Genomic DNA, 119,226 nt, shown 5'->3' with positions numbered 1-119,226 from the left:
ATTATAAAGTCAATGTTAAGATACAGGGTGGGGGAAATATCAGGCCCAGGGAGGCTTGGAAATAGTGGATTTGCTCTGTTGACTTCTCAGGTACTCTTAGCTAATAAGGTGCTTTTTGTTATCTCAGGGCAATTTAGCACACATTTATTAAGTAAATATGAGTAGCAGTCTGGTTGTGACACTGTCCCCATCGATAGGCAAGTTGAACAGACCCATCTGACTGGCTAGGTGGGTTTCCCCATCTAGTGTATAGTGTTCTCAAAAGCTGCTCCATTGGCAATAGAGATGCCTTTCTTAAATAACAGAGGATAATACTAAAGTCAAGGACATACAAGCATCAGTGTTCAACATTAGAATGTCCAGGTAAGCTCTCAAAGTCAATGTTTAGCAGTGATAGGGCATTTCCAAGCCACAGTTGTGGCCTAAGCGGCAGCTGTGGCAACACCAGATCCTTAATCTACTGTCCCAGGCTGGGGATCAAATCTGTGTCCCATTGCTCCCAAGATGCCGATGATTCCTCTGTGCCACAGCAGGAACTCCTAGATAATTGCATTTTGATAAATACATATAGTCAACAAATGCTGTGTATATATTAACTAGAAGGTTATCCTGACAGGTATCTGGTATATATGGTCTTTGCTGAGGAAAAAAAAGAGTAGGAACTTGAAGAGCCTTGAGAAGCAAAGAACTGAAAATGTTGTTGAATAAAATCCTACTGAGAGAAATCATCAGGCATATGGGAAAATTGTAAGGGAATGGGAGAAATAGCAACCGGAGAAATAGCAACCTGGAGTTACCTGAAGGGTAATATTTTTAAATGATGGAAAAAACTGTGGGGAGTTCCCGTCGTGGTACAGTGGTTAACGAATCCGACTGGGAACTATGAGGTTGCGGGTTCGGTCCCTGCCCTTGCTCAGTGGGTTAACAATCCGGCATTGCCGTGAGCTGTGGTGTAGGCTGCAGATGCAGCTCGGATCCCGCGTTGCCATGGCTCTGGCGTAGGCCGGAGACTGCAGCTCAGATTCAAACCCTAGCCTGGGAATCTCCATATGCTGCGGGAGCGGCCCAAGAAATAGCAAAAAGACAAAAAAAAAAAAAAAAAAACAACTGTGAACTAGGGCAGCTTTCCTAAGATTTTTCTCTTTCTGTGAAAGGGAGCCCTCTGTTCCAGGAAGATTGGTAGATAGAAAATGCAAGAGAAGGTTTAAGTGGGAGTAACCTAGTGATAATTACACCTGTGTAGGGTTTGTGCAAGATGTCTGATAGATAACACTAAGGTAGTTAGGAATATAGGGCACCCCTGAGCCAAGTATGGGACTACACTCTGCTCCTATAACCAGTCCTGAAGTTTAAGAAAGTTCTCATTGTAAAGTAAAATGATGTTTAAGAGATAGGCTAGTATCATAATAGGAGCTTTTTGCTTTTAGCTTTTGTTAACATGTCTGGCAGTGAGCTAAGTAGTTTGCATACACGGAAACATACCTATCTTGCAAGGTGTGTATTATCTTCAGTATATAGATAACTCAAAAAAAATTGTTCTTTCTAAAACCACAGTTTTGGAGTTCCCCAATGGCACAGCAGGTTAAGGATCTGGCATTGTCACTGGTGTGGCTCAGGTCCCTGCTATGATGGGAGTTCGATCCCTACCCTGGGAACTTCCAAATGCCCAAGGGGCAGCCAAAAAGAAAAAAAAGGTCAAGAAGAAAATAAATAAAACCACAGTTTCTACATAGAGTTATTAGTGTTGTTTCCTTTGTAGTTTTTTTGTTGTTTTTTTTTTTGTTTTTTTTTTTTTTGTCTTTTGTCCTTTTTTAGGGCTGCACTTGTGGCATATGGAGGTTCCCAGGCTAGGGGTCTAATCGGAGCTATAGCCGCCAGCCTACACTACAGCCACACCAACGCCAGATCCGAGCTGCGTCTCCAACATACACCACAGCTCACGACAACGCTGGATCCTTAACCCACTGAGGGAGGCCAGGGATCGAACCCGCAACCTCATGGTTCCTAGTCGGGTTCATTTCCACTGCGCCACAATGGGAACTCCTGTAGTTTGTCCTTTAATCACAATACCACCTCAGTTGACTTTGGGCAGTTTAATTCATCTTAAATTGAAATTAAGAAATTGATAAGTAGGAGTTCCCGTCGTGGCGCAGTCGTTAACGAATCCAACTAGGAACCATGAGGTTGCGGGTTCGATCCCTGCCCTTGCTCAGTGGGTTAACGATCCGGCATTGCCGTGAGCTGTGGTGTAGGTTGTAGACACGGCTTGGATCCCGCGTTGCTGTGGCTCTGGCGTAGGCCGGTGGCTACAGCTCTGATTCAACCCCTAGCCTGGGAACCTCCATATGCCGCGGGAGCGGCCCAAGAAATGGCAAAAAGACCAAAAAAAAGAGAAAGAAATTGATAAGTAACTTTTCCAAGCAGCCTTTCCTGTAGAATCCCCCAAATAAATTTTGCTCCAAAACTAATCCAGGAAGGGGAGTTCCTTTGTGGTACAGCAGGTTAAGGATCCAGCCTTGTCACTGCAGCAGCCTGGGTTGCTGCTGTAGCACAGGTTCAGACCCTAGCCCAGGTAACTGCATATGCTGCAGGGGCAGCAAAAAAAAAAAAAGAATCCATGCGGCATCTCTGCAAAGCTGTTGATCAGCAATACTTGAGCAAGGAGAGTGTTAAAGATAAGCTCTCTTGTGGGGAATGGATGGGGTTTTCATCTCCAGGTATGCTGGATATCTTCTATTTTTCCTTCAGATAACTCCCCTCTCTCCTGTATCTTGTGCTTTTTCCGGGGAGGCTAACCTGCATGATATCAGTGAGCTCCCTGTACTTTGTCTTCCAGTTGGATTCAATCAATAGGAAGCTCTGCGCAGGAGACTAGATGGAGAGAAAAGACTGAAATCTGTGTATTGATTTCCCAGGTTCCCTCCCTTGGGGTCACCTGGGCCTAGCTATATCCTTTGATTCAAGGCCACTGTTCCCAAGTCCCCGTAACCATTACCTCCCTTTGTCCTTTCAGGCAAAAGGCTATTACTAAGCTTTTTCCTGACTTATCCCTTGCCAACACTTTTTAAAAGTAGCCCTTCATTATTTCCAGTTGTCAACTACTTATTACCTGTTAGGACCCTAAAGGTAGGTGATCTCTTGGATTCATAGACTTCATATTTTATCCATGTACTTCAGCCTTACTCTCATATGTATAACCTTAAATTCTTTTGAGTCAACAGTTCTGAAGGGTCAACTGCTGGATTAAGTAACAGAGAGTGACTCATACCTGTGTGGTTCCCAAGTGTGGGGTAGTGGCATCAAGGAGATATAAATCTGAGAGACAATAATAGCTCAGGCTCCTGTGACTTAGCTCCCGAAGAACCCAATATGCTGAACAGCTTTTCAAGCTTTGTGACTGTAGAACCTTCTGTGTTTCAGGTCCCCAAAGCTTTATACAAGCTGATGGACTCTGCCTACTGGGGCTCTGGTTTCTCCATAACCTCCCAGGATGCCTCTGAGAAATCAGCTTAGAAATCCCTAGGGATGACAACTTTATCCTCCTGTTGGTACGTTCTGGTTTTCCTAAAGAAAAAGTTTGAGCTAATATCCTAATGTAGGTGTTCCTGTTGTGGCTCAGTCAGGTTAAGAACTGGACTAGTATCCATGAGGATGTGGATTTGATCCCTGGCTTCACTCAATGAGTTAAAGATCCAGCATTGCTGGGAGCTGTGGTGTAGGTTGCAGATACAGCTTGGATCTGGCATTGCTGTGGCTGTGGTGTAGGCAGGCAGCTACAGCTCTGATTTGATCCCTAGCCTGGGAACTTCCATATATTGCAGGCGTGGCCCTAAAAAGCAAATAAAGGTAAAAATATCCTCATATTTAAAAAAAAGATGATGAGCAGATTCCCTAATTGGGATCATGTTTAACACTTTCTTGTCAGTGATAATAATGCTTCCATTCATAATTTATTATTCACTGCTCTCTGTCAGGCTGAGCTATTTAATGAGTGTTAATGAATTGCATTCTTGGTAGGAGTCTATTTTGGGCAAATAACCATTTCCCACAAAGCACTTAATTTAAACCCATATATTTATATGATGCTTTCTAAACCCCTGTTGGCATATTGCTTTCTATATTTTACAACAGAAACTGAGGCACAGAGAGGTTAATTGAATTGCCAAGGTCATCCATAAAACTATTAAGTGGCAGAATCTAAGAACTGTTGCTCTCACTGCAACACAGTTGCTTTTTTTTTTTTTTTTTTTTTTTTTGGTCTTTTTAGGGCCACCCCCACCACATATGGAAATTCCCAGGTTAGGGGTCAAATCAGAGCTGCAATTGCCAGCCTACGCCACAGCTCACAGCAACCAACGCCAAATCCTTAGCCCACTGAGCAGGGCCAGGGATCGCACCCAGTCCTCACGGATACTAATCGGGTTTGTGTCTGCTGAGCCACACAACTGGAGCTCCCACAGTTGCTCTTACTAGCCCTGAGAAGGTTCTGAGAGTCCAGAAGTTTCTGAGAAGTTGCAATACTTTATTAATACTAAAACATACTTCACAATTAAACTGAAACCAGGACTTTAACTTGTAAATTGCTGCTGTCTGCAGAGTCACAAGGTTAAATTTCTACTGTACTTCTCTTTTGGGTCTATACTTGATCATTTGCCCCTTGCTTTGTGACAACCTTCAAGGCAAAAACTGAAGTTTTTGTGAGATTTGTCTCTCAGAGGGGACAAATCTATGAAAGATTGCAGCCTTAAAAATTTTTCCTTTGTGGCCCAGTGGTAACAAACCTGACTAGTATCCATGAGGATGCAGGTTCAATCCCTGGTCTTGCTCAGTGGGTTAAGGATCCAGGGTTGCTGTGAGCTATGATGTAGGTCACAAATGCAGCTTGGAACCCACAACATTGCTGTGGCTGTGTTGTAGGCCGGTAGCTGCAGCTCAATTTGACCCCTAGCCTGGGAACTTCCATATTCCGTGGGTGCAGCCCGAAAAAGAAGAAGAGGAAAAAAAAAAAAAATCTTTTTCTTGGCTTGGTTTGAAGAGGATAAAGAAGTCAGGTGATTGTAAAGATTCTTTACCCCTTCCTTGCTCTCTTGCAGTATCTAGAAACTAGCAATGATTGCAGAGTATTTTGGTAAGGCAACCAGTGAGAGAAAAACTGAAATCTAAAGATCTAAAGGACCTCTCCAAACAGGTGAAACAAGCTCCAAGCACAAAGAGGAGACTTGGAGGGCGACCGAATTTGATGGAACGAGCTAACCTAAGCGTGAAAAGTGTTCAGAGGGCATTTTAAAAGCTTGAGGGTAAAATCTATAAATATAAGGATACAAAGGGAAATGGATAACTAAGTAGAAGCAGATGTAGTTAGGAATAATAGCCGAAGCGTGAGTTTGGAGGTATTTTACAAGATAGCATGTTTTCTCCTATAGAGTTTTCACATACATTATCGTACTTGAGCCTCTCAACCCCATTTTTCAGATGGGGGCCTAAGGTACAGCTTTGACTAGGCAGGATCACAAGTTGTAAAGGGCGGAGCTAGAAACCATCTCAGGGTTCTTCACCCAGCGGATTCCTACCTCATTAAGGCTTTCAGGCAAAGAACCGGGAGAGCAACTGGCGAGGCTTCCTCAGCTGCAAGGCGTGGTCTGGCCTCCAGGCGGCGCCAGTGGGAGGGTGGCTTCGGGCCCCAACCCGGCGGATACTCCAGACACGAGCCGGTAAAACACCAGACTTGTAAATCCACAAAAGCTGCCACCACCCGCGCGAGGCCTTAAGTGTCCTTAGCTGGCGGCGGTGGGTGGGGCAGACCGTCCTGTTCGCCCTTCTCACTGGCCCGCGGGAGTAACAGACAGCTCTGTGCAGCCAGCCCGAACCAGAGGAACCTCCCGCCGCCAGCTCGCTGATCCCCGGCGAGCGGAGCTCAATGCTGCGGCCCGCCGCGAGAAGCGGTTACGCATGCGTGCGGCGGAATACGCTGCTCGACCCTTTCCTCCCTCTGCGAAAGGGAGCTGCTGCTTAGGTAACGACTGGAGTAAACCGTTGCCTCCACCAGGACTGAAGCCTTTGCTGTTTTTTTTTACAGCTTACTCCTCATGCGACCCCGGCTCTTCCAGCCAAATTCTTTTTTTCAATGACAAGATTTCCTGACGTGAAACGTCAATCACTTACGCTGCAGCTTCATTTTATTTCTCCGAAAATACCCTCCTCCCACCCCATAGAGCAGGCTACGAAAAAGTCCCTCTTACCTCAATCCAGAACCGTGCTCTGAGCGCCCTCCCTAGCCCCACCTAAATTTCTACCCTGCGTCTCCTGGGCCCTGGTTCTTCTCCACGCACCATTTCTTCGCTTGCCTCCTTCAGGAAACCTTTCCTGATTAACCCCGGTGGGACCGCAGCCATCCCAATTACTCGGGAGAGAGCTCAAGGCCAAGACGGAGGCAGAGGTTCTGGGGCAAAGGCGCGCTCTGAGCAGCCGACTGATTCCCGCCCCGCCCCCTGCTCGAGTAAAGTCAGGCAGCGGTTCGGGGACACAGCTGTATTGGGAAGCGGAGGCTCCTACACAGTAGGAGGAGGCACGTCCCAGGAGGCCCGAGGACTCTGTACACAACACGCGTGGCCCAGCCCCGTCCGTCCGCCGTGCGGCCCGCCCGGGGCCCAGTCTGTGGAGGAAGCCCGGGGGGAGGGGCGAGTTAAGGCAGCTTGGCTGAGGGGGGGGGAGTGGGAGTGGGCCAGTTACCCTCGAAAGCTGGCTCACTGAGGGGGCGAGCTTCTCACCTCCCACTCCTCTCTCGAGGACGGGGGGGAAAGACAGGCAGCAGTCAATAAATAAACCCGAGGCAGGCAGGGGCCCCGGGAGACTCCCAGAGTCCAGGAAGGCTGGAGGTGTAGAACAAGGAGAGGAGGAGGTGAACTGGCATGGGAGGCGCGTCCACGCCTCTGGCTTTTGAGGGCGCGGACTTCAAGGGTCCGGTGTGAGGCCTGGGAGCAGCTCCCTTTAAAAGTTGAAATGGCTGCCGTTAGGGACGACCTGCTGGGAGGGAGGCCCGACGAGGGGAGGCTTCGAGGGCCCTTGAGACTTCTCGACGTCCACCCTCTTGAGGGCGCGGCCCCGGTACCCGTCAGGCCGGCCCAGGTACAGGAGGTGTTTCCCGGCACCCCCAGAGTACCTGGAGGGGCCTCCCGAGGGGACTCGGGTGAGCAGCGCGGGGGGTGCACGGTGCGTGGAGAAGGGCAACCTCCGGCTACCGCCGACCCCGAGCCGGGGAGCGGGGGCAGAGAGCGCAGGCCTGGCGGCGGGGGCCGGGCCCTTGCCCTCCGGCGGCACGTCCAGCCTCCGAGGCGGGGCACAGTCCCGAGGGAGCAGGCAGGAGCCGGCAAAGAGGGTGGGGCTGGGGGTGGGCTCGGGCGGCAGCGCCCTCGAGGTGAAAGGGGCGGCGGCCGGGGGCTCAGCCTCCTTCCTAGGCGGCTGCGGGCCGTGCAGGTAGCGCAGCAGTTCCTCCAGGGTGGTGACTTCCACGGCCTGCCCGGGACAGCCAGGCGGCGGCGGCCTCACCAGCACGCGCGGCGCGGGACCGCCGGTCGCGTTGCCGCCCCGGGTGCGGCCCCGGCCTTCCTTGGCGTTGTTCCCGTTCTGATTCCACTCCCACGGCCCTCCCGGGTGGCGAAGGTGCTTGACCGGCAGCTCCGGCGTGGACTCCGGGGTGGGCAGGCAGGCCAGCTCCGGCGGGGGTACGCCCTCGGGAGGAGGCAGGAAGGTGGTGTAGAGCTGGGGCGTCAGCGCCCCCTCTCCGTCCTTGGGCGGCGGCGGCGGCTCTGGGCCCGCCCCGTGCAGCCGGGCCAAGCTACGAAGGGAAAGAGGGCGCGGGAGCCCTGGACTCTCGATGTCCTTGCTTCGATGTCGGTGGGCGCGGCGACAAGCGCAGGAGACCAAGAGGCCAGAGACCGAGGCGCCCATGGCGAAGGCTGCAGCCACACAGGCCAGAAGGAGTGGGATGGGGACCGAGCGGGAGGCTGAGGCTGGGGGGAGGTCTCGGCGCACGCCTGCTGGCCGAGAGGAAGGAGAGTGGAGGGTGGCAAGTTCCGAAGTGTCATTTCTCTCTTGCTGCTGCTCCGCTTCACTCCAACACAGCCTTGACCCTCTTCAGGAATCACCTCCCTCAACCCCTCAACACACACAGCCCACCGAACTGCCCCTCACACGCGAGCTAGAGCTTGGGCCTAGGGAGTCCCCATCCCGACTCTGGCCCTCTTAGCCATGCCAAGAGCGACTACAAATCTGCGGGTGCTGAAGGAGGTGGGGCTGGGAGGGCCAGCTTTCTCAGGATGGGCAGCTCCAAACAGGCATTATTAGTGAGCACCAAACAGCGACCAGTGAGGGGCTAAGAATTTTTCAAGAATCAGCAGCCCCACACTTCACTCCTATCCCTCCCAGCCAGCCCCCTTACCCTGAGTGTGAGCTCCAAGAGTGGAAGACTGGGGCCGGGGTTGGGCATCACTGGGGGGGCTGGGGGTCTCAGGGGAGGGGTCACGACCCAGAAGCACTAGTGACAGAGACCAGGTCAGAGCCAATCAGGCTCCTGCTCTCCACCTCTGACACCCATTCAGCAAGTCCCCCGCACCCCCTTTGGAATCCAGAGGTCCAGAACTGCAGCCTCTACTTTCTTTTGGGAATGGGGAAGGGCGCACTATGCAATGCATTCTTCTGTTTATTGTTCAAAAACTATTAAGTACATGTTATATGGCAAGCCCTGTGCTACATGCTAAGTATTTGAAGGTGACTTAGCAAGCCCTGAGCTACATGCTAAGTATTTTTCTGAGACTCTCAGGGTGTCCAAGGTGCTGGTCTGTTGCTGCCATGGGGCACAGATTTGGGTGAGTGTGGGTGAAGCAAGAGAGGGTGAAGTTGGGATAACCGAACTCACCGTAAGTAGAATCACCTGTGCCAGACTGACTTCCAGTAGCTCCATCTATGAAAAAAGAAGAGAGAAGGTGAAGATGGCAACAGGGGGAAGCTTCCTGAAGAACTGATGAGCATGGCTGTGCCACAGAAGAGAAAAACAAAAGCCCACACCTGGTGTATCTATGGCCATCAGAGCCATGCACAGCAATGGCTACAGCTGCCCCTGCCCTTTCTCTTTACCTTGGCAGTCATCAACTTCCATGGATTCCTGTTTCCCAGCTGGATCCACATCAGTCCTAGGAGGAGATGGAGGTGGCTCAGTGCAGGTATACATGTTGCCCCCACTCCCCACCCTAATCCACAGTTTCCTCTCTTGGTAGTGGAGAACATTCTCTGCAGGAGATCCAGAGGCCCCTCACTTACCCACCAGGTCCCCTGATATCCACACAGCCTCTGGAGCTATCCCATCCACAGTATGGGTCCTGAGAAGCCAGACAGCTCCTAGGGAAAACTGAGTCATGTGAGGCTGGGACCCCACCACTCTGATCACATTTCATTCCCCTGACTTCTACTCTCACCTTGGTCTGCAGGAGACTCCTAGTCTGATACTCCCTCCCATCCTATCCACCCCAATCCCTAGTTCACTCCATGGTTACTGCCCACCTGCAGAATGCTTGAGACACCCCCCCCCGCCCAACACACACAACTGTCCTCTACATTTCTCTGCCACCCCCAATGCCTGTGTTCCTGTGTGCCTGCTTGCCCAGGAAGCCCACCCAGGCAGGGCCTGGCCTCAGGTCCCTCTCACCTCCGACAGGCCCCATGCCGGGCACATCGACTGAGAGGGAGGTAGATGATACAGCCAGAAAAAGCTACAAAAAGCCTGTGACCTTCAGTGTCCAGCTCCAGTCCTATGACCCGCCTTGCTGTTTGAGCTGCTCGCTTCCCACTGCACCTAGGGTGAGGCCAGAAGGAATCAGAAATGGGACAGGTGAGGCACCTTTTTCCTTGAGTGAGTTAATGAACAGAAGGTAGGGAGGCATACATGCAACTGAGTACAATTCATGGGGGTAGGGTTCCTGAGTGTCCAGCTTCTTGACAGGCCCCTCTCTCTTCCCCACAACTTCCAATATTGGACTTCCCGCCTTATCCCCATATCCCCATCTACCACCTCACACCCCATCTCTGCAGGGGGTGCTGCTGGACAAAGGGCTCACCGGGAGGGGCTGTAGGCATCGATCTCTTCCAACAGAATGGGCTCATGGGCCCCAGATTGCCCCCCTGGGGGCAGCACCTTCAGCACTGTCCCATCACTGGAGCCAAGGAACAGGACCGTTGTATTACGGTAGGGACCAGCCATGCCATCCACAGCTACTTGGGTCAGTAGCGCCCTGGAGGGATAGGTCTCAGATCAGGACAAACCAACCAGTGTTTCAGGGGCAGTCCATGTGTCTAACTGCCCCCTTCTGAGCCATTCCCCCAGCCCAGACAGCATTTCCTTCTTAGCTTTTTCCCTTCCACTTTGATGAGTTCTTCTTTCTACCAATATGATTTACATTGTGAGGTCAGAGAAAGAGAATGGCTGAGTTGGGGAGGGCAGTGGAGAGCATTTTTTAGCCCCATACCTGCTGGTAAGGGTAAGCAGAGGCTGATGGGTGGCAGGTGGCACGGCAGGGTCCAGGAGTGGGTGAGCCTTGATGAAGGTCAGGACATCATCAGGGAGGTCTCGAGAAGAGGGGAACAAGGCAGCTACACCTACTCCTGCACAGGATCCTGGCCTGGTGGACACATAGGAAGAGGCAGCCTTAAGGCAGGGAGCTGGGGTTTGGTTAGGTTCTGTGACCACCACGAGCCCACTGCTCCCAAACATGATTGATAATCCTCACTCTGCCTACACACAGACACGCACACTACTGCTTCCCTTCCCTGCTACAGCTCTCTGGTCCCACTGCCAAAGCACTACAGCCTCCTCCCCAGGCTTTGATCACCTTGCCCTCCACACAATCCCATTTAGGGAGCCGATCCTGCCTGCTTCTTCCCCCACAAGATCCACCCCCATCCTGAGTACCTGGGGGAGGGGACCCTGTCCTCAGACACGGGGGTCCAGGCCCCATCCAGACTCCTCTGCTCCTTGAACTTGCCCTCAAACCCACGTTCAATATCATCCAGGTAGAAGGCGCAGACTGCAGAGCCAGGGATGCTGAGGGAGCCAGAAAAGGATGTGCGCTAGGTGTTGGAAGGGACAGCATAGCTCCTCTCAGGTAAGACATTGCAGCTCCCCTTCATGTACCGTATTAGAGGGGAGCCTGAGAGGGTGGGACAGCCCCTGGGGGGCATTTGAATGGAGCTTCGAATGAAGCTTCCCCCTCACTGCCCTCATCAATAGATTTTCGGAGAGGAACTTGGATGTTGGTGGGGCAGGGAACAGATTGGGCCACTTTAGTTAGACTAGTACCAACCTATTGGTCTGGGTGGTGAAGACCCCAAAGAGAGCAGAGCGGCCATACAAGTTCACAGGCCCTGTCAAGGCCTGTAAGACGTCAAAATAGAAGGTAGAGTCCCCAGGGACAGAGCAGTTGAGCCGCAGCTTCAGGAAGGATGTCCAGTGGCGGTCCAAGGCCCGAGGTGAGCCTCCCATGTCACGCTTACATACGCGGGCCACACGGGAGAACTGCACCTGGGGGAGGAGAACTATGAGAAAGAGCCCCAGGGCCAGTGGGGTGAGAGCAATGTGGTGAGTTAGAACACCAAGAGCCAAAGGTTAGATAGCAAAGGAAGGGTGTGGTGTGGTCAATCTGGGTCAAGGTGAGGGACATGGCAGAACGGAGGGGCAGGGGCCTGGAGGCTTCTCCAAGCTCGGGGATCAGAATCCAGGGGGTTGCCTTGTAGAGATTAGGGCCAGGCTGACTCCCCTGACTGGCTCCTCAGAATCCAGCAGAAAGAACCCTCTAGCTACCCACCCCTGGTGCCCACCTCCTTACCCTCCCCAGCCGAGCATCCTCCACAGAGACCTCTCGGAAGAAGAAGTAGACGTGGTCTCCATGCTCCAAAGCATGGACAAAGTGTGGCTCTGGGGAGGGAGGGACAGGAAAGGTATGGAAGAGTATCTATGCCTGCTCAGAAACTCGTAGCCCCACTTAGCCCCACTCAGCCCCTTTGCACACGTGCACACCACTACCACCACCTGCCTGCTCCCTGCTGAAGTACTCCCCCTGCACCTCCTCCCCAAGAGCAGCCTCCCTCCCCTAGGCCCGCCCTGACCTCGGAGCCACTTGGAGTCGTACTTGGCGGAGCGGAGTGGGGGCTGAGGCCCAAGGCTTCTGTAAACCACAGCATCACTGGCTTGGAAATCCGCAGCTGTGGCTGAATACAGGCTGCCCTCTGGAGGGGTGGATAACAGGGGTTAAGGGAGGGCTCAGGGATCTGTGGTCTGGCTTTTCTTGGGCCTCCCACACCACTACTTCAGCCTGGCCCTGACCCCTACCTCAGCCCTCCACTCAGGAGCACAAGGGGAAGACCAAATTGGGAAAGGGGCTAATGTGGGAGTTCCCTCCAGCCACCTGCCTGCTTCTCACATGCCCAGGTGCACACCTGCAAAGACGGCCACATTGGATTGGGTGGCATCAAAGGGGCATCGAGCCTGCCCACTCAGCTCCTCACCCTCCTGCTGCAGCGAAGTTATCTGGAGGCAGAGGGAGCAGGTTCTTGGAACCCATGGGGTGTTGGGAGTCTGGCTCCATAGCCCACTTCCCTATGTCCCCTTGCCTCCTTCCCCCACCCTTCAGGACCCCTCCACTCCGGGCACTCCCATTCCCCCACCCCAGCTGGTCCATCCCCACTGAACTGATTGCCCAGCTTGAATCTTCCTCCCACTTAGGTCCTGATGTCCCACCCCCTCGCCTTTGTACCCCATAGCTGCGGCACATGGGGCTGAATGAGTTCGTTCCACAGGCAAGGAGTGTCTGGGAGTTCCAGGGAACAAGAACACGAATGTAGTTGTAGCATTCGTCCTAGAGAATCCAAAATACCAGGTCAGCGACACGGCTTCCTGGGACTGAGACAGAGGGTCACATAAAGTAAGGCTACTCCCCTTGAGCCAGTCAGAGCAATGTGGGATAAAGTCCTAACTAAGCTATTTGCTAGGCCCGTGGCCTTGGGAAGGCTCTTTGGCTCTCAGAACCTCACTTTTCTTTTTCGTAAGGTTTTTAATGGAAGCTAAAGATCCCAAATTCCCTTTCCTATATATTTTCCTCTGTGGCCTGAGAGAAGTTGGGGGGAGGGGGAATTGGGCACAGTGGAGGGCCACTTGGATAGAGCCTGGAGGCAGGATCATCTCTTTCCCTTAAGAGTTTCATCCCACTCCTCACCGTCAGCTTCCCCCGCACGGCACAGTTCTCCATGTCTTGGCTCCTCCATGTTAGATACTGGAGGAAGAAGTAGGACAGGGAAAATCATGGGGCATCCTGGACCCACCTCAGAATATGGCTCCTTTTGGAGGCTTCTTCCCATCCACTTGATCCCAGTTAAACTTTCCCACCAGCCTCATCTCCATGCCTCAGCCTCCTCCCACACAGCCCCTCACCTTGTTAGGCACTAGGCCCTCCCCTTCTTCTTGGGCTTGAAGATCAAAGGAGAAAACATGATCCCTGAAGGGGTAAGCAAGGAGGAATTAGAGCCAAGCCACAGCACCCCACCTATACTCCTGAGCCCCCACCCCCACCCCCACCTTGCCCAGGTTCAGCCGCTCAGGGACAAAGAGTACAGACCTCCTGCCCCCTCCCCTCCCCCTTACTCCATGCCTTGGCAATTGTGCTCTGGATCCAAGCATGTTCATGTCCCATGGCTTGTACACCTGCATGTGTCCCCTGCAAGATGCTGCAGTGGCCATGCAGGTCCCATGTCTGCCCAGGAGCATGCATGTCAGCCCCACAATGGTGCCACGGCCAGTTTACCGGGCAGCCACTAGCAAGGTCCGGTTCAGGGTCAGGAATCTCTGAAAGTCCAGCCCAAGTTCTGCAACCACAGCATCATCCTCCAAGCCCCGGAACCAGGATAATGGAGAAATACCTAGAAGGCACAGAGAGGTGGTGCTGAGGGCTGGCCAGGATATCACACACTCCCTCAACACCCTCTCCAACCAGATGAAACCCAGCCACAGACATAATATGTGAAATGAGCTGTGAGGTATTAATAAAGCTATTAATAAGCTTATTAATAAATATAGCATCGGCTAACTCTGAGCACTTAATCTTGGCCAAGCACTGTGTTAGCACTTTAGAGACATTGTCTCACTTCAAACAACAACCCTATGAGGTAGGTACTTAACATTGGCCCCATTTTACAGATGAGGAACCTGAAGCTTAAGGCCATGAAGAAATCTGAATAGTTCATTTAGCTTGGGAGTGGCAGGCACCCCAATTCAGATCCAGGTCTGTCTGACTCCAGAACCGAGCCCACCCCCTTCTTGGAACTGCCTTAGGACTAGAGATTCCCTTTCACTCCCATCATGGTACACTGTCCCACCTGGAGCAGTTACTCACCCCATTTCTCCTAGCCCTCTCTTTGCACCCTCCCCTCAAGGCTCTTCACAGGCCACCTCAGCCCTCCAAGGTTTCTGCCTCCTCTGACCAACTCCAGCATCCACCTGGCCTGATCATGGAAACCAGAGTCATCAGCGTTCAAAGGGAGCCCAGAATTCAGGGAGAGATGACTTAACATGCAGTGCTTAGTGCCCTGGCACACGTGTTTGCTATTCTTATCTGTCCCCCAACAGTTATTCTCAATAACCCAACTGTAGTCCCTTCATCCTTAAAATTACTCTCAATCCTATGTATATAACAGGAACTTGCAAATAGATAAAGGTCCTTTTCAGAAAAAGTTGGCTTATGATTTCCCTTACAGTGCTACCTAAACTTAGTAGTGATGAAGTGGTGGAGAGCGAGGTAAGAGGTGTTGGGAACCACTGAATTAATCTCAAGCGTTCATTTTGTAGCTAATAATAGCAAACACATAAAAGCATTTACTTTGTGCCAGACGGTGTTCTCAGCACTCTACCTGTACTACCTCATTTAATCCCTAAATAACTCTATGAGGTAGAATACTATTATTATCTTATCTTCATTTTGTAGATGAGGAGATTGAGGCAAACAAAAAGTTAAAAACTTGACAAGTTCAAAGAACTAGTGAGCAGCTTAGCAGGGATTCAAACCTGCTCAAGTTTGGTCTGGCCAAGAATCCATGTTCTTAACCTCCAAACACGGCTGCCTCAAAGTAAAAAAGTAGGCCCACGAGCCTACTCAGTGACAGAACTGAGTGAGGTGCCAGCTCACTCTTTTGCCCTCCTTTTCTGGTCAGGCTCTTAGCTTCCCTGGGCCTTCCTGTACCTTGCCACCCACACAAGGGGTCTCAATGTCTAGTTGCCAAGACTGAGTGCTGAGCTCACCCAGAGGGGCCATGGTAGCGGGCACTCACCTTGTAGGTCAGAGGTCAGTAGAGGGAGGGGGTCCTGGGGAAAGGCCGCCTGGGTGTGGGGAAGTGAGAGGAGCAGCAGCAGTAGCAGCAAGGGCATGAAGTAGGGGGTACGGGGCATCCTGTGCGGGGCAGCTCAGGCCCCAGGGGGTGCCCCCTCACCCATATGCTGGCCCTGAAAGAAGGCAGAAGAGTTGGGGAAGGGGCAGATTCCCTCCACCTTTGAAGCAGGTGGGCCCCTCCCCTGGTCTATCCCCAGAAGACCCAGTGCACTAGGGAAAAGAACCCTCTCTCTGGCCCTGCTTCAGCCCAGCCAGCTGTCACTGTCACTCAAGGCCCTTCCCTCTCCAACTGGCCCAAACTGGCTGGTGTGAGGCCTGCCAGCATGACCCCAGGTAAGGACAGGACACACCCGCTCCCCCTCCCAGCCTTCTCACTCAGCCTTTCCTCCTCTCTCCTGACTGGGCCTGGGACATTTGGTAGGTGACACCTCCTGGCCCCCTCTTGCTAACCTCTTCTCAGCTATAATTAGACACTAAAGCCTTAAAATTATAAATAGTGACTCCTTGGCACTGGGGGGAGGAAGAGGGTACTCTGTCTGCCTCCCCCTCCCTCACATACCCCCAACGGCACCCTGGGAGCAGTTTAGGCACTGTGCCCTGGCAGAGGCAGCAGCAAGGCAGCCATCATCCTGTCTAGGGTTGGGAGAGAACAGAGTGGGGGAGGCAGCCTAGGAGTCTTTGTCCTGGTCTAAACTCATGCTTCAGGGGCCTTCCCATTGCTACAGAGAAGCTAGGGAGTGAAGGGAGGGGAGGGGGAAGGGGGGCTTCTTAGCCAAAAATGAATCTGCATCAAAGCCAGATCAGAGGCTAAATTTAGCTCTGGCTGCAGCTGTCTGCCCGACCACTGTGCCCCCTTCCAGGCTCTCTAGCCCCCTGTTCCCTCCCTGACTCCTAAGAACCACTGCATGTGCTTGAAGGGGGGAAGAGTGGACCCGCCCCCTATGAGAAGCCAGGCATAGAAGGGGCTATACTGGTGAGGAGATGTGGCTGAACATGTCCCTCTTTCCTTTCCTTCCCTCTTCAGGCTGTCTTGGAATGAAAATATAAATAATTCGATGACAGGCAGGCAAGTGTAGCCCAAAGTCCAGGAAAACATATGGCGGAAGGGACAGTGAGACAGCCCTCTTTCCCACCCATCAGCCTCCCCCAGTCAAGCTGACCCTGGCTGGAACCCACAGTGGGAGGTGTGCACCAGCTTACTGCCTCCCTCTGAAGCTGAAGTGAGGGGCTGGGTAGGCTGAGGAAATCAGGTCAGAAAGGGTGAGACTCCTTCTTTTCTGTGAACAGACAGCTATCCTTCACCAATCCTTAGTTGCTGTCCCACCATATCCCCTGAAGAAGAGACCCTGGGCTTCCAGGCCCAGCTCATTCCATCTCCCCAACAATTCCACCCTTGGAGTCAGGATCCAAGTGTACCCCACCCCCAATTCAGCGTCATTGGTGGGAAGGCTGACGTCAGATAGAGTCCCAAGAGAGCTGGAGGAAGGGAAGGGGTAGAACACCTAATGATGACCCCCTCCCCAGGGGCAAAGCAGTCAGCTAGCTAACGACCCTCTGGTGCTGAAAGGCCAAGCCTCCCTCCCCACCCCCCCACCGTGTTTCCGGATGTTGGTGCTCCCAGGGGAAGAGAAAGGGACACAGCTTGTCTCCTATCCTCCCCCTCTGCCCCCCCCCACAAGTTGCCCTGGGCAACTGGTATCTTCACCCAGGAAACAACTTCAGCCTCTGGCAAGAGGGGAGAACAGCCAGACCCTCTTCCTGCTCCCAGGTCTTGCCTGTTTCTAGCCCCTGCTCTCAGGACCTGCTGCCCTTTCCTTACCTGGAGTGGTGACTCCTTTGGGGGTTTGAGGGGGATAGGAGACCTCTGACCTGATGGAAGAAGGGACAGGAGGGAAGAGACTGAGTTACATCTCCTTACCACATCCCTTAAAAGTAAACGTGACCATTCAAGAGAAGTCTAATGAGACTAGAGTAGGTGAGATGCTGTCCTGGAAGTGGGGGCACACTGACATTGAGCTTGATTACAAAGGTGCTCCCTGCTTCATGCCTAGAGATGTGAGGGCAGGGGCAGGGTCTGGGGAGAAACTCCTGAAACTGCAGGACCAGTCTTGGGAAAAGGGGTGACCAGGAGAGTTTTGGGGGCATGATGACCACTCCCATATTAAAACCTTCAGAATCCAGCAGCCTTAGCAAAAGCGCCCTAGCTGGGGACAATAGAGGGTAATTTGCATCTCATTTGCATGCTCTTCATTTCCTGGCAAAATGCTCAGTTAGCAAGCACCCCCAGCCCCTTCCTTCTTTCCTGAGAGCAGGCCCTGCCTTCCTCCCACCAAAACTCTCTCCACCCTACCCCCGACCTTGGACTAGATTAGTTCAGCCTCTGAAAACACTTGGTTGGCCATTGCATTGGCCCCCTAGACTTAACTGTGATGTATCTTTAAGAGGGTTTCCCATAGCTGATTCTAGGGAGCAGCATCTGAGCTGCCCCCATCCTACCCCTGGCCTGGGCAAAGGCTTACCCTGCAGGGACCAATCCCAGCTGCTTCATAACCCCCATTTGCTCCAAATGGGGGAGACCTGGCCAGCTCTTCCTCCCTCTCCCAGGTTCTCCCTTTGCTTGGAAGAGGAAACAGCCCTTTTCTCTCCTCTTGGCCCTGCAGAGCCACCTCTGGGGAGTGGCCCAGGTCAAGGCCAGATTCTATCAGGGGCTGGGGAAGGGATGGAGAAGGGGAGACCCGGCTGCGGACAATAGCAGGAAGCCCTCAGGCTGGTTGCACGCCCCAATCCACCTTCCTTTGGAGGGTTGAGGGGACGCACCAAGGAGCCTCGCTGAACAGGAGCTTTCCTTTCTCCAAGACAGTCCCCCCCACTCTTAGCTTTCAGCCCCAGGCTCCCTACCTACCCTTTCTCCCACCCAGCCCCCAACAAGGATAATCCAGGTGTCTTGAGCCTCGCCTGAGGTGGGCCTGAGGCCAGGGGCTCGACGTGTCTCCCCCTCACTGGATCTGGGGCTCCAAGAGGGGCGGGTAGCAGAGTCTGGGCCGGGACCGGGTCCCAGAGCCACGTTAGCGGGAGGAGGGGCTGGAGGGGCCTGCAGGCGCAGACCGAATGGAAGCGGGGGTTGGGGAACAGAGGCGGGTCTCCGAGGCCAGGGAAACAGGGCCAGAAGCTTGGAACCGATGAAGGCGGGCCTGGGGCCAGCGCTGAGCGGGGTCCTTGGGCTCGAGATGCAGTCGGCAGCTGGTCTCCTTCTTGGAAGACCTCGATCTAACAAAGCCCCAGGGCGAGTGAGGTGAAAGAAGGAGATAGGCACTAGGACTGATGTTTCTTGGGGACCTCATTCCCGACTCTGTGCTCAAGCCAATCCCCTGGGAGGTGCTCAGACTCCCGCTTGCACAGGGACAGAGGTGCAGCCGTAATACCAAAGTCTGGAACGATGCATCTCCCTTCCCATCCCTGTAAGGGCAACGAGAGGGTCCGGTTCTCCGCGGGTCTCGAAGCCTTAATTTCCCTGCTGGGGAGGCAAGGGACCAGGTTTTTCCACCCTCTGTGCAGTGCGCGCCTCAAACAATCCCTTTTCGCGCTCCCCAATCCGAGGGATGTGACTCGAAGAAGCCAGGTTGGAAGAGGCTCCCAGACCCTGTGTCCAACAGTACCGTGACGAGGTTCGGCCACGGCCCCTCTTCCCGCTGCACACCCCAACTCCGCTGACCCTCTCCGTTATCAGGCACATAGCACGATGGCACCCTCCCAGGTCCCTCTAGCACTTCGGAACCTTGCTCCCAGCCTTCGGCGCCCCGACCCTCCCCGCCTCCCAGCCCTGCTCTGGGGTACTTGCTCCGAGATCCGGGTCAGCGGAATAGAGATCGCGGCGGGCGGGCAGCGGCCGCGCACCGCGCCGAGTTCGCAATCCGTGGTTGGGGGCTTTAGCGAGATGTGATGAGCGTCCGAATTGGATGGAGCTCAGATCTGGGCTCCCGGGCGCTGTCAGGTCCAACGGGCTCCGGGTCTCAGTGGCAAACCCCACTCCTGCCGCGGCTCCGCGGAGGAAAACAATGCGACCGCCCGGAGCTCTGGGCCGGGCCCCAGCCGCCCCGCCCGCCTCCCGGCCGGACCCGCCTTCGGCCCGCCTCGGGGTCCCCACCACAAATCCAGCTCTCAGAGACCTGCTAGACACCGCCTTCTCGACACCTCTCCACCAATAGGCTTCGGAGGAGGAGGGGTGCCGAGAGCACCGCCCACCGAGAGGGCCTGGCGGGGAGGCTGAGCTGGAGACCAAAGCCAGACGCGAGATCCACGGACAGTCGCCCGAGACCAGGACAGAAGAGGGGTCACACACTTAGCGTGGAGAAGCCCTGGGGAAACATCTCACCAGGAGAGGAAGGGCCAGTAGCTGGGAGGAGAGACAGACAGGAAACCCGGGGGACCTGAGCTGGGCTGGGCTATCAGAGCTGGCGTGACCCTCTCTCCCTCCTTTCTCATCTCCTATGGCTCTGGCTACCTTGCTCCTGGGTGCACCTCCCCCCTATTCTGCCCCCAACCCTCTGTTCCTCCTCTCTATTCTTTTTACATCAACCCCTTTATTTCTTCCCATGTGCCTCCTCTGTTTCATTCTGACCAGGATAAGGGAGGCCTAGCATGCACTTGAGGGCCTGAGCGATGGGAAAGGAAAGGAAGATGTCACCAGGAAGTTTTCCTCATCCCCGTCTCCTCCCCTCCTATCCCTGCTGTCAAAGCAAGAGGGGCTTGGGCTAGTAGGCCAGGAACTAAGGAGCCTGGAAGGCAGGGTGGCCCGCAGTCAGGCTGTTGTTTGATCCAATAAGACAGGTGAGCGGGGCTGAAGCCAAAAGAGAGATGTGGAGATTGAGACAAACTGACTCAGAGAGTCACACAGAAAGAGGAGCAACATGGAGACCTGAGAGGGAAAGTAACCAGCTTCCCCAACCCCACATAGACTTTCTGCCCCACAGACATGGGTAGTGATGTCCCGTCATTCCTCAGAGGGCCCTGGGCAGCCCTCCTAACAGCAAAACTGCTCCTTCTCCATCCACACTCTCCATAAAGACCCTTTGATCCCAGGAATGTCAGTGGGGAGGAAGAATGAGGCTACTTCAGACAGCACTGCTTGGCTTCCACCTTGGTATTGCCTGCTAAGATTCTTCCCTGCGTGGGGACTGGGACAAAAGACGTGCTCAAAATTCCCAGGATAGTGGGTGGCATGGGAGACATTGCATTCTTGGATAGTTTTATCTGAGTGCCCCCCTGCCCACACACAAACATCCTGGTCCTCTGGACTAAAGGAAAGGATGGGCAGGGGTTTGCTACTTCTAGACAATCCTTTACTGGACTGAGATTGGGGTGGGTAGCATCACCGACTGGGCTAAGCCCCAAAGTAATAAGCAAGAGATAATAAACATATACACACACAGTCACAGAGGCAGAGGTGAAACAGACAAACAGCATCAGAAACAATGGAACAATACTTACACAAGGGTAACTGCTGGGGGTCTTGGGTCCAAGGTAACTCAGTGGCCAGTTGGGGCTGTTTTAAAAGCTGGAAAGAGCTCAGTGGTTAACGAACTGACTAGTATCCATGAGGACCCAGGTTCAATCCCTGGCCTTGCTCAGTGGGTTAAGGATCTGGTGTTGCCGTGAACTGTGGTGTAGGTCGCAGACAAGGCTCGTATCCTGCATTGCTGTGGCTGTGGTGTAGGCCAGCAGCTACAGCTCCTATTCAACCCTCTCGCCTGGGAACCTCCCTATGCTGCAAGAGCAGCCCTAAAAAGCAAAAAAATAAAAAATAAAAAAAAGTGGAGAAAGATACCTCAAAATATAGACAGGAGTTCCCACTGTGGTACAGTGGGTTAAGAACCAAATTGCAACGGCATCAGTCACCATGGAATTTGGGGTTCGATCCCTAGCCCAGCACAGTGGTTTAAAGGATCCAGCATTGCCACAGCTGGGGCATAGGTCACAGCTTTGGCTCGGATTCAGTGCCTGGCTTGGGAACTTGCAAACTATTATGCTGTGGGTGCAGCCATAATATATATACGTGTATACATAAATACTTAGAGGTTGAAAGAAATCTCCCCAGCACTCATAGTACAGGGCTTAGGTATTCAAATATGTGCTCACTGAATAGATTAGTGAATGGGGAGTAAGGTGGAACTCATTTAAATAGGGCCCAATTAAAAATCTCAGTTTAATCCAATAAATAATAAGCACTTACTTCAAGTACAATCCCACTGTGGGATGTGGCCCCAGTCTTTAAGAAAATGACCATTAATTTGAATTAAATCAAGACTTACATGTGTTTTAAATGATTAAAAAGCAATACCAGAGTTCACTTGTGGTGCGGCAGATTAAAGATCCGATGCTACCACTGCAGTGGCTCAGGTCCTTCGGTGGTACAGGTTCAATCCCTGGCCCAGGAACTTCCACATTTCACACGAATGGATGTGGGGTGGGAGAAAGCCCCACAAAGCTTCATTGAACATAATTCCTAAATGAAAGAAGAGACAGGAGTTCCTGTCGTGGCTCAGTGGTTAACAAATCCCACTAGGAACCATGAGGTTGCGGGTTTGATCCCTGCCCTTGCTCAGTGGGTTAAGGATCTGGAGTTGCTGTGAGCTGTGGTGTAGGTCACAGACGCAGCTTGGATCCCGCGTTGCTGTGGCTGTGGTGTAGGCTGGCGGCTACAGCTCTGATTAGACCCCTAGCCTGGGAACCTCCATATGCCGCGGGAGCAGCCCTAGAAAAGGCAAGAAGACAAAAAAAAAAGAAAAGACAATAAATGTTTTTCATGATGACTGCAGGGAAACATTTGGATACATTTTATCATGGAAGCCAGGACAAGTCTGGTAGGAGTTGACTTGTTTCAAAAGAAAGGAGAAAATGTTCCAAAGAGGACATATCTTCAGCAAAAGCTTTAACTTAGTGACCCTGGGGCCTGAAGCCTGGATGGCAACAGGGCCTGTGTGACTGATAGGTAAAAAAGATACTAGTTAGAAGCAGAGGAGGAAGAGAAGGGGGATGGGGGGAAAGGGGGAGAGAGACAAACTATGGAAGGCCTGGAATACTAAAGTGAGTAGGTTAAAATGATGTCCTTTTCCTATCAAATTATTTTAAGTTCTTGAATGAAGGTGTTACTGTCAAAATGCTTTATTTTACTAAGACAAGACCTTTTAGCAAGAAAACAGGAAAGTTCAAGGATGAAGGGAGAAAGGCAGTCAGACAAGGATGGTGGTGTTGGGTATGGAAAGAAATGCGTGAATCTGAGAGCTATTTCAAAGGGAAAAATCCAAATGACTCCATTCCTACTCACCAGGGTCTTTTTTTTTTTTTTTTTTTTTTGCTTTTTAGGGCCACACCTGCAGCATATGGAAGTCCCCAGGTTAGGGGTGGGGACTTCCATATGCTGCCAGCCACAGCCACAGCCACACAGGATCCGAGTCGCAACTGCGATCTATACCACAGCTCACAGCAATGCTGGATCCTTAACCCACTAAGCCAGGCCAGGGATGGAACCCGCATCCTCGTGGATCCTAGTCGGATTCATCTCCACTGCGCCACGACAGGAACTCCTCCCCAGGGTCTTCTGAAGAAAATCACAGTCCCACAGATTGGAACCTTTAATAAATTCAAGATCTCCAAGTTTGGAAAATACTCTCTCCTAGTCCCTACAAGTAGCTGTGTCAAATGCCTGCCTCTTTTCCTATGCTCATTTTCTCACAGCTTCCTTGCTCATCTTAGCAGAACTTGTATCCATATTCAGAGAAAAATAGAGATAGTAAAGTGAGAATTCCACCAACCTTTTCCCCTCTAGAGATGCACTTAGCTGCATCCTCATACCCCCCTCATCTCAGGAGATGAGACATCCATATTGCCTGCCTAAGGTTCACCTTTCCACTTTACTGTAAAGTCCAAGCACACAGGACCTAGCTCTATCTTGCACTGTATCCACTGTATGCTTTGCATTTAGTACAGTGCCTGGCACATTGCAGCTATTAACTATAACACATTGGTTCAACAAATATGACTCTGTATCTCCTACTTAGTGGCTTTATTTATGTCACATGTCTTCAAATACTTTCTCCTTCATTTCTAACTTCTTTTCTACTGATAGACACCTTCCCCTCTATACATATACACATGCTCAAGTATCTACCCTGATTAAAAGAAAAAAAAATATGGAGTTTCTGCTGTGGCACAGCATGTTAAGGACCTGGTGTTGCCACAGCTGTAGCATAGGTTGCAGCTGCTGCTCAGATTTGATCTCTGGCCCAGGAACTTCCATATGCCATGGGTACAGCCAAAAAAGAAAAAAAAAAAAAATCAAAAAACTTTTTTTTGATCCTTGCCTGTATTTAGCCATCACTCAATTTCTCTTTCCTTCACAGCTAAATTTCTAGGGTCATCTATTCTTGCTGTACACATTCTCTCCACCCCCCCCCACTTCTCAATCACTTTAGTTTTGGTCTCTGTAATTCCACTGGGATTATTCTCATCAAGGCCACTAATGATCTTCTTGTCACATTCAATGAACATCTCTTCAGTCTTCATCCTTTTGCCCTCTTTATGGCATTTGGCCCTGTTGACCCTTTCTTTATTGAAATTCTCTCCTCTTTTGGCTCCTGAGTCCTTCTTTCTTTTGACAAAGACTAAGACTTAATGGATATATTTTTTTAAGTGAATGAATGGCTTCATTTCTATCGATGTGGCTTCTCTTTCTCAGCCTTTTCTGACCTCTCCTTAAATGTTGGTATTCCCTAGGGTCATATCCTTAGCTACTTCTTATTCTCCACACCCTCATTGGTCAAGATAATCCACACCAACAGTTACAATAACTATTTATGTGCTACTCACCATAAACTCTACAGATATTCAATCTTGGTTTTTCTCCTGAGCTCTAAACTCACTTTTATAATTTCTCACTGGACACGTCCATTTGGACTTTTCATAGGTATTTACCACTTAGTCTAAAGACAAGAAGCTTTTTTTTAATCTTTATATCCCCAGCACTTAGCCATAATGCCTGGCATATGGTAAGTTGTGGAAGAAAAAGATGTGTCAAATATGTGGACTACCGCCAGCTATGTCAGGCTGAAGTCTTGCTTGACTGCTTCAAATCACACTGAATTTTCTCTTCCTGATATGAAGGTACTGATCCTAACCCTGGTAAAACTTCAGCTGAGCAGAAACATAGGGAATGTTCCATTCTGAGTATTTTTCCAAATAGTTTGAATTTACCCAATTAAGTGCGAAGTGTTTTCTTTCTCTTCCTCCCTCCCTCTCTTCCTTCCTTTCTTCCTTTTTGTCTTTTTAGGGCCCCACCTGCAGCATATGGAGTTCCCAGGCTAGGGGTCTAATCGGAGCTGCAGCTGCCAGCCTACACCACAGTCACAGCAATGCCAGATCTGAGCCACGTCTGTGACCTACACCACAGCGCACGGCAACACCAGATTCTCTAACCCACTTAGTGAGACCAGGGATAGAACCTGCATCCTCATGGATACTAGCCAGATTTGTTTCTGCTGAGCCACGATGGAACTCCCCAAAGTGTTTTCATTTTAACTGTTTTAAATAAGGATTGTTAAAAAATATGTTTTTAATTTCCTGTGGATTATATAGTGGAAAGATCACAACTAGGAGTCACTAAGACCCAGACTAGGCAGAGCTTCCGTGCCTGCTCGCTTGCACCTCTCACAAGCGTTCTATCTCTCACAAGTGTTGTATCTTAATAAATCTATTTCTTGCCTGAAAAAAAAGACCCAGACTGCCCTTATAAGATAGATCACTTTGTGAGGTTGAGTCTGTCACCTGAGAGTGAACGCTATACCTCCCTTCCTACCACACAGGGTAAAATAAGATAATGTAAGTGAAATGTTTTCTTTGTTTTGTTTTTTGTCTTTTTGTCTTTCTAGGGCTGCACCCGTGGCATATGGAGGTTCCCAGGCTAGGGGTCCAATCAGAGCTGTAGCCACTGGCCTATGCCACAGCCACAGCCACTCCAGATCCGAGTCTGCGATCTACACTGCAGCTCATGGCAACGCTAGATCCTTAACCCACTGAGCAAGGCCAGAGATAGAACCTGCAACCTCATGGTTCTAGGCTGTGTCACGACGGGAATCCTTTTTTTGTTTTGTTTTGTTTTCTAAATCTTAAAGTGTTTGACACATTTAAGATATTATTGGAGTTCCCTGGTGGCTCAACAGGTTAAGCAGTGTTGTCACTGCTGTGGCACAGGTTCGATTCCTGGCCTGGGAATGTCAGCCAGCTGTGAGTGCAGCCGCCCCCTCCCCTCCGCAAAAAAAAAAAAAAAAAAAAAAAAAGAGAGAGAGAGAGAGAGATACCACCATTTAGCCAGATTTTTGCTTACTCAGAGGAATGTGAACTTAATTTCCCAGGAAAACAGTGAGGACTGCAAAGTCTAGAACATATGTAGTTAATACTGTTTGCTCCTCCTCTAAATGGCCAAAAATGCTATAATTTTCAGCTGTCTGCTTTTTGTTTTCCTAGTCTTCACTCGCTATCTGTGTTAATTCTCATTGTTATCAGTGTTCTTGCTTATAAAAGCTCCTCTCTTCTTTTCAAATTTTTTTGGCCCCCTCTGGAACATGCAGACATTCCCCAGCCAGGGATCAAACCCTTGCCACAGCGACAACCCAAGCCAGTGCAGTGACAATGCCAGATACTTAACCCACTGAACCAGAAGTGGAAAAAAACTTTCCTGTTTTTTTTTTTTTTTTTGTCTTTTTTGTCTTTCCAGGGCCATACCTGCAGCATGTGGAGGTTCCCAGGCTACAGGTCAAATCAGAACCACAGCTGCTGGCCTATGCCAGAGCCACAGCCACACCATATCAGAGCCCTGTCTGCAACCTACACCACAGCTCACAGCAATGCCAGATCCCTGACCCACTTAGTGAGGCCAGGGATCAAACCTGCATTCTCATGGATACTAGTCAAATTTGTTTCCACTGCACCACAACGGAAACTTTTTTCCTGTTTTAATTTGCTACTAATCATATGCTATAGGTTCAAGGAAGATTAGTCAAAATTATAGATTAAGAGAAAACGAAAGATTTCCACATAAGTAAAGCAAATGAACATTATTGCATGTGACTGTTTATTGCTACCATTTCCCCCTTATCTCTTGGTTCTTGGATGTGTTTTGAATTTCTTCTTTCAGACAATATTTATTGAACAAAGTAGTACCAGATACTAAAGCATAATTCCTGCCCTCATGGAGTTAACAGTTTAGTAGGACAGCAGTTAATACAATCACAAATTACAATGAAGAGTAATTATCATGATCAGGGAGGTATGCGGTTCTATAGGGCTAAGGGACAGAGGGGTCTGACGTAGTTTAGGGAGTCATGATGGCTTCAGGTGATTTTCCAGCTGAAACCTGAAGGATGAATAGGAATTCATCAGGCAGGGGAAAGGTATGCATGGGAAGAGAGCTCCAGGTAGAGAGACAAGAAGTGGGAAAGTCTAGAGCACAGGAAGAGGTAGGAGAGGGAGAGAGAGAAGCCAGCAGTGATGTGTATTGCAGGAACTGAGAGAATCACAACACAGGTAGATCAGAATTCAAGGTAAGCTGGAGAGGTAAACAGGTAAGGAGTTGGTAGCAGAATTCGGGATTCAGAAGGTATTACTGTATTTGCATCTTCATGTATTTTCATTTATCTTATTTTTATTTATTTATTTTTGTCTTTTGTCTTTTTAGGGCCACACCCATGGCATATGGAGGTTCTTTTCCAGGCTAGGGGTCAAATTGAAGCTGTAGCCGCCAGCCTACATCACAGCCACAGCAACTCGGGATCCCAGCCTCACCTGCAATCTATGTCACAGCTCACGGCAACACTGGCTCCTTAACCCACTGAGCAAGGCCACGGATGGAACCCAAAACCTCAGGGTTCCTAGCTGGATTTGTTAACCACTGAGCTGTGGCAGGAATCCTACATTTCTTTTAAAAAGAACTTTTACTTTTCCTGTGATTTTGGTAGTGCCACCTACTATTGTCCCCCAATTGTGAAATAAGTAAATTGATAGAGCATACATGAGTAGAATGTAGCAATTCATTATGAGGTTGAAGTATTACCTCATAAGCTTGTGTGGTAATTGTCAAAAAAAAAAAAAAAAAAAAGGCACAGGCTTGGGAACCACACAAGGGCCTCAGTCTGCTATTAATTAGCTTTCTATTTTGGGGACAGGTTATCTAACTTCTTTAAGCTTCAGTCTTTTTCATCAGCAAAAAGGATATAGTGACATTTAGTTCATAAAGGCCTCAGAGGATGAAATCAGATATTTACATAACATCTAGCAGAATGCACCCAACAAAGGCCAGCTCCTTGTGCTCTCCTCTTCTCTGAACTTGCAGTCCATTCTGTTCCATTGGCCCCTACACCCTGCTCCATAAACATTATCTCTCCTTTGCATTTTCTCAGCCTCTCTCCACTGGCTCCTTCCCCTCAGCCTACAATGTCCTCAAACTCCAAGCTAAAAATAGTCCCTTTTTCAATCCAGTTACCCATCCCCTTAAGCTACCTTCCCATTTTTCTTCATCCCTTTACCACTACACTACTTAAAAGAGCTATTAATATTTCCTGGAGTTCCTGTCGTGGCTCAGCAGTTAGTGAACCCAGCTAGCACCATGAGGATGCGGGTTCAATCTCCGGCCTTGCTCAGTGGGTTAAGGAACTGGCGTTGCTGTGAGCTGTGGTGTAGGTCACAGACGCAGCACAGATCCCGAGTTTCTGTGGCTGTGGTGTAGGTTCAGCAGCTTCAGCTCCGATTTGACCCCTAGCCTGGGAACTTCCATATGCCGTGGGTACGGCCTTAAAAAGACAAAAAGACAATAAATAAATAAATAATAAAAATAAGGAGTTGTTAATATTTCCCAATCCAAGTTGTATCAAAGACCCTCAGTTCTGGACCCAGGGCCAAGGCGGAGAAGTAAGAAAGGAGCTAAGGAGTTCCCATTTCGGCTCAGTGGGTTAAGATCCTGACATAGTGCCCTTGACGATATGGGTTTGATCCCTGGCTTTGCTTGGTGGGTTAAGGATCTGGCATTGCTGCAAGCTGAGGTGTAGGTCACAGATGGAGCTTGGATTTGGCGTTGCTGTGGCTGTATCGTAGGCTGGCAGCTGCAGCTCCAATTCGACCCCTAGCCGGGGAACTTCCATATGCTGCAGATGTGGCTATAAAAAGAAAAAGAAAAACCCTTAATGTCTCCGTACTGTCTACAGCAAAAGTCTGAAGTCTTGAGCAACTCCTTTAAGGCCTTCCATAATCTGGTCTTTTTCTTTCTTCACTTCTTTTTCAAACAACCTCTGCTCTAGATATACAGAATAAATCACCACTTCCTGAATATGCCCTTTTTTATCTTTATTTGCTGTATGGCTTGTGCTTATCTTCATTATCTGGGGAGCAATCCTTCCATACTCTGCCTAGTAAGTAGTTAAATCTATCCTCTAAGTCTTCCTCTTCAGCCCTTCTATCAGAAATAATCTTAAATCAACTGTATTCCAATACAAAAGAAAAAAGAAAATACAGATAAACAAAAACTATCCAAAATCTACCACCCAAAGATAACCCCCACTAAAAAAGGAAAAAAAAAAAAGAAATAATCAAAACTTCTCTTTACTGGGAGTTCCCTCCATGGCTCAGAAGTTAACGAATCTGGAATTCCTATTGTGGCGCAGTGGTTAACGAATCCGACTAGGAACCAAGAGGTTGTGGGTTCGATCCCTGCCCTTGCTCAGTGGGTTAACGATCCGGCGTTGCCGTGAGCTGTGGTGTAGGTTGCAGACGCGGCTCAGATCCAGCATTGCTGTGGCTCTGGCGTAGGCCGGTGGCCACAGCTCCAATTCGACCCCTAGCCTGGGAACCTCCATATGCCGTGGGAGTGGCCCAAAGAAATAGCAAAAAGACAAAAAAAAAAAAAAAGAAGTTAACGAATCTGACTAGGATCCATGAAGTTGAGAGTTCAATCCCTGGCCTTGCTCAGTGGGTCAAGGATCTGGCAGTGAGCTGTGGTGTAGGTCGCAGACAGAGTTCAGATCCCATGTTGCTGTTGGCTGTAGGGTAGGCCGGCAGGTGCAGCTCTGATTTGACCCCTAGCCTGGGAACTTCCATACACCTCAGGTGCGCCCCCCACAAATTCTCTTTATTGTCATAATTCTTTAAACTTCTATTAAAGCTAATCTGACATAATCTGACCTGTATTACAGCTATGTGTGCTTACATTTATCTCCCTGACCAGGCTGTAAGATTCTTGACGGTAAATAATTTTGCCTTATTCACAAACTGTGACTTACCTTCATTTTTGTATCCCATTAGCAGCTACAAAGTAGTGGTATAATGATGTGCTGACACCTGCTGGTCATATCTGGTTCAGCAGTCCTTACCCCAGCATCTTCCTCTCTATAGTATTAAGGGTGGAGACACCCTTACCCAGCCAGGCCCTAGAAGCATATGCTCCTGGTAATGTTGCCCCACAGCAGCATCCATTCCTACAGATTCCAGGGACACACTCAGACCTGCTGATGTCTAATTTGCCTTTAGAGTCACTGCTCTCAGTCCAATCTTCAGAGCTTTCCCCTCTGACTCCCCCACCCCAGCAATTTGTACTTCACGTTTCCCTTGAACCATAGAAATGTAAGAAAAGATCACAAGGAACTGGGCAGAAGGATAGAAAGAGGCAGACAGACAGTTTGGGAGCAGGGGATGTACAGTCCTTTCTTTTCACCTCAAAGAATTGAGACTGTTTCCTACAGAGAACCATTCCTTTTGACTTTTGTCTTAATTCCAGGAGGCTCTCATTCACAGACCTTTTTGGTGACAGTGTGATGAACCGGAGGTTGAGCACAGAGTAGGTAGGCGGGGTTTGGGGGTGGGGCCAGGCCAAAGAGCCTCTCACTTAGGAGCTTCTCCATTCTGTCAGCTCTCCCGGAACATCCAAGGCAAGACTGGCACCCAGGGCGCGGCAGGTGAGGGATCAGCAATGACAGAAGGGTAGGCTTTAGGGGTGATGGTGGCAGGAGAATCCCAGCTCTGCTGACCTGAGCTTCCCAAATTGTGAGACTCTCATTTGATAGAATTCTTGAGTCCCCAGTGGGGAGGTCCAGCTCAGTTTTCCCTGGGGCAAGGAAGCCTCAGAGAGAAAGACACGCTTTGGGATGGGTGGGGGCAGGGTGGAGGGATGGCAATGGAGATGGGTATGGGACACACTGCTGAGAGATGCAAGGCAATCTTAGGAGACATGGAGGTAGATGCCAGGGCCAGAGGGAGAGCATGGCCAGAGGATCACATGGCAGGATCCAGACAAGAGAAAAGGGGAGACTGAAACAGGGAGAGAGGGAGAGGACAGTGGAACAAATATGAGATGGCACTGGGGGCAGAGGAGAGCTGGGTAACAGGAAGGCCAAGGAGGAAGGAAGGCTCACATGGAGCAATCTCCTCTTCCGGCTGTAAAGCGCGCTCCAGAAAGCCCCAGCAAAACCGGGAGCGAAGTGGGGCACCAGGTTCCCACCAGACTGATTCAGCTGGAGGAGAATCCCCCCAGTTACCCACCTCCCCTGCTTCTTCATACTCCCATTTCAGTTGGGGGAGAGGGTGAGGCTGCTCCTCACTGCGGTCACAGCCACATCCTGCAGAGCAGGGGAGGGGGAAGTAAGAAGCAAAACAAGCAGAACCACCACAGGCAAAGACCATGGGGAGCATGCCCTGGATACATACAGCTGACGTGCCACCAGGGTGTCCTCAGCTCAGGCCCAGCAGAGGCCCAACACCTCTAGGACTCTGCATTTCTCAGGCTTCCTCAGTGTGCTTCAACCTTACTGAGAGCATTCCAAGGAAGGAGGCTGTCTTTGGATTATTTGGCCCACTTGGTAAAAGCCCACTTTTATCATTTGCTAGTGACTTTAGCCAAGTTGCTTAATTTCTCTTAGTTTCATTTTTCTCATTGCAAACTAGGGACACCTCCCTTACAACAGGCTGGGAAGACAGAAATAATTCACATAAAGCGCTTGGCACATAGTAGGTTCTCAATAAATATTAAGTTTTTTTTTTTTTTTTTTTTTTTGTCTTTTTGTCTTTTTAGGGCTATACCCGCAGCATATGGAGGTTCCCAGGCTAGAGGTCTAATCAGAGCTGCAGCCACCGCCCCATGCCAGAGCCACAGCAACGCAGGAACTGAGCCACATCTGTGACCTACACCATAGCTCCCGGCAACAATGGATCCTAACTCACTGAGCAAGGCCAGGGATCGGAACTGCAACCTCAAGGTTCCTAGTTAGACTTGTTTCCGCTACGCCACAGCGGGAGCTCCTAGTTATTATTTTTATCAGGACTCCCAGGACCCCTATATTTCTCACTTCTTTAAAGGTAGGACAGCACACTCCCTGACATGGGCTTTTGGAGTCTGAAAATCAGTTGTGTTTGACCTTGGGTAAATTACTTAATGTAAGCCTCAGTTTGCTCAGCTGTAAAACAAGGAGAGTAATACCTGCACCTCACAGAAGTACAGTACCCAGTGTGTGTCCAAAAATGGCAGCTATGAGAACTACCTGCCAGGTAAGCTTCACCTTCTCCACTGTAGTAGCAACAGCCTACTTCCCTTGGGGTCTTAACTGGTGGTGGGCTAGCCTCCTGCGTGCCCTCATTCCTCCAGCCAAAGCTGTTACTGCTCCTCAGGCTATTTTAAAGATCAAGATTTCCTACAGAACTAAAGGAAAAAAATGGGAAGAAAGCACAGAGGGCTGAAGGGGCCCAGGGGGAAAGATGACAAACAAAGATGATGATGAGCTAGAAACCAAAGAGACAGAAAGGGGAAAAGCCATTTCTCTCTTTCTAAGGAAACCTGCGGCCTTTCTTCTAATGACTGACCACATGCCCGCACCCCCACCCCCACCCCCAGGAACCATGGAGTCCTTCAGCTCAAAGAGTCTGGCGCTGCAAGCGGAGAAGAAGCTACTGAGTAAGATGGCAGGTCGGTCTGTGGTTCACCTCTTCATCGATGAGACGAGCAGCGAAGTGCTAGATGAGCTCTACCGTGTGTCCAAAGAGTACACACACAGCAGGCCCCAGGCCCAGAGGGTAATCAAGGACCTGATCAAGGTGGCCATCAAGGTGGCTGTGCTGCACCGAAGTGGCTGCTTTAGCCCCAGCGAGCTGGCCTTGGCTACCCGCTTTCGCCAAAAGCTGCGGCAGGGCGCCATGACGGTGCTCAGCTTTAGCGAGGTGGACTTCACCTTCGAGGCTGCTGTGCTGGCCAGCCTGCTGACCGAGTGCCGGGATATGCTGCTGGAGCTGGTGGCACAGCACCTCACACCCAAGTCACACGGCCGCATCCGCCATGTGTTTGATCACTTCTCCGACCTGGGCCTGCTCACGGCGCTCTATGGGCCTGACTTCACCTCGCGCCTTGGCAAGATCTGTGATGGGCTCAGGAAGCTGCTGGATGAGGGGAAACTCTGAGGGCCCTGAACCCAGCACATTCCTTCTTGGCGAAATGGCTGACTGAGAAAACAACAGATAACGGGCTTTCTAACCCTACTCATCCGCACTAATGCCTTTCAGTCCTCAGGCTTCAGTCTTTCCCAAGAGTGCTTTTGACTCTGAGACCACCCCACCCCCAAACTGCTGGTGGAGAAGAAGCAATGCCGAGGGTTGAAGCCTCTCTCCCACTCCAGCCCCAAGACAGGAAACAGAGCTGCCTGAAAAAGACGAAGTGAAACTTGGATCTCTATTTTTCCCATAAGAGACGTTTCAAACAGGGAAGCCCCCTCCCCTCAGAACCAGGGGAAGAAGCCATAGCCCATCGAACTCCTCTGGGGACACTAAAGACAGGGGGCAGGGAGTGGGGGAAGGGGGCCCTTAGAGACATCCTAGACCTTCAGCTCTAGGCAGAGCCTGGACAGATACCAGGGGCTCTGCTCTAGAGGGCAGGAAGAAGGGCTAGGGCAGGGGAGAGTCTCACAGAGGAAATAAAACTATTCAAACATGCACAGGGCTCAATGTTTAATCTCTCCAGCTTCTTATATCTTTTGATCATCACAGAGGAAAGAGGTATATAAACATCACTCATCTCACCTCTCACCATTTCCATACAGGAGACTGAGGCATATTTCCAGTACCACTGGGGTTCCCTTGCCTACTTCTTCTGTTCAAGAAACTCAAAAAAACTGTACTGCAGATCAGTGCTACAAATTTCAAATAAATATGCAGTGAGGAGCAAGGCATAGATCAACAGGCTCTGGTAAGGAGGGGGCATAACAAAGAGACTCCCACAACAAAAAGACTCCCACAGCTGTCCTCCTCTTCAAACTCCAGGGCAATTCTTCTTCCAGCCCTTAGCCTCACACAGGTTGAACAGAGGAGCAGATTAGAAGGGTGAACTGGTGGCATGGAGAGTCCCAGACCCTACATCACTGGCTTGTTCTCTGAGCAAGAGTCGTGAAAAAGTTACATGAACCTGGTTAGTCAAGACCGAGCCAAAATTCTTTCCTTTGCAATTGGGGGAAAGGCCGGCACAGTGTGCCATTCCCTGCAGTGGGGCTGGATCACTGACTGCCCTTTCTCAATAATACCGTTGGCTAAGAAGGCTGGGCAGGGGAGCCAACAGTCATCAGCTAACTCCCTGTTCCTGGGTTCTCCTCACCCCAGGGCTATAGAAATCTTATTTTTTGGCTAAGAGTGGGAAAGAGTAAGATACAGCAAATAAATATTACTTCAGTATAGCACCAAATAAATTAGGTAATATCATTGGAGGGGGGAGGAAGTTGGGGGCTGGAGGAGTCCCTGCCTCCCTGCTCTAAGGCCAAGGAATGGTGAGAGGGATGGGAAAGGCAGCAAGGATGTTAAGAGCCTTTTGAATTTAAAGGACAACTCTAGATTCAGCCCAAGAAATGAGAAGGGGTCTCTTTCCCACCCCCTACCCTTGCCAGTAGAACTGCTCCAGGCTAAGGAACTCCTAATGGACAAGGAGGCTGGGAAGATGGCAGGAGGAAGGGAGGTGGGCTGGGAAGCTGTGTTCTTGAGCCTCACCTCAGGCTCCTCTCTCCCTCTTCAACATCTTGCTTCTCTCAGTCAGTTCTGGGGACGTCAGAGTTTGAAGATTTCATCCTCCTGGTCTCGAAGGGTCCGGGTCCGAGAGGTCCGGGTCAGTGGCACAGGACCTAGGACTGCTCGTTGCTGCATCCGAGGAGAGCTCAGGTGAAGACCTGAATCCTCCCCAGGTACCCTGCAGGTAGGAAAAGGGCGAACAAGTGACAGATCAAGAGCCTGAGTTGGGGCCAAGTGAAGAGGTACATGGAAAGCCGTCCTCCTCTCCTAATATACTTCAGCTGGTTGCTCTCAGATGGAGTCTCCATACCTTCTGGGTAAATCCTAACCGTCCTGGTCCTTCTCAGATCATTGGAGCAGTAAGAACAGTCAACTAGGAGTTCCCATTGTGGCTCAACAATAACAAATCAGACTAGTAACCATAAGGATATGGGTTCGATCCCTGGCCTTGCTCAGTGGGTTAAGGATCCAGTGTTACCATGAGATGTGGTATAGGTCACAGACATGGCTCAGATCTGGTGTGGCTGTGGCTGTGGCATAGACTCTGATTTCAGATCTGGTGTGGCTGTGGCTGTGGCATAGACTCTGATGTTCCTAGCCTGGGAACATCCTTTTGCCGCTGGTGTGGCCCTGAAAAGCAAAAAAAAAAAAAAAAAAACAAAAACCCCAAAAACAAAACAGTCAACTATCCCACTCCAAAGAAAACATAGAACCATTTCCCAGTGCCTCTACTCATTCCAGCAGCCACAGACTCTGTTCATTGTCTTGGGGCTACTTGAGGAAAAGGCTTCACCTGGCTCCTGCTGACACTGTGCTTACTTACTTTGTGTCTGGTCAGGTAAAGTTAGAGGAACAGAGAAGTCTATGGAGGGACTTAGATGGGACCATTCAAGACTCACCCACTTTCCCCCCTTTTCAGCTTCTGGGCAGCAGCCTTCTTTGACAAGCTGATCTGTGAATCAAGCTTCTTAAGGAAGTCAGAGGCAGAGAGGTCATGGATGGGAGTCGGGGGCTCCTGGCCAGGAGTGGGAAGGACTTCACCATTGGCTCGTCCCGGACCTGTTTCTTGTTTCTTCCTCTCAGCTGAGTGTGACCATACTTCATCCTTACTTGGCTGTACCTCTTCCTCTCCATCCTTCTCTTCCTCAGATTCCAAACCATTGAACAAGTCTCTGGGCTCTGTCAGAATGGGGATGTAGAGGGTTTTCTTCAGGAAGATGGAGTCATTAGTATAAAGTCGGTTTGCACGTTTAATCTGTTCCATCTTTAAAAAAATAAAATCACAATTAATGACAGTATAAACAATCTCTCTCTTTTTTTTCTCTTTTGGCCACCCTGAGGCATATGGAGTTCCCGGGCCAGGGATCAGATCCGAGCCACAGCTGTGACCTACACTGCAGCTGCAACACCGGAGTCTTCAACCCACTGTGTTGGGCTGGGGATCAAACCTGCATCCTGGCCCTGATGCCGCCAATCCCAGTGCACCACAGCAGGAACTCCAGCAATCAATCTAGCATCTCTACAGCATCTCATGCCTTTTATTTTTTTGGCTGTGCCCATAACATGTGGAAGTTCCTGGGCCAGGGATTGCACCAGTGCCACAGAATGACCTGAACCACTGCAGTGAAAACAGCAGATCCTTAACCCACTGTGCCACAAGGGAACTCCATCTCATGTCTTTGATTATTATTTTTATTTAAAAATTAAAAAAAATTTTTTATGGCCGCACCTGTGGCATATGAAAGTTCCTGGGCCAGGGATTGAATCTGAGCCACAGCTGTGGCAATACCAGATACTCTAACCTGCTGTGATGGGCCAGGGATCCAACCTGCACTTCTGAAGTAACCCAAGCCACTGCAGTTGGATACTTAACTTACTGCGCCACAGTGGGAACTCCCTCATTCCTTTTAAAGTGATTGTACAAAGTCTCATCTGACCCTCTAAGTACCGTAAATACAGTGGGCTGATGCTATCCTATTTGATTAATTAGCAGTTTTCGTACTTTTTGGTCTTGGGGGCCCCCTTCAGATTTTAGAAAGTATGGAGGGGTGTTCCCGTGGTGCAGTGGAAACAAATACAACTAGTATCCATGAGGATGCAGGTTTGATCCCTGGTGTCGCTCAGGAGGTTAAGGATCTGGCATTGCTGTGAGCTGTGGTGTAGGCCGGCAGCTGCATCTCTGATTTGACCCCTAGTCTGGGAACTTCCATATGCCTCTGATGTGGTCCTTAAAAAAAAAAAAAGTATGGAGAAGAAATGCTTTTATTTATTTTTGATGATCACAGCTATCTATATTTAATGTACTATAAATTAAAGCTAAAAAATTTAAAAACATTTGCTTTAAAAATAACAAACCTGGGAGTTCCCATCGTGGCGCAGCAGAAACGAATCTGACTAGGAACCATGAGGTTACGGGTTTGATTCCTGGCCTCCCTCAGTGGGTTAATGATCTGGCGTTGCTGTGAGCTGTGGTGTAGGTCGCAGATGCAGCTCAGATCTGGTGTAGTTGTGGCAAAGGTCGGCAGCTACAGCTCTAATTTGACCCCTAGCCTAGGAACCTCCATATGCCGTGGGTGCGGCCCTAAAAAAAATAATAATAAATAAATAAATAACAGTAACAAACCTATTACCTATTAACAAATATTTTAATAAAAAATCACTAATTTTCCAAACAAAAACAAAGAAATGTCGCCAGAAGAAAGGTACTATTTTACATTTTTATAAACCACTTTTATGTTGGACTTAATAGAAGACAACAGGATTCTCCTATCTGCCTCTACATTCAATCTGCTGCAGGATCACATGTCTCACAGCCTCTGGAAAATACAGTACTCTCATGAAAATGGAAAAGATATTTTTTATTTTATTTTACTTTGTCTTTTTGTCCTTTTAGGGCTGCATCCGAGGCACATGGAGGTTTCCAGGCTAAGGGTCTAATCGGAGCTGTAGCCGCTGGCCTACATCACAGCCACAGCAATGCCAGATCTGAGCTGCATCTGCAACCCACACCACAGCTCATGGCAACGCCGGATCCCCAACCCACTGAGCAAGGGCAGGGATCGAACCCGCAACCTCATGGTTCCTAGTCAGATTCATTTCCGCTGCGCCACAATGGGAACTCTGGAAAAGGTATTTTTCAAATTTTTTCTTTTTGTAGCCGCAGCTGCAGCACATGGATGTTCCTGGATTGGGACCTAATCAGAGCCACAGCTATACCACATTCACAGCAACGTCAGATCTGAGCCGTATCCTTAACCTATGTATCAGCTTGTGACAACACCAGACACTTAACCCACTGAGCAAGGCCAGGGATTGAACCCATATCCTTATGGACACTAGTCGGATTCTTAACCCACTGAGCCACAATGAAAACACCCAAGAATGGAGGAGATAAGTAATTACTATTACAATGAAAATAGTTTTGATCTAGTGGATCCTTAAAGAGTCTTAGGGACTCCTAGGGCTCCCTGGAACTCACTTTGAGAACTTCTGTTAAAGAAGGAACCGAGGCTCAAAGAGGTGAAGTTACTTACCTAGCAAGTTTTTGATAGAGCTAGAACTAGAATTCTGGGCCTTTTTACTCCTTCCGGTGAATTAATAACTTCACTGATCAAGCATGTATTTAGTACCTATTTATTCAACACTGAAAACAGTGACAGGCATCACCATCTAGGTATCTACCTGCCTCTCAAGGTAGAAATATCACTGTTACCTTGTCATCCTTAACTCTTTCCTTTCACTACTCATACCAAACAGGTCATCAAAAATGCTGCAAAAACCTCTCTCACATCTGGTCTCATCTTCACACTTAGTGCTACTAAATTAGAATATATTCTTAGTATTTCTCATCTGGGTATTATAAGATGTAACTGGTCTTCCTCTCTCCATTTGAACTCATCCTCCATTCCACTGATATCTTTCTAAAAAAATTAATCTGGGAGTTCCCTTCGTGGCTCAGTGGTTAACGAATCCGACTGGGAACCATGAGGTTGTGGGTTCAATCCCTGGCCTTGCTCAGGGGGTTAAGGACCCAGCGTTGCCGTGAGCTGTGGTATCGTTTGTCAAAGATTCAGCTCGGATCCCACGTTGCTGTGGCTCTGGTATAGGCTGCAGGCTACAGGTCCGATTAGACTCCTAGCCTAGGAACCTCCATATGTCATGAGTGCGGCCCTGGAAAAGACAAAAAGACCAAAAAAAAAAAAAAAAAAAAAAGCTCTGATAGTTCCTTGGTGGCTCAGCAGGTTGCTGTCACTGCTGTGGCTCAGGTCGCTGCCACGGTGCCCATTTGATCCATCACCCAAGAACTTTGGCATGCATGGGAGCGGCCAAAAATAAAGTTAAAAAAAAAAAACCAATAATTTAAAAGTTAATCTGATCAACCCACTACTCTGCTTCTAAACCTTCCATGGCTCCCCACTGGCTCAGAGATAAAATCCACATTAGCATTCAAGGGCATTCTTAATCTAGCCCTCATAGGAAGTCCAGCCACATCTCTCTTCTTTTGCCACCTATACATTTCACCATCCTGAACTTTACATTTTTACTCCAACATTTTATGATCTCTCACACTTTTGTGTCTTTATTTGCCGGGAACACTTCTCCACTATTCACTTCTCTGCCTGGAAAATTTCTCATCAACTATCTTTCCCTTTGTGTTATCTTCTCCCAATGCATACTGTAAATACACCTGTAATAATACCTACCCTATTACATTATTATTTGCCTCTTTGCATATTTGTCCTGCCCAAACTGGACAGGATTGGTGACTTGCTATCTCTGTCCCTAAGGTGCTCCTCAGCATCATGCAAACTTGGCACACAGCAGAGGCTCTCTAATGCTTTATGAGTAAATAAACTAGATCATAAAATGTAGAAACCACAGATATATTATATCAGTATTTTATTACCAGAGGCCACGCAGCCAGTTTTACCAAAACTTCATCCCATAATGGCACCAGTTTAGGAAATCATAATCCTTATATCTGTCAAATAAGAAAGCTGTTTCCATCCTAGGGCAAGACTACTATAATAAACTTGACTAATAAAATCTTATGCTATAATGAGTTTAAAAATAAAACCGATTGATCTGAACAATAAAAAAAATTGAAAGTGGCTTGCAGTTTTGTAATTTTACTCTGCCAAGTGTTTTGATGCTAGTCAGTGTATTTTGCTTAGATAATATCCTAGGGTCCCTTCTAGTTCCAAGATGACATGAATTTATCTGTGAACTTTCTGTCTCTTTTATTATTCCCTAGAAGTACCATATAAGGGCACAATTTTCCACATCCATTGAGCCAAGAGCTATAAAGGCCATTAGAATCTAGTCATTTTAATAGAGCAGGTCAAAGTGAGAATTTTAGAATGTGACGACCTCGTCTGAATCCTGGCTTTACTAATTAGATTAGTTGTATAGTCTATGGCAAGTTATCTAAAATTCAATCTCCTTATCTTTAAAAAAAATTTATTGAAGTATAATTAACTTACAATATTATACTAATTTCAGATGTACAACATAGTGATATTCCTTATTTTTAAATGGAAATAGTTATATATACCTCATAAAGTTTTATGGAGATAATATAAGAGCTTGGCACATACTAAGGGTTCCTTAAATGACAGATAGATAATAACTTAGGGTGATTTAGTTACCTAAGTTTTTTATTTAATGCATCTTCCTCATTTTACAAATGGTGAGGAAACTGAAGCCCCAGACAGGGGAAGTGATTGACTATTCAGTCACTCAGCTAGTAAGTAGCACAATGAGAACAGAACTTAGAACTACAGAGCTTTTCTGTACTCAGAAAGGGACAGGGCTGTAAGAAAACCTCAAAAATAATTGTTGATTCACTCGCAGCATGGCTCCCTCGGCCTTTGCTGGGATGAAAGAACTGCCCAGTACTTTCATATCTGCTTCCTTTGGTTAGGCCATCCCTCTACTTGAAATGTTCACTCTACTGTACTCCCAGTCTCCATGTATGGAAATCTGAGCCACACTTTCATTTACTCAAAAAACATCTATTAAGGAGTTCCCTTTGTGGCTCAGCGGTAATGAACCCGACCAGCATCCATGAGGATGAGGGTTTGATTCCTGGCCTTGCTCAATGGGTTAAAGAATCCGGTGTTGCTGTGAGCTGTGGTGTAGGCTGCAGACACGGCTTGGATCTGGCATTGCTGTGGCTGTGGCGTAAGCTGGCAGCCTTAGCTGGGATTTGACCCCTAGTCTGGGAACTTCCATATGCCGCAAGTGTGGCCCTTAAAAAAAAAAAAAAAACTGGGGAGTTCCGGTCGTGGCACAGAAGAAATGGATCCAACTAGGAACCATGAGGTTGCGGGTTTAATCTCTGGCCTCGTTCAGTGTGTCAGGGACCTGGCGTTGCTGCCGTGAACTGTGGTGTAGGTCGCAGATGCAGCTCGGATCCTGCGTTGCTGTGACTATGGCTGTGGCCAGCAGCTGTAGCTCCATTTTTTTTTTTTTTTTTTTTTTTTTTTGTCTTTTGTCGTTGTTGTTGCTATTTCTTGGGCCGCTCCCGCGGCATATGGAGGTTCCCAGGCTAGGGGTTGAATCGGAGCTGTAGCCACCGGCCTATGCCAGAGCCACAGCAACTCGGGATCCGAGCCACGTCTGCAACCTACACCACAGCTCACGGCAACGCTGGATCGTCAACCCACTGAGCAAGGGCAGGGACCGAACCCGCAACCTCATGGTTCCTAGTCGGATTCGTTAACCACTGCGCCACGACGGGAACTCCTGTAGCTCCAATTTGACCCCTAGCACAGGAACTTCCATATGCCGTGGGTGCGGCCCTAAAAAGCAAAAAAAAAAAAAAAAAAAAAAAAAAGCTATTAAGCTGGGGACTATGGGACTATGCCAATCTCTATTGAAATAAAATTGAGGGAGTTCCCGTCGTGGCGCAATGGTTAACGAATCCGACTAGGAACCATGAGGTTGCGGGTTCGGTCCCTGCCCTTGCTCAGTGGGTTAACGATCTGGCGTTGCCGTGAGCTGTGGTGTAGGTTGCAGACGCGGCTCGGATCCTGCGTTGCTGTGGCTCTGGCGTAGGCCGGTGGCTACAGCTCTGATTAGACCCCTAGCCTGGGAACCTCCATATGCCGCGGGAGCAGCCCAAAGAAATAGCAAAAAAAGATTAAAAAAAAAAAAAAAGAAATAAAATTGAAAAGAAATCATTCTGGCCCTTAAAAAAAGTATACAAGCTATTGGAAAGACAAAAACGTAAAAGGTGTAAACCACTGGATTACATAGGTTTATAGAGAGGAGCAAGAGAAGGGAATGCCTGTCTTTCAAGGCCCATTGTGATGACTCCCTTAAAATCTGCACTGTCCCCTTTGAGATAAAAATTAATCTTTCCTGGGAGTTCCCATCGAGGTGCAGTGGAAACAAATCCGACTAGGAACCATGAGGCTCAGATCTGGCATTGCTGTGGCTATGGTGAAGGCCGGGAGCCACAGCTCTGATTAGACCCCTAGCCTGGGAACCTCCACATGCCGTGGGGTATGGCCCTAAAAAGACAAAAAAAAAAAAAAAAAAAAATTAATCTTTCCTGATTTCCCACTCTTTGTTAACCCCTCTACAAACTCACCATATTCTGTCACCTACAATCATTATTTGTGTCCCTGTCCATTTCTCACTAGACTGTAAACTACATGAGGGCAGCAACTCTACATTTTATTTATGGTTCCATCTCCCAAGATGGTTACCACAGTGGTTTGAACATACCAAGCACAAAAACTGTGTGGCTACAGAAATATGGAAGAAAAACCCTCATCAACTTTTTTTTTTGGCCAAGGTGTGCAGCAACTTGATGTACCATCTCAGTTCCCAGACCAAGGATTGAACTTAGCCATAAATTTCATCATCTTTGGTGGTGAAAGCACCAAGTCCTAACCATTAGATCAACAGGGAACTCCTACCTTATCAACTTTAAAGCAATGTATTTTTACACCTACTAAATATACCCTGTCCATGACCTGAAATACTTGGCATAGGGAGTACCTATTTTGTGGGGGTTTTTTTGTTTGTTTGTTTGTTTTTTTTTTTGGTCTTTTGTGTTTCTAGGGCCGCACCTGCGGCATACGGAGGTTCCCAGGCTAGGGGTCTAATCGGAGCTGTAGCCACCGGCCTACGCCAGAGCCACAGCAATGCAGGATCTGAGCCGCATCTGCGACCTACACCACAGCTCACGACAAGCCAGATCCTTAACCCACTGAGCAAGGCCAGGGATGGAACCCGCAAACTCATAGTTCCTAGTTGGATTCGTTAACCACTGAGCCACGACAGGAACTCTGGGAGTACCTATTTTGTACCAACAAGGCTACCTTTCTGAAAAGGAGGCAGAGCACTGAAGAGGAAAAAAGAACAAGAGACAGGCACTTAAGGAACTTAGAACTAAAAACCAGCTCTTCATTATTTCCCATAAATGTTTCAACATTCTCATTTAAAACATTTCTATGTGGTTAATTGTAGGGGCTTTGGAGTTCCCTGGTGGCTCAGTGGGTTGAGGGTCTGGTGGCATCACTGCTGTGTCTCTGTTGTGGTGAGGGTTCAATACCTAGCCCAGGAACTTCCTGGCCAATCCCTGGCCAAAACAAAATAAAACAAAAGGGTATGGGCTTTGGAGTAAGATAGATTTGTTTGAATATTCACTCCAGCACTTACTAGTTATTTGACCTTGGTCAAATTGGTTAACCAATCTAAGTCTCAGTTTCTTCACCTATAAAAAGGGTATAATAATTGTATGCTTGATAGGGATGTGACGATCAGATGCGCTAATGGATGTAAAGTCTTTAGTATAGTGACTGGTATAATAAATAAGAGCTGCTCACCTCCACCGGGATATTGAGACAGGATTTGTCTCAACCAGACAGTGCAACACGAGATGGGACCCTTGTCAATTAATTTATCACAATTAACTAATTTAGACACAATTAGGAAAATTTCAGGTGAAGTTGCCCAGAGGGCCACTATATCCTCATGAGGAATAAATCTTTTCTGAGTGTCTGCGTCCCAATCCTGGAAGACTCACCGTCACCCCGTATTTGAGTGCTAGTCCAGCCAGGGTGTCTCCGGGCGCCAACTGATGCTCCAGGCGTCTTTCCCTCACCGGGGAGCAGGCAGACTGCACAAGGCTTCCATAAGAACGAGCCCGGCTCCCTTGAAGCAGTCCTGACCCCCCGAGGGGGGCCTGTCTAGAGGGAGAGGCCATCTCCTCACCCTGCGGACAACTGGAGTTGCAACTGCGGGAGGCCCGGCCAAGTGACCGATAGTGACAGGCCCGGGGTCTGGGAATGAAAATCTGGAGGATTCCTTTCCCTTTCTGTGTTCTCTCCTAAGTCTCTCCGCCTTCCCCCCACTAGGCGACCTCTGACTCCTGGCTTCCCCGCCTTCCAAGGCCTTTTCCCACAAACCTGTAACCTGACTGTTCAGTCCCTACCTGAGTTTCTCCTTAGTACCCCTCCGACTTTCGATCCCCCACAACTCGCGACATTGACCTCTGACCTTTGACCACTAGACACCCTCCTCTACACTACAGAGTTTGCCCCCAGGTCGGTCCGCCAGACCTCCCAGCCCCCAACCCCGATTCCGCGCGTCCCGGGCTTGGTCGCTAGGGTCGGGAACTAATCAGGCCCACTCCAGGTGGGCTGTGGCCTCAGGCGAAGGGCGTGATGACCGCGAGAATCTGTAGCACACTTTCCCCTGAGAGATCCTCAAAGGTACGCTCCGCATCAAATCAGTCACACTCTCAAACTCGGGATCCACAGCTAGGTTCCTCTTTCTCCAAACGCCTCTAATCTGCCAAGATGCAAGGGCCTGAATCGGGCAGGGCGGCAAGCTCTTTGAAAAAAGACTTCATTTCCCAAAAGGCTCCGCGCCGGCGGGGTCGCAGAGCACCATAGGAAATGCAGTCCCCTCTATGGGCTAGAGGCGGGTTTTCGGGATCGCGCGGCGCATGCGTGGAAGCGCATCCCGGAAGTAAGGGGGCCAACCGGAAAGAGACAGGAAAGAAAGGAGACGTCCCACTCTTGCTACGGTGGCCTGAAAGGAGTGGCGAACGCGGCGCGATAAAACTTATATTTCTGGGGCTCTCACAGTCGTGATGTCTTTCAAGAGGGAAGGGGACGATTGGAGTCAACTCAATGTGCTCAAAGTAAGCGCGAGAGGAGAGCATCTGGAGCAGCTTCAGTTGCCGTCTGAAGGCTGTGAGGGAGCTGTTTTGTTGCTGTGGCAACAACTCGGGGGAGGGGGGCGGAGGAAGCCAGACGATTGGAACTGGGCCGACACCCCTTCTTCAGCCCAGATCTCTACCCTTCTTGTGGCCTTTATTCCCTTTGAGTCCTCGTCCTTGTCATTTCCTTTTTGTTCCTCCCTCATATCCAGCTGACCCCGTCCTCATTTCTTCCCTTGTTCCCTGCAGAAACGGAGAGTCGGGGACCTGCTGGCGAGTTACATCCCAGAGGATGAGGCGTTGATGCTACGGGATGGACGGTGAGGACTAGGAGTGGATCAAGCCTGGGGGTTCTGCGGTTAGAGGCTCAACAAACTTTTGTTATTAAGCAGATTGGAAAGAACAAGGAATCTTTGGCGGGGAGTGAGTAACAGGGATGTTGGTGGTGGAGACTGGGAGACTTGGGATTTGGGCTTTGGAAAGGAGTTCTAGGCTGTGGTGGAACCTATGGCAGAGACTCCACTCCCCAGGAACCAATTATCTTCTCTCCTCCTCTCTAGCTTTGCTTGTGCCATCTGTCCTCACCGACCGGTACTGGACACCCTGGCCATGTTGACTGCCCACCGTGCAGGCAAGAAACATCTGTCCAGTAAGTTTGTGGGAAGACAGAGCATAGAGAATAAACCCTTAAAGGGTTTATTCACTCTGGGTGCCCTCCTTTTAATTCTCTTTCCCTTTCTCCTGAGGCCTGCAGCTTTTCTATGGCAAGAAGCACCCAGGAAAGGGCCTGGAGCCAAATCCAAGACAACAGAATGAATTGAGGAGAGAAGAGACCAAAGCAGAGGTAATCAGAGAGGGGAGGGTGTGTTCCAGGCTGCACACCTTAGGCTTGAAGGCTCTGGATTCTTTCTAGCTCTGAAGGTTCTGACTTTGTCTCCCATCTCCATGCCAGGCTCCTCTGTTAACCCAGACTCGACTTATTACCCAGAGTGCTCTGCACAGAGCTCCTCACTATAACAGTTGCTGCCGCCGAAAGAACAGGTCTGTGGGGTGGGTAATCCAGAAGTAGGGAGGAACAGGAGATCGATCGCTCTAAAGTACTGTTTTCCAAATTGGATTCTGAGGAATACTAGTGTTCTGGAAATGCTAACTTGAATTTCAGGAAAAAAGAATTTTGTTTGGGAAATAGGATTTTGTAATCCTGTTTGACGCATAGTAATATTACGAGTTCCCATCATGGCTCAGCGGTGAACAAACCCGACCAGCATCCATGAAGATGAGGGTTTGATCCCTGGCCTTGCTTGGTGGGTTAAGGATCCAGTGTTGCTGTGAGCTGTGGTGTAGGTTGCAGACACAGCTCGGATCCCATGTTACTGTGGCTGTGGTAAGGGCTGGCAGCTGTAGCTTGCATTCACCCCTAGCCTGGGAGCCTCCATATGCCACAGTGCAGCGCTAAAAAGACCAAAAAAAAGAATAGTAACAGTATATTTTCAGGGTTCTACACAGTCTTAAAAAAAAAAAAGCTGAAAAAACTAACTTAGGCTTTCCTTAAGTTCATTTGATTCCAAAATCCTTTTTATGCAGAACACCTGTTAATATCTTGAGGAATACAGTTTAGGAAGCACTGCTTTAAGGGGTTGGGAGTTACAGGAGATTTGGTCCTTTCCTTTACTGCTTTTACAGACTTTGATTCTTCTCTACCCAGACCAGAAGCCCCTCGTCCCTCTGTCTCTCGTTCCGCTTTTTCACCCCCAGAGGTTGAATCCCAAAGTGAGAGGATCAGTAGGGAACTTGAGCCTGCGGCTGCATCACAAACCAAGGAATCAGCCACTGTCTCATCCCCTGCACCTATGAGCCCCACAAGAAGACGGGCTCTGGATCATTATCTCACCCTTCGAAGGTGAGTGTACGGAATCACTTTCCTCAGATTGTCCCTTTTCTCTCTGGCTCTCCTTTTTTCAAACCTCAAATATTACTTATCCCTACTAGCTTTTGGGGGGGGCGGGAGGCCATGCCCACAGCATGCAGAAGTGTGCCACAGCAGTGACAATGCAGATCTATAAACTACCGAGCTACCAGGGAACTCCGCTACTAAATTCTTAACACATTTCCTTTCCTGATCGATTCTGTTTGTTCTGATATTTCCAGTTCTGGATGGATCCCAGATGGACAAGGTCGATGGATAAAAGATGAGAATGTTGAGTTTGATTCTGATGAAGAGGAACCCCCTGATCTCCCCTTGGACTGACACTCTTTCCCCATTCAGTTCACAAATAAACTATAGTGGGCGCTGGGAGCCTGACTTTCCTTGAGTCTGGTTCCTTGTCTCATTTCAGGATTTCAGGTCTGTTCGTTCTCAGCCTGGCCAATATTTCCCTGCAATGTACACAGCTCCCCATACTTCTAGCCCCTCCCCCCACTTCTACCAAAGTCATGCCAAGCGTCAGCTGCATGCAGCCCGGTGCCCTAAAATAAGTCTGTCAGAAGGAGGTCTTTGCCCTTCATGTTGTCTGACTTCTTCCCCACCTCCACTCAGAGTCTTTTCCTCCTTCAAATGACATGAAGTTTTTGGGTAGGCACTGGGTGGGGTGGGGGTGGGAGCTGGACAGGTCTGGAAACAGGGCCAGGGCTTAGCCACCCTGTGAGAGCAGAAGGGACTGAAGGCATTGGCCAGGTTATGGGGGACACCAAGGGAGAGAGCTCCCCCCACCTCCTCCTGGTAACTTGACCCTCCCTGCCTGCTGATCCCTAGAGTATAAATAATCCCCTGATGAACTGGCAGTAACCCTGAGGGGTTAGCGCCAAGATTTCCACCCCAAAGCCCAAGGAAGGAGGCAGGCAGAGTGGACAGAGGGCCTTTATTTACAGGAAAGGGGGATAGATGAGGATTTAATTTAAGCATTCAGGGCTCCGGGCTCCAGTTGATAAAGGGAGGGTACTGTTATCTCTTCTTTTGCTGGCGACCTATAAAGGAAGAAGAGTCAATGCAAGTCATTATTCCATCTCTTGCTTCCTGCAGAGGTGCTCTTCTCCTTTCCAGTTCCTTGGCCAGACTCATAAAGAGGTCATGTCTTAGGCCAACAAGCATGCCCACCTTGCATTAACAAAATAAGAAACGACAGGGCACACAAAATACCACGCCTCCTAACAGGTATGTCTCGTTTCCCTTCCACCTCTCTGCTGGTGTATATTAGGGCAGAGGGGCTTTTCTGTATACTTTCTAATCACTTCTCGGTGTGAAGAAGTTCAGGTTCTTAGTCACTAAGCCAGCTTTCAGGAGGATCTACCAGCTTCCGCACCTACCTGGCCTCCCCGCAGCCCGACACCATGTCTGCAGTTACTCACGTAATTCATTGTTCCGTGTCATGGCCTGGGCCGCCCGAGCTCGTGGCCCCTGCTGTGTAAAGTGGTAGCCAAAGCGGACAATGGAGGGACACTGTTCGAGCACAGTGGCCATTTCCATCTCCACTGCATCTCCAGGCCACTGGCGCTGGGGGAGGGAGAGGTGGAAGCTGTCAGCCACCCTCTCTGGGCTGTTCATAGTCCCAGCCTCCTGACCCTTTGGGAGGTCTAAGAAGCTTGTTTCTCAAGAGTGGGGGATGAGAGGAACTGCCTTGGCTCCCCACATAGGGACAAAGAAGAGGAGAATTCAAACAAGATTAGATGAGGTCCTACCCCGGTGGCTCCTTAGGGAGGAGGCTCAGTGAGTAGTGGCTGACTGCAAAGACCAGGGCAAGGGCATGCTGACCTGGTTGTCTACGCGGAGCTCAGTGAGTGTGGCATTCTCCCGAACTGCCTTCAGCACAGCCATGAGCCCTGTGCTGCTGATGAAGTTGGATTCAATGTTCAGACTCTGGAGGCTACGATTCTCTCGCAACATGTCAGCCACCGCCTGGGGAGTGGGGATTTAGGTTAGGATTAGGAGACAGTTTCACAGATGATTGAAGGGAGGGGAAAAAAACAGGAGCAAGAGGGAAACACAGCTCTTTGAAATGAGTCCTTAAGGTGTAGGTGGGGCTCAAGGAAGGCGGAAATGAGGAGGGTAGGAGAGGAAAACAGGGAGATGACGTGTGCAGTGGAGTTGGTGGTAGAGGGGGTTGTGGCTCTTTCAGAAGATGATCTGATGATTTCGGAGCTGTGAGTCATAGGACTGAAGTTGGGCGTCTCCAGCAGGGCTCCCCTAAGAGAGCATGATGGGAATAGCACCCACAGCATAACCCCAGCCAGGGGTACATGTCAAGGTACAGGGAGAGGGCTAGGGGTGTCAGCTAGCCTTACATGGGCAATGGGGTCACCGCTCCTTGTGGCCACCAGACTGAAGCTCCGGACATGGGTATTCGTCTTCATTGCCTCACACAGTTCAGTTAGCATGGGTATCGGGATGTCCTGTCAAGGGGGGATTGGAGATGATGGGCTTGGGGACCCACCTACGTCAGCAGTTAGGATAACTGGGACAGTGTTATTCCTTAGAGGGTGGGGGTCAGATACCTGGATATTATTGAGGTTCACCTCCTCCAACTCCTTGTCATTGCTTCGAACACTCTTCAGTATCTCCTCGATGTTTGTGGGATTTGGGGGCTCATCTGGCACCGGCTTATACTTATCAGGCTGCACCACACCTGGTGGGTGAGGGCAGGAAGAAAACCCCAATATGTCCCCCACAAACTCTTCCCCATTGGTTCTCCTATCACATAGGCATCATGTCCTCTCCCTCTTCACTTGTTTCACCCTTTGCTACCTATGCTGAGACTCTGGGACCACCTGCAAAGCGCCCTGGGGGCCATCCTCCTAAACAGACTCACTGCTGATGCCTTCGGTGTTGCAGATTTCTCCACTGCAGAGAGCATCGTAGTACTGCTTGTTGCTCATTAGTGTGTACATGCCCAGAATTGCTGGTGAGAAAGCAGAGAGGGGACAGGGAATGAGAAAAAGGGACTTGCTCCAACCGCTCCCTCCCATTTTGAATCTTATATTTTTATTTTTTTTTGTCTTTTTTTTTTTTGTCATTTCTTGGGCCGCTCCCCCGGCATATGGAGGTTCCCAGGCTAGGGGTCTAATCGGAGCTGTAGCTGCCAGCCTATACCAGAGCCACAGCAACGCAGGATCCGAGCCGCGTCTGCGACCTACACCACAGCTCACAGCAACGCCAGATCGTTAACCCACTGAGCAAGGGCAGGGACCGAACCCGCAACCTCATGATTCCTAGTCGGATTCGTTAACCGCTGCGCCACGACGGGAACTCCTGAATCTTATATTTTTAAAGCCTGACCTCTTTTTCTCTTCCAAAGAGGTTCCCACTCTTCCTTGGTCCCAGGGGTCCCTTCCATCAAACTGCATAAGGCACTGGTTTTTAAAACACTGAGACAGGGCTAAGGGAAGGTCCCTAAGGGGCTGCTACAGGATGAAGGGGTCTGTCGGACTTCCTCCTGTTTTTAGCCAGAATGGTTTTGCTTCATTATCTCTGTAAAAATTCCCTTGAAATGTTAACTTACTAGATTTTTAAAAAATAAGTGAATACCTATGTAAACAAGAAAAATTCAAAACCACAGGCTTTCTCAAACATCCATGTCCTGGTTCAGAGCCTTCCCTACTAGTCCTTTGGCATGGCTAGGACTCCCCTGCCCCTCATCTTCCCAAGTCCTCCCTTCTGCACAGCTGCCCACCTGCAATATCACACATTTCCGCATCCGTGGCATGGGCCAGCGCCTCCTCGAGCTCAGGCTCCAGAGTGATCTGCTCCTCTTTTGGAATTTCCCTCTTGGGCTGAATATAGGGTTTCCCTGATGGGGAGATGAGGATGGTTCAGGTACAGGTCATTTCTCCTAGGATCCTGGCCTCCAGGTTCCTTTCCTTCTCCAGGAGGTGGAGTGCTAGGTCACTAGGAGCCACTGTAAAGCCTGCATCCTCTACAAGCTCGGGACTCCTGGGTCCCCTCGGTCTCTTACAAGAGCTGAAGAGTGCGAGCTGGCATGCAGATGTAGGCAGCCAAGTCCCTGGGCAGCTAGGAGCTGGAAGGTGAGAGGGAAGCTGGAGGGGGGACATGTGAGAGGCAACTATTTGGGTTCTGGGAGGCGTGGATGTTAGTGTCTCCATACCCTTCTTCTCGCCTGTGAAGGGTACCAAGTCATCACGCTCTTTGACCTCTAGTGCCTGCTGTTCCAGGTACTGCAAAAGGGCCTCTCGGTCCAGCGGCCCCGTTGGGCTCTTCTTCGTCTGGTCACGTTGTCTTAGTCCAGCTGGCAGGAGCATGTTCTTAGGGATGAGTTTTGAGGAGCAAGTCAGACCTCCCCTCTGACTGGGGCATCTCCAGGGCTCCCTAAAACAGCTCCAGACACCTTTCCCCTGACTCTCTTGGGACTCCAGTCCCAGTAGACAGCCCTGGTCTCAGACACCCGGGCCCCACACCCTTCCCAAATACCTGGGGACTTCCCCTGGTTCCCTGTGCTGGAGCCCCTACCTCGGGGTCCATCTCCTGTAGCTCGCAGTCCAGCTGCTCTAGCTCCTCAGGGCTCAAGGTCCTTAGGATCTCATCTTCATCTATGTCTCTGTATTTCTCCAGTTCCTTCAGATACGATGACATGATGGCCCCCACCCCCTCCCCACTGTGTGGCACTCACGGAGCCTGGGGTACATGGGAAAAGTGGTTGGAAATGGAAAGATGGACATGGACACAGTAGGGACACAGAGAGACAAGCCACGGGGGGGCAGAACAATTAACTGGTTGCCTTGGAGGATAGAAATCTAGCTGGGTGTGGGAAGATGGGGGTAGGTTAGGTTGTTTAGTTAGAACCCAAGCCTCCTTCCTGCTTCCATAGCTTCCAGCCACTCTGGATGGGGATCCCAGGCATCCAGACCGAATCTGTCTTCCCATTGTTTGATGGGGAAATCCTGGCAGTACCCCTCCCCTATAACCTCGCCTGTCAGTGCCTCTTGCCCTAGCACAGCTGCCGGGAGCCCCGCCAACACAGCTGGCCCCAAGCCCAGTTCCTATTGAAAGGAAGGGGGGCAGGCAGAGAGCTTCAGGGAAATCCTTCCTTTCTTCCCCATAATCCAGTCTTTTTCCTAAACTGGTTTAAGAAAGCAAGGAGGATTGAGGGGGGAAAGACAGTGCTCTTACCCCACTCTCATTTCCTCTTACTGTGGGGGGGTCAAGATTTCACTTTCTGTTCGCTTAAATTCTAAATCCTAAGGGAAGGCAAGGGCTCAGAGGAGCTGGGGTACTTCCAGGTTGGGGGAAGGGAGGTATGGCCTTAGGAGAAGGTACTGAATTCCCATAATTTGTCCTGGGCTTTGGACAGGAAGGTGACACCAGTCCAATGGGTGGGAAGTGTCTTCTAAATGGGATAAAGTTTCTCTAAAAATGGTGAGAGGATTAGACTTGCATGATCTTTTACAATATGAAAAATACGCACAAGCTACACATACATGTTATGCTGAATATGAAAGATTCAGAGAGGGCAGTGACAGAAACACAGAGGGACAAAGACAGACACACTCCATATCACTCCCAGAAGGAGCCACTCTTCTCCTCCCATTCCCCACCAGGCTCTGATCCATAAGGCCCCCCTGCCTTCCCCACCTACCAGTCCTGGCGGTCACCTCCCTTCTCACCTCCCCTTCTGTCAGTCGGTCTGTCTGTTCTACTGGAGCACTGTACCGGCAACAGGAGGAGCCGGGTGCCGGGACAGAGGGTGGGGGAACAGTGAGCTCAGCATTTTATTATTTTAGCTCTGGCCAGGTGGGGGGGAGTGGGAGATCACATATACACAGCCCCCATACCCTGCCCAGCCCTGAGAGCCTCTAGTGGCCACTAAGAGCCATGGCACCTCCTCCCCTTCCTGCAAGCCCAAGTCCTGGAGACTGGAGTTCTAGGAGACTCACACCATTCCTACCTATCTGATGTCTGCTATACTTACAGTAGTGACTTTAAGGAGACATAAAGGTGAATATAAGGATTTTGGTTTTGGTGTCTAATTTTAAGGTTTATAAACTGTTGGATGAGTATTTTACTATTATTAAGGGGAACTCAATATAAATGCTATTAAACAAATATTTAAGACCCATGTATATACACAGACATTCGCAAATAATTTTTGCTTCCAACCCAAGATTATAGACACCAGACAAAAGGGATCTTTCTATTTTATTAGATTAAAAAAAAAAAAAAACAACCCATGAAACCAATAGGAACTAGGGGAAAAAAACTAAAGGGCTGGGCAAGGATCAGTGATGACAAGGGGAAGAAGTGGGGGGGGAACAGGCATCAAGAGCCCCAAGTTAGGGCAGGAAAGGGCTTTCTAAGGACTCGACCTCCCTTCATTTGATGACGATTTTCTGGCGCAAGGCTCGAGGCCCAGAGCCAGGGAGGGGCTCGGGGGGTGGTGGGCCAGGACCCAGGGCTGAGGCAGTGGGCGGCAGTCCGTGGGCAGTGATGTACTTCTTGTAGGCCTCACGGATGATCTTGAAGGCTCGAGCAGTGGCGTAGGGTATGTCTGTAACAGGGTCCCGGTATAGGGCTGGGCGATGGGTCACCGGGCAGACCTCCCGAACAGGGACCTTTGGGGGCCGCCCTTGGGGGAACCATTCCTCGAACGTCGCATCATCACTGAAAGTGATGAAGGTACGAGAGCAGCGAGCAGGAGGGACGACGGGTCCAGTCCCAGGACGGGGAGTCAATGCAGAAGCCGTGGGAGTGGGATCAAGTCTGAGGGAAAAGACACAGAAAAACACAAAGAGCTGAGACGAGAAAATAACAGACAAAGAGATCAGACAGGTGAGAAAAGAGGAAGCAGAGGGGACGGCAACATTGGAGAGTCTCTTCAGTGGTAACAACACAAAGCTGGGCTGGATGGAAAAAGGAAAGGAGAAAAGAGAGGCTAAAAAAGAGAGAAAGCAGTAAGGAGCTGACAGGAAGAGGAATCTGAAAGACACTGAGGGCTGGAGAGCTGTGTGCAGAAAGCAGGTGACATGGGGCTGAGGGAACAGAGCTGGGTACAGAAAGGAGCAACTGCTCTCTTCTCTCCTTGAGATTCACTCACCCCTCCACATCGACATTCTCTTCTTTAGGGCCTGGTTCCCCAACAAGTGGCACTGTCACCGAATGGTAGGTGATTATGGGCCCAGGGCACTTGCGCTTCTTATGGACCTGCTTCTTTTTGTCAGCCTCGAGCCGCTCATAGGTCTCTTGAGGGTCAAAGGAAGGAAGGGATGGTCAGTTCCCCTCTTCCCAAACCCGGGTCTGTCCTACAGTCTCTCCATCATCTTCCTGGCTGTCTAGTCACTGCCTACCCAAGCCAAGTATGAAAGTCCTCTAAGGCCCTCTAGCATCTACCATTTCATACGTTTTCTGCTTGCCCCTCTTTTTTTTTTTTGGCCACACCTGTGGCTTGTGGTAGTTCCTGGGTTAGGGGTCAAACCCATGCCACAGCAGTGACCCAAGCCACTGCAGTGACAACACCGGATCCTTAACTCACTGCACCACAAGGAAAATCCTGCTTGCCCCTCTTGACATCTTTTCTGCTCATCACTGCTTCAGTCCCCTTAGTGTCTTCCCCACTCAGACTGTAGGACTTCAGAACTGAAAGTGACCCTCTGATGAGATGCTTGGCTCATTTCCCCAGAGACCCCTCCAGTACTGCCCTGTCAACTTGCTCCCAGCCAAGGCAGAACACTGCATCTTTAGGCATCTCTGGTCATCAGCGTTCTTTCCAATTTTGAACCGAAATATACTTTCTGATGACATTGTTTTAACTTTTAAGGCCATAAGGGACATAAGTGTAATCTTCCTTCCACACGACAATCCTTTATATAGTTGAAATTAGTTTCCATCTCTATCCAGGCTGATCACAACACCCCTTCCACTGAGCTATTACTCATACAGCAAGGTTGAGTCACTCTCTCCCTCTGCCACCGCTGTGCCTCACTCTTCTATTCCTGTATTCATCACAGTCTATGGCAGAGTCTACAAGATGGCAGCCCCTTCACCCCCCACCCCTTGGGTGTTCTGCTTGATCTGTATAGCGTTTTAATGAAAAATCTGAATTAGCTGCTGACAATTAACAGTTAGGAATTACATTTAAATACAGAGATTTCTGGTCCCTCTTAAAAAAAAATAATGAGTTCCCATTGAGGTGCAACAGAAATGAATCCAACTAATATCCATGAGGATGCAGATTCAATCCCTGGCTTCGCTCAGTGGACTGGGGATCCAGTGCTGCCATGAGCTGTAGTGTCACAGATGTGACTCAGATCCCACATTGCTGTGAATGTGGCGTAGGCCGACAACTACAGCTCTGATTCAACCCCTAGCCTGGGAACCTCTGTATGCTGCAGGTGCGGCCCTAAAAAGCAGAAAAAAGAAAGAAAGAAAGGAAGAAAATCTGGCAACCCTGTGCCTGCATTCTCACATGGCAACAATTAGCTGAGCTGAGTAACTGCTCCTCCTTTCAGGCACTCCTCGAGTTCACCACAGCCCCCACTGGACCCTGTGACACTGCTCTATAGCAGTTCTTGTCAGTATATGTGTCTTTTCCCTAAGGACAGTGACTGTGACTCGTATGACCTACATATTATCAGGGTCAAGCAGCATTCCATACATTACAGGCATTCAATAAAGATGTGTTAATATATAAACAAACAAAAATATCCCTGGTCTGGAGCTCCCGTTGTGGCTCAGTGGCTAACGAATCCGACTAGGAACCATGAGGTTGTGGGTTCGATCCCTGGCCTCGCTCAGCAGGTTAAGGATCCGGCGTTGCCGTGAGCTGTGGTATTAGGTCGAAGATGTGGCTCGGATCCTGCGTTGCTGTGGTGTGGTGTAGGCCGATAGCTATGGCTCCGATTCGACCCCTAGCCTGGGAACCTCCATATGCCTCGGGAGTGGCCCTAGAAAAGGCACAAAAAAAAAAAAAAAAAAAAAAAAAAGCCTGGTCCTTCTCCTCTGAATGAACTTTTAAGTTCTGTGCTGTGTCCAAAAGTGGGTACTGTCAACACACTCCGCTAGATAAAGTCTGACCAGAAGAGTCCTCTGGACACTCCCCACCCCAAACCCCTGCCCAGTATTTTAACCTCTTTTGCACTTAAATTTTGGTTGGTAATGTTGTTCTCTTTCCCTGAGCCAACCTTCCAACCCTTCTCTCGAACACTTCCTGTACCCTCTGGAACGCCTGCTCTGTAATCAGCCAACTCATCTATTTCCTCAAGTTCCTCACTCAGCAATCCTTCCAAAACTTGCCTTACTGGAAACCTGTCATCCACAGAGGCCACCACTCTCCCTGCAGTCCTCTGATGGAGGCCCCTTACTCTCCCACATCCTGTGCAAGCTGTGCCTGAGTCTTACTAAGTCTCACACTTCAGGTCTCTTTGCTCCATTACTTTGTATTTTTTTCTTTCGTCTTTTTAGGGCCGAACCCGCAGCATGTGGAAGTTCCCAGGCTAGGGGTCAAGCCGGAGCTGCATCCACCAGCCTACACCACAGCCACAGCAACGCGGGATCGGAGCCACATCTTCGACCTACACCACAGCTCACGGCAACACCAGATCCTTAACCCACTGAACGAGGCCAGGGATGGAACCTGCATCCTCATGGATACTAGTCCATATCATTAACTGCTGAGCCACAAGAGGAACTCCTTGCTCCATTACTCTAGATACCTCTGTTCTTCTAGTTCTTCAGTATTCTAGTCCATGAATATCTCCTCATTCTATCATCCCTTCCAGGCTTCATTTGCCTTTTAAAATCAAGCTTAGGTTCCATGGTCTATCAGTCATTCTCCTGTCAATCTAGACTCCCTCACCCAGACCTGGACTGCCAAGTGCTACCGTTGAAAAGTTACAAAATAGGTAGACTGGAACCACAATAAATTCATGGTCCCAAAGTTCAGATGGTCCTATCTCAACAAGTATTTCAAGCAGTCTTCATTCTCCTCAAGCTTCCAACTCTATCCCTAACACCTGACAGTACATAAAAGATAACAGATGAGAACAACTGCACTGCCCTGCTCTGGATTTACAGTCCTACAACTGTGAGCCACCCTTCCTTCCCTCCTTTCTTGTAACTTAGCTCAATTCCTCCACATGTGCCCTAGCTTCCACCCCCCGCCCCCAATTCTCCAAAACCCTACACTATTTACCATCCTTCCTTTCTTTTCCATCTTTAAATTCTTTCATTTTCACTTCACCAAAAATATACTTATATTCTTTCTAATCTCTGAATAAAACAAAGCAAGGACAGGGAGTTCTCCAATGGCCTAGTGGGTTACGGCCCCTGCATTTTCACCACTGTGGCTCTGGTCACTGCTATGTGGTACAGGTTCGATCCCTGGCCTGGGAACTTCCACATGCTGTGGGTGTGGCAAAAAAGACAAACAAATAAAAAAAAAAAAACAAGGACAAACTCTACCTTGACCCCACACCCCCCTTATTCCCTCTCCTACCCTTCATGGCTGAATTTTAAGTTTGGCTTCCCAACCAACTTCCAAATGGCTCAGTCCCCAAAAAGTGCTCCCTAAGGTCATCTCTGATCTCCATGTCACTAAAGCCAATGGACACTTCCTAGTTCTCTTCACTGGCATCTCAGCAGCACTCAGTAGCTACTCTCTCTTGAAATATTCTTTCCTTTAGGATTAAGACAAACTCTCCTGGAGTTTCCAGCTCTCTGGCTACTCTTCCGATTCTTTTCTAAGCACCTCTTCTTGTATAAGACTATTACTTTTCAGTGTCTGCAGGACCTTTTTGTGCCTCTGTCTACTCTCCTCCCTTTATGATTTCTCCCTAGGTGATCTGATCCCTCCAGTGTCAACTACCATCCATATTTTAAAACTTCCAAATCGGTATTTCTTTTTTGTTGTTGTTGTTGTTGTTTTGTTTTGCTTTTTCTAGGGCCGCACCCACAGCTTATGGAGGTTCCCAGGCTAGGGGTCTAATCGGAGCTGGAGCCACTGGCCTACACCAGAGCCACAGCAACGCAGGATCCAAGCCGTGTCTGCAACCTACACCACAGCTCATGGGCAACGCCAGATCCCTAACCCACTGAGTGAGGCCAGGGATCGAACCTGCAACCTCATGGTTCCTAGTCAGATTCGCTAACCACTGCGCCATGACGGGAACTCCCCAAATCTTTATTTCTAACCCAGGAATCTTGTCCAAGTACCAGATCTGCACATTTAACTCAGTTCTCAGCACTGCATGAATTGCTCACAGACACCTCAATTCCAACATGTTAAAAAATGAACTTATTGAGGAGATCCTGTTGTGGCGCAGTGGAAACAGATCCAACGAGTATCCATGAGGGCACAGGTTCGATCCCTGGCCTCACTCACTAGGTCAAGGATCTGGCGTTGCCGTGAGCTGTGGTGTAGGTCGCAGACACAGCTCAGATCCCGTATTGCTGTGGCTGCGGTGTAGGCCGGCAGCTGTAGCTCCGAAATGACCCCTAGCCTGGGAACTTCCATATGCCTCAGGTACAGCCCTAAAAAGCAAAAAGTAAAATAAAATAAAAAAATAAAAAAGTAATTTATTATTTTTTTTCCCTATCAAACATGCCTCTCCAGGATCTCCTATGTCAAGTTATAATGTCAGAAGCTTGGGAATCGCTCTCTTTACAGTGCCCTGAAACAATCAATGTGGTCGAAGGATGCAGACTGTAATTACAATGATATCAGGTGACCTCAGTATTTGTGATGGTTCTCCATCATTTATGTTTTGAGAGATAACTACTGTTTTAAAGCACTGAAATGCAATTATACAGAGAGATATTTCCCATTTTAAAGCCAACATAATGAAAGAAAAAATGTTGTGAGAATACATCCTGAAGTTCTCGTCGTGGCTCAGCAGAAATGAATTTGACTAGGATCCATGAGGATGCAGGTTTGATGCCTGGCTTTGCTCAGCGGGTTAAGGATCCAGCATTGCCACGAACTGTGATATAGGTCGCAGACGTGGCTCGGATCCTGCATTGTTGTGGCTGTGGCTGTGGCGTAGGCCTGGGAACCTCCATATGCTGCAGGTGCGGCCCTAAAAAAAGACAGAAAAAAAATATGTCCTGAAAATGTTGGAAGTGTACTAAATCTTTTCTCAATAACTGAGGTCTTTTGGAGTTAAGATATCTAAATCTCATAACTATCATTAAACTGAAATAGAATGGGTCCTAGATATTCTGGGTAAACAATCTTCCACTCCACAGTGAAACTGCATTTGGGTTATACATGTTCAATTATTTATGCTTGGTCAAAAAAAGAGAGAGCAATAGAGAAATAACAAACTAAATACTGTAGGAGATTCCACCTGTTACTTAACTCAGTTAAAGTATCCTTCAGAGTGAGCACGTGATGGGAGATGTGAAGTCTGCTGTGCCCTCAATTTCTCACGTACCTTTCCTGACCCTAGAATTCTCACCATACTTTAGAGAAATGTATGGTTTTGTACAATATATTACCATATACGACTATGTACCCGATAGCATATAAGCTAAAGAAATTTTAAAGAATTTTTACTTTAAAGTAATATATCTCATGAACTACCTCTGAATTTCTAATTCTTATGATCATTAAAGTAGGCATTACCACCCCATTTTGTGAACAAGGAAAGAAAGATAAAAGTAGGCTGTAAGTAATTTGCCTATGGTCTTACAGGTAGGGAACAGCAGAATTACAATTTGAATTGAGTTCTACACAATTTTTTTTTTTTTTTTTTGCCATGCCTGTGGCATATGGAAGTTCCTGGGCCAGGGATCAAACTCAAGCCACAGCAGTGATACCAGACCCTTAACCAGGGAACTCCTTATATAAGTCTTATATTACACCAAAGTACTTCAGTATAACTTGTCCTTTAGTGCCCTCGTAACTGCCTAGTTCCTTGTCCTTGCTCCTCATAACTTCCTCTCCCCATTTCTTTCCTCCGATTACCTTGTCCCAAATTGCCATCTTTCTGGTTCATTGGATCTTCCAGGTCTCAGTTTATCTCATGCTTCTCAGCCCTTCTACCCACTGTTCTCAAAACCATAGACTGACCCAGTGAACGTAAGTTGAGCTCTTCTGTGATCTTAGCCTCCCTGAGCAGCTCCTCCTGGGTCAGTGGCCGCTCACAGTGGGGCCCCTTTCGCCGCCGTGACTGACCCTGCCGCTCTTGTACTCGAAGGAATGTCTGTCTTGTATGCTCAGCTGTAGACTGACGCATGGACTTCCGACCTGGGAAGGAAGTCAAGAGAGGAAGAAACCTTTGAACTCATGTCCACCTCCTTTGTATTTTTTTTTAAATTTAAAATTTTTATTTGGAAATCATCTTAAACTTAGAAAAAAGTTGCAAGAACAGTACAAAGTAAATCCATGTGTTCTTTACCAGATCACCTGTTAACATTTTGCCCTATTTGCATTTTGTGTGTGTGTGTTTTCTGAATAATCTGAGAGTTAAGTGTACATATCATGGCTCTATTCCCCTAAATACTCAGTGTATATTTTCTAAGAACAAAAAATTTCCTTACATAAACATAATTCAGTTATCAACTTCAGGAAATTTAACAGTAATACAATACTTTATCATATTTCAATTTTGTCAATTGACCCAAACATCCGCACTCACTGTCAGAGCCATCATCCTGTAGTTCTAGTGGAAGCAATGCTTTCTCTTCTCGGGTCTTCTGAGAGCTACCAGCTGGGGTGCTGACCTTTCGAGGCCTCAAGCTCTTAAGAGGCTCCTGGGGACAGAATGGAATCAGACACCAGGGAAGAGAAGAAACAGGTAAAAGGAAGAGAAAACCAGCACTGAAGAAAATGGGACTGGTGTGAGGATCTTGAGACCTGATGAAAGAGAGAACAGGAATTAAGGAAGCCCAAGAAAACTAGGACCCCCCCCTTCACCTTATACGCTTTGGTGACTACTCGGCGCTTCCTTCTTGGCTCTTCTGTTTCTCCATCACTGGATGGTTCATCTCCTTCGTCGATGTCAAAATCAGAGTCCACCTCATCCTCTGTGTCTGACTGGTCCCCTTGATACTCATCATCTCCTGATTCCTGAAGGCATAGGGAAAAAAGGTTCTCATCGGCATCGGAGTCATTAATACCCCTCCAGGAGGAACAGAACTATTTCTTTCTTTCCTTCCCTTTCCTCCCTCCCTCCCTTTCTTTTTTGGTCTTTTTAGGGCTGTACCTGCGGCATATGGAAGTTCCCAGGCTAGGGGTTGAATTGGAGCTACAGCTGCTGGCCTATACCATAGCCATAGCAATGCCAGATTTGAGCCACATCTGTGACCTACTCCACAGTTCATGGCAAAGCTGGATCCTTAACCCACTGAGGGAGGCTAGGGACTGATGGCCTTAATCAATCATGGATGCTAGTCAGATTCATTACTGCTGAGGAAGGCCAGAATCAGTTTCTTTAGAAGGGCTGCCCCACTCTCCTTCCCAACTCAGCCTTTCACCTTCCTCAGGCAAAAAGCTTTCCGAGCTGATGGCCTTCAGCTCCAGGACCACCCCTTCCAACATTAATTGACTGCCTTGTACCTGTAGCACAGTGTTAAGTGCTGGGGTACAAAAGGATATGGTTTAGTCTCTATCTTCATGGGATCTTGCAGACTAGTAGAGGACAGGACATAATTATAAAACAAAGTTTTAATACAAGGCAACATATAAAGTACCAATAAAATGTTACAGATGGCTCGGGAAGGTTTAACTTTAGATTTCCTTCCTTTCGACTAGGAGTTGGCAAACTTTTTCAGTAAAGGGCCAGTTTCAGCCAACAGGTTGTAGTTTACTAAACCCTGCGTTAGACTCTAAAAAATGCAGAGGAGGACCTCCCATTGTGGCTCAGGAGAAACGAATCTAATATCCATGAAGACACAGGTTTGATCCCTGGCTTTGCTCAGTGGGTTAAGGATCCCACTTAAGGATCTTGGCATTGCTGAGAGCTGTGGTGTAGGTTGCAGACCTGGCTCAAATCTGGTATTGCTGTGGCTGTGGTGTAGGCTGGCAGATGCAGCTCCAATTCGACCCTTAGCCCAGGAACCTCTGTATGCTGTGGGTGCAGCCCTAAAAAGACAAAAAAAAAAAAAAAAAAAAAAAAAAAAATTGCCTTTGACCACGGTTTAAAATACTGATAGTATTTAGATAGCCAAGGTCAAGGAGAGAAACATGGGCAGATCAAACAGCAGGAACAAAGGTGTAGAAGCAGGAATGCGTATAGCATGATTAGGGAATAAGGATTTGGACCTAAGTAAAGCAGGTTATCTCTGGCAAGAAGTTGTCCTAGCTGATTGTCTTTGGCGCTAGCACAGACAGCCTCCTTCCAACATTAACTGACTGCCCTGTAGGGCTACAAGATTAGAAAAGAAGGAAGTTGCCTCGGGGCCCAATGGGTCACGTTAGCTTTGCTGTGAGTTGTGATGTAGGCTGCAGACCAGGCTCAGATCTGGCGTTGCTATGGCTGTGGAGCAGGCTGGCAGCTACAGCTCGGATTCAACAGCTAGCCTGGGAACGTGCATATGCTGCAGGTGCAGCCTTAAAAAGGCAAAAAAAAGAAGAAAAAAAATCACTTGGAGGCGAAGGAGTTAATTGGGTGGGGCAGAACTTCAAACATGTGGCTTTCTCTTCAATCAATGATGAGACTAACGGGCTAATCTTGGTATACACACTGCCAAAACAAGCAAATAACAGACAGTTGACACTCCAAGCCTGTCAGCTTCAGTCTTGCACTGATGACCATCATTTCCTCCCAACTGATGTTTGTGAAAGACAGCCTGGGAACATGTTAATCCCCTTAGCTCTGACCCTACTAAGTCATATCACCAGAGGTAGCAGTTCAACTACACATTAGCTTAATGCCCAATTGAAATGCTTTCACTAAGTTATGGACTTACTACCATTCCTTTGGCTTTTATCAAGGGTCATTAATAGACATGACTAATCAAGAGACTGTTTTTACATCATCTACCAAACCCCTGTTACTTTATATATAAGGACGCAATTCTCCCTAGGATTTAATGTTGAATAAGTTTGTCTCTCTTAAAGAACTTGTATGCTTCTTTCCTACTGAAAAAAGAAATTCAGGGTTTGGCTGCCAGGAAGCTCACAGCTAAATTTAAAATCAATTGCTACTACCATTTTAGCTGAGGCTCTTGGTACAATTACTTCTGATCTGTCTCTATTTTTACTGTTCCTACTTTTTGTTTATATCGTAAGCCTCCTTAAATCCTTTTTGGAAGAAGGAAGGGTACATATTAAATAACAACTCGTAAAATGACAGGAATAGGAAAATGGCCTTTGGAGGAGGGATGGGAAAGTTCTATTTTAAACTACTTGCTTAGGGGGTTGTTGTGATGATTCCTAATCAGTCACCAAGTCCTGTGGATTCTATTTCTCCTTAATTTCTCCTGAACCCTCCTGATCATGTTTCTCTACTCCCGCTGCCTTCTTCAAATCCACAATACAGAGTGATCTTTATAAAGTACAAATCTGATCATAAAACTATGACAAATATTCTCAGTCCTCTGGATGAAGAGCAAAACTCCTTAACATGGCTCACAAGCCCTCCATGATCTGGCCCACGCCTACTCCCTCCAGCCTGACCAACCTTTATTCTCCTTCATGGTCTGGATAATGACAGTAGATATGCAGGTCCCTGACAAGGATCTCAGCGTTTTTATACATCTCTGCCCCACCCCCTCGCTGGACCAACCCTCCTCCTTCCCCTGCTCCTACTCCTACCACTATTCAGCCAGCCAAGGCCACTTTTCATATGGTCCTCAGCTTATCCTGATGCCTATCCCAAACAACTTTGGCTCCATGTGGAATTTAAACTGACTTAATTCAGCTAGTTCCCCCACTGGAATCTGGAATATGTCAGAACAAAATGGTGGGGTCTGTTTTTTGGTTTGTTTTCTTTTTGGCTGCGCTGGAGCCATGTGCAACTTCCCCACCAGGGACTGAACTGGTGCCAAAGGAGGTGACCCAAGCGGCAGCAGTGACACCATGCCCTTAACTGGCTGAGCCACAGAGGAACTCCCCAAAGTGGTGTTTTTAATACTCTGTTTCCCTAAAGCCTATCACAGTTCTTGGCTTGCTCTATGCGTTTAATATATTTGATGAACGGTTAGATTCAATCAATATAAAATTTAACAAGTGCCAACCCAATGAGGACACTGGACCAGGCATTGGACATGTGTACTGTTAAACAAAACAGATTATCTCTAACCTTAAAGCGCTTACAATCTGATAGAAAAGTATAAACAAGCCAGCAAAAGCTATTACAAATCGAAATAGGTTCTACGAAAGATATATAGGGAGAAACTTCTTAGCACAATCAAGGAAAGGCTATTTACCCAAGAGACATTTACACCGAGATCTGAAAGCTGAAAAAGGAGTATGCTAAGTGCCTCTATTTTTTCTTGAGAGAGATTTCTTTTCTATACTTGAGATGAATAACCAGGCAGTGGGCCAACGAGCATACACCGCGTGACTACGATGTGCTGTATGCTAGACGTCAGAAGTGCAATGAGAGATGCAGCTGGGGAAGTACACAGCAGGTTTCAGCCATCCAGGACTCTCCCTTCCAGGACTCCAGTTTATCCTCCAGTCTCGCCCACCCCATCTCGAGTATCAGCTACCAAGGATCCTCTCTTCCCCCACCCCCTTCTTTGTCCGAGGTTTCTCCCTTCAGGACTCCTTTCAGCTTCCTTCCCTCCCTCTTCCTGGGCCCGGCTCTTGCCTCAGTGAAACCCCCATAAGTCGTCTGGTAGAACTCATCTTCCTCCTCTGCCTCCAGGAGACCAGAAAGCCGGTTCCCTGCGGTCTTCCGGGGGGCCCGGCCCCCAGCCAAACTCATAGTGCCTACTCAGACTGCGCCACCACCAGCAACCCCTCACACAGCGCGGTCCTCAAGGATCGGCTCTCGACACCACTACCTGCGGGCGGCATGCGACGGCGGAAGCCGGTCATCTACAGGCAGAAGTAGCAGAGCGTCGAGAGATTCCTAGTCCCGCCCCCGAAATCTTCTCACGGCTTCAGCCCCGCCCACGCCTGCGCAGAGACTACCCCAAGCTCCCCGCCCCAGTTCCGGCGCCCATCTGGGCTGTGAAATACTTCGATTTGGTGACCCCCAGAAACCCCGCTACACTGAGTGCAGAAATCGGGAGCCAAGAAATTTTCATTTAGAAGAGGTCAGTCTCCCTCTGCTCCAGTTCGTTTTCCACTCTGCTGCCAGTAGGAACCTTTCTAAAAACCCAGATTTTGTCACACTTTTGCTCAAAAATCTTTAATGGCTCCTTCCTTGTCGACTTACAGGGTAAAGTCCAAATGTTTTTTAAATTTAGTTTTTAGTTTATATTGGATTATAGTTGATTTTCAATGTTGTGTTAATTTCAGGTGTACAGAAAAGTGATTCAGTTATACATATACCCATTCGTCTTTTTAAGTAAGTTGTTTTTTTTTTTTTTTTGTCTTTTTGCGGTTTCTTGGGCCACTCCCGTGGCATATGGAGGTTCCCAGGCTAGGGGTCGAATCGGAGCCGTAGCTGCAGGCCTACGCCAGAGCCGCAGCAACGCGGATCCCAGCCGCTTCTGCAACCTACACCACAGCTCAGGGTAACGCCGGATCCTTAACCCACTGAACAAGGCCAGGGATCAAACTCGCAACTTCATGGTTCCCAGTCAGACTCGTTAACCACTGAGCCACAATGGGAACTCCTTAAGTAAAATTAAAAAAAAAAAAAAAAAAATTCCCCCTTTTTCGGCAACCCGCATGACATGCAGAAGTTCCAGGACTAGGGATCAAATCCAAGCCAGAGCTTCGACCTACACAAAGCAACTTCTGATTATCTATTTTATTTTATTATTTTCTTTTCTTTCTTTCTTTCTTTTTAGGGCTGCACCCGCTGCATATCGAGGTTCCCAGGCTGGGGGTTGAATCAGCTACAGCTGCTGCCCTACACCACAGCCACAGCAATGCAGGATCTGAGCTGCATCTGTGACCTACACCACAGCTTAACCCACTGAGTGAGGCCAGCGATTGAACCCGAGTCCTCATGGATTCTAGCCGGGTTCGTTAACCGCTGAGCCAAGACGGGAACTCCTGATGTTTGTCCTTCTCTGCCTGAAAGTCCAAAATTCTTGTGGCGGAATAGTAGCATGGCTGAGAGCTGAGTTGTAGAGCCAGCCAGACCTGAGTTTGAGTTTGAGTTTAAGGTCTTCTAGCTGTGTGACTTTGGACAAGTTGTTTTGCCTCCCTGAATTTTAATCTTCTCATCTGTAAAGTGACACTAATAAGAATACCTACACTTTTAGGTGGTTGAGAAGATTTAAATATCTAATCCTTGTAAACCACTTAGCACAGTAATAAGCACATAGATGTTTGTTTGGTAGGGGATAACTACTATTAACATAGCTTTCAAGATCCTTCATCAGTCATTTAGCTTCTCCCTGCCTTTAACAGCCTCACATTATTCCACATCATCCTATTCTAGCATCGTTTCCCTGACACCAATTCTTTATCATGTCTCCGTATTTTTCCTTCTTAAAATTTCTTCTTTTTCTTACCTACCTGGCAAAATTCCAGTTCTGTAGGACAGTGAAGTCATCTCACATCTGTTTCTGTCTTCCCGGTGCAGTTTCTATAACCATGGAGATCATGCCTCCTAGATTCTTGTAATAGTTCCAGTCTCAAATAGTCTGTCAAGAATGTTTCAACTTCTCTTCCAGTTAGTTTGTTTGTTTGCTTATGGTCACACTCCGGGTATATGGAAGTTCCCAGGCCAGGGACTGAATCCCAGGACACAACTGTGGCAACGCCCAATCCTTTAACCCACTTCACTAGGCCAGGAATCGAACCCAAACCCCCACAGTGACCTGAGCTGCTGCAGACATTCTTAACCCACTGTGCCACAGAGGGAACTCTTCTTCCCATTTTTAATTCTGAAAGTATGGTTGTCAAAAAATAGCACTTGTGGCAGTTCCTATCATGGCTCAGTGGTTAATGAACCCAACTAGTACCCCTGAGAATGAGGGGTCCATCCCTGGCCTTACTCAGTGGGTTAAGGATCTGGCGTTGCTCTGAGCTGTGTGTAGGTCGAAGGCATGGCTGGGATCCTGAGTTGCTGTGGCTGTGGCTGTGGCTGTGGCCGGCAGCTACAGCTCTGATTTGACCCCTAGCCTGAGAACCTCCATATGCCATGGGTGTGGCCTAAAAACACCAAAAAAACCCACAAAAACCATAGCACTTGTGCATACTTTATGATGGCAAATATTATGTTTGCTCTAATGATTTATGTATCTGACTTCCTTATTTGTCTGTGATCTTTTTGAGTGTAGGGACTACATCTTCTTCTGTGTGCGCCAGAATTCCCACACTGCTTAGGATGTAATTGAGGCTAAATAATACTAACTCAATGAATGAATGAATGAATGAATGACTAATTGAGTTAATAAGGAACTTATCCTCTTATTTTGCCGATGTTGACCTAGCCTCTCCACTCCACTTTGACCTTAAGAACTGTCCTAAGACATGAAGTTCATTTTAATAAGGCTGTGTGTGGCTGTATGTACACTGTTTCCTTCAACTATGTATGAGTGGCTCCATTTGGAGATCACCAGGTTGTCCCCTCCTTTTTCCAAATTATATATTGGTGAACTCCCTTTTCCATTTCCTTGCGGGCACCAAGCCAATGTGTCCTCCTCTGTCCAGGCTTCCACACCCTGCCACGTCACCCCAGTTCTGCTATGCCAGGAATGTTACTGGGGAAGAGTGGCTTTATGACTCAGAGGCCTCCCCAGGGATTGAGTGGAAGTGGGGGCAGAGACAAGGTTTAGGGTGAAAATATGGGAAACACACCTAGCCCCATTTTTAAAATTTTGCCTTCATCCATTCATAAATTCAGGAGAATTTAGGTATTGGGCACCTGCTTTGTGTCAGGCACCATTCTAGTTGCCTGAGATATAAAAATAGAAAAGATGTAGGGCTCTCTTGTGGCATAGAGGGTTAAGGTACTCATCCTCTTATTTTGCCTCTGCGGGAGGCATTGTCACTGCAGCGGCTTGGGTTGCTGCTATGGCACGGTTTGATCCCTAGCCCGGGAACTTCCTCATGCCCCAGGAGTGGCCAAAAAGAAAAAAAAAAAAGGATAAGATATAATCTTTGTCATAAAACATTCATAGTCTATGAGAGAGACAAACAAGTAAACCAACTGACATAATACAAGGTGGTAGGAGTAATAGTAGATATATTTTGGTACATAAAGGAGAAACAAAGACCCTCTAAGAAGCTACAGAACAGGGGGCTCTTCTTCCAAGCGCGCTGAAATCAAATTCATAGATCAGATTCTTGGGAGAAGATCCCTCTGTTGACCTATTGCTTTTTTTTTTTTCCCCCATCTTTTTAGGGCCACACCTGGGGCATATGGAAGTTCCCAGGCTAGGGGCCCAATTTTTTTTTTTTTTTTTTTTTTGTCTTTTTGCCTTTTCTAGGGTCTCTCCCGTGGCATATGGAGGTTCCCAGGCTAGGGGTCTAATTGAAGCTGTAGCCACCAGCCTATGCCAAAGCCACAGCAACATGGGATCCGAGCCGCATCTTCGAGCTACACCACAGCTCACAGCAATGCCGTATCCTTAACCCACTCATCGAGGCCAGGGATCAAACCGAGTCCTCATGGATGCTAGTCGGGTTCAATAACTGCTGAGCCATGATGGGAACTCCTATTGCTTTGGCGAATAAGGGTTTTACTGGTCTATTTCCAGCTTTAAATTCAGAAACAAAATACTTCAATGCTATACATTCCATTATCATGGAGTTACAAATGGCAATTCAACCATTTGAAGTTTGTCTACCTTCAGCACCCAAATGAAGACAGATAACCCAGCAGGTGGCAGTAGGGAAACAATTATTTTAGAATTGTTTAAAAATATATTTATTTAAAAATTATTTAAAAAACAATCCTTTTTCTTTTGCTTTTTAGTGCCGTACTTGCGGCGTATGGGACTTCCCAGGCTAGGGGTCAAATCTGAGCTAAGGCTGCCAGCCTATACCACAGCCACAGCAACTCCAGATCCTATACTGCAGCTCACTTCACCTTGAGGCCAGGGATGGAACCTATATCCTCATGGACACTGGTCGAATTTGTTTCCGCTCTGCTACAATGGGAACTCCAAGATCTTGATCGAGGGAGGGAGAAGGCAGAGGTAAATGCATGGGTTATTTTCTGGGCTTTTGGTCCTAGTTTCCTTTTTTTTTTTGTCTTTTTAGGGCCACGCCTGGGGCATATGGAGGTTCCCAGGCTAGGGGTCGAATCGGAGCTGTAGTTGCTAGCCTACACCACAGCCATAGCCAAGCCAGATCCCAGCCATGTCTGCGACCTACACCATAGCTCATGGCAACGCCAGATCCTTAACCCACTGAGCGAGGCCAGGAATTGAACCTGTGTCCTCATGGCTACTAGTCAGATTCGTTTCCGTTGGGCCACAATGGGAACTCCTTAGTTTCCCTTTCAATGACCCAGAAGACATGTGGATAGAAGACAACTAGGTCATCTTGGGTGTTACAATACATAGGATTCCCCCCTCCCTAATCCTCTTCATTTATTCATTCCACAAATAACTATTGAGTTCTTACTATGTACAGAATTACATCATGGGAGGAGCTGGAGATAGAGTGAAATAGTTGTTGCTCTCTACCAGCTTACAGCCTATTTATTCAGAGTCAGGTCTTCAGATCGCCACAAGAGTTCATAATTTCCAGGGTATATATATATATATATTTTTTTTTTTTATTAAACTTTTCAGGTTAGTACAAAGATTAGAATAGAGTGGGGAATTTCTCTGTGCGCCTCTATGCTCTTTCGAACATCGGTAACTAAGAGAGGTTAAGGCTTGGATCGCAGGAAGACCGTGATGTTTCCGATCGCCTTTTGTGACCCTTTTTGACAGGTCTTCAGTTGTTCACTTTTCAAATATTTACTGAATTCCATCATCGTGCTCAGTATTAGGCTTGAGGCAAAGTGTACGTTGTGAACATCATTGAGAGGAAGGCAAGACAGACATGCACTTTAAATAATAAAGCAGTAAAGCCGGAAGAATACTTGGTGGCATGTGATGTTTTATGATATTATCATTAGAATGTTGAATGTCTCTGGACAGCAGCGCTTCTATCGGGAGTTTTTCCTGGTCTGTGAAACGGAGAGGGCCTGCCCCGCGGACTCTTGCAGAGCTCAGACCTCGCCACCCAGTCCCTTCAAAGAGGCGCGCCTAGGTGGCCTCACCGAGGCACCGTAGGGAAGGTCTGCTGAAAGGGACGCGCTGTCTTCGACCCTTGGATTCGTTAGGGCGCGCCCCACCCGCCTCATGTGATCTGTAGCAGCCTCCTGATTGGTTTGGCTTCCCAGGCTGGGCTGGGCACCAAAGGTTGGGCGCGTGCGCAGTGCCCGGATTTCACGGGCCACCCGGAGTCGAGCCTTGGGGTTGGGCGATAAACAGGCCGTGGCCAAGGAGGAGGGGGGAGGGGGCGTTCGCTCTGCCGGGACTTCTCACAGACACCCCCTCCTTGTTATTTTAGGTGTGGTTTGGTCCAGATGTGGGGTTCCGGTAGCGGGTTTGAGATTAATCTATTGTGAAAGGGGAAAGTAGCTCCGGCGGAAAGCGGTTAAATCTGCGGAGAGGCTTCGAGACGGGAGTTCTCCCCCATGCCAACCGAATGGTGTGGCCCTGAGTTGGTCCGGGAGCCGGCCCGACGTGTCTGAGAGAGGCCCCAGAGGGGGCGGGGAGGTGGCCCGCGGAACGCGGGTTCTGTGAAGAGACGTGGGGAAGATTCGACTCCGAGAAAAGGAAGATCCCGATTGAAAGGGAGGGAGGCCGCTGAGGGGGCGGGGGCTGCCAAGATGGCGTCTGCCTCGTCTGGGTCGTCGGCGGTCGGGTCTTCACCCGTGGATTCCGGGGTCCCTCCCTGCACCTCGTCCTCAGGTAATCACGGTGGGGCGTGGGCTGAGGGTTGATGATGGCTGTGCAGTAGGAGGAAGAGCGAGACCCTGGAACGGCACCTTTAGCTGGGGGTGTCCGAGGCGTTGCCGGTAAGGAGGACAGAGGGCTAGGCTTTCATACAGCAGGGTTTTCTGAGCGGACTGGGGGAATCTAAGGAAAGGGTGGATTTAATTGAGAAAAAAGAAGCTGTCAAAGATGTTGGTTGTCTTCGAGGAGACCGAGTTGAAGACTTGTAAGGAGTAGGGTCAGGAAGGGATGGAGATTGACGGTGGGAGTAGGAAGGAACCGAAGGGAGTAGAAAAAAGTAAATGGAGGCTTCACAAGTAACGAGGAATTACGTAGTGTGAGAGGTTGGTAGAATCCAAATTGATTGTGGTGTTAATTGGATTAAAATGTGGCAGAGAAACCATGGGACTTAAAAGGTATGGTGAGTTGTGGGACGCTTTCCGATTGCTGGGGAGTTACGGAATACTGTGGGTTTTGTTGCGGGTGGGAGTATTGAAGCCGTCTTTTTCACAGACCCCCCCTAATGCGTCATTACTTCTCACTGCGTGCCCTGCCCGGCCCCCCGCCACACATACAAACACGCGCCATCTCGCAGACACACGTACACATTTTATCAAACATCCTCCTTTGAAGACTTACATCTCTAGACTGCCCAACTTGGGAAGGAATGGGAAGTTTTGAAAAGAGCCTGAGGAATGTGGAAAATTAGGGCTAAAAGACCTTGAAAACAGATGGAGAAGGCAGAATGCCGAAGTCTTGAGTTATGGTAGATGTTGAGGGAGGTGATGTTGGCAATTAGGCCTGAGAAGGATGGGGTTGGGGGTGGCTCTTAAGTGTTGTTGGAGAATATTGCATAATAGGAAATGGATTGGAAGAATGCTTAGGCAGGAAATTGGCAATTGGAGAAGGGAGCTAAGGGCATATAGCTCAAAGTAGTTAGAAACTGTTGAAGATTGAAGGAGGGCAGAAGAACCCACTAGAAAAGCAACAGATTGTGTGTAGGAGGGAAAATGTGTGGTGTTGGGATGTGTGTGTGTGTTGTGGGGGTAGTTTGAATCAGAAACTGTTCTAGAGCTTCCATCAGAAATGTCTGGCCTTCCATAGTGACTGTTGCCTCCACACTGAACAGGAGAGGCTGCCAGTTGATGGATGTTTTTCTTTAGACATTGACAGTTCCTTAGGCCTGGAATTGTATCCTTCCCATTTCAAATTGATTAAATAGAGGGTTCCATCTTTCATAGTCCAGCTCAGATGAGCGAATACTTGGTCACAAATATCTTTTTCATAAACTGCAGTTTTATTTATGTACATCTATTTTTAGTTTCTTGGGAGGTAATTTTTGCCTTTCCTGTAAAGGATTAGAGGGCGGGAACAACTCATGTTGCATTCTGTGGAGAAGGATAAAGTTAAAAATGACAGTTTTTGGTTTTTTGGCTGCTCCCGGGACATATGTAAATTCCCAGGCTAGGTATTGAATCTGAGCCACAGCTGTAGCAACTCTGGATCCTTAACCTCCTGCACCACAGCAGAAAGTCCTAAAATGGTTTTTTTTTTTTTAACACAGTAGCGCCTTAACTTAAAATCTTTTCTTTCGAGAGTTCCCATCATGGCGCAGTGGTTAACGAATCCGACCAGGAACCATGAGGTTGCGGGTTCGGTCCCTGCCCTTGCTCAGTGGGTTAACGATCCGGCGTTGCCGTGAGCTGTGGTGTAGGTTGCAGACGCGGCTCAGATCCCGCGTTGCTGTGGCTCTGGTGTAGGCTAGTGGCTACAGCTCTGATTCGACCCCTAGCCTGGGAACCTCCATATGCCGCAGGAGCGGCCCAAGAAATAGCAAAAAGACAAAAAAAAAAAAAAAAAAAAATCTTTTCTTTCTAACTCACAAATCAGCTATTAGAAACCAGTTTAATCTTAAAAACCATGTGTTTATAGCCCAAAACTTGATTCACCTTCTATCTCCTGCAAGTATTGGCCAGGTGGACAGATTTAGGAGTAGAAGGAAATATTTCTGTCACATATTGATATATCATCCTCCTCTTTAGGTCTCAACTCCTATGAAGAGAGTCCCATTATCTTTATTTATTTATTTATTTATTTTGTCTTTTTAGGGCTGTACCCACAGCATATGGAAGTTCCCAGGCTAGGGGTCAAATCAAAGCTGTAGCTGCTGGCCTACAGCACAGCCATAGTAGATGTCACACTGTTTGATATTTTTGTATGTTTTTATATTTCCTGCCAGATCCTAGGACTAGCAGAATGTAATTCAGATTGTATACATGTTTTTTCCTATTGTGTTTTCACCAGAAAGTCAGGTATTAGGCTTCAGTGGACCTCATAGCTCCTTGACTCTACTGTGTTCACATGTGAAGTCAAGATGTAAAAATGACTAAAAATAAATAGCTTTAGATTCCTTTTTTATTTTTGTTTCTTTTACACCCTCCTTCCCTACTTCTTTGGCAAATATTGAAACATTTGGGTTAAGAAATTAAGAAAAATTCTCATAAATATTCCTAAAAACATTACAGGATTATCATGGATATCATAAAACACAGGTATGCAGTGTTGATTTTTTTCTGTGTATCTGCACGTTCACTTAGGTTTTGGCTTATTGAATGTAATAGAATATTTTATTTCAAGGATTTTTTTTTTGTTTGTTTCTTAGGGCCACACTAGTGGCATATGGAGGTTCCCAGGCTGGGGGTCGAATTGGATCTACAGGTGCTGGCCTATACCACAGCCACGCTGGATCCTTAACCCATTGAGCAAGGCCAGGGATCGAACCCACAGCCTCATGGTTCCGAGTCAGATTCGTTTCCGCCGCACCACGACAGGCACTCCTTAAGGATATGTTTTTGAAGAGTATATGATGTTTGGTTCTGATGCAGAAAAGCTATTGAGAATATGTTTTATTTGTGATTGGAGAGGAGTGGTTCTCTGTCTGGATTGTACCAGAGAAATTAAGAATCTTTGGCCTTCAAATTAGGAAGGACAGGTAATTTAGAACTGTTGTAGGAGTTCCCGTCGTGGCGCAGTGGTTAACAAATCCAACTAGGAACCATGAGGTTGTGGGTTCGGTCCCTGCCCTTGCTCAGTGGGTTAATGATCTGGCGTTGCTGTGAGCTGTGGTGTAGGTTGCAGACGCGGCTCGGATCCCATGTTGCTGTGGCTCTGGCGTAGGCTGGTGGCTACAGCTCCGATTCGACACCTAGCCTGGGAACCTCCATATGCCGCGGGAGCGGCCCAAAGAAATAGCAAAAAGACAAAAAAAAAAAAAAAAAAAAAGAACTGTTGTGGTCTTTTATTCTGCTGACAAGTGAAATACAGAGGGTAGAGCAAAGCATATACTCTTAAGAGATGTTTGACATCCTTTCTCATTGAAGTAATTACCATGTTTGGATTTGAAGGAGGCAATTATAATGAATGTCAGCTTACAGCAGCCATCATCATGTGCTTGTTCTTAAACTTTGGTTGTTTATAAAAGGTGTTGCAGTTTCTTGTCAGCTGTTCCTTGTGTGAAGGAAATTTATTTCTTCTCTTCCTTTCTCCCACATCATCATTATTTGGACTGCGGCACCACTTAAAAAATCAGCCCCGATGAGGTACTGTTGACAGTACAACCATATGTCACACCAGTGTACAGGGAACCTGTTTCCCTGTCTGCAGTTTGTCTAGTCCATCAAAAGAGTTTGAAATTGAGCCACTGAGTTCCCTTTTTACTACCGGAAAGGGAGTAGAGAGTTTCTGTTTTGGAGACTTGATTTGAAGTTAGTGGAGGAGTTAAAAAGTAAAGTTAGAGAGCTAAAGTGTCCATTGATCCACTGAAATAAGAGCTGTGTGATAATATCATGTGTGACTTCCCTGAGAAAAGCACTTGAAACTTTAGAAGTTGTACTTGAACCTGTAGCTTCTTTTGCTTCAGACCAGAAGATTTCTGAAATTGTCACACTTCACCAAAATTTTATCGTGAGCACAAATGACTTGGAGGTAACTTTTACAGCTCCTTTTCTGACCTTTTTCCCCCTTAAATACTGAGGGAAACCACAGAAGACACGGGATTCAAGGGTTTTTTGCTGGAAATCTTTATGGTAGGGCCGTTCTCATCAGTCCTTGATTCTGGTGGCTTTGTTCTTTCCTGAAGAGCTCCACCAGTAAATGTATACTGTAATCTGACAACTCCAAATGGTAGGGATTTTGTTGAAGTTTTTTTTGGTCCGTGTTCTTTGTCTATAGTGAAAGCTATTTGTACTGATCTCTTTCCTTTAAAGTCTTCCATACTAGTGAAATTAAAACAACCTAAGCCACTTTACTGGAGTGAGAAATTGAAATTTGGAAGTGTTAAATATATATTAAAAAAAAGAAATTTGGAAATGTAAAGATAGAACACAATGCCATGTAGTCAGACTATTACCCAGGTACCATTTTGCTAGGTATTTTATAAGTAGGGAGAGAATTTTCTTTTTGTTTTCTCCGCAAAGGGTTTTGACACCTACACACCTCTTCCTTTTTTTCCTTTTTTTTTTTTTTTTTTTTTTTTTGGTCTTTTTGCCATTTCTTGGGCCGCTCCTGCGGCATATGGAGGTTCCTGGGCTAGGGGTCGAATCGGAGCTGTAGCTGCCAGCCTACGCCAGAGCCACAGCAACGCAGGATCCGAGCCGCGTCTGTGACCTACACCACAGCTCACGGCAACGCCGGAACCTTGACCCACTGACCAAGGGCAGGGATCGAAGCTGCAACCTCATGGTTCCTAGTCGGATTCGTTAACCACTGTGCCACGACGGGAACGCCCCTTTTTTTCCTTTTATCCCCTTGGTAGATTCTATCAGAAAACTGACATCAGAATGTGTTTTTTTTTTTCTTTTTTTGCCACACTATAGCATATGGAAGTTCCTGGGCCAGGGATCAAATAGGAGCCACAGCTTCATCTCATCAACACCAGATCCTTAACTCATACCACAACGGGAACTCCCAGAATGTCTTTTTTTTTTTTTTTTTTTTTTTTGGTCTTTTTGCCTTTTCTAGGGCTGCTCCCGTGGCATATGGAGGTTCCCAGGCTAGGGGTCGAATTGGATCTACAGGTGCTGGCCTATACCACAGCCATGCTGGATCCTTAACCCACTGAGCAAGGCCAGGGATCGAACCCACAACCTCATGGTTCCTAGTCAGATTCGTTAACCACTGCACCACTATGGAAACTGCCCAGAATGTCATTTTTTTAAATTACCCATTTATTTCCACCATGGCCGATCAGTGTCAAGTGTAATTATATGAACTTACTAGGCATCCAGTATGTGATACTAATTGGTAATGTGTACTTACAAGTTAGCTTTGAATATCAAAGTGTGTATTATGTTTGTTAATTTCTGTATGGTATTGTGGGTTGATAAAAATTCTTCTGATTAATAACTTTCCTCACATATGTGCTAGCTGCTAGCTGTTACTTATTTTATCAGCCTATTCTTTGATAATGTAATAGCAACTATAGCTTGTGAAATGTACAACAGGATAACACCAGGCCAAACTGGGGAGCAGGAAGATGGGGAGGTTATTTTATCCTTTAAGCTGGATGTTTTCTTCCTAAAATTTTGGGATATTCTTACTTGACATGAAGAAAGCAAAAAGACCAGAGTTGTCAGTTTCTTCTTCTCTTTCTTTTTTTTACTGGGTATATCCTCTTAATCGAGGATACAAGTATACTTCAGGAAGTATGCTGATTTTCTGATAATCTGGTGGAGGGAATCTCTGTGTTACAAAGGTTCAACCCACCATTCAGACTCAGAGTATTTGGATTGATGGTGTTTCCTAGAGGATACCCCTTTCTAGCTCACTTCCCCTGCTGACTTTACTTCTCCACCCTTTCCTATCAAAAGAGAGCATTGTTTAGTTTGTACATAATGGGTTGATCTTGTTTTGTTCATCTCTCCTAATGTGCTACTGTTATTTCTTTATTGTTTTCTGTTTGAACTTTTCCCCTCAACCCCTCCAAACTTTTTTTTTTTTTTTGGTCTTTTTTTGTCTTTTGTTGTTGTTGCTATTTCTTGGGCCGCTCCCGTGGCATATGGAGGTTCCCAGGCTAGGGGTTGAATCGGAGCTGTAGCCACCGGCCTACGCCAGAGCCACAGCAACGTGGGATCCGAGCCGCGTCTGCAACCTACACCACAGCTCACGGCAACGCCGGATCGTTAACCCACTGAGCAAGGGCAGGGACTGAACCCGCAACCTCATGGTTCCTGGTCGGATTCGTTAACCACTGCGCCACGATGGGAACTCCAGTCTGTTTATTTTTAATGGCTGGATACAGTATGTATTAATTTTTAAACATCTGATTCCCAAATAGTCCCCTTACTGTTGGAATCTGAGGGAGACTGACAAAAAAAGAGAGAGAAGGGCAGGGAGTTCCCATCGTGGCGCAGTGGTTAACGAATCCGACCAGGAACCATGAGGTTGCGGGTTCGGTCCCTGCCCTTGCTCAGTGGGTTAACGATCCAGCATTGCCGTGAGCTGTGGTGTAGGTTGCAGATGAGGCTCGGATCTCAAGTTGCTGTGGCCCTGGCGTAGGCTGGTGGCTACAGCTCCGATTCGACCCCTAGCCTGGGAATCTCCATATGCTGCAGGAGTGGCCCAGAAATGGCAAAAAGACAAAAAAAAAAAAACAGAGAGAAGGGCAGATTCTTTGTAGGGAGCTCAGTATAATTATTTGCCTTGTTTACTAAACTGAGCAATATGGAATTAACCCAGGATAAGCACTGTCCCAAAGGATCAGTAATGTTGATGGGCAGTGGGCAAAGGGAAGTTTCGGGAGAGAATGAGAAGAGGTTTTTTTTTAGGATATATAAGTAGCTTAGAATGTTAGCTTTCTTGTGCAGTGTAAGTAAACATACCTGGTAAACTTCAAGTTCTCGTTGACAAGAACGTGTGTAAAAGGGATGGCAGAGGAATTCCTGTCTTGGTGCAGTGGAAAGGAATCTGACTAGGAACTACAAGGTTGCGGGTTCAATCCCTGGCCTTGCTCAGTGTGTTAAGGATCTGGCATTGCTGTGAGCTGTGCTGTAGGTCGCAAATGTGGCTTGGATCCTGAGTTGCTGTGCTGTAGGCTGGCAGCTGTAGCTCCAATTAGACTTAGATCCCTAGCCTGGGAACTTCCATGTTCCTTTTTTTTTTTTTTAAGCTTTTTAGGGTGCAGCCCTAAAAAGGGGGGGATGGCAGAGAAGTAACTTGTCTGTGTCTCTGATTTTCTTGCATTTGAGTCCGGGGGTAGTTGAAGTGCATTGTTGGGAAAGTTAATGCTCATTATATCATTAACGTTTGATTTTCTCAGCTCAAATACACACATTCCAAGTCAGGAATATTCACTGCTTTTTTCAAGATAGTTAAAGCCAGGTTTGGTAATAGAAATGGGAGGTGGTGACCTTCCAGAAATCTCAAATTCTTCTTGGCCATGGGTTGCCTTACCTGTAAGTCTTAAGTCTTTTAAAAAGGACTCAGTTTTTTTTTCCCCCCATAAATTTCAACAAAAATTTTAGTGCCAAGAGATACATAGTTGAGACCTGAGAACCATGAAATTTGCCTTATAGAACTTGAAAATTTATCACTAGAGGAAAATATAGAGTTTTTTTTTTTTTTTTTTTTTTCTTTTTTTTAAGGGCTGCACCCATGGCATATGGAGATTCCCAGGCTAGGGGTCAAATCAGAGCTACAGCTGCTGGCCTACACCACAGCCATGGCAACACTGGATCCTCAACCCACTGAGGGAGGCCAGAGATCTTGAACCTGCAACCTCCTGGTTCCTTGTCGAATTCTTTTCCACTGCGCCACAATGAACTCCGAGATGTTTTCATTTTTAACCTTCTCATTTTCCAAATTAGGAAGCTGAGGTTCAGAGACATTGTTTTTTGGTTTGTTTGTTTGTTTGTTGTCTTTTTGCCATTTCTTGAGCCACTCCTGCAGCATATGGAGGTTCCCAGGCTAGGGGTCTAATCAGAGCTGTAGCCACTGGCCTACGCCAGAGCCACAGCAGCGTAGGATCCGTGCCGTGTCTGCAGCCTACACCACAGCTCATGACAACGCCAGATCGTTAACCCACTGAGCAAGGGCAGGGACCGAACCCACAACCTCATGGTTCCTAGTTGGATTCCTTAACCACTGCTCCACCATGGGAACTCCCAGAAACATTGTTAATAGTCCAGAGACTTGGCATAAAGTCTAATAAATAAGACAGCTCTTAGTAAACTTTTGGCTCATTCCTTGCTGTTTACTTAGTTGGCTCTTAGCTGAGGTTACCCCAGGACTGGGAGATTAAACTGCTTTTGAGCTTTTTTTTTTTTTTTTTTTTTTTTTGTCTTTTTGTTGTTGTTGCTATTTCTTGGGCCGCTCCCGTGGCATATGGAGGTTCCCAGGCTAGGGGTTGAATCGGAGCTGTAGCCACCGGCCTACGCCAGAGCCACAGCAACGCAGGATCTGAGCCTCGTCTGCAACCTACACCACAGCTCACGGCAACGCCGGATCGTTAACCCACTGAGCAAGGGCAGGGACCGAACCCGCAACCTCATGGTTCCTAGTCGGATTCATTAACCACTGCACCACGACGGGAACTCCTGAGCTTTTGTTTTTAAGAACGTCTTTGCCTTTCTGACTTTTTTGTAGAAGATCCTTAGGAAAAATTGATACCTGCTAGGAAAATTTATCTTTTCTCTGAGATGTGGCTTGATTTTCTAATTGGCTTGGTTTAGTTCTTATTGAGGGTATAGTAATGCTGTTTGTTTGTTTTTTGAACACCGTCTCTTAGAACTGTGTGCTTTGCAATACTTCTCATTAGACAGGCTGACATTTTAGACATATTTCTGAGTATTTTCATTTGGATAACATGCCTCCTACATGCAATGATATAATTAAAATGGCTTTCAGTATTTCAAGTTAAAGAGGGCCAGAGAGATTGTTTGAGATAGTCCAGCAGACAGCTAAGCTGATGACGTTGTTCTGTTTTTGTTTTTGCTTTTATTTCTTTTTAAATCTCTGGCTCTCAGGAGTTCCCGTCGTGGCTCAGCCATAACAAACCCTCCTAGTATCTATGAGGATGCAGGTTTGATCCCTGACCCCACTCAGTGGGTTAAGGAGCTGGCATTGCCGTGAGCTGTGGTGTAGGTGAGCTGTGGTGTAGGTGCAGAGGTGGCTCGGATCTAGCATTGCTGTGGCTGCAGCGTAGGCCAGCAGCTGCAGCTCCAGTTCAATTCCCTAGCCTAGGAATTTCCATATGCTGCAGGTGTGGCCCTAAAAAGACAATAAATCAAATCAAATCAGATCAAATCTCTGGCTGTCAATATTATCAACCAAAATCCCCCCTAGGAATTAGCAATTTGCTTCCAAAGAGCCAGCTTTCTTTTGGGCCTTACGTATAGGAATTATGGACACATTTGTGGGGTAGTATTATTGGTAGCTCATTGAGCTAGGTCTCCGGGATTGCTTCTTTATGACCTGTTGAGGCAAACCTCCAGTTGTCTGAGGAATGCACATCCGGCCAGCCTCTAGTGTCCCCAAATTATATGTGTACTTAAAACACTGAAGTCAGCCACACACTGCCTCTTAGTTTTTCATCTAGTACATGATGTCATCTCATCGCTGACGGAAATGCTTGTGCTCTGAAAGCACTGGGAGAGGCTCTGGTATTAGGGCCAGCTCTGTTTTGTTCTTGGCACTGGTGAGGGTGTGGGTATAGGCTATAGGTCTTCTCTTGGAGCTGTTACTATTTGAAAATAACTTTGTTTCAGTTATCTCCTCTTTTTATGGCTCCCCCTCTGAAGTTTGCCTTTTTCACACTTCTAAGAATTTATATTGATTTTTTTTTTGCTACCATTTTCTCCTTCCTCTCAATAGTGAATCTTAGTCTCCAGTGTTTTAGTGGTAGCAAGCAGATTTATGAAGTCATGGTGGTGTTTTGCCAAGTGACTAGAAAACCAGCCCCTTTGGGTACCTTTTTTTATCACAAACACAATTTAGTTTGGGGCCAAGGACCAAAATGGAGTGCTCCCTTAAGACTAGTACAGAGTTACCCAGAAAATTTTCTGTGACATGGTGTGATGATTCTGCTTTGTATTTTAGTAATAATTATTGGGTTGTTTCAACTTTGGCACTTCATTTGGCTGGTTCAGCTGTTTTGAAATTATTTTAGTAACGTTAAAGATTTATCAGATAGTTTTTATAATTTAGAGGTTAGATCTTTTATATTTTTCAAGTATCCAGGAAATATGCTGAAATTAGGTATCCCTGTTTTATAGGAGAATTTCTATAGTTCTGAAGGATATGAAAGGTAACCTCTTTAGAGAGGACCTGATATCAAATGTAGGTTTGTTTCAGGTTGTACAGGCATCTCAAAGTAATAATAGAGAAAGGGAGAGAGTGTATAGAACTCATGCTTATTTGTAGCTTGGAATTGTCAGCAGCTTTCGAAGCATCATCTTTTCACATTTTTCCATGTAGTCTATTTCTACAGCAGCATAATATGATTGTAATGAGCTTGAGTTAATATGTGGGGAGGGAGGTGATGGTGTTCTGTATGTGTGGAAGTGTTGATAGCAGTTTACTGGGAAAAATGGGTTATAAAACAACAATAAAACTATTCCTGTTTATCTTTTCTTTAATTGTTAAATTACCTAATTATTTCTTATGGAAAGTTTATATAGACAAGGAAAAATAGAAATTTAAAGTTACAAAATCAGGAGTTCCATGGTGGCCTAGCAGTTAAGGATCAGCCATTGTCACTGCTGCTGTGGCATGGGTTTCATCCCTGGCCTGGGAACTTCTGAATGCAGACCAAAAATAGATAAATAAACACGAAGTCTCCAAAAATAATAAGTATATAGGAATTTCCGTGTTGGCTCAGTAGTTAATGAACCCAACTAGCCACTATGAGGACGTGGGTTCAATCCCTGGCCTCAATCAGTGGGTTAAGGATCCAGCATTGCCATGAGCTGTGGTGTAGATCACAGACACAGCTTGGATCCTAAGTTGCTGTGGGCTGTGGTGAAGGCTGGTGGCTACAGCTCAGATTCAGCCCCTAGCCTGGGAACCTCCATATGCCATGAGTGCTGCCCTAAAAAGATAAATAAATAAGTAAATAAAAATAACGTTATCAAATCAACTTAATCCTACTAATATGGTCATATTTTAACATTTTGGTATATAATCTTTTGGAATTGTTTTTTGGCTGCACCTATGGTATGTAGAAGTTCCCAGGCCAGGGATCAAACCTGAGCCACAGCAATGACAACGCTGGATCCTTAACCCACTGTGCCACCAGGGAACTCCCTATACCTGAAATTTTTTTGCCAATCTGAAATCACTTCATATTGAAATTGTTTGGGTTACAAGTTTTGTGATAACTCCTGGAATTTTTCTGCCAGAGATTCTCCTTCTCCCTCTGTGTGTGTGTGTGTGTCTATATATATATATATTTTTTTAAATTTACCTAGAACTGCGGAAAATCATCTCACATTTCACAGTATGGTGCTGGGGATCAGGCCAGGTCTTGTTCATAATCTTAAACTTTAGGGAGTTCCCCTTGTGGTACAGCAGAAAGGAATCTGACTAGAATCCTGAGGATGCTGGTTTGATCCCTGCCCTTGCTCAGTGGGTTAAGGATCCAGCGTTGCTATGAGCTGTGGTGTAGGTTGAAGATATGTCAGATACTGTGTTGCTATGGCTGTGGCGTAGGCCAGCAGCTGTAGCTCCAACTTGACCCCTAGCCTGGGAACTTCCATGTGCCAGGAGTGCGGCCCTAAAAAGCAAAATAATAATAATTTTAAACTTTAGAGTTGTGATTTTTTTGGTAATTTAGGAGGGAGTTGCGGCATTCAGAAGTTCCTGAGCCCAGTATCAAAGCCATGCCACAGCAGTGACCCAAGCCATAGCAGTGACATCTCCAATCCTTAACCCAAACTGCCACCAGAGAACTCCTGCTGTTGTTTTTTTAAATATGTATATTCTGCCGTAAGCAAGTAGAACTCCAGAAGTAAGTGATAACTTTCTGTTTTTCCTCATTTAGGTTTCAACTTTCTGTGCTGTGGGGTCAACCGTAAGAGAGGTAGATCTGATGCGTATCTGTGCTGAAGAAGCATGAGCTCCTTGTAGTTACTAGCAGCCAACTCTTCTTCCCCGTAACAACTGCAGACTTTTTTTTAGTAGTAGTACATGGTCTTCTTCTGAGAAGGCTGTGGATGTCTTGCAAGCATTATTTGACTTTAGCTCCCATTTCCCTCTACCCTCTCCAAAAAAAAGATGCTATCTTAACATTGAAACTTATTTCTCACATTTCCATGGTATAAAATGAATCAGTTGAGTATCTTTTATCTCCCTCAAAGTTTCCCATAACTCCATCTCCTTTCTTTCAGTAAATGGATCTCTTTTTCTTTCCTTTTTTTTTTTTAAGGGCTGCACCTGCAGTACATAGAGGTTCCCAGGCTAGGGATTCAATTGGAGCTGCAACTGCCATTCTACTCCACAGCCACAGCAGTGCCAGATCTGAGCCACATCTGTGACCTACACTACAGCTCATCTGCAACACCAGATCCTTAACCCACTGAGCGAGGCCAGGGATCGAACCTGCATCCTCATGAATACTACCTGGGTTCATTACTGCTGAGCCACAATGGAAACACCTTCTTTTTCCTTTCTGTTGCACCTCTCATTTCCCTTGACCCTTCCTATCCTGTAGATGGAGTTTTAATTCACAGTATAATATCTCCATTTTAGGAGTTCCTGCTCTGGTGCAGTGGGTTAAGGATCCAGTGTTGCTGCAGCTTTTGGGGCTTGGATTTGATCACTTGCCTGGAAATTTCCCTATGCCTCAGGTGTGGCCCCCCCCCAAAAAAATCTCCATTTTAATTTAATTACTTTTTTTTTTTTTTTTTTTTTTTACTTTATAGGGCTGTACCTGTGACACATGGAAGTTCCCAGGCTAGGGGTCAAATTGGAGCTATAGCTGCCAGCCCATACCACAGCAACACCAGATATGAGCCATGTCTGTGACCTACACTGCAACTCACAGCAATGCTAGATCCTTAACCACTGAGTGAGGCCAGGGATCGGACCCACATCCTCATGGAGACTCATAGGGTTTGTTACCACTGAGCCACAACAGAAACACTCCAAAATCTCCATTCTAATAGATGAGGTAACCAAGGCCTAGAGAGTTTTAACCAACTTGTCCATGATTACCTAGTTAGTAAATGGTAGATCTAGTATTCAAACCTAGCCAACCTGGGTGTTCTGATTTCAGAGTTCACATTCCTACCCAGTATACCTTAATGCTCTCTCACTAATCTGCAAGTCTGTGTGTGAACTAACTTGGCTTTAAACCAGATTAAATATTCATTGTCGAATGGCTACTGACTGAACCAGGAGTCCTTGGTGAAGAAAAGTGTAGAAAGGAACTTCCCATTCTGACTTAGAGCTCTTCTAAAAAACGCAGCAGAATTCTGAGCTCCTCCATGCACAGTATGTGGTGTTATTGATCATTCTTTCAGAAAATATTTTAGAAGTTAATGTGGATTTATGCTAAGGATTGGTAACTGATTCTGCAGTCAATTCCGAGATCACCAATACAAAACAAAAGAGTGCCTTTTTAATCATTGCAAATTCAGTAATCATAACCTTCATGCTTTTAATCAGAGCAAGTCACAGTTTACACCAAAAAAAGAAAAGTCATCTGAGACGAATGGAGCTCTTTTTTTTTTCCCCCCTCTTTTTCTTTTTTTTTTCTTTTCTGGCCTCCTCATGGCCTGTGGAGTTCACAGGCTAGGGATCAGATCTGAGCTGAAGTTGCAGCCTGTGCCACAGCTGCACCAAGACTGGATCCTCTAACCCACTGTGCCAGGCCAGGAATTAAACCTGTGTCTTGGTGCTGCAGAGGTGCCACTGATCCCATTGCACCACAGTGGGAACTTCAGGGACCTTTTATATTTATTATTGTTATTACTACTGTTTGCTTTTTAGGGCCACACCCGCATCATATGGAAGTTTCCAGGCTAGGGGTCGAATCGGAGCTCCAGCTGCCAGCCTACACCAGAGCCTCAGCAATGCCAGATCCGAGCTGCATCTGCAACCTACACCACAGCTCACCGCAACGTTAGATCCCTAACCCACTGAGCAAGGCCAGGGATCGAACCTGAAACTTCGTAGTCGGATTCGTTAACCACTGAGCCATGATGGGAATTCCTATTATTGTTTTTTTGTGTGTGGTTTGTTTTTTTGTTTTGTTTTGCTTTTTAGGGCCATACCCATAGCATATGGAGGTTCCCAGGCTAAGAGTCTAATCTGAGCTGCAGCTGCCAGCCTATACTACAGCCACAGCAACTTGAGATCCAAGCCTTGTCTGTGACCTGCACCACAAGCTCATGGCAGTGCCAGATCCTTGACCCACTGAGCGAGGTCAGGGATTGAACCCACAACCTCATGGTTCCTATTCAGATCGTTTCCTCTGCACCACCACGGGAACTCCTTGTTATTGTTTATTTTACTGAGAGGAACTGAAGGAGGATTCTACTGTTAATCCTCTGTCAATAAAAATAGTGTCGTTTGGACTTTCTGTCGTGGATCAGCAGATTGCCCCACCTCCACCCCCACCCCCTATAACCTTTCTAAAACTTTGTTAGCATTTCAGTTTAGTCTTATAGTCAGCATTAAGGAGAAATAGGATAATGAAGATACCCATGCAGTGGAAAAAAAGGTAGAGATATCATAAACTTTTCCAGGTCAGGAATACATAACTCTTTGTCTATAGTGCCTAGCATAATTCCTGACATATAACCAATGATCAATAAATAGTTACTGAAAAATGATGGAGGGGGTTGTAGAACAGAAATAATCCAGCATTGAACTGGTGCTGAGATGTATTAAAATTGAGCCAGCGAGGAGAAACTGGCTTAGGACTTTGTCTATAGCATTTATAGCAAGCCCTCAGCTTTTTTTTTGTTTTGTTTTTGTTTTTGTTTTTTGTCTTTTTGCCATTTCTTGAGTCACTCCCACGGCATATGGAGGTTCCCAGGCTAGGGGTCGAATCAGAGCTGTAGCCACCGGCCTATGCCAGAGCCACAGCAACGCAGGATCCGAGCCACGTCTGCGACCTACACCACAGCTCACGGCAACTGCCGGATCCTTAACCCACTGAGCGAGGCCAGGGATCGAACCCGCAACCTCATGGTTCCTAGTCAGATTCATTAACCACTGAGCCACAACAGGAACTCCAAGCCCTTAGCTTTTATACCTATGCTTGGGTAATGTGTTCTCTCTTGTAGCATATGCCACATTGCCTAGTGTGGACTGATGATAATGTAGGCATTTAAATAATAATCCTTCACAGAGTTTTGGCTTCGATGGGGACAGGCAGGTCCCAAATTCCTCACAGAGAAAGGTTTTTTCCCTGAGGAAGGGTAACTATAACATTAGGACTCTGAAAGTTTCCACTGGTGCAGGTTGAGTGCAGGTTCAATCCCTGGCCTTGCTCAGTGGGTTGGGGTTCAGCGTTGCTCTGAGCTGTGTTGTAGGTCGCAGATGTGGCTCAGATCTGGCATTGCTGTGGCTATGGTATGGGCCAGCACCAGTGGCTCCAGTTCGACCCCTAGCCTGGAAACTTCCAGATGCCAAGGGTACGGCCCTAAAAGCAAAACAAAACATTATTACTCTGCCTTACACTCAGTTTTCCCCCCTAAAATGAGGATGATGTATATGGATTGTGGATGTGGATTATAAAATGATAGCATATACTTTTCAGAGGGTATTTTTCCACAACACACTAGAAAACTTTCTTTTGAGTGATACTCTAGTCTTATCCACAGGGATGAATCTCATTCTCTGTAAATATTAGCTGGATGGCGTTACTAAGCTGGATGTTGGCATGCTGAGTTGGCCTTCTCTCTTTTTTTCCACTTTTTCCTCCTCTCCCTTCTGAAGAGAAAGCTTGATGATGAGATCAGCAGGTACAGTGCTGATGACTCTTCAACCTCAGTAGGCAGTTTCTCATTGGGAGAACCTTGAGCCAAATGGTCAAGCCTTAGCAGATGGTATCTAGTTCCTTGAAATGTCACTCTGCTCTTACTGGGTTTCTCGTGGACCAAGCCAGGAGTTACAGCAACACTGATACAATTCTCTAGATATTTTTCTCTTCTTGTCTATTCTTCTTGGTTGGAGCTCTGATCTGTTCCCTAGGGGCAAGACTTCAGGCAAGGAAGAGAGCAAGTCTTAGGTCCTGATCCTCCTTCCTGTGTTACTTGTTCTAATTATCATTATTTGGACCCTGATATCCTTCTAACTGCTTCAGCAGTGGTGTTCTCGGTATTAATCCAAGCTTCGCAGTTGCAGATAGCTAAGTAATCGGCACCATATTCTACTGAGTGAAGTTCTCCCACCCTCATTCTGGGTACTTTATAAGCAAAAGAGTAGCAATCCTAGGGCTATGTGTCTGTGTGATAAAACTAGGAAAGGTAGCAAAGTAGAACTTTTAGGGAGTTTCTAAGAAAGCCCCAAACATACTCTCTGCTGTGAAGTCACTTAATCACTTACCTTGCTTCTTTTTTCTCCTCACTGTTGTTTACCTTGGTCCAGTGAACTCCTTCATGCAGAAGGTTATGTTCTAGAAGAGGCTGTTGGCTCTTGATTCTGCAGATCCCTCCAAACCCCTTCATCTGGGGTAAGAGGAAGGGATAAGCCTAGCACTGACCAAGGAGGCCAGAATCAGTGTTTTCTTCTCAATTGAAAGCATTACTGATTTCCTCATTGAGAATCACTGATTCTGTAGTTGCTTGTACACTTGCCAAAGGGTGTGTTGGGGGAGGAGAAGGCTGAGGGTTTTTGGAGGAGCTAAGAACTTTAACATGCTAATTAGAATTCATGAAGGTCTAGGTAATTGAACATTAACCCTTCCTGTGGGCCTAACTTGCCTCTTACATTAGAAATCGCATATGATAACATTTGTATAGCATGTCACAGTCCGTGAAATACTTTGATTTAGTTTATCCTTCATCTTTACATAAACCTTCTAATATAGGTTCCCTTTTTTTTTTTAGTTAGCAATTTGCCTGAGTAACAGGGATTTGAAGCCAAGTATTTATTTATTTTTTTTATCTTTATTTTAGGGCCACACCTGCAGCATATGGAGGTTCCCAGGCTAGGGGTTGAATCAGAGCTGTAGCTGCTGGCTTATGCCACAGCCACAGCAACATCAGATCTGAGCTTCCTCTGCAACCTACACCATAGCTCATGGCAATGCCGGATCCTCAACCCACTGAGCGAGGCCAGTGATTGAACCCACAACCTCATGGTTCCTGGTCGGATCTGTTTCCACTGCACCACGATGGGAACTCCCTGAACCCAAGTCTTCTGATTTTTTTTTTTTTTTTTTTCTCTTTTTTTTCTTTTCATTTCTTTTTCTTTTTTTTTTTTGGTCTTCTTGTCGTTTTAGGGCCACACCCACTTCATTTGGAGGTTCCCAGACAAGGGGTCCAGTGGAGCTGGTTTACGCTAGGGCCACAGCAGTGCTGGATCCAAGCCGCATCTGCAGCCTACACCACAGCTTGCGGCTACTCCAGATCCTTAACCCACTGAGCAAGGCCAGGGATCAAACCCTCGTCCTCATGGATGCTAGTCGGGTTTGTTAACCGCTGAGCCACAACAGGAACTCCTCCTTATTTTTCTTTTTTGGCCACCCCTATGGGATTGAATATGAGCTGGAGCTGCGACCTCTGCCACAGCTGTAGCAAGACTGGATCCTTAACCCACTGTACCACAGTGGGAACTCCCAAGTCTTCTGATTTTTAAATAGCGTATTGGCTCGCTCATCTAAATTTTTTTTTTTTTTTTTTTTTTTAATTTTTGTCTTTTTTTTTTGCTATTTCTTGGGCCGCTCACACGGCATATGGAGGTTCCCAGGCTAGGGGTCTAATCGGAGCTGTAGCCACCGGCCTACGCCAGAGCCACAGCAATGCAGGATCCGAGCTGCGTCTGCAACCTACACCACAGCTTACGGCATGCCGGATCGTTAACCCACTGAGCAAGGGCAGGGACGGAACCCGCAATCTCATGGTTCCTAGTCAGATTCGTTAACCACTGCGCCACAACGGGAACTCCCTAAATGGTTTTAAGATATAAAAAGTTTACGTTTTCTGGATGCCTTAAATTTTGCCGTAAATCAGTAGCAGCTTTTTTTGTTTTTGGTTTTTTGGCCACAGTGTACAGTGTCTTAATGTGGGATCTCAGGTCCCACATCAGGGATTGAACTGGGCCATGGTAGTAAAAGCACTGAGTCCTAACCACTAGACCACCAGGGAACTCCCAGTAGCAGTTTTAATCAAAGTGCGTCCTGGCTTGTTGTTCATGGAAGCTTTAACTTAGTGTTCCAGTCCTAAAATGGTCTTTTTACCTGAAGTCCACCTGATTGAAGATGAAGGATCCTACAAAAAGCATAGTTTGTTGGACTGCTGGTTTTTAAGTTTCTGAATCATTTTATGAAGCACATCCTTCTAACAGCTAGATGACATTTCCCTTGCCTCCTTTTTGGGGAAGAGGATTGAAAACCATCTGTTCCCCTTAATTTTGCTACTCTGACTCACTAGGGGAAGGAAATTTTGCTGCTTTGCCTCTTAGTACCAGTAATGCTTTGTCTGTGGCCTTTGTACTCCTAAGGCTACCACAGTCTCTTCTTTGAGCCTAGCTATATTCTGAAATTCTCAGGGCCCTTGATCATTGGTCTTACTCATAATCAGAGCTTTACCTGGTGGCCCTTAATGCTATCTTGTCTCTTGCTGTTTTACCATTAATTTTTTTTTTTTTTTTTTTTTGGCTGCCCCACAGTATATGGAGTTCCTGGGCCAGGAATCAGATCCAAGCTGCAGATACGACCTACAGCTGTGGCAACACTGGATTCTTAACCCACTGTGCCTGGCCTGAGATCGAACCTGTGTCCCAGCATTCCAGAGATGCTGCCAATGCCATTGTGCCACAGCAGGAATTCCACCATTAATCTTTTTTTTTTTTTCTTCTTTTTTTACAAGCTACCTTTTTTTGGGTCTTTTTGTCTTTCTAGGGCTGCACCTGGGGCACATGGAGGTTCCTGGGCTAGGGGTCTAATTGCAGCTGTAGGCACCGGCCTGTGCCAGAGCCACAGCAATGCCAGGATCTATGTCTGCAACCTACACCACAGCTCACAGCAAAGCTGGATCCTTAACCCACTGAGCAAGGCCAGGGATTGAACCTGCAACCTCATGGTTCCTAGTAGTCGAATTTGTTAACCACTGAACCACAACAGGAACTCCTCCACCATTAATCTTTATATTATTGGGGATTCATCCCATTTAGATTCTTCTTTTTAATTTTCCTTAAATTGGCTAATCTTTTTATTATAGTTGATAAATTGGCTAATCTTTGTTCTTTCTGAATTCCTTAGAACTAGATCAAAGTAATGTATCAGTAGTACTTGAAGAAAAAAGGCCAACATTCTCCAATATGAAGTGGGAGAAAGGTCTGTTTCCTTGAGTGATCATGTCTCCAGTGTGATCATGGATGAAAGTTATAAGCATGACAGACCCTTAAGAATTGATCTAACTGGAGTTCCCATTGTGGCTTAGCGGTAATGAACTCAACTAGTATCCATGAGGTCGCTGGTTCAATCTCTGGCCCCGCTCAGTGGGTTACAGATCCGAAGTTGCCATGAGCTGTGGTGTATGTCACAGATGTGACTCATATCTGACCTTGCTGTGGCTGCAGCTCTGATTTGACCCCTAGCCTAGGAACTTACATGTTCCATATCTGCAGCCCTAAAAAGAAAAAAAAAATGATATAACCTTTGAGGGTTTTTTTTTTTGTTTTTCTGTTTTTCCTGTAGATAATAGTCTTTTAGTCACTTTTATTTTGGTTGCGTCCACAATGTGAGGAAGTTCTTAGGCCAGGGATTGAACCCATGCCTCAGCAGTGACAATGCCAGATCCTCTTTTTTCTTTAAATTGGTTAAGGATTTGGTGCTGTCATGAGCTGTGATGTAGGTCACAATGCAGCTGGCATCTGGTGTGGCTGTGGCGTAGGCCAGCAGCTGCAGCCCTGATTGGACCCCTAGCCTGGGAACTTCTATATGCAAGTGTGCCCTAAAAAAGAAAATTACACAGTTATCTTACACATCTATGCAGGTTAAATATTTAGCAAGTAAAACTTACTTTAGTAAGTAAGTAAATACCAACAAATTCCTGTTGGGTTTACAGCAGAAATCAAGACAAGGTTATGGAGAAGTTCCCATTGTGGCACAGCGGAAACAAGAATCTGACTAGGAACCATGGGTTTTGGGGTTGCGGGTTCGATCCCTGGCCTTGCTCACTGGGTTAAGGATCTGGCGTTGCCATGAGCTGTGGTGTAGGTCAAAAATGTGGCTCGGATCCTGCATTGCTGTGGCTCTGATGTAGGCTGGTGGCTACAGCTCCGATTTGACCCCTATCCTGGGAACCTCCATATGCCACGAATACAGCCCTAACAAGCAAAAAAGAAAAAGGATATAGGAATGTAGAATCAGTTTCTACCTGCACTGAATGCTCTGTCATTATTTTGGCTTTGCATTTTCCCATCCTGAGCTTCTTCATCTCCATAGGCCAACCTTTTTGTTAAATGAAATATAATTGATTTATATTAGTTTCAGGTACACAACATAATTATTCAATATTATTATAGATTTTACTCTCTTTTAAGTTATTACACAATAATGGCTATATTTCCCTGTGCTGTGCAATATATCTTTGTTGCCTGTTTATTTTATATATAGTCGTTTGTGTCTATTAATCCCCTACTCCTATCCTACCCTTTCTCCCCTTTTCTCTCCCCAGTGGTAACCACTAGTTCTCTGTATCTGTGGTCTGTTTCTGCTTTGTTATATACATTTGTTTGTTTTATTTTAAGATTCTACACATAAGTGATAACAGTATTTGTCTTTGTCTTGACTTATTTCACTAAGCATAATACCCTCTAGGTCCATCCACATTATTGGAAATGACAGAATTTCATTATTTTTTATGTATGTCTTATGCCCTTTCTCTTTCAGCCATGGTATCAAACAAGAACCTCTGGCTCTGAGGTTAAATGTATCAAAAACAGGGAAAATATTAACTATTTTCCTAGGGAAAATGTAAACTCTTGTGTAAGAACAAGGACTAGAAGAAGAATGGAATATGTATAAGGGCTCTGTGAGTGTGGAGGAGGGAAAGGAAGGAACATTTAAATCCCTGTTCAGAAGGATCTGGCACCACTGAACAAGAGGCAGGAATTCATTTTCAGGTTGAGTGTGACCTAGTTCCTAATTGTTTCATCAGTGTGCTTGATAGAGATTGTGTGAGTGTGTGTACACACTTATGATTGTTTTTATTTACTTTTAACAGCGTCTGGAATCAAGAGACCCATGGCATCTGAGGTGAGTTTTATATTGATACAGTAGTTCTAAAACTTTAATTCTGGGATAGAAGGATACCTGTTTATGACATCCTTATTGTCACCCTACTTGGATCTTGGAATCTAGATAAGAATCTTATATCTCTTTGTTAGGCTAGTAATTTATACAACTCACTTTTGCACAGTTTATTATGAATGTTAATAATAGCTCAGACTTACTGAATTTTTTTTTTTGCTACACCCATGGCATGTGGAAGTTTCTGGGCCAGTGATTGGACCTGTGCCACAACGTTAACAACACTGGATTCTTAATTGCTAGGTCACCAGGGAACTCCCATTGAGCATTTTTTAATGTATCAAATGCAGTGTACCCAGTGCCTTATATAAATATTCTTATTTAATCCTGCAAAGAGCCCCTATGAGGTTACATACTGCTGTTATCCATGTTTTACAGATGAAGAAAGTGAGGATTAGAGGTTCTGTCGCTTGCCCAGTGTCTCACAATTAATGGGTGACATTAACAAGCTTGGGATTTGGAATTCCTGCTGGGGCACAATGGGATTGGCAGTGTCTCTGAAGCACTGGTACGCAGGTTTAATCTGTGAGGTGGCCAGAAAAAAGAAAAGAAGAAGTGGTTGAAATTCAAAACTAGGCTGACACTAAAGCTTACTCTCTGTTTTTGCTGTTAATACCTCCTGATTGCACAGCTTCAGTGAATATGGCGAACTTCTTTTAACTATACTGAAACTATTGACTCCTAAGTTTTCTTTTTTGTGTGAAATATCTTATATTTGCTTAATACTCCCCATGGAGTATTTCCCAACCCTCTTTTTTTTTTTTTTTTTTTTTTTTTTTGTCTTTTTGCTATTTCTTGGGCCGCTCCCGCGGCATATGGAGGTTCCCAGGCTAGGGGTCGAATCGGAGCTGTAGCCGCCAGCCTACGCCAGAGCCACAGCAACTCGGGATCCGAGCCGCGTCTGCAACCTACACCACAGCTTACGGCAACGCTGGATCGTTAACCCACTGAGCAAGGGCAGGGATTGAACCCGCAACCTCATGGTTTCTAGTCAGATTCATTAACCACTGCGCCACGACGGGAACTCCCCAACCCTCTTTTTACTTCTTGCATTTCTCCTGGGTTTTGTGGACAGGGCCTCACAATGCAAACTCTTTTGGCATAGGATTTTAGGTGTTTCTCTCAGAATATCTTCCAGGATCCATCAGGTTATATACTGAGAATCTTTTGACACTAAGGGCCTTAGCAAGAAGAGTAGAACTTTAATATCAGGCCCTAAGATCCTATTTCCAATAGTCTTTGCCTTCTGGCTTATTAATTTAATGAGTATTGACATCATGAAGAATACCTTCACATCTGTTGTGCTGGCATCTTGGCTGTGAAGAATAGCCTTCTAAGCCCTATGCCACAGATTTTTACCTCTTACTTTTCTCAGAGGCTGTCATGTGAGTAGAAAACAAAGCCATATCAAGTTGCCAGGAATCTGTTCAGGCACTGAGGCCCTTACCTTACAGAATTCATTCATCTTAATACCTCAGCTTTTTTTTTTTTTTTTTTTTTTTTCTCCGTCTTTTTAGGGCCATACCCACAGCATATGGAGGTTCCCAGGCTAGAAGTAAATCGGATCTGCAGCTGGGATTCAAGCTTGGGATTCAAGCCGCATCTGCAATCTACACCACAGCTCACAGCAAAATGCCAGATTCCTTAGCCCACTGAGCAAAGCATAGGGTACAGCCTTTGTTCTCATGGATACTAGTCAGATTTGTTTCCGCTGAGCCACAACAGGAACTCCCGCCTCAGCTTTTTAATTCCTGGGCTTGCAGTACTTCCATTTGCCAGTGGCTAGATCACTCATTTCTGCTGGTGACTTCAGTTTGAGCAAATAGTGTTCATGTTGGGTTGAAGGTTATAGGGGTAGTAATTTCTGAAAGGAAGCTAGGTCAGTGGAGTTCTACTACTTTATTGCTTTTATAAATGTGAGAGTCTGTTCTTTTTTCTGGAGCCGCTATTTCCTACTTCCCCTGTGTCTACTTTTCTCTTTCTTCCTTCCTTCCTCCCTCCCTTTCTTTCTTTCTTTCTTTTCTTTTTTCTCTCATCTGTGCCCACAGTATGCAAAAAGTTCCAAGGCCAGGAATCAAACCCGCATCACAGCTGTACCCAGAGTGACAATGCTGAATCCTTAACCAGCTGAGTCACTAGGGAACTCCTCTACTTTTCTTTAATGATACTCATTTTTATTTTCTGAGGACCGAAGGTGAAATGTGTGTCCTTTGGAATTAATTTTTTGGCAAGCAACAATATAGCTGTGTGTTTGAATGGTGTGGCTCTTCTGAAGATTTTACAGAATGTTCTTAACCTAAAAAGGGTGTGTTGAGTGTTTTATTTTGTTGTACCATTATGGTAGTGTTTGGTGTATTACATGGGAATCATATACTAATCTCGACTTTTTTTTCTAGGTGCTTTATGCCTCTGGCATGCCCATGAAGAAAATAGGCCACCGAGGTGTTGATTCCTCAGGAGAGACAACATATAAAAAGGTGTGTCTAGGACTTCCCACCATGGTGCAGTGGGTTTAGGATCTGACATTGCCATCCCTATGCTGTTTGGATTCAATCCCTGGCCTGGGAATTACTCCAGGAAGGGTAGTTCTGTCTCCTTGATATTACTCTCCAAGTTCTATCCTGTTTCTTGGTACCCTAAACCTTTGCACAATAGCCATCACATAATTTGAACTTTAAAATTTACTTCACAAAGGGTGAACTATCTCCCACATCTGTATATGTGTTTCTTTTTTTTCCCTTTTTATAGCCATACCTGTGGCATATGAAAGTTCCAGGGCTAGGGTTCAAATCAGAGCTACAGCTGCAGGCCTGTGCCACAGCTTGTGACAACTCTGGATCCTCAACCCACCAAACAAGACCAGGGATCAAACCCACATCCTCACAGACACTAAGTCAGGTTTCTTAACCTGCTAAGCCACAGCGGGAACTCCCACATCTGTATATGTGTTTAAATTTCTCTTTTTTGTTGTTGCTTTGTCTTTTTGTCTTTAACGGCTGCACTCACGGCATATGGAGGCTCCCAGGCTAGAGGTCCAATTGGAGTTGCAGCTGCCGGCCTACGCCACAGCTACAGCAACAGAAGATCTGGGCAGTGTCTACAACCTACACCATAGCTCATGGCAACACTGGCTCCTTAACCCACTGAGCGAGGCCATGGATCAAACCCCACAACCTCATGGATACTAGTCAGATTTGTTAATGCTGAGCCACAGTGGTCACAATGGGAATTCCAGCTTTTTTTTTTTTTTTTTTTTTTTTTTTGCTGCAACCACAGCATTTTAAGAATTCCCAAGCCAGGGCTCAAACCCATACACAGTAGCTACTTGAGCCGCTACAGTGACAATGCTAGATCCTCAAGCACTGTGGCACAGGAGAACTCCCTATTGAGCTCTTTTTATGTGCTGAACACAAGGACAAAAAGATGAGTTTCTTGTCTAATTGGAGAGACAGACACTTAAAAAAATAGTTATGATTTTAATGCCTGATGAGGACTAGATAGAAATACAAGTAATAGCTCTCTAAGGGAGATCACTTAGAACAAAATTGTCCAATAGAACTTTCTAAGTGATTGAGATGTGCTATATCTGTGTTATCTAATGTGGTAGCCATAATCATGCCTGAATGTAGTAAGACTGAAGAAGTGATTTCTAAATTAAATTAAATTTCAATTAACTTTAAAGTGTAGCTGGTAGCTACTACATTGCATAGCGTAGATCTAGATAATAAGACATTTTCCTGTGATATTGGAATCCTGGATTATGAGGGGCCTCTCGTATTTGTGTTTTGACCATAGTATTGATAATTTTTTTTTTTTTTTTTTTTTTTTTTTTTTTTTTTTTTGGTCTTTTTGCTATTTCTTGGGCCGCTCCCACGGCATATGGAGGTTCCCGGGCTAGGGGTCAAAACGGAGCTGTAGCCACCAGCCTACGCCAGAGCCACAGCAACGTGGGATCTGAGCCGCATCTGCAACTTACACCACAGCTCACGGCAACGCCGGATCGTTAACCCACTGAGCAAGGGCAGGGACCGAACCCGCAACCTCATGGTTCCTAGTCGGATTCATTAACCACTTCGCCACCACGGGAACTCCCGATAATTTTAAATTAAATACTTCTCTTAAAAATAATTTGAGGGAGGGGGAGGGAGTGGGAGGGATCAGGAGCTTGGGCTTATCAGACACAGAATAGATTTACAAGGAGATCCTGCTGAATAGCATTGAGAACTATGTCTAGATACTCATATTGCAACAGAAGAAAGGGTGGGGGAAAAACTGTAATTGTAATGTATACATGTAAGGATAACCTGACCCCCTTGCTATACAGTGGGGAAATTAAAAAAAAAAAATTAAAAAAAAATAATAATAATTTGAGTCCTTCAGGCTTTCTTCTTCAGATTTTTTTTTTTTATTGTCACTCTTGTCCTTGGAACACCAGTCAGGCCTTGCCTTAGAGGACTGAAGCTTCAGAAACCAGATAGTCAGAATATCAGTTATTTTAGTTACATGCTATATCAGATGAATAATATGTTTGGAGGGCCCTCTGTACTCTGGGGGCAGGAACCTTTGCAGTGAAACCTGACATTATTAGCTCAATACAGTGTATCTTTCAAGTGTAGATATGGGTAGGAGGGAATACTTTGTCTAGCCAAGGCTGGCTCAGACAGTCCCAGCTTTGCTACTCTGTGTTTCCATGTCCTTCCAATCTTTGCAGGCTTAACTGCCATGTAGAACTGGACTGCCCCAGTTTAGCCTGAACTGTCAGAAAGTCATTTCTTTTCAATGCCCCTTCTGATCCTTCTCTCCTGAGTTTTTATTGCAATGATCAGATTTAATACTAGAAACTTTCCTCTTTTTTCTTTTGTTTTTCAGACAACCTCATCAGCCTTAAAAGGTGCCATCCAGTTAGGCATTACTCACACTGTGGGGAGCCTGAGTACCAAACCAGAACGTGATGTCCTCATGCAAGACTTCTATGTGGTGGAGAGTATCTTCTTCCCGAGGTACAGAGCTTAATGTTCAAGGGAATGTCCTGGAAAATGTTTTTTTTTCATACCAACATCAGGGCATTTTAGGGATTCATGTCTAATTTAGGCATGCATCCAAATCCTTAACCTGATTTTAATCAGGGTGATGTAGGACTGGAGAATTTGGAGAGCAGATGCTGTCCTTTGGATGCTTCCATGAGCCTTCTGGCCTATGGACTGAGCCTAAAAAACAATTCAGTGCATTGGGTAGGAGGTAATCTGATTCCCTGTGCCCATGTCTTAATTCCCCTTTGTCCCTTTGTTCCTTTGTCCCATTATGTAACTGACTCATCCATTCCTTTGGGTTATTTCAGGAGGGATATATGGACCTGCCTCTCGGTGACTGTCTTCCCAGGGTGCGGGTTCCCTAGATGGCAGGGACTGGAAAGTTATGCCTTCTTCTATTTAAACCCCACAGTGAAGGGAGCAACCTGACCCCTGCTCATCACTACAATGACTTTCGGTTCAAGACTTATGCACCGGTTGCCTTCCGCTACTTTCGGGAGTTATTTGGTATCCGGCCTGATGATTACTTGGTAAGCTTCTGGATCTCAGGACCCTGGGACTCCAGGATCAGAGGGATAGTTCCAAAGGCAGACCCTCTCTCCACACTCCTGCTCTAATGTCGTTGTTGTTTGTTTGTTGCCACACCTGCAGCATGTGGAAGTTCCTGGGCCACAGCAGCGGCAACATGATCTTTAACCCACTGAGACACCAAGGAGCTCCCTCTAGTGTTTCTTTGGAATAGAATTTCATCTGTAGTTGATTTCTGGTTGGGCATGCTCTGGTATCTTTGAACCTCTTGCTGTCTTCTCTCTGGGCCCCAGTACTCCCTCTGCAGTGAGCCGCTGATTGAACTCTGCAATTCTGGGGCTAGTGGTTCCCTCTTCTACGTGTCCAGTGATGACGAATTCATCATTAAAACTGTCCAGCACAAAGAGGCGGAGTTTCTGCAGAAGCTGCTTCCAGGATACTACATGGTAAGGCGGAGAAGAGCACTGGCTGCCAGTGCTGCCCATTCCACTTCTGAACAAGGCTGGGGAGGCCATCATCAGCAGGGCAAAACAGTGTTAGCACCTCTGTCTTAAGACTGTAGTTCATTTTTTTTTTTTTTTGTCTTTTGTCTTTTTGGTGGTGGTGGTGGTGGTGGTGTTATTGTTGCTATTGTTTGGGCCGCTCCCACGGCATATGGAGGTTCCCAGGCTAGGGGTTGAATCGGAGCTGTAGCCACCGGCCTACGCCAGAGCCACGGCAACGCGGGATCCGAGCCGCGTCTGCAACCTACACCACAGCTCACGGCAACGCCGGATCGATAACCCACTGAGCAAGGGCAGGGACCGAACCCGCAACCTCATGGCTCCCAGTGGGATTCGTTAACCACTGCGCCACTCCTGTAGTTCATTTTTATGCTTTTGGTTCCATCTCTTTTGCCTCTCTGTGGCTAAAGGGTGTTTTGTTTATCTGTCCTATTTTAGGGATTACTTAATTTAGGCCCTTCTACCCAAAGGCAAGATTCAGTGATGGCTTTGTTTTCCACTCTTAGTTCAGCTCCTAGATTAGGGAATGAAGTTGGTTACTTCCCTTGATAGTACCTTCTTCATTTTTATGCTGTTGAGAGCTCTTGGAGGTGATAGAAAAGTTAGAGAACTCTGCTTTGCCTCCCTCCATACTTGTGAAATATATTATATAGAAGGCTAAGGGTTAAGACTTTTTCAGTGCTTCTCTTAAACCTCTCTGAAGGAATATATTCATCATAATTTTAGTATCCTGACTGTTTGTTATATTGTAGGTCTGTGGCTCAGCTTGGTGGTGATCCCATTATTGAGATAGATGCTTTAAATAAATATGGTGTGGGCTTATAGGCAGGCAGATTGTATCTGATTCCCACGTAGCAGGCGAAGGTGGGTGGCAGCTTTTGCCCTGAGTTTCACTGAAAATCTGCTAACTTGACCAAAAAAAAAGAAAGAAAGGAATGTTCTCCCCACTGTACTCCAGCCTCTCTCTGAGGTTTCGGCCCTAAAAAGACAAAAGTAAAAATCTACTAACTTGCCCTCCTACTTCTTTTTACTTTTTTGCCCTCAGAACCTCAACCAGAACCCTCGGACTTTGCTGCCTAAGTTCTATGGACTCTACTGTGTGCAGGCAGGTGGTAAGAACATTCGAATTGTTGTGATGAACAATCTCTTACCACGGTCAGTCAAGATGCATATCAAATATGACCTCAAGGGCTCAACCTACAAAAGGCGGGCTTCTCAGAAAGAGCGAGAGAAGCCTCTCCCCACCCTTAAAGACCTGGACTTCTTACAAGACATCCCTGATGGTCTCTTTTTGGATGCTGATATGTACAGTGCTCTATGCAAGACCCTGCAGCGTGACTGTTTGGTGAGTTTGTCATATTTTCTTCTTTCTTGGGCACCAGAAACCTCACCGAGACCACACCAATAATGTCACCTGTCACTGGGACAGATAGGTTGTTCTAGGCATCTAATCTATGGGAGATGGGACTCTGTTCCTTTGCTCCATATGCCCTGGATTTCATTTAAAATAATTTTATTGGGAGTTCCCATCGTGGTGCAGTGGAAACTAATCTGACTAGGAACCATGAGGTTGCGGGTTCAATCCCTGGTGCCCCGCTCAGTGGGTTAAGGATCTGGCATTGCTGTGAGCTGACAGGATCTGGTGTTGCTATGGCTCTGGTGTAGGCCAGCAGCTATAGCTCCGATTAGACACCCCTATCCTGGGAACCTCCATGTACCGTAGATGTGGCCCTAAAAAGACAAAAGACGAAAATAATAATAGTAATTTTATTGGAGTTCCCATCTGGCTCAGCGGAAATGAATCTGACTAGTATCCCTGAGAATGCGGGTTCAATTCCTGGCCTCACTCAGTGGGTTAAGCTGCCTTGAGCTATGGTGTAGGTTGCAGACTCTGCTCGGATCCCGAGTTTCTGTGGCTGTGGCATAGGTCACCACCTGCAACTCTCATTCATCCGCTAGCCTAGGAACTTCCATGTGTCACAGGTGCGGCCCTAAAAGGCAAAATAAAATAAGATCATTTTACATTAGATCATTGCTATGCCTTTACATTTTTACTTTCTCCATGTTTATCTAACTCCCCTTCCTATCTTCATTATTTTCTCTACCTGTCCGGGGCAACAATCATATATTCTCCTTATTTTCTTTTTCTTTTTCTTTTTTTTTCTTTTTTTGTCTTTTCTTAGCTGCACCCGCGGCATATGGAGGTTCCCAGGCTAGGGGTCTAATCGGAGCTGTAGCTGCCAGCCTACGCCAGAGCCATGCAACGCAGGATCCAAGCCACATCTGCAACCTACACCACAGCTCACGGCAACACGGGATCCATAACCCACTGAGCAAGGCCAGGGGTTGAACCCGAGACTTCATGGTTCCTAGTCGGATTCGTTAACCACTGTGCCAAGACAGGAACTCCATATTCTCCTTATTTTCATATCAGCACACTCATTCCTCAGATTGGTCCTGCCTGTCAAATCCAAATTCATATCTCAGATGCCAAGCACTGCTGTTTAAAAAAAAAAAAAAAAATCACACCGCTGTGTATACTGGCATCTCTACAGATTTACAATAATCCAGTGGCCACCTGGACCCCCATTATTGCCTATCAGTCCATTTCCTATTCCTCTCAGATTTCAAATGGTTGGCACCCTCTTCAAATAATTTTCTAACTCACAACCCCCCAGCCTTCTTTTTCAACAAACTTCTCCAACTTTCTATTCTATACCATCCCTTTGTTCTGCCCCCATCACCAATTTATAAATGGATCTACACTTAACCATCCTTAATCTATATTTTCTTTCCAACTCGGTGGCTTATTCCAGATCAGTCCCTTTTGTGATCTAGATCCATTTCTTCCTATTCCTTTAGGATCCTGCTTCATCACTTATTTCCTTTCTGTCTTCTGGCTTCAGCCTCTACTGACTATTTGCTGTCTACATACAGAGTTATCTCTTTTTAATTTTAAAGTTAGGAGAGGAGTTCCCCTCGTGGTGCAGTGGAAACTAATCCGACTAGAAACTATGAGGTTGCAGGTTCAATCCCTGGCCTTGCTTAGTGTGTTAAGGATCCGGCATTGCTGCGAGCTGTGGTGTAGGTCGAAGATGCAGCTCGGATCTGGTGTTGCTGTGGCTCCGATTAGAGCCCTAGCCTGGGAACCTCCTTATGCCACAGGTATGGCCCCATAAAGACAAAAGACAAAAAAAAAAGGTTAGGAGAAATTTTTTCAGTGTCTTCCTCTAATGATGCCTCCATTTCTTCTTTCCCTTCTCTTCTTTTCCTGCCTCAACCCACTGTATCCTGGCTTTTGCTCTTTTTTTTTTTTTTTTTTTTTTTTGGTCTTTTTGTCTTTTCCAGGGCCGCACTCACGGCATATGGAGGTTCCTAGGCTAGGAATCTAATCGGACTTGTAGCCACCAGCCTATACCAGAGCCACAGCAACGTGGGATCCGAGCTGAGTCTTTGACAAACTATACCACAACTCATGACAACGCCAGATCGTTAACCACTGAGCAAGGCCAGGGATCGAACCCACAACCTCATGGTTCCTAGTCGGATTCGTTAACCACTGCGCCATGACAGGAACTCCCCTGGCTTTTGCTCTTACCATTTCAGTTGAACTGCTCTCTCTGGTGATCACCTATATCCTAAACAGAGTACTTTTTAGTTCTTTGAATTTTCTGCTGTGTTCGACAGTTGATTGTTTCCACTTTCTTAACATCTTTTGGTTTTTGTGAAATCTTTCCCTATTGATTTTTCAATATCTGGTTTTGAGTTGTTTGCTTTTGTTTTTTCTTTTTTTTTTTGGCTGCACCTGTGGCATGTGGAAGATCTGAGCCTCTGCAGTGACAATGCTGGATCACTAACCCACTGTGCCACAAAGGAACTCCTTTTTTTTGTTTGTTTTTGAAAACTGCTTTTGTAGGATCATTTTATATTCAATCCATATTGTCTTCCGTCCATCCTTGCCTTTCTCTGCTTACTCTGCATCTGCTTCCAGGATAATGCCTATTTTAGTTTAGCTCTTTAAGTTATGAAGACTGGAGATTTAGTGGAGCAGAAGGGTTTTTCAAACTATGAATGAGAATCACACCAGTAATCTTTATCCCCTACTCTACCCACCTACCAAAACACCCTTGGTTGAGCTGCATTACCAAAGTGAGCTAGTGGAACTGTTGGAGGTATACCAGCTTGAGAACTGTAGGAGACAATCCACGATCCTTAATATGACATATCAGGCCTGTCATTGTCTTTCCCCTACCATCCTCTCTAATGCACCAAACACCTATCCTTTGTATTTTATGTTCTAGCAACACCACATTATACCTCCCTGCATGTAGCCTGTTGTTCCTTGCCTCTGTGCCTGGCATTATTCTTTCCTTCGCTTTGTCACAAAGTGTACTTTCACCAGACCCTCCTTTTGGATTCTTTAGAGCACAGATACGTATTCCTTATTTCATTGAGAGTATAGTGCTCCTTTCTTTTTTTTTTTTTTTTTTTTTTTCCTGGCCGTGCCTATATTATGCAGAAGTTCCCAGTCCAGGGATTGAACCCAAACCACAGCAGTGACAGTGCCAGATCCTTAATCACTGAGCCATCAGGAAACTCCAATATAATTCTCTTTTCATGAAGAGATACAAGGAAAGAATAAAGAGGATCTTGTAGGCTGGGCTGTGGCCTAATTTATATATACTCCAGTAAAGGAAAGCTGAAGAGATATCAGTGAGGGGTGACAGAGGAGGTTAATACACTCTTCTCCAAGGAGTAGGAGGAGCAAAGGATAATCCTGTGGATAGCTGTGAGGTTCACTGTTAAGAATAAGTAGATTAAGGGAGTTCCCATTTGGCACAGCTAAATGAAAAGAATCCAACTAGGAACCATGAGGTAGCAGTTCGACCCCTGGCCTCTCTCACTGGGCTAAGGATCTGGTGTTGCCGTGAGCTGTGGTGCAGGTCACAGACGTGGCTCAAATCTCTCCTGGCTGTGGCATAGGATGGCAGCTGTAGCTCTGATTGGACCCCTAACCTGGGAATCTCCAAATGCCACAGGTGCAGCCCTAAAAAGCAAAAAAAAAAAAAAAAAAAAAAAAAGTAGATTAGGAAAGCTGTAAGAGCCTCAAAAAAAGATATTTATTTATTTATTTATTTATTTTGGTCTTTTTGCCATTTCTTGGGCCGCTCCCGTGGCATATGGAGGTTCCCAGGCTAGGGGTCAAATCTGAGCTGTAGCTGCCAGCCTATGCCAGAGCCACAGCAACATGGGATCCCAGCCGCGTCTGCAACCTACACGACAGCTCATTGGCAAAGCCAGGTCCTTAACCCACTGAGCAAGGGCAAGGATCAAACCCGCACCTCATGGTTCCTAGTCGGATTCGTTAACCACTGAGCCACTACAGGAACTCCTCAAAAAAGATTTTTAAACTTTCCAAGCCTCAGATCATGTTTTTTCCTTCCCTTAGGTGCTGCAGAGCTTCAAGATAATGGATTATAGCCTTCTGGTATCAATCCATAACATAGATCACGCACAGCGAGAGCCTTTAAGCAATGAAGCACAGTATCCAGCCGACACTCGTAGACCAGCCCCCCAAAAGGCTCTCTATTCCACAGCCATGGAATCTATCCAGGGCGAGGCTCGACGAGGTGGTACTGTGGAGACAGATGACCAGTGAGTGGACTCAAGGGCACCAAGAAGGAGAGAGCATAGGCTCAGCATTTTTTCTCGCTAGAGGGAGAAGGAGTAGCCTTGGTTCAGCACTTAAATCTATAGCGTTAATGCTTTAAGAACTATAGAATGAGCTTTCTTAAGAATATAAAAGGGGAGTTCCCATTGTGGCACAGCAGAAACGAATCCAACTAGTAACCATGAGGTTGTGGATTTGAACCCTGGCCTCGCTCGGTGAGTTAAGGATCCGGTGTTGCTGTGAGCTGTGGTGTAGGCTGGCAGCTGTAGCTTCAATTCGGCACTTAGCCTGGGAACCTCCATAGGCCATGGGTGTGGCCCTAAAAAGCCAAAAAAAAATATGTGTGTGTGTGTATAAAGGAAAAGTAAGATGTCTTAGAGTTGAGATTTGTACTTCAGAAGGAGAGCTGTTCAGAATTAAGGGACTTTACAAAAATGTATTTTAAGAATCTTAGATACGTGCCTGCAAATTATATTAGAACTTCATGAAAGACAGTTTATCCTAGATTTCTTTGTGGAAGGCATCTTTCTTACCGTCATGGATCAAGGAAGTGTAATTACTGAAGTATCATAAATGTCTTTTAGGTAGTTTCATTTTAAAGTATTCTTTCTCATGACTCTCAAGAAGAGGGTTAGTGGACATAAATTAACATATGTGAAAGTACCAAGAAAGTTTAGAATTAATTGAGGGAGTGTTCCTAAAATCGATGAGTTGGGGTGATTTTTAAGATTCTCTTTGGTGAAGTTGGGGTGGGAGATGCAAGCAAGTGAGATTTGGGTAGAAAGAGGTTATAATACATACTCTAAAGTGTTTCTCGGGGTTAGGGGAAGGCTCTCTTTTCCATGGAAGATGGGACAGTTATGTTTAGGTCTCAGTTCCATGTCCTGTTTGATTTGAGGTTAGCAGAAGCCTCTGCCTGCTAGCCCAAAGTTTTTCTTACTCTTTCCTTTTTATTGTCTCCAGTATGGGTGGTATACCAGCTCGGAATAGTAAAGGGGAAAGGCTGCTGCTTTATATTGGAATCATAGACATTCTACAGTCTTACAGGTGAGGAGCACGTGGGTCTTGGGGCACAGTGAATGTAGATTCACTCACTCGCTCTTTTAGATGGGTTTGTCACCATATTCTTCCTGAAGCAAGAACAATGAGTTGCAGTCTGGCTGCTTGCCTCACTGGGTTTCAAATTGTGGTTTATTTTCTTGATTTTGCCTGTCTCTTGGCTTCCTTACCCCACCACCTCCCCAAACATAGCATATACCTCTGTGGAAAGCTGAGTCAGTCCTCGGAAGCACCAGAGTCGAATACACCATCTGTCTGGCTCTTTGTGGAAAACCTATGAGATGAGTCATACCCCACATTGGGATACAGCTGGAAACACATTATTCTTTTCTGTGGAAGAAAAACAAGAGGATCACTGTGTTCTGTTCAAAGTATTAGCCTGTGGAACTAAGAGGCAGTGGAGTGGTAGTGAAAGAGGAGCTGGAAATGTTGGACGCCAGTTTTGCTCCTATTAGGTTTCAGGCATTAATGAGGACTAGATAATATTTGACTTACTGATTCAGCATATTATCATCCAATTTTTACTTCCCTCTTCCAGGCTTGCCTATCTATCCCTCCAACTCTCCTTTTACAAAATATTCTTGTCCCTGACTTGCCGGCACATGGTATCTTTTACCATGGGGAGATAAGTAATTGACTCACCTAAAAACAGCTTTGATCTCCATACTGAATAAGCACTACCATATCTAATCTTTGGAAAGCCAGTATAATGGGGGGGTGCTTTCCAGCTTCTGTCTTTTTAAGTTTTTCTACTATGATTGCTCTTTTTAACTCCCTAAAATAGAAAACTGTAAGGTCATTCATTTAAAACCTATGCGAGGCGTTCTCGTCATGGTGCAGTGGTTAACGAATCTGACTAGGAACCATGAGGTTGTGGGTTCGATCCCTGGCCTTGCTCAGTGGGTTAAGGATCCAGCATTGCCATGAGCTGTGGTGTAGGTCGCAGACTCAGCTCGGATCCCGCATTGCTGTGGCCCTGGTGTAGGCTGGCGGCTACAGCTCAGATTGGACCCCTAGCCTGGTTACCTCCATATGCCGCAGGAGCGGCCCTAGAAAAGGCAAAAAGACCAAAAAAAAAAAAAAAAAAAACAAACATGTGTGACACACATTTTTCTTGGCAGGTTTGTTAAGAAATTGGAGCACTCTTGGAAAGCTCTGGTACATGATGGGGTGAGTAGCAGTCTGCCAGAGGCTCCCCTCTTTCTGCCTCTTTCACTTCTGATTTGCCCCCCCTCAGTTTTCTCTTATTTCATTTGGGGGTTCTAACCTTCTGCTAGGTCTCAGCCTAGGGAAACATGGCCCTTGGACTAGAGGTCTTCTTGCTGGGCCTCCTACTTTCTAACTCGGCAGTCATATCTTTACTCTGCAGGACACCGTATCGGTGCATCGCCCAGGCTTCTATGCTGAACGGTTCCAGCGCTTCATGTGCAATACAGTGTTCAAGAAGATCCCCTGTAAGTGACTTCTGCCAGATGACCCTCCAGTGGCTCCCTTTCTTCAGGAGATGGGGGGGCAGGACACCTCTGTCAGGGAACTGCCAAAGCCAGAGGCTTCTGCTCTACCCTCATCCCATGAGAGCTGCTGCCCATTCTTGTATCAGTCACTCTGTCCACCTGTGTTTCCAAGTTGGTACTTTCCTCCCCGGCAATCCCTACATGTTCCATTGAGGTGAGGGGCATTTCTGAGAAATCGGTGGGATTGTAAAAATGTGTAGTTGTGGGTATGTCTAGGACCCATGCCACAGGCTGAGATGGACAAAGCCAAACTTTTACAGACAGATAGGTAAGGATATATTACCACATCCCCAATGCCAAAGAATTCTCAGATTAGGATCAGAAAGTTGGAGAAGCATTTGCTCATTTCTGCTTAGCAGGTACTCTTAGTCTCTTCCTTCAACTTTTTTGGTTGGGAAGTGCCAGTGTTCTTCTTTCCAAACCTTGCATGCTGCCGTCACTGGGAAGTTCCCAATTCCTTCCCATTTCCTCATTATAGGCAGTAGTTGTCCCTCGTGAGGCAGAGAGGATTTTGGCATGCCAGTCTTAAAAAATGTGGAAAAATCCTTTCAAAGTCTTTTCAAAGTGATAATATAAACAAGTGTAAAGTATCATCATAGTGCCATGTGTATAAATGCTGAGGATATAGAGCAAAGGGATCATCTTTGTCTGGTTTAACTGAAGGATATTGAACAAAGGAATTAATGTAGTAGGGGACATATCACCAGGTAGAAGCAAAGCTATCAAGTTTGCATGTAGGAGGGGAGAGATGTGTATATGTCTCCTTTACTCTAGGTTTTCTGCTTCTTTTTCAAAGTGAAGCAAACTGAGATGTCTCCTTCTCCGAAGAGTGGTTCATAGAGTCCCTCTTTGTTGACATTAACCCTTTTTCCTGCTTTGCAGAAGAACAACTTTGGGTTTGTGTTGGGGATGCTAGCAAGTTGTGTCTGTGTCTTGGTGATGGTTCCTGAGGTGGGTGCTAAGTAGGCTCTCTCTTTCCCTTTTGAAGTGAAGCCTTCTCCTTCCAAAAAGTTTCGGTCTGGCTCATCTTTCTCTCGGCGAGCAGGCCCCAGCGGCAACTCCTGCATAACTTACCAGCCGTCGATCTCTGGGGAACCCAAGGCACAAGTGACAACAAAGGCGGAAGTGGAGCCAGGTCAGCACCAGGGTTGGGGTCCCCGTGTGATGGGGCACTCCCTCCCTTCCTTCTGAGCCCTTATTTGCCTAGGACTTCTGCTCCCCGTTCCTGTTCAGGAACAGCCAAGTTGCTACATATTTTCCTATATTTCCCACACCCCATTTTCTCTTCTTTTTTATTTATTGATTTTTCTTCCCCTTTCTTTTTTCCAGGCGTCCACTTAGGTCGTCCTGATGTTTTACCTCAGACTCCACCTTTGGAGAAAATCAGTGAGGTCTCAACTATTCCTGACCCTTATTTCTCACCTGTAATTGGAGAGACTTTGCAAATGCTAACTACAAGGTTGGTTCTTTGGCCCCTTTCTCCATGTAATCTTCTCATCTCTCTCTTCAGGTCCTTGAGAACCTCCATAATCTGTTGTTTCCAGAGATCATTGTTTGTCTTTTGCTCTTCACTTGATTTCTGTATGTTCACCTTCCTAAGAGCTCATCTTCAGTGATTTGGAAAAGTGTATCAACATCTCTGCATTTTTAGGGGGTGGTGGGAAGCCTTTACATAGAGACTTTTCTGATATTTAGTCAAAATACTCCAACTTATCCTTCATCTCCTAGTGAGTTAAAAGAATTCTTTTTATTGTTTTTCTTTTTAGGGCCGCACCCGTGGCATATGGAAGTTACCAGGCTAGGGGTTGAATCAGAGCCACAACCACAGCAATGCCAGATCCAAACTACGTCTCTGACCTACACCACAGCTCATAGCAATACTGGATCCTTAACCCACTGAGCGAGGCCAGGGATTGTCCTCAGATTCGTTTCCACTGCACCACAACGGGAACTCCCTAAGCGAGAATTCTTAGATTAGAATTTAAGACTGGAAAGATTGTTAGCCAGTGAAGACAATGAACAGGCAACCTTTCAAAAGGATGCAGTGTAAATATTATGAATCTATTTTTGTTTTCAGTGTGATAATCATCATAATAAATTAGCCCCAAACTTAGCAACTTAAATAACACATATCATAGTTCTGTGAGTTAGAAGTCTGGGTACAGCCTAACTGGGTCCTCTGGCTCAAGGTCTTTCATGAAGTGGTAGTTAAGCTATTTGCCAGGAGGTCTCACATCTGAAGGCTCAACTGAGAGGCTTCACTCATTTATGTGATTATTGACAGAAATCAGTTCCTGGTGGCTTGCTGGACTGAGGGCTTTATTTCCTTGCTGGCTTTTATCTGGGGGCCGCCCTCAGTTCTTTGCCACATGGGCCTCTCCATGGGACAACTCAGAACATGGCAGCTGTCTTCCCTTAGAGTGAGCAAGGGAGAGTGCTTGCAGGCAGAAGCCATAATCTTTTCATAACCAAATCTTAGAATTGACATTCTGTCACCTATAATGCATTCTAGTCACTAAATCTAGTCCACACCTAAGGGAAAAGGATTACCCAGGAGTGTATCAGGAAGCAGGGATTACTGTGGACCTGTGAAATAAAGAGACTAGGATATTTTCCCACACACCCAGCATACAGACCAGCCATAGATAACCTCTTTACACATTCCTGTACAAAAAAGGAGATTGGGAGGCAGAGTCATTAATCTATATAGTTGTCTAAAATGTTGGAATTTCTTTTATCAGTTCTCAAAGGGTAAGAATAATTCATGACTCTTGGCTCTACCTTTTGGACTCTTAGTTTTGCCTTCTGAGTCTTCCTTTTTCATGAAAAGTAGAATGTATTTGCAGCTGAGTAATATTCTTAGCCTGCTTCTTGCCAGAATTTTGGGGATCCGGTGGTCTCTTTCTCTTCATGGTGTGTTGTTTCTGTCCCTTTCAGTCCAAGCCGAAAATGTTACTGCTGCTTTAATACCCTCAAACATTTTGTGGGCCTCCTATGAATCACATTGGAATTCACTCTATTAGACAAAAGCCACACCCACAAATACCTTTTTGATAAGCTCTATGTTTCTTAGAGATCCTTTTGTTAAATTGAGAGAATCTGAGAGACTTGCCCTTAATCTTTTGAATAGCCTTTTGTATGACTGAATAGTGATTTGAATTCTTAAAAAATGTTTTACAGTCATACCCTTGACTTCATCTGTAGACCACATTTTCCTGGCAGTGCCTTAGATTTTATCCTTTTCTTAATTTTAACACTATTTGCTCTCTGGAGAGGCTCAGCATTTTCAAAACCATGGTTTCTTTTTGTTTTATGGCCCTTCGTTTAATTTTTTATTCCCATTTTTAAAAGTATTACTGAAGTGTAATTGATTTATAATGTTGTGAAGTCCTTCCCTTAATTTAGTTTTCTTCTCTCATATTTTACCAGGTGGCATCTCCAGCACCTGGTTTAGAAATGTCCCCAGCTAGATCACCCGGGTCATTAGGCACATATTCTACTTCCTATGTAACTGTAGGTGACATTGTTGCCAAACTTTGTTTCATTACATTACAAAGATCCCTTCTTCAGTTTCCACTAAGAGTTTTCACACTGTCCTTGAAGCCTTCACTGGCAACCCCCTTAAAGTCCAGAATTCTACAATATATTGAGGGCACTTTTAAACTTAACTCTCCTTAAAGCTCAGTTCCAAATTTTAGATTTATATTACAGCAGGACTTCATTTCCAGGTATAGAAATCTGTATTATCTATGGTTTTGTGACAAATTACCAAAATTGAGCAGCTAAAAACCACAAACACTATCTCAGTTGTTTTTTGGGTTTTGGTGGGGGGGTGGTTGGCTACACCCATGGCATGTGAAAGTTCCCAGGCCTGGAATCAAACCTGTGCCACAGCAGTGACCAGAGCCACTGCAGTGATAGCGCCAGATCCTTCTGCAGCACAAGACAACTCCTACCTCAGATTTTATGTGACTTGAAATCTGGGTGTGAAAAGAAATTGATTAATTAAAAGAAAAGGTGTTTCCGTCATGGCTCAGTGGAAATGAATCTGACTAGTATCCATGAGGACGCAGGTTCAATCCCTGCCTTCACTCAGTGGGTTAAGTCTGGCGTTGCCGTGAGCTGTGGTGTAGGTCACAGACCCAGCTTGGATCTGGCGTGGCTGTGGGTGTGGTGTAGCCTGGCAGCTGCAGCTTCAATTAGACCCCAAGCCTGGGAACCTCCATATGCCACAGGTGTAGCCTAAAAAGACCAAAAAAAAAACCAATCTGGGTGTGGCTTAGCTGGGTACCTTTTGATCAGAGTCTCTGAGGAAGTTACAGTCAAGCTATTAGCCAGCACTGGTCTCATCTGAAGGCTGCCCAAGGGTGGATCAGCTTCCAAGCTTACTAATGTGATTGCTGTTAAGATTCAGTTTCTTGCAGGCTGTTGGACTAAGGGCTCAGTTCCTTATTGGCTCTTGGTCATTGAGACTCCCTCAGTTCCCTGTCACATGGTCATCTCTAAAAGGCAGCTCAGCATGGCAGCTAGCTTTCTCATAGTAAACAATGAGAGAGCACGTTCCCAAGAGGACAGTATAGTCTTTTTGTAGCATAATCTCAGAATTGACTTTCTGTCACCTGTGGTGCTTTCTGTTCACTAGAAGAAAATCATTAAATTCAGCCCACTCTCAGGGGAAAATTACACAATGGCATAACTATCAGATGACAGTGATTATCAGGTACCTACCACACCTGGGGATTGAAGACACTAGAGGAGGGTGTTAGGAAGTATATTGTATATATTGTTGGGAAATAGAAATCAAGAAAGTAAGTAGGAATTCCTGTCGTGGCTTAGTGGTTAATGAATCTGACTAGGAACCATGAGGTAGCGGGTTCGATCCCTGGCTTTGCTCGTGGTGGGTTAAGGATCCCGCATTGCCGTGAGCTGTGGTGTAGGTCACAGATGAGGCTCGGATCTCAAGTTGCTGTGGCGTAGGCTGTGGCTTAGGCTGGCATCTACAGCTCTGATTGGACCCCTAGCCTGGGAACCTCCATATGCCGCAGGAACCGGCCCTAGAAAAGGCAAAAAGACAAAAAACAAAGAAATTAAGTAGGTAATTAAAACAATATGCTTCCAAATCTAATAGCTTCTTAGACTCTCTTTTCTTCTTTCTTTTTTTTTTTTGTCTTTTTAGGGCTGCACCTGTAGCCACGCTAGGGGTAGAATTAGAGCTACAGCTGCTGGCCTACACCAACAGCAACTTAGGATCCGAGCCGTGTCTGCAACCTACACCACAGCTCATGGCAGCACCAGATACTTAATACACTGATCAAGGCCAGGAATTGAACCTGAGTCCTTATGGATACTAGTTGGGTTCGTTATTGCTGAGCCACAATGGGAACTCCCTTAGCCTCTTCTTTCTGCATCCTAAATTGATTCTGAATGAAATATGGAGAAACTATATGAAATTTGACTTAAAAGTCCTTTTTCTTATCTATTTCTTCTCTCTGCCTCCATTTTTTTCCCCCTCCTTTTAGCTCAACCATCTTGGAAAAGCCTGAAGTTACAGATTTTACAGAGTCAGAGTTTATCCACGTGAGTGTCTGGGATGCGGGGTAGGTAGATGCTTTGAAGGGTGTAAAGAGCATCACTGATGCTGTAGAGCAAGTAATTAATTGGTTGAGCCAGGGGAGCTGGGTGCCCCTCTAAATCTTACTTTAAAAATTTTTTGTTTTTGGTACCTTGTACTTGGAAGCTGAGATTGAACTAGAAGGAGACCTTAACTCTGCCATCTAGTTTGAAATTACGTGAAATTCCTTTCCTACCTCATCTCATAATTCACATTCTTAACTTTACATTGTTTACCTTTTCAGTGAGCAGAAATCCTCAGAAGACCTGGAATAAGATTCTACCATCTCTGTGATCACAAGATGTCAGCCCTTGGACCCAGCAGTGCTGAATTTTCTTTTTATTGGTCATCCAAAAAGGAGTGTTAATGGAGGCTAGGGGAGTTCTCCATCTCCTCCCTGAAGAAGAACCTCTTCTACTTCCCCTTCCTCATGAGTGGGCATTAGTGCCTCGGACAGTTGAGGACAGCAGCATCCTCTCCACTCCTATGCTAGGGTGGCACAAGTTTTCAACTAGCCAACCTTGGCTTCCACAACTGAATTATTTTCATACCCCTATTCTTCCTGTTGGGAATGGGGTTGCTGGACTTGATAGTTTTCTTCCCCCTCACTTACCTTTCACCAGGAGCTGGACTCATTATTAATTTCCTCAGGACAGACTGGCTGGTACATCATCCCCACCTTAGCTCTTTCTCTCTGGAAGAAGACCCCCGTAATCTTTGTAAAGGTTTTTTTGCTGGGTGAGGGTGTTTAACCACCTCCCAACCCGCTTCCTTTATTTCCTTAAAAAAGGAAAAGAAAAATGGCATACAGCATACAGTTTCAAGCCAGACAGTGTCAGAGCAAAACTCCAGAAGCGTTGGGGAGATGCCTATTCGTCGGGTTCCTGCAGAAGAGCCCTGGTGTTTGAGAAGCAAAAGTCTGGTGTTTGCTCTGCGAGGAGCAGCTCCTCTTTAACTCCTCCTCTCTTAATGAATTTCTTAAGGCTGAAGGAATGGAGAGAGTGGGACATGGGGTAATCTTTACCCCTTTGTTAAACAGTGGGGCAGTGGTGGGGCTAAACGATCCAGAACCCTTCTTAGGCAGGACCTACTCACTGCCAGGCCATAATGATTCTTACTGTTTTTCAATTTGAAATGTATTCTGCTTGTTTTTCTAAATACGAAGACTTATCAAATGAATTTTAGATTCTTCTCCAAAGGAGATTTCTTCCTTGCTTTTACCACCTTTTCCAACAGTGTTCTGCTGTTCATGGAGCTGAGATGTAGAGGGGACACCTGTGTCTGGTTAGCAGGTCGTCCATAACTGTGAGGCTAGAGAATATTCTCTTAAACTCATGGGGAGCCAGCAGATTCTTGCCTTAGTGAGGTCATTGCTGTGCTACATGCCTTGCTGCCTCTCTGCATGCAGAGAACTTGGAAATGGGGGCTGTATAATCCCTCTCCTCCTCATGTTCTCCATCCAATCCTCCTATCAGGGGAAGAAGCGGGCCTGGCATCTCAGGCAGATTGTTAAATCCTTATACTATCTCCTCTCCACCCCACCCAACCTTGATAGTAAGTTAGCCTGTACCCCAAGTAACTGTCTATATTAGACACCCCAGCCAGTTTCTGGCTGCCTGTCTTTGCTGCCATGTTCTTTTTTACGAGAAGGAAAGAAACAATTCTTGCTATTTTTTTTCATAATTTACTATTTATGATGTATTTAAGTGTTTTATTCAGGACAGAGTTCTGTAGGGGGTGGGAGGGAATATTTGAGGGAGGCTTGGTCTTAGGGATGGGAATCAACATTTTTATGAAGTGTCACAATTTGCCTCTACTTTGTTCAGAAATGGCAAATACAGTATAAAAGTGATAAATATCTGGTTTTAATGTATTAAACTTTCATCAGTTATTTAGACTTCTTGTTTCTTTCTGGTTCTTTTTTACATACCGTCTGCTCTACCCTCATACTGCATCACCTCAGCTCGGTTTTGTTCGTGTTGCCCTGAACAAATGCATCCTTTTCCAGTTTCTCTCCAACTTCAGTCTGACTCAGGCTTAGAGAAGGGGCATCATTCACTACCTTCTAGCCACCGCCTCCATCTTAACTTAAACTTGAGAAGGAAAAACTATGAATGAATAGGAAGGAAATTAATGTAGGTCTGTTGCCTAGGGATTTGGGGATCCAAAGTTCAAAATTTTACTCAGGTTTAGGAGGAAAGGAAGAGGACAGTGGGAAAAGCAAGCTTGAGATTGGCCCTAGGATTCTCTCCCTTTCCTTCCCTCAATCTGGCCCCGGATGTCATCATAGAAAAGCAGAGACTGCTTTTCTCAGCTCCTGTGTTTTCTGTGAGACTGAGCTTAGGCTATTTTACTGGAATGGGAAACCAGACAAAAAGGCATCATTCTAAGGCACGTGGGTGGGGGAGCTTTTGAGAAAAGCAAATAATTATAAGCAATGTTAAAAATATTGTTCCTTTCCACACCACTATTACGTATCTTTTAAAGGTCATTCTACAAATATTTATGCAGCAGCTGATGAGCAATGAATCCACTGGGCAGTTGAAGGTCAAGAGAAGTAATCGACCTTCAAGAGTTAATGGTGATGCAGAAGAATCACTGTTACTCAAAAGAATTCAGTTCTCTGAAAGAGTGGTAGAGAACGTAAAGGTGGAAGAAAATTAGAGGTGACTATGGGTAGGAAGTGCTGGGGAAAGTTTCATTTGAGCATGAGGGCCTGGGGGCATGAAAATGATCTGTTTTGGAAAACAAGGACAGGACTGTGCCGAAAGCAGTGGTGGAGGGAGACCTGAGTAAGAACAATGGAATAAGTACAGGTGGAGGCAACACTGGAAACCCTGACTGCTGCGCTGAGGAAATTTTATTTTAAACTGTAGGCAATGGGGAAATGTAGAATTTTTTGTCACCAAGTGGGACATGATCAAAATGCTGAAACTAATCTTTTGACAAAGTTTACCAAAGTGGATAGAAAAAGCAGACTGGTTAGACTACCAGTTTAGGTATGAGGTGATGTTCATCTAGGATATCAGTTGAAAAGGAAGGAAGAAAATTGAGACATAAAAAAGAAAACAGCTATGATGGAATGAGAAATTGGAGTGAAGGAGAAATTGAGGATTCTCAAAGTATTGAATTTGTGTTCAAACCTCTGTTCTCTTTGAGGCTGCATGAGAAGACTATCCCAAATGGAATTGAATCTGAACATATTTTAGGGGAAATATGATCATTCTGCACCCCTTACCTTGTCACTCCTAAACATGCTCAGGCAGCTGCCGAATGGGTACACTAGATAACCCTCTGTTCAGAGGGTCCCTCTAGCGGTGAGCAGCTGCTACTACTTACTCCACAGGCAAACTCCACCATCTATATCCAGACAATTAGAGCCTATTCCAAAAATGTGTAAATCAAAACCACAGGATAATAAAGCTGGAAACCCTGGTCTAGCGTTTTAATCTTAAGCATATCAGTCTCAGCTAGTCTGAAAGTTATTCACCACAATTGGAGTTTCATTCTTTTTTTTCGGTCTTTTTGGGGGAGGGGAGCATGCCCATGGCATATGGAGGTTTCCAGGCCAGCAGTCAATTGGAGCTGTAGCTGCTGGCCTATACCACAGCCACAGCAACGTGGGACCCAAGCTGAGTCTGCTACCTACATCACAGCTCACTGCAACGCCAGATCCTTAACCCACTGAGCGAGGCCAGGTATCTAACCCGAGTTCTCATGGATACTAGTCACATTCATTTCTGCTAAACCTCGACGGGAACTCCCTCATTTATTTTTTAAATAAAGATTTGCCAGTTAAAATAGATATCAGATTATAGTTTTTTGAAGACACAGAAACAGGTCAAATAATCTCGTGTAAAATTCTTGAAAGTTCATTAGAAAGTGACATCTGGAAGTTGCTGCTGTGGTGCGGCAGGATCAGTGGCATCTCTGCAATGCCAGGATACAGGTTTGAGCCCCAGCCTGGCACAGTGGATTAAAGTATCTACATATTGCTGCAGCTGCAGCTTAGTCGCAATTGTGGCTGGGATGGGATCCCTTCCCTAGGAACTCTAAGCTTTTTACCATGGAAATTTCCAAACAAAACTCCATTTGTAGGAGTTCCCTGGTGGCTCAGTGGGTTAAGGATTTAATGTCACTCATAGGACTGGAGTCAGGTTGTAGTGTTGGTTCAGTCTCTGGCCTGGGAACTTATGCATGCCGTGGACGTAGCAAAAAAAAAAAAAAAAAAAAAAAAAAAAGTGCTATAGCAAACTGACAAATACGCATCACCCATCTTCAACAATTGTTGATGTAGGGATTTCCTGTCATGCACAGCAGAAACGAATCTGACTAGTATCCATGAGGTTGTGGTTTTGATCCCTGGCCTCACCCAGTGGGTTAAGGATCCAGCGTTGTGTGAGTTGTGGCTCTGATTCGACCCCTAGCCTGGGAACCTGCATATGCCACGGGTGCAGCCCTAAAAAGCAAAAAAAAAAAAAATTTATTTTTGATGTAAATAAGGCCAATCTGTTTCATCTTTATTTCCTACCCTAATCCTGCATTTTCTTTGCATCTCCAAAGCATTAAGTCAAAATAAATCTCAGAGGGAATTTTCTTGAGGTGCAGGGTGTTAAGGATCCAGCATTGTCCCTGCTGCAGCTTGAGTTCAATTCCTGGCCCCAGTTTTTTTGTTTTGGTTTGGTTGTTGGGTTTTTTTCCCCCGTTTTTTTTATTTTTAAGCCATGCCTGCAGCATAAGGAAGTTCTTGGGCCAGGAATCAAATCCAAGCTGCAGCTGCAACCTATTCCATAGCTGTGACAATGCTGGATCCACTGGGCTGGGCCAGTTTTAGAACCGGCTGCCCCAGATCATTCATCCACTGCACCGTAGTGGAGCCCCATAAGGGCTCTTTTAAACCTAACTGTAGCAACATTATCATGCCTTTCTTGAACAGTTAATGATTCCTTAATAATAAATACCCAGTCAGTGGTTAAAGCTAGCCATTTGTCTTACAAATCAAGTTTTACAAATAGCTTTTTTTTTTTTTTACCCCAATCTCAAATTCACTCCAAGTTTTACCCCCACCAACCAACCAGAACACTTTTATTAAGGTCACTGATGACCTCCATGTAGCTAAATATATCAGTACTCATCTTACTTGACATGTCAGCAGCATCTGACAGTTTTATTACTCACTCCTTGAAATATTTTCTTCACTTAGCTTCTGGATGCTATGTACTTTTTCCTAATTGTCCTTACCAAGGTGCTACATTGCTCTATCTCCATCCTCTCTGGTTCCTCCTTTACTTTCTAACCTTTAAATTTTGAAGTGTCCAGGGTTTAATCATAGGGCCCCTTCTTTTAGTCCACATCCTCTCCCTAGGCAATTTTTAAAAGTCCTCAAGACCTTGTATAATTTGTCCAACTCCCCTGTCACTTCATGATCAGCTAAAAACTCCCAAATTTCTATCTCAAGCCCAGGTCTTTTTCCTGAACTTGACATCTTCATTTAGGTGTCTAATAGGTTTTTGTTGTTGTTGTTGTTTTATTTTGTTTTTTAGAGTCACACCCGAGGCATGTGGAAGTTCCCAGGCTAGGGGTCGAATGGGAGCCACAGCCACAGCAACGCCAGATCCAAGCTGCATCTGTGACCTACACCACAGCTCACGGCAATGCCGGATCCTTAACCCACTGAGCGAGGCCAGGGATCGAATCTGTGTTCCCATGGATGCTAGTCAGTTTCTGCTGAGCCACAATGGGAACTCCTCTAATAGGTATCTTAAACCTGACATGTCCAGTGCTGTTCCTCCTAGTCCATCATTCTTCTAGTTGCTTAGAACCAACTCTAGTGTCTAACACTTCCTTTCCTTATATCTTCCATCAAATCCATTGGCAGATTTTGTAAGTGTTGTATCTTATGACATACTCGAAATTCAGCCATATGTCACTATTTCAGGTCCTGCTGCCACCCTACATTAAGCCCCATCATATCTGATTATTGAAGTAGTCTCCTAACTGATCTATTGCCTGCTCTTCTCCCCCACAGTCTTTTCTCAATGCAGCAGCCAGAGTGATCCTGTGAAAACACCTCCTAGCTCCACTGGGAACTATGTCTAGACACTTATGATGGAACATGATAATGTGAGAAAAAAGAATGTATACATGTATGTGTGACTTGGTCACCTTACTGTACGGTAGAAAACTGACAGAACACTGTAAACCAGTTGTAATGGAAAAAAATAAAAATCATTAATAAAAAAACATCTCCTATTTCAATAGTCCTTAAGATAGTCTTTGCAGCTGTACATGACCCAATGTTTTTACTCCCTTTCCCTCTCTGGCCTCATTTTTTTTCCTCTCTCTACTCCAGCCTCTACTGACGTTCTGTTCTTTTTTGGCCACACCCGATGCATGTGGAAGTTCCCAGCTCAGGAATCAAACCCACACTACAGCAGTGACTACGCTGGATCTTTAACACACTGTGCTGGGCCAGGGATTGAACCTGCTCAGTGCTGTGAAAACGCTGCCAATCCTTTGCCAAACTGGAAACTCCTACTCTATATTTAGAAGAATACTAATTTATAGTTATTTCTGATATTCAAATTGTCTTTGGAGCTGCATTTTTCTGATTAACTCAGAACATTTTCTGTTGATGAATATTGTATTTCATGAAATACTATTCTTTTGCTCTGATTTTAGATATTTTGTTGATCCCTCGCTCCCTCCTCCCTCCCTTTCTCCCTCGCTTCCTTCCTTCTTCCCTCCCTCCCTTCCTTCCTTCCTTTTAGGGCTGCATATGGAGGTTCCCAGGCTAGGGGGTGATTGGAGCTGCAGCTGTCTGCCTATACCACAGCCACAGCAAGGAGGGAGCTGAGCCAAATATGCAACCTACACCACAGTCCGTGAAAACACTGGATCCTTAACCCACTAAGTGAGGCCAGGGAATGAATCCAAATCCTCATGGATACTAGTCTGGATACTACACTATAGAGTGTAGCCATATAAATATTACACACACACACACACACACACACATATATAAGTAATACTTTCTTTTATTACCATTGCCTGGTATATTTTTCCTCTCCCTTAACTTTTGCCTTTTGTCACTTAGTTTTCTCTATTTACATTGTATATGTGCGGTTTTTTTTTTAAATGTATTTCTTGGAGTTCCCATGTGGTACAGTGGGTTAAGGATCCAGCATTGTCACTGCAGCACTCAGCTG

General features: G+C 46.4%; 7 protein-coding genes across 74 annotated transcripts; 3 read left to right on the top strand and 4 right to left on the bottom strand.

Moving 5' to 3' along the window:
- Positions 1 to 6,158: 6,158 nt before the first annotated feature.
- On the bottom strand, positions 6,159 to 19,476 carry SEMA6C (semaphorin 6C). Of its 50 annotated transcripts, none has more exons than XM_085023027.1 (21): positions 19,257 to 19,476; positions 17,242 to 17,291; positions 15,364 to 15,535; positions 14,433 to 14,541; positions 13,845 to 13,959; positions 13,475 to 13,538; positions 13,260 to 13,316; positions 12,801 to 12,902; positions 12,457 to 12,574; positions 12,154 to 12,273; positions 11,874 to 11,962; positions 11,352 to 11,569; positions 10,961 to 11,092; positions 10,518 to 10,670; positions 10,110 to 10,283; positions 9,701 to 9,847; positions 9,316 to 9,393; positions 9,133 to 9,188; positions 8,915 to 8,959; positions 8,438 to 8,533; positions 6,159 to 8,036 (listed from the first exon to the last, which is right to left on the bottom strand). In XM_085023027.1, exons 12-21 carry the CDS (start codon positions 11,528 to 11,530, stop codon positions 6,988 to 6,990), a joined length of 2,109 nt encoding a protein of 702 aa, XP_084879153.1. In that variant the 5' UTR covers positions 11,531 to 11,569; positions 11,874 to 11,962; positions 12,154 to 12,273; positions 12,457 to 12,574; positions 12,801 to 12,902; positions 13,260 to 13,316; positions 13,475 to 13,538; positions 13,845 to 13,959; positions 14,433 to 14,541; positions 15,364 to 15,535; positions 17,242 to 17,291; positions 19,257 to 19,476; the 3' UTR covers positions 6,159 to 6,987. The 50 variants fall into 50 exon arrangements, with proteins under 50 accessions (XP_084879153.1, XP_084879129.1, XP_084879130.1 ...); XM_085023003.1 differs by having other exon boundaries at positions 12,484 to 12,574; XM_085023004.1 differs by having other exon boundaries at positions 6,159 to 8,033; positions 12,484 to 12,574.
- A 10,855-nt stretch (positions 19,477 to 30,331) lies between these two features.
- TNFAIP8L2 (TNF alpha induced protein 8 like 2) lies at positions 30,332 to 33,431 on the top strand. 2 transcript variants are annotated; one of them, NM_001204370.1, is made up of 2 exons: positions 30,332 to 30,415; positions 32,344 to 33,431. In NM_001204370.1, the coding sequence occupies exon 2, from the start codon at positions 32,349 to 32,351 to the stop codon at positions 32,901 to 32,903; it is 555 nt and encodes a 184-aa protein (NP_001191299.1). In that variant the 5' UTR covers positions 30,332 to 30,415; positions 32,344 to 32,348; the 3' UTR covers positions 32,904 to 33,431. The 2 variants fall into 2 exon arrangements, with proteins under 2 accessions (NP_001191299.1, XP_005663517.1); XM_005663460.4 differs by lacking the exon at positions 30,332 to 30,415 and adding an exon at positions 31,635 to 32,000.
- Positions 33,430 to 44,306, bottom strand: LYSMD1 (LysM domain containing 1). The gene is given in 3 exon segments (NM_001243501.1): positions 33,430 to 34,668; positions 35,390 to 35,754; positions 43,531 to 44,306. Coding segments are annotated over 3 exon segments (684 nt in total). The 5' UTR covers positions 43,711 to 44,306; the 3' UTR covers positions 33,430 to 34,529.
- A 198-nt stretch (positions 44,307 to 44,504) lies between these two features.
- SCNM1 (sodium channel modifier 1) lies at positions 44,505 to 46,977 on the top strand. Of its 2 annotated transcripts, none has more exons than XR_014844232.1 (7): positions 44,505 to 44,652; positions 44,920 to 44,990; positions 45,231 to 45,319; positions 45,417 to 45,514; positions 45,623 to 45,711; positions 46,354 to 46,570; positions 46,819 to 46,977. XR_014844232.1 is itself a non-coding variant. In XM_001929657.5 (7 exons), the coding sequence occupies exons 1-7, from the start codon at positions 44,602 to 44,604 to the stop codon at positions 46,916 to 46,918; spliced, it is 693 nt and encodes a 230-aa protein (XP_001929692.1). In that variant the 5' UTR covers positions 44,505 to 44,601; the 3' UTR covers positions 46,919 to 46,977. The 2 variants fall into 2 exon arrangements, 1 of the variants encoding a protein (XP_001929692.1); XM_001929657.5 differs by having other exon boundaries at positions 46,376 to 46,570.
- A 533-nt stretch (positions 46,978 to 47,510) lies between these two features.
- TMOD4 (tropomodulin 4) lies at positions 47,511 to 52,402 on the bottom strand. 3 transcript variants are annotated; one of them, NM_001243294.1, is made up of 10 exons: positions 52,254 to 52,351; positions 51,128 to 51,292; positions 50,766 to 50,922; positions 50,334 to 50,450; positions 49,473 to 49,562; positions 49,159 to 49,289; positions 48,949 to 49,056; positions 48,419 to 48,562; positions 48,016 to 48,160; positions 47,511 to 47,634 (listed from the first exon to the last, which is right to left on the bottom strand). In NM_001243294.1, exons 2-10 carry the CDS (start codon positions 51,248 to 51,250, stop codon positions 47,612 to 47,614), a joined length of 1,038 nt encoding a protein of 345 aa, NP_001230223.1. In that variant the 5' UTR covers positions 51,251 to 51,292; positions 52,254 to 52,351; the 3' UTR covers positions 47,511 to 47,611. The 3 variants fall into 3 exon arrangements, with proteins under 3 accessions (NP_001230223.1, XP_005663515.1, XP_013852613.1); XM_005663458.4 differs by having other exon boundaries at positions 47,512 to 47,634; positions 52,282 to 52,402; XM_013997159.3 differs by lacking the exon at positions 51,128 to 51,292 and having other exon boundaries at positions 47,512 to 47,634; positions 52,254 to 52,402.
- A 394-nt stretch (positions 52,403 to 52,796) lies between these two features.
- On the bottom strand, positions 52,797 to 64,536 carry VPS72 (vacuolar protein sorting 72 homolog). Of its 3 annotated transcripts, XM_001929654.6 has the most exons (6): positions 64,366 to 64,536; positions 60,525 to 60,677; positions 60,247 to 60,361; positions 59,679 to 59,855; positions 53,709 to 53,853; positions 52,797 to 53,374 (listed from the first exon to the last, which is right to left on the bottom strand). In XM_001929654.6, the coding sequence occupies exons 1-6, from the start codon at positions 64,480 to 64,482 to the stop codon at positions 52,987 to 52,989; spliced, it is 1,095 nt and encodes a 364-aa protein (XP_001929689.1). In that variant the 5' UTR covers positions 64,483 to 64,536; the 3' UTR covers positions 52,797 to 52,986. The 3 variants fall into 3 exon arrangements, with proteins under 3 accessions (XP_001929689.1, XP_084879206.1, XP_084879205.1); XM_085023079.1 differs by lacking the exon at positions 52,797 to 53,374 and having other exon boundaries at positions 53,812 to 53,853; positions 59,574 to 59,855; XM_085023080.1 differs by lacking the exons at positions 60,247 to 60,361; positions 60,525 to 60,677; positions 64,366 to 64,536 and having other exon boundaries at positions 59,574 to 59,789.
- A 172-nt stretch (positions 64,537 to 64,708) lies between these two features.
- Positions 64,709 to 113,915, top strand: PIP5K1A (phosphatidylinositol-4-phosphate 5-kinase type 1 alpha). 13 transcript variants are annotated; one of them, XM_085020707.1, is made up of 17 exons: positions 64,709 to 64,816; positions 82,656 to 82,694; positions 83,363 to 83,460; positions 92,017 to 92,048; positions 94,499 to 94,579; positions 96,972 to 97,102; positions 97,545 to 97,662; positions 97,954 to 98,106; positions 99,209 to 99,508; positions 103,613 to 103,818; positions 104,798 to 104,881; positions 106,015 to 106,063; positions 106,263 to 106,347; positions 107,396 to 107,542; positions 107,737 to 107,866; positions 111,927 to 111,984; positions 112,263 to 113,915. In XM_085020707.1, the coding sequence occupies exons 4-17, from the start codon at positions 92,037 to 92,039 to the stop codon at positions 112,263 to 112,265; spliced, it is 1,557 nt and encodes a 518-aa protein (XP_084876833.1). In that variant the 5' UTR covers positions 64,709 to 64,816; positions 82,656 to 82,694; positions 83,363 to 83,460; positions 92,017 to 92,036; the 3' UTR covers positions 112,266 to 113,915.
- The last annotated feature ends 5,311 nt before the right edge of the window (positions 113,916 to 119,226 follow it).

Source organism: Sus scrofa, chromosome 4 (genome assembly GCF_054392235.1).
Source record: "Sus scrofa isolate SSC_HxYL_T2T_F1_AM1 chromosome 4, Sscrofa_HxYL_maternal_Yorkshire_Landrace_v2.0, whole genome shotgun sequence".
NCBI classification, from domain to species: domain Eukaryota; kingdom Metazoa; phylum Chordata; class Mammalia; order Artiodactyla; family Suidae; genus Sus; species Sus scrofa.
This window is presented reverse-complemented; position numbering and strand designations above follow the sequence as displayed.

Coding starts and splice junctions, on each gene's coding strand:
- SEMA6C (XM_021089876.2), bottom strand. CDS start 15,481: ATGCCCCGTACCCCCTACTTCATGCCCTTGCTGCTACTGCTGCTGCTC. Junction 9,848..10,109: donor GATGCCTACAGCCCCTCCCG/GTGAGCCCTTTG, acceptor GCCTCACCCTAG/GTGCAGTGGGAAGCGAGCAG. Junction 9,189..9,315: donor GATATCAGGGGACCTGGTGG/GTAAGTGAGGGG, acceptor ATCTCCTCCTAG/GACTGATGTGGATCCAGCTG.
- TNFAIP8L2 (NM_001204370.1), top strand. CDS start 32,349: ATGGAGTCCTTCAGCTCAAAGAGTCTGGCGCTGCAAGCGGAGAAGAAG.
- SCNM1 (XM_001929657.5), top strand. CDS start 44,602: ATGTCTTTCAAGAGGGAAGGGGACGATTGGAGTCAACTCAATGTGCTC. Junction 44,991..45,230: donor TTGATGCTACGGGATGGACG/GTGAGGACTAGG, acceptor CCTCCTCTCTAG/CTTTGCTTGTGCCATCTGTC. Junction 45,712..46,375: donor TGCTGCCGCCGAAAGAACAG/GTCTGTGGGGTG, acceptor TTCTCTACCCAG/ACCAGAAGCCCCTCGTCCCT.
- TMOD4 (XM_005663458.4), bottom strand. CDS start 51,250: ATGTCATCGTATCTGAAGGAACTGGAGAAATACAGAGACATAGATGAA. Junction 49,057..49,158: donor TGAACCTCAATAATATCCAG/GTATCTGACCCC, acceptor CCCCCTTGACAG/GACATCCCGATACCCATGCT. Junction 48,161..48,418: donor AGCTCCGCGTAGACAACCAG/GTCAGCATGCCC, acceptor TCCCTCCCCCAG/CGCCAGTGGCCTGGAGATGC.
- VPS72 (XM_001929654.6), bottom strand. CDS start 64,482: ATGAGTTTGGCTGGGGGCCGGGCCCCCCGGAAGACCGCAGGGAACCGG. Junction 60,362..60,524: donor TAGTCACCAAAGCGTATAAG/GTGAAGGGGGGG, acceptor TTCTGTCCCCAG/GAGCCTCTTAAGAGCTTGAG. Junction 53,375..53,708: donor GAGAATGTCGATGTGGAGGG/GTGAGTGAATCT, acceptor CTTTTCCCTCAG/ACTTGATCCCACTCCCACGG.
- PIP5K1A (XM_005663464.4), top strand. CDS start 70,516: ATGGCGTCTGCCTCGTCTGGGTCGTCGGCGGTCGGGTCTTCACCCGTG. Junction 97,663..97,953: donor TCCGGCCTGATGATTACTTG/GTAAGCTTCTGG, acceptor TCTGGGCCCCAG/TACTCCCTCTGCAGTGAGCC. Junction 106,348..107,395: donor AGTGTTCAAGAAGATCCCCT/GTAAGTGACTTC, acceptor TCCCTTTTGAAG/TGAAGCCTTCTCCTTCCAAA.